Here is a 136740-nt window from a genome sequence, read left to right on the forward strand (position 1 = left end):
GCTGCGCTGCCGCCCTCAGGGACGGTGGCAAAGCCTGAGTCGGATCCCGAAATGGCAACTATGCTTTCCCGGGCCGCCGAGATGGTAGGGCTCGAGTGGAATCCTCCATCGCGTCCCGAGCCATCGAGGCTGGATGATTGGTATCTCGGGGTGGCACGCGCTGGTTCTCAGCGCCCCGCCCCAGTGCCTTTCTTCCCGGAAGTGCATGATGAGCTCACCAAGTCGTGGACGGCACCTTTTACTGCCAGAAACCGGCCAGTGGGCTCCTCGTTCCTCACCACCCTTGATGGCGGTGCAGCGAAGGGTTATTCGGAGCAGGCGCTAGCGATACAAATGCAACCTAATCCCAACTCCTCCTCCCCCTGACACCCAGACCCGGTGCTTCCTTCCCGGGCCTGTAGGCACTCGTCTGGTCTGACCGGCAGTGCCTATGCGGCTTGCGGGGAAGCTGCTTCCGCCTTACACGCCATGGCGTTACTGCAGGTGCACCAGGCTAAGGCACTGAAGGACCTGCACGAGGGTGGTCACGATCCAGAAGTTCTGAAAGAGCTTCGAACCGCCACTGACCTCGCGCTCCGAGCGACGAAGGTCACCGCGAGTTCCCCTGGGTCGTGCGATGTCCACGCTTGAGGTCCAGGAGCGCCATCTCTGGCTGTGTCTGGCAGACATGAGGGACACCGACAAGGTCCGGTTCCTCAATGCCCCTGTGTCCCGGCCTCTTCGGCGACGCGGTTGAGAGCTTTGCCCAGCAGTTCTCGGCCGCCCAGAAGCAGACTGAGGCGATCCGACACATCCTGCCCCGGCGGGCAGCTGCTGCCTCCACCCGTCCGCCGGCCGCAGCACCCCAGCCTGCTCGTCGCCGAGGGCGGGCCCCCGCGTCTGCCCCCGCTCCCCCCTCCCGCCGCCGCAGCCGCAGCAGCCTCCAGCAAAGCAGCGTCGTGGAGCCGGGCGTGGGAGAGCCGCCCCGCCTGTCCAGGCCCCCGCCAAACCTGGTGGTAAACGCAAGAGCAAGCGGCCCTGAGACAGGCGACCCAGAGATGGAGGAATCTGCTCTTCGGGAGATGGTGAACGCACCACTCCCTCCCCCGGAGGAGGGCCGGGTGGAGAATCTTTTGTTTCGTTTTTTCCCGCCGTTGGCCTCACGGCCGACGGTACCCAAATTCTCGACAAAAGAGCATTTTCCCTCATCTCTGGGTCCCAGGAGGGCACGGAGAGTTGCGGACGGCCAAACACCGGACCTCACTCATCCTCCTCCTTCGCCAGATGGCAGCAGCGGGCGGTTCAAGAGCGTCAACAAAGGCCCTACTCACGCACAAGCCGCCCGAGATGGGTCCCTGTGTTCCACCTCGCTGCCCCACTGCGGGTACGGCTGTGGTTCCGCTGGTCCCGCTTGTACGGTTTCTAAGCGCCTGGTCAGCACTACCCAGCCCGTCTCGCTGGCTCCTGCGGACCATCAGCCTCGGCTATGCGATTCAGTTCGCCCGGCGTCCCCCCAAGTTCATGTGTCAATCCTTCCGTGCCACAGACCTTTTCTGCGGTTTGCGTTCGAAGGACGGGCATATCAGTACAAGGTCCTGCCCTTCGGGCTGTCCCTGTCTCCCCGTGTCTTCACGAAAGTCACGGAGGCGGCTCTTGTTCCCCTCAGGGAGCAGGGTGTTCGTATTCTCAACTATCTAGACGATTGGCTGATACTAGCACAATCTCGGGATCAGTTGTGCGAACACAGGGACCTGGTGCTCCGGCACCTCAGCCTGTTGGGCCTTCGGGTCAACTGGGAAAAGAGCAAACTCTTGCCAACGCAGAGGATCTCTTTTCTCGGTATGGAGTTGGATTCGGTCGAACAGACAGCACGCCTCACAGAGGAACGTGCGCGGTCGGTGCTAGCCTGCTTGAATACATTCAAGAGCAGGACAGCGGTCCCACTGAAACTCTTTCAGAGGATCCTGGGGCATATGGCGGCCGCAGCGGCACTTACACCGCTCGGCCTGTTACATATGAAGTGCGGCACTCACCGGGTCCAAGTTACACCGGCCTGTCGCCAAACCCTCACCCCGTGGTCAGATCTTGCGTTTCTCAGGGCAGGGGTGCCCCTAGAGCAGATCTCCAGGCATGCTGTGGTTTACACGGATGCCTCCACCACCGGCTGGGGGGCCACGTACAACGGGCATGCAGTCTCAGGGGTTTGGACGGGCCCGTAGCTGCAGTGGCACATCAATTGCCTAGAGTTGTTAGCAGTGCACCTTGCCTTGAACCGTCTCAAAGGTCACTTACGAGGCAAGCATGTGCTGGTCCGAACGGACAACACAGCGACCGTTGCGTACATCAACCGACAAGGTGGTCTGCGCTCCCGTCGCATGTCACAACTCGCCCGCCACCTCCTCCTTTGGAGTCGGAAGGTTCTGAGGTCACTTCGTGCCGTTCACATTCCAGGCCTGCTCAACCGTACAGCCGACGAGCTGTCTCGAGCAATGCTCCCAGGAGAATGGCGACTCCATCCCCTGACGGTCCAGCTGATTTGGAGACGGTTCGGAGCCGCTCAGGTAGACCTGTTTGCTTCTCCAGAGACCGCTCACTGCCAGTTGTTCTACTCCCTGACCGAGGGAACTCTCGGCAGGGATGCACTGGCACACAGCTGGCCGCGGGGCCTAGTATGCGTTTCCCCCAGTGAGCCTTCTTGCACAGACACTGTGCAAAGTCCGGGAGGACGAGGAGCAAGTCTTGCTAGTGGCGCCGTATTGGCCCACGCGGACCTGGTTCCCCGAACTGGTGCTCCTCGCGACAGCCCTTCCTTGGCCGATTCCTCTGAGGAAGGATCTACTGACTCAGAGACGGGGCACCATTTGGCACCCGCGTCCAGACCTTTGGAAACTCCATGTCTGGTCCCTGGACAGGACGCGGAGGTTCTAGGTGACTTGCCCCAGGAATGAGCGAACACCATCACTTCGGCAAGAGCACCGTCTACGAGACACGCTTACACCTTGAAGTGGAACCTGTTCGTCGAGTGGTGTTCTTCTCGCCGAGAAGACCCCCGAAGACCCCCTGTCTCCCTCCACCCTCAAAGTCCAGGTTGCCGCTATTGCTGCGTACCATGACCCCGTGAATGGGAAGTCTTTAGGTAAGCATGACCTCATCATCAGGTTCCTTAGAGGGGCCAGGAGGTTAAATCCTTCCCGGTCCCCCTCCATACCCTCTTGGGACCTGACTCTGGTGCTGAAATCACTACAGCAGGGCCCATTCAAGCCTTTGCATTCAGTCGAGCCAAAGTTTCTTTCATTGAAAACTCTGCTCCTGCTTGCACTGGCCTCCATCAAGAGGGTAGGGGACCTGCACGCATTTTCGGTCGACGATTCGTGCCTAGAGTTTGGGCCGGCTGACTCCCAGGTAATCCTGAGGCCCCGGCCCGGCTACGTGCCCAAGGTTCCCACTACACCCTTCAAAGACCAAGTGGTGAACCTGCAAGCGCTGCCCCTGGAGGAGGCAGACCCAGCCCTAGCTTTGCTCTGTCCCGTCCGAGCATTGAGATGCTACGTAGACCGGACACAAAGCTTCAGGACCTCAGACCAGCTCTTTGTCTGTTACGGAGGCCGGCAGAAGGGGAATGCCGTCTCTAACCAGAGGATGGCCCACTGGATTGTGGATGCCATAGCCCTGGCTTATCAGGCACAGGGTGTGCCCTGCCCGTTCAGGTTGCGAGCTCACTCGACAAGAAGTGTTGCATCCTCCTGGGCGCTGGCTCGTGGCGCCTCGCTGACAGATTTTTGTAGAGCTGCAGGCTGGGCGACCCCTAACACGTTCGCTAGGTTCTATAGCCTTCGTGTAGAGCCGGTATCCTCCTGTGCTCTCAACCACAAACGGGTAGTGGCACCGAGAGGCCCCGGTTAGTGTCGGCTTGCTAAAACCGCTCCAGAGTGTCCGTACTGTAGACCCTGTTGAGATCCTCCATCACCCTAGGCAGCTGGATGCGGCGGAACGTCCGGCGCCAGGCCTTCATGATGAATCCGTGAGAACCATGGAAGGCTGGGTTCCATATTGAGACTTAAACGGTACTCATATGTGTATAGTCCACGGTATAGCCTTAGAGCCCGTGTTTCCCCGGCAGACTTCTGCCTTCCCAAGAGGGTTATAATCACCTCAAATTTCTCCATATACACCTAAACGGATGCTATGTGTGTATTTGCTCCCGAGACCTCCTTCGGGAAGGATGGGGCTTCCGCAGCGTCCCTGTTCCAAGCGAACGGGTACGTTTTCCCAGTGTTATCCAATCTCACCCAGTGAGGTAGTGCTTTGACAATGGTGAGTGGAACTACTTGTTCCGAGCCCCAGCCTACACCTAATGGGGCGCAGTGGAAGGGGCAGCACCCATGGCGCTTTGGTAGGGATCCCATTTTCGTCGGTCACCGACGTGGCGTCGAGAGTGACCGACTGAAAGGGAACATCTCGGTTACGTATGGTAACCCTCGTTCCCTGAAGGAGGGAACAGAGACGCCACGTCCCGTCGCCATGGTTGCTGTACCGCCGCTGAGCAGCCGGGTCTCCGGCTCGGCTCCTCAGCGAAAAGCTGGTATGCATTGCACCTGCTGCCTTCTTATACTCACGCTGTGATCAGCGGCAGCTGGATGCAATAATTGCATGCCAATGTGCATTGGCTCGTTTAGTTTACACTCGAAGTAGATTGGTCTATCGAAGTGATATCCCATTTTCGTCGGTCACCGACGTGGCGTCTCCGTTCCCTCCTTCAGGGAACGAGGGTTACCATACGTAACCGAGACGTTCTTTTTCGGAGCACAATTTAAGACATTTTGGATGAAAATCGGGAGGCTTGTGACTGTCCCATTGACTGCTAAGTAAATTGCACTGTCAAGGTCCAGAAAAGTATGAAAGACATTGTCAGAATACTCCATCTGCCATCATTGGTTCAACCGTAATGTTATGAAGCGACAAGAATACTTTTTGTACACGAAGGAAACAAAAATAATGACTTTATTCAACAATTCGTCTCCTCTGTGTCTCTCCACATCACCGTAGCCCCATTTTGGAGAGTATGAGCTGAACACAAGTGCTTATACACTCTTCTGTGTCAGCCACGACACAAGAATATGTTTCTATTTATCTTATTTACGCTTTGATTTAAATGAAAACAGGGCATCTGTGCAGCACGGCTGACATAGAAAAGCGTAAGCTGCCTGCGTTCAGCTCATATTCTCCAAAATGGCGCTACGGTGATGCGAAGAGACACAGAGAAGAAGTCATTATTTTTGTTTTCTTCACGTACAAAAAGTATCCTCGTCGCTTCATAACGTTATGGTTGAACCACTGAAAATGACAGTTGGTTCAAATTATAAATGTTTTAATTTGTTGTGATTAATAGGGGGTTATTATCATCATCATCATCATCAATATTATTAGGGGCCAAGCACCGAAGATGCGTAGGCACCCATTGTATCCGTTGGCGTTGTTTTTCTTCTTCTTCTTCTTCTTCTTCTTCTTCTTCTACCTCTCTTTAGTCTATGGCAGCCCATAGAACCGCTTGTGGGAAAGTTGAGAAGTTTGGCACACTGATAGAGGACAATCTCAACATTATCCATAGCAAGTTTGGAGTTTCTAACTCAAACTCTTTAGCGCCACCACTTGTCCAAAATTACACTATGTTTATGGTAATAACTCTTGAACTGTAAGCCACAGAAGGAAAACAAAAGTTATCTTTTACTCAAACACATAACTATAAATGTTACATTAAAAATACTTTATATGAATAAAATACTGAGTAATCCAAATAACATTTTAATATGTGGAATTATTTTTATATGTATTTATTATCTAGCGCAGTTTAAATGATATTATATTATATTATATTATATTATATTATATTATATTTTATTATATTATATTATATTATATTATATTATATTATATTATATTATATTATATTATATTATATTATATAAAAAATACATTATATAAGCTTCTAAACTTCCATCTTAAGGTAATGCGTAACTCATTTATGTTCTAAAAACATATGGTTGATTTATGATTCATGTGAACTCATTCAAAATGTTTTATGTTGTCTGTGAGATAGGTTTATAAAATAATTATTTGTATGAATGTCCCGATATGTACTATGAAACTCGTTCAGAAAACACCCAGAAGCTAGCCAGACAACATAACTATTAAAATACACCAAGAGAATCAACAACAACGAAAAAAAAGCATACAAGACATATATATTAGTATGGATGTTTATTTGTGCAGAAAGTGCCTTAAGCCTTCAAAATATGCCTGGACTCCTGGAATATGCCTGGAATTTTTCCCTTCAAATGTTTTCATTTTAATGCTTTGCTGTAACTTTGCAGAAGATATTTATTCCATGCTGTAAATCGTTCAGTCAGTATTTCAATACCACAGGCAAAACAGGTTGGTTCTATAGAACTTTATTTTATTTATTGTTTTATTTTATTTTTATTGATTGTGGATGCCATAGCCCTGGCTTATCAGGCACAGGGTGTGCCCTGCCCGTTCAGGTTGCGAACTCACTCGACAAGAAGTGTTGCATCCTCCTGGGCGCTGGCTCGTGGCGCCTCGCTGACAGATATTTGTAGAGCTGCAGGCTGGGCGACCCCTAACACGTTCGCTAGGTTCTATAGCCTTCGTGTAGAGCCGTTATCCTCCTGTGCTCTCAACCACAAACGGGTAGTGGCACCGAGAGGCCCCGGTTAGTGTCGGCTTGCTAAAACCGCTCCAGAGTGTCCGTACTGTAGACCCTGTTGAGATCCTCCATCACCCTAGGCAGCTGGATGCGGCGGAACGTCCGGCGCCAGGCCCTTCATGATGAATCCGTGAGAACCATGGAAGGCTGGGTTCCATATTGAGACTTAAACGGCACTCATATGTGTATAGTCCACGGTATAGCCTTAGAGCCCGTGTTTCCCCGGCAGACTTCTGCCTTCCCAAGAGGGTTATAATCACCTCAAATTTCTCCATATACACCTAAACGGATGCTATGTGTGTATTTGCTCCCGAGACCTCCTTCGGGAAGGATGGGGCTTCCGCAGCGTCCCTGTTCCAAGCGAACGGGTACGTTTTCCCAGTGTTATCCAATCTCACCCAGTGAGGTAGTGCTTTGACAATGGTGAGTGGAACTACTTGTTCCGAGCCCCAGCCTACACCTAATGGGGCGCAGTGGAAGGGGCAGCACCCATGGCGCTTTGGTAGGGATCCCATTTTCGTCGGTCACCGACGTGGCGTCTAGAGTGACCTACTGAAAGGGAACGTCTCGGTTACGTATGGTAACCCTCGTTCCCTGAAGGAGGGAACATAGAGGCAACAACCCGTCGCCATGGTTGCTGTACCGCCGCTGAGCAGCCGGGTCTCCGGCTCGGCTCCTCAGCGAAAAGCTGGTATGCATTGCACCTGCTGCCTTCTTATACTCACGCTGTGATCAGCGGCAGCTGGATGCAATAATTGCATGCCAATGTGCATTGGCTCGTTTAGTTTTACACTCGAAGTAGATTGGTCTATCGAAGTGATATCCCATTTTTTCCGTCGGTCACCGACGTGGCGTCTCCGTTCCCTCCTTCAGGGAACGAGGGTTACCATACGTAACCGAGACGTTCTTTTTCGGAGCACAATTTAAGACATTTTGGATGAAAATCGGGAGGCTTGTGACTGTCCCATTGACCTGCTAAGTAAATTGCACTGTCAAGGTCCAGAAAAGTATGAAACACATCGTCAGAATGCTCCACCTGCCATCATTGGTTCAACCGTAATGTATGAAGCGACAAGAATACTTTTTTGTACACGAAGGAAACATAAATAATGACTTTATTCAACAATTCGTCTCCTCTGTGTCTCTCCACATCACCGTAGCCCCATTTTGGAGAGTATGAGCTGAACACAAGTGCTTATACACTCTTCTGTGTCAGCCACGACACAAGAATATGTTTTCTATTTCTATTTACGCTTTGATTTAAATGAAAACAGGGCATCTGTGCAGCACGGCTGACATAGAAAAGCGTAAGCTGCCTGCGTTCAGCTCATATTCTCCAAAATGGCGCTACGGTGATGCGAAGAGACACAGAGAAGAAGTCATTATTTTTGTTTTCTTCACGTACAAAAAGTATCCTCGTCGCTTCATAACGTTATGGTTGAACCACTGAAAATGACAGTTGGTTCAAATTATAAATGTTTTAATTTGTTGTGATTAATAGGGGGTTATTATCATCATCATCATCATCAACATTATTAATGAAAAACCACAAAAAATAAGTAAAAAAATCTCTTAAGAGAATTTCTAAGAAGTAACTTAGTGCATTTGTCAAATAGTTTCTTACAAAATATTTATCTTTAGTCTATGGCAGCCCATAGAACCGCTTGTGGGAAAGTTGAGAAGTTTGGCACACTGATAGAGGACAATCTCAACATTATCCATAGCAAGTTTGGAGTTTCTAACTCAAACTCTTTAGCGCCACCACTTGTCCAAAATTACACTATGTTTATGGTAATAAACATCTCTTGAACTGTAAGCCACAGAAGGAAAACAAAAGTTATCTTTTACTCAAACACATAACTATAAATGTTACATTAAAAATACTTTTATATGAATAAATACTGAGTAATCCAAATAACATTTTAATATGTGGAATTATTTTTTATATGTATTTATTATCTAGCGCAGTTTAAATGATATTATATTATATTATATTATATTATATTATATTATATTTTATTATTATATTTATATTATATTATATTATATTATATTATATTTATTATATTATATTATATTATATTATATTATATTATATTATATAAAAAATACATTATATAAGCTTCTAAACTTCCATCTTAAGGTAATGCGTAACTCATTTATGTTCTAAAAACATATGGTTGATTTATGATTCATGTGAACTCATTCAAAATGTTTTATGTTGTCTGTGAGATAGGTTTATAAAATAATTATTTGTATGAATGTCCCGATATGTACTATGAAACTCGTTCAGAAACACCCAGAAGCTAGCCAGACAACATAACTATTAAAATACACCAAGAGAATCAACAACAACGAAAAAAAGCATACAAGACATATATATTAGTATGGATGTTTATTTGTGCAGAAAGTGCCTTAAGCCTTCAAAATATGGCCTGGACTCCTGGAATATGCCTGGAATTTTTCCCTTCAAATGTTTTCATTTTAATGCTTTGCTGTAACTTTGCAGAAGATATTTATTCCATGCTGTAAATCGTTCAGTCAGTATTTCAATACCACAGGCAAAACAGGTTGGTTCTATAGAACTTTATTTTATTTACTCGTACATTTTTAAATCCTCTATGCTTGTATCTAAAGACATCTCAGATGATGCTCTCTTTTATACATAACAATATACAGTACATTTGTGGCAAACATTAGCAGACACAACCCACACTTTGTGCTTTACCTTTTTTTCCCTGTATTTTTGGTAAGTTTTAACATCACGAACAGACAAACATTTGCAATATTTCATACACTGGCATGCGCACAATGATCTGGACCTTTTTGAAGTCAAAACTACACCAAACAACAATCCATTTTGTGGTGTGTTCTGGAACTTTTAAAATTAGCATTTTAATGCATTCATTTATTGGTTTTATTCTCACACATACAGTTTTGTCAGTCTTATGCAGGCTTTTTTTTTGGGGGGGGGGGGGGGGGGGGGGTTGGGGGTTGAAAAGAAAACATAAAAAGGACTCAAACAATAGGGGGTGTAGCTGTTGATACGCCAGGCAACATCTTAAACAGGCCTGCCTGGCGGGAGAGCGGGCCACGAGTATGTGAACATCTGAAAGAAGCAGAAACAGACGCAGTGTCTCACAAAATATGTGCCAAACATTTCTTCTTGATGGCCTATTTCAAAAAGTTGCTAGGTATCCTCAGATTTTCTTTCTTTTCTAACTCATCAACCTGCTTTCAGCTTCATTTGACTAGTATGTTAACAATATATGAGTGCAGTTTCCTGTTCCTGAAGTTTCATGAACAAATAAAACCAATGAGCTGAAAGCCAAAAGAGCCTGCATTTTGAGGCACATTTTTCATTAAACATAATGACACACATATCTATAACATTCAAAATCCTAAACATCTCTTTCATTCCTCCGTGTGCTTGTGAAAATACAAAGTAAACTTCAAAACACACCATTTTGGCTCATTAAATAACAGATTTTACATACATTAATGAAAATCTAACTATTTTATGAGGTGGCAAATTCGTATGAATTTATACGATGTTAGACATATGATTTTTAGGGGGGGAAGCATGTGATCCACCTCTATCCCTACCCGTAAACATAACCATCAATGGGTTGTAAGAAAGTGTTGGGTAAATTACTCTAAAAGGGACCATTCACATATCGCGTCTTTTGCGCTCTCAAGTTCATTATTTCAAATGTAGATGCACGGCAAATCTGCACCACATTGAGATAAAAAAAGCACATGTGAACAGCCCCAGGAAGTAATTAATTAATTACTAGTTACTAATTACATCTTCAACAGTGTAATTAGATTACTGTACAAATGACTCTTTCCAAAAAGTATTTAATTACTTATTACTAATTACTTTCTACTTTCTCACTATTAACTAATTATTAACTATGACTTTTGCCTCAATATACTCATAATTATAGCCTTTAATTATTTAATTATTAGACTTTAAATTTTGATGTTAAATCCACTATTGTATTCTGCTGTATATGAATGTTCTACAGTCTATACACAGTATTAAATTCAAATACATAAGAAGTAACTGTAATTAAATTACAGAAAAAAAATAAGAGTAATCCCTTACTTTACTTTTTCAAGGGAAAAGTAATTCAATTACAGTAACTAATTACTTAAGTACTTAGTACTTAATAATTAGTTACACCCAACATTGGTCTTAAGCAGATTGTGCGAAAAATGTACGAATGAGACTGGACGAATTCATATGAATTAGCCACCAATTTGTCAAAATTCAAAATAGTTATGAATTGTGTTGGGTACAATGATCAATGATTCTTCATAATGTTTGAATTTAAAAGTAAGTATTTACAGTGTAGTTTTTATACATATTCTCATATTCTTAACTTTTACAATATCATTTTTAAAAAGTGTTTTACATTTCTGCTTGTTGCAGTGCCATTAATTCATTTTCTATGCAATTGGTTTCTAAAGGAATGTTTACCTTTGTGAAGATATAACATATAGCAACACGTTTTTCATTTATGTCTAAGGCCTTTATCGTAATAGCATGAAAAGTAGGTGGTGGGGGGGGGGCATTTTAAATATCTGTGACATTTTTTACACTTTTACTGATATTTGCACCCTTAACCTTTGGCTAATTTCTGATCCTGGCTGTGCTGAAGCCTATAATTTGTTGTTAGTTTATTAGTAGAAATATTTCTTTAGTTATCTGAAATCATTGGTAGGTGTGAAACTGAATATGTGCACCGCTATGAGTTTATAAATAAATAAATATGTCAAACACAATAGTATAACACTGATCTCAAGCTACAGCTTGCTGCGGACTTTAATATATAGCAAGACATGAGCTTTTCCTTTAAAATAGAAAGGGGAATCAGACTATCCCATCCAATCGGTGAAAGACAGCATAATTTAAGAAAAAGATTTTTTTTTCTTTTTTTTTTCTGACAGTTACAAGGAATATTGCAGAATATTGAAAAATGTGCCAATGTGAAACTGCTGAGAGCCATACCTTTGAGAGATGTGAGATGAAACCTGTGTTATGGGCATGGAATTTCAATTGAACATTAGCTGCTCCATCCCATATTCTAACTCTGAGGCCTGTTTCACGCTGCATGCAGTGTGTAAGCAAAGCAGCAGCAGGAAAGCGTGGGCTATCAAACTGAACATTTCCTCTAATAATGGCCATAAATTATACAAAGGTAATCAAGAGTGCACAATAGAGTGGTGCAGATGTGATGTCAGAACCCAGAAGACTAATTTACTGGTTTCTTCAAGATTTTCTTATAGGGTTTTATAATTTGTTTTTTCTTTTTTCCCTTCAGTTTATGAGTAAAATAAAGCCTGTGGTAAACATAGCTTTACTTATGACATTTTGTTACTTTGACATTTTGGAAACTGCACTCACCCATATTGAATGAATTTTTTATTTAATTTTTTTCTCAATGGAAACAGTGGTGAATTAGTCTTCCAGGTTCTGATGTCACACCTGCATCACTCCATTACTAACCTAAGCATCGTGAAATCTGATTTACTTGAGGAGGGGGACCATGTTTATATCTCTAAACTCCAAACTGTAACAAGTAACATTATGAATTCAGTCAGATTTACTGAATAGAAACTACCATTTTTGTGCCTGTTACTAAGTGACAAAAATTTTTATGATTTGCTTTACAAAAGCATATATTACAAAGGCTTGTGATGGTAAATATAATTAGAGGGCATTTTTACAGTATCTTTTGGCCACTGTGAATGCTATTGCATTTTAGATTTGTGAGGATTTTGCAGTGTTTTTCCATGGGGTGAGAAAGAGGCCTGGGATCTCATGACAAGTCATTTGTCTGCCTACAATGAAAGTGCAAATGCTACACGCAGCACAATAACAGTCAATCAGAACATACTGATGTTTAAAGGGGTCATATGATGCTGCTAAAAATAACATTATTTTGTGTATTTGGTGTAATGAAATGTGTTTATCCAGTTTAAGGTTAAAAAAAACAGTATGTATTTTCCACATACTGTACATTATTGTTTCTCCTCTATGCCCCGCCTTCTGAAATGCATCGATTTTTACATGGCTCATCGCTCTGAAAAGCGAGGTGTGCTGTGATTGGCCAGCTATCCAGAGCGCTGTGATTGGCTGAATGCCTCAAGTGTGTGACAGAAATGTTACGCATCTTAACATATTGTGATGCCTTGTCCGGCCGGAGCAACGAGATATAAACAAAAAAAAAAACATTATAAACGTGATATAAACATGATTTCTAGTCGTGTGTTCTTTTGGAAGGCAAAAACAAAGTAGTTTCGCTTTCTCAACGAAACAGCGTCACAAACCGCGGCCTTGAGTGAGCCGCGGCCAGCTTGAGTGAGCAGAGGCGGGCGGCTTGGGGCGGATTCTATGAAGGAGCGTACCTTGGTCTTGCAGCACCCACATGTGACGACCCCGGGCTGGACTCCACTTCGTCCACGGTGAAAGCCAATTCGGCAATCCACAGTGCAAAGTTGATGTATTTCCTCAGCGACCAGCACGGATCAGCTCCAGGCATGAAGAAGCAGATATCGTCCTCTTTTCGAAGGCCAAACAAAGTAGTTTCGCTTTCACAGTGAAACACACAGCCTCTATACGACATGGCGGCGGCGGCAACAACAATACTACAACAAGAATAAAAGGTACGCCTTCTTCCTTTGCGTCAACATCTGGGCAGCGTTATGCAAATCTTCCCACATGCTGACGTAGAGATGTTTGGGCGTGTTAGAACGAGCTGTTTCAGGGGGGCCTGGACGAGTCTCAACTTTTATAAAGAATATCTCTTTGGATTTGAGACTTTAGTCTTTGCAACTTCACAGAAATTCTTTATTCACCAAGAGCTTGTAACACTCCAAAGAGAAAGGAAAATTTGAAGTCGCATCATATGACCCCATAAACATAAACCACTGCCATTGTGAATGTGTCTTTAGATGGAAGTTAGTTGGAATTTTACTGAATAACTGAGTTATAATCCTAATTGCCATTAATTCCATCGCTGACTTTTTTATCTAATCAAATGATAATGTATTGATCTCTCTTTCTGGCTACTATAAAAGTGGCTTTTACCACCAAAGCCCTTGCTATATATCTCCAAAATAGTGTACGTATAGATGTAGGCCTATATAAAATAAAGATTAAATGGCCAATAGAAGCTAGAGTGTCGATGTGTGGTGCCTGCACAGCACAGCTTGAATGCCACCTGAATCTCCAGGTACTTCCTGGTATAAAGCAGTGGTGAGTTTGTACTTTAGGTGAGTTGTGCTCATGTGTAACATACAACAGCTCAACTTTAATTCCACAGTTGGGTCTTTTCCCATTCAGTTACTGTAGCTTCAGCTGGTACGTTATTATATAATTCATATATATAATTCATATGGATTCCAAACACTTTTATTATGATTTAGCTGTCGTGAGCGATATAAGAGTAATCTCTTACAGATTACAAGTGCAATTTATATAAAAAACATTTTAATGTTATTTACAAGTGATTTGCAATGTTATTATTTTACAATATGGAAGGTTTTTTTGGGGGGGTGAGTAGGAAACCTGTGAATAAAATAATGACTTTACTGCATCCTTTTATGCACACAGATAGTAAATAATCTATTCTATTATAGATGATATTCTCTCTGCCCTTTCAGTTTTATATCTGTGGTAAGTAGGATTCATGATAGGGGAATGAGAGGCTGGAGGCTACATTTTGATTAGCACTCAATAAATTTTAATTTATATTCCAATTCAAAGGGCTACTTTGAGAAAAGACAGTTTGCAGGACCATGTCTGTCATTTACCCCTCAAACCGTTCTGAATCGAATTCATCATAAGCGTGCATCTGGAGTCTTTCACACCTCACATAGTGTAGTGAAATTAAAGACATCTTTTATGTATGGTAATTATTAATATTACCCAAATGGGTTATTATCAGAAACCTGAAAATAATTGTAATGTTTTAATTGTTTTTAATTATATGTGTGTGTTATATATATATATATATATATATATATATATATATATATATATATATAAATATATATATATAATTTTTTTTTTTTTTTTTTTTACAGTAGATGCCTCAGTACACAGAATGCAAATACAAATCAAAAGGTCCACATATTATACATAAAATCTGTGAAGATGTGATGTACTGAATAAACGTGTGCCTCTCTTTGAACATCTAGTCACATTTTTGTAATCAGTTGTGTAACATTAAGGTAAACTCAGTTTAAGGCTGTTCATCATACTTAGTTAAGGTATAAAATATAGAAAATTAGTGAAAAGGGAAATAGGTGATACTGAATGAGGAAGAGGAACATTTTTCACTTCCATAGTTGTCTATTGTAATTTAACAGTTTGAAAATAAATATGTGGCATTGATATTATTATTTTAGTTTTTATTTAAATATTGTAATTATTAATCCATTCTCCTTATACTGAGGTCTGTCTAGAATAGTTTTCAGATTTCATAAATTCAGTAGCAGCAACTTATAGTGCTTATATTGGTTTCGAAAATCCTTGCAAATCATTGCAAAATGTTAAAAGTTAAATTAAACAAAATATATCTAAGCTTTATTGGTGTGTTTATTAAGGATGATGTTCATTATTAATCATTACTTACACCAATATGTTTCCACTGAATTATCATCAGTTATGCATAGGTCTCATTAAATGTAATGGTCCTTACAGAACATACAACCAGAAGACTTCCATTTCTCATATTCGCTCACTATTATTAGTGATGGAATGTACAGTAAAAGCTGTGTTCAGCAAAACGATTGCACAACCCTAAACTATGTTCATGTTGATCAATATGTGATTTCTTTCCAGGACATAACCCTAACCCTTTCCTGTTATTGTCATGATTTTCTGAACTTTCCATATATAACCTTTGACCTCAGGAGTAAGTCATCATCCACTCCTGTTTGGAATATCATCTTTAAATCAATATGTTTCAGGCAGCAGTTTTAAAGCCTTTATGTGATGTTATTGGGTTTCCACCAACAACCCTTTTATGCCATGACTATATGTGGAGGGGTCTTTGATTGCAGCTTGGCTGAGGTATGAAAATGGAATGTGGAGAATCCGAAAAAGGGAAAATACGGTTGGCTCCATGGTCTTCTGTGCTTCTCAGGGTGTTCAAATGGAAACCCACTCTCACATCCGCCAAGGCAGTGGCTATTCTTAGAAAGGGCACAGTTGGGACCACATGCATTATTTATGAGGTGGATACACATTCATCTTTCAACCTCTGGGCCACCTCAACTCAATAGCTGTGGCACTAACATACAGAAGTCAAAAATTCAGTTGTAACAAACACAATTACACACAAAGTGTAACACAGCAAGGGAGACCGAAACCAAAGAGACTAGTAGTTGTGCGTCTTTCGAAAACACTTGCATCTCTCTGGAACTCTACAAAAATGTAGGTGTTTACAAGTAAACAATTAGCGTTCGAGCGGATGCAGTGGTCGCTCGGGTTATCGAGTGATATTGACAACAAGTCAGAGGCAGTAGTAGTGTGGTATGTACTAGAAATTGTAGTTGTAGTATTAGTAGTGAACACGTACGCTATTATAGCTTGCGCTTTTAGGTTACCGCCATCCCTCAAAGACGGTATTTGCGCAGGAGGTCGGCTTGCCACATGTACTTGCGCTCAGGAAAGCGCTCAGGAATCTTGATCTTGCGGAAGTCCTGGATGCACTTCTCCAGCTCCTCTTCCACAGTCAACTTTTCTTTCGCTGGCCGCTTCTTGCAGGTGCTGGTGTCCCGGGAACTTGCGGTGAGCGTCCGGAGAAGGTCACTCTTGCGACGCTGCTCAGACTGCTGTTGCTGCAGGAGATGCTGAACGGGGCCTTTCTTGGGAGGCCTGTCCAACGTTTGCACGTGCGTCTGTCGGCTGACCGGGCCACGGATGACGGTACCTTGTGGAGAGCTGGCCTCAGAATGGCTCTCTGAACTGGAGGTGGAGAGCTCGTTAAAGGAGGTTCCACTCTCACCTTCACCTTCACCTTTGTGACCCTTGCAGCAGCAGTCGCAAGGTGGAGATGACCAGCGAGATGGGCCACCTGGAAAAGAGAAGAGAAAAGTTCACTCAATGCCTGAAGGGTGACATGGACTATGTGTATGGAATACTAGTATACTGTTTACTGTATAATATGCCATGTATAACACACAGTAGCGTTCTGTCCAACAGATGTTTCAGTGTATATGATTTTATTTAATAAATATACAAATGGATGCTGCTTTATTAGCCACATTTCCACTGTTTGGCCAAGTTCTAGTGCTCGCCAAGGCCAGTCGTGTTTCCACTGTCACTTCTGGGGCTTGATCTGGCCTCCTCAGGATCAATGGCAAGGGTTTTTTGGCCCGCCGACAGTGGAAAAGTGGCTATTGAGAACTTACTTCTCTCTATACCTAGAGCCCAACCCTGCTTCTATCCCTAACCATATGGAACCTGTTAATTAATAAAAGTCCAGGAAGAGAACAATAGTTTTGAACGTGGTAACAAGATGGGCTGCATGTATGAGAACAAAGCATCCCTTTCAATTAGGCCACATTTATATTACATGGTTCAAGTGACCCAATTCCAATATATTTCCTCCTATTTGGCACAGATCGGATCACACAAACGTGGAAACAGGAAAAAAAGCACATGGACTCCATTATTCTCGGTTTGGTTTCATGCCTCATTCATATGTGGAAATAAATCTGAAAATGAGTGTATTTGAATCTGCCATGTAAGCGGACAGACTGGATATTCCTGTCAAAGCGAGTAGTACACCTTTAAAAAAGCGACATTAGTAAATGTCAAAATGGAGGTGAAAGACCTCTCATCAAGACATGCAGTGTAAAGTGGTCTTGTAGGCCTATTAAATACCCGCTACCATATTTATTTCCACTTTTTGAACATTTCATTTATTTTTACTTAAAATAAATGCAAAAACAATGGTGGGCAGAGCTAGGGTTGCTTGAACAACTTTTAATCCCTTTCACACAGAGTATGATTTACAGAGCCAGAGTTTAGATGAATAAAGCCTAATTTTTGCACAGTTACTTGCAGAATATTATGTTGTGAATTCAAAACAATCTTAACATGCAGCAAGATTTGAAAACTGATACTTTTGAATGTTAGCGTCACATATGCAGCTTCATATGAATGGGTTATCTAACAATTGGTTTGTTCGGTAGCTCACGCAATACAGTGCTGTACTTGTGAACTGACCGCTCCGGTACAAATCCTGTGAAACTACAGTTCCACAAAACAGCTCAAACCCGTGTATAAGAAATTTCAAATAGCACAGTTGCATCAACAAAGGCTTTTTTATATCACTTTTGCATTCGTTAACACTATAGGGTAGGTTTAGGGTTGGGTTTGGTGTAGGGGGTTGTTATTTTCCAACACAACAGATCATTAACCTTTTAGCGTCACTCCCTGGGTATTTGAATTCTGAACAGCTGCAATACGTCACCATGACCACATATTTCCAATGAGCCTGGGTTGCTATATAATTGTCTCATGGCCTCATCGCGTGTGCAAGTAAAACCAAGTTATTCTGGAAATAGTGTTACAGTGTTCCGGAAAACCTGTGTTGAAAGCAAAGATCATCTTAGCACCAGTATAATAAGGCTTACTCCACAAAAACATACTGTATGCTTTTATGTCAGCCACAAAGCACCACAATCAGGAGTGTGAGATAGACAGCATTCAGCGCTATTCACCTAACAGAGTGAAGCCAATTACACAGGCTGTGTTTTCTAAGGCCTGTCACTGATGAACTATGTCTGTTATTCTCCACCACACTGATCCACGCTATTTCACAACACTGATCCATGTCAGATTTTTAATTATGCAACCTCAATCCATTTGCATTTAATTATGCAAATGAAAGTCTGGGTGTCAAAAATGATTCACAGCGAGAGTGGCGGCACTTGATCAAACACATTAACCGCCTATATGAATGTTTATGCACAAAGTCGGTGCCACATAGTTATAATTAAATATAATATAAAAGGTAATTGTGCAGTTGTGTCCACATTTAGCAATCTAGATTTGGTGAGTATAGACCTTCACTGTCAAATTATAATTTTTCAACACAGTAACAAACACAGTAGTGTGCATACAAAATTATCCTACAATCTGGACTCAGTGGATAAATATAAATATAATATGAACATATAGTACATAATATCACTATATATACTTTAATCTCTTTTATTTTAAATGAGATGAAACCTATTTTTGTAATCAGTTATTAGATGTCATTAACAGGTCAGTAAATCTGTTGCACCTTCAACTGTAATTTTCATCACAGAATCACAAAATGTCAGCTATAAATATATTTTGAACTTTTATTCGTAGCCTATTAAGAATTAACAATGTTTACAGGGTGTATAATCATGCTGTAAGTGCCAGAAATATGTTCATTTGCTGCAGTGAAACTATTTGGTAGCACTATTGATCCCACACCAGCAATAGAGATCTTGTATTGCCAACACTGCAATAAAACAGTTGTGCTGTGTAACCTCTAGGGATCCACCTCAAGTATATGTGATGAAGTATAAATATGATTTTAAAATGAAAACCCAGAGTCCTTTATGCAATAACAACCGTGGGAGACAATATGCCAATAAATATCCATAGTGTTTAAAACATGACCTATCTTTATTGGGACAGTAAGAGGCCCAACAAAAATGACAAGAAGTTGCACTTCTCATTATGTGGCAGAGTCTGCTCTGGAATTAATTTGTGTCACTCAGTATAAAAAGGGACCTTTGATCGATGAGTCGAGGCCTCATAATTGGTGTTTTGAAAAATGGCCCCTGACTTGGCAAAACAGCTAAATCAACTGATGGCCAATTTTCTTGTCTAAGTGGAATTAACAGGATGTGCCAAAGCAGTGTTGACAAATGTCGTGCTTTTAAAAATGCCTCAGTGAATAATGTAGTCAGTCATGGGTAAATACTGAATAAATGAATTAAAGTATATAATAGTATTGAATGTTTTTTTTTTTTTTTTTTTTTTTGTATTATTGTGAAACTAAACTCTGCATTAGGGATAGATGATACTAAACTTTTTAAATTCTATACCATACCGATAATTTTTCATACAATTTTAACAATACCGATACTGATTTTTTAAGATACATTTAAAAAATAAATTTTATATATATATATATATATATATATATATATATATATATATATATATATATATATATATATATATTACATACACTCACCGGCCACTTTATTAGGTACACCTTTTCAATTGCTTGGTAATGCAAATTGCTAATCAGCCAAACACATGGTAGCAACTCAATGCATTTAGGCATCTAGATGTGGTGAAGACGACTTTCTGAAGTTCAAACTGAGCATCAGAATGGGGAAGAAAGGGGATTTAAGTGTCTTTGAACGTGGAATGGTTGTTGGTGCCAGACAGGCTGGTCTGAGTATTTCAAAAACTGCTGATCTACTGGGATTTTCACACACAACCATCTCTAAGGTTTACAGAGAATGGTCCGAAAAGGAGAAAATATCCAGTGAGTGGCAGTTGTGTGGACGAAAATGCCTTGTTGATGTCAGAGGTCAAAGGAGAATGGGCAGACTGGTTAGAGATGATAGAAAGGCAACAGTAACTCAAATAACCACTTGTTACTACCACGTTATGCAGAATACCATCTCTGAACGCACAACACGTCGAACCCTGAAGCAGATGGGCTACAGCAGCAGAAGACCACACCGGGTGCCGCTCCTGTCAGCTAAGAATAGGAAAAGGAGGCTACAATTTGCACAGGCTCACCAAAATTGGACAATAGAAGATTGGAAAATGTTTCCTGGTCTGAAGAATCTCGATTTCTGCTGCGACATTCAGATGGTAGGGTCAGAATTTGGCGTAAAGAACACGAAAGCATGGATCCATCCTGCCTTGTCTCAACGGTTCAGGGTTGTGGTGGTGGTGGTGTAATGGTGTGGGGGATATTTTCTTGGCACACTTTGGGCCCCTTAGTACCAAGTGAGCATCGTTTAAATGCCACAGCCTACCTGAGTATTATTGCTGACCATGTCCATCCCTTTATGACTACAGTGTACCCATCTTCTGATGGCTACTTCCAGCAGGATAATGCACCATGTCACAAAGCTCAAATCTTCTCAGACTGGTTTCTTGAACATGACAATGAGTTCACTTTACTCAAATGGCCTCCACAGTCACCAGATCTCAATCCAATAGAACAGATTTGGGATGTGGTGGAACGTCTCGGTTACATATGTAACCCTCGGTCAGTCACGTTCGACGTTACATCAGTGACTGGCGAATTGGGATCCGTATGGAAAACCCCACTATTGCTGACCCCCTCTAGTGCCCAGCAAAAGCCGGCAAGTCCCGTAGAAAATAGGACAGGGCTTAGGCAGAGGAGCCCGCCACTACTGTTCCGTAAAGTGGGATATTGGACAACACTGGGAAAGTGTGCCCAAGTATGCTACGGAAGCCACATCCTACATAAGGAGGTATCATGTGGAAGTTACACATATGGACTGGCCATAGGGCCATGCTACATATAGATGTCCCTGCGGTAGACTCAGCCCGCCTGGGGTGAGATCACTAAGCAGCAGAGACAGCAGAGAATCTCTGCCAGGGAAAGACACGGGCTTACCATGAGGGAAGCTGTACCGTGAAAGAATACACATGTGGGATCACCCAAAGGGGGAATCACTACACACGGCAGTTAGCCCAGCACGAGTGCTGGACCTGGCATCTTGTGCTCCGCCGCGCCTGGCCACCGAGGGTGCGGGATGAACTTCAACAGGGTTCACTGAGGGTGCCGGCCGAACTGAATCACATAGCCGAGTCTGATGATTCTCGTGAGCCAGCGAGAGGGGCAGGGGCAGGGGCAGAGATGGAGACAGCAGGAGGGTGCCCTCGGCGACGAGCGGGTGGTGGGACTGCAGCCAGCGGCGGGGTAACGACAGCAGCGGGCTGCTGGGGCAGGATGTGTCTGATCGCCTCCATCTGCTTCTGTGCGGCAAATAAAAAAAACTGCTGGGCAAAGCTTTCCACCACGTCGCCAAAGAGGCCAGCCTGGGAGATCGTGGAGTCGAGAAAATGGTGCTTGTTGGCTTCACTCATTTCTGCCAGGTTCAGTCAAATGTGGTGTTCCTGGACCACCAGAGTGGACATTGTCTGACTGAGGGACCGCCCTGGGTCAGAACTGCCCTCGTGCAGCTGCTTCAACGCCTTGGCATGGTAGACTTGCAGGAGGGCGATGGCGTGCAGGGTGGAGGCAACCTGTCCTACAGCTGTGTAAGCCTTGGCCGTTAGAGTCAAGGGGGCCCACCATTCCTCCAGCACTTCGATCCAGTTGGGCAGCCTGTGGAATGCACTGGGCCCTCTTCAAAGAGCGTACCAGTGGTATCAAGCAGGGCCCTCTCCCGATGACCGGATGTCAATCACTGCATCAGAGGGAGAGCTGTCTGAGGAAGTTTCAGCTGTGCTGCCACCCTCCAGGATGGTGGCAATGCCTGAATCGGATCCAGAGATGGCAGCTATGCTTTGGCAGCTATTAACACTTGTTTGTGGCACTGTATTGGCCCACTTGGACCTGGTTTCCTGAACTAGTACTCCTCACGACAGCCCCTCCCTGGCGGATTCCTCTGAGGAAGGATCTACTCACTCAGAGACGGGGGACCCTATGGCACCCACGTCCAGACCTCTGGAAACATCATGTCTGGTCCCTGGAAGGGACACGGAGGTTCTAGGTGACCTACCCCAAGAAGTAGTGGACACCATCACTTCGGCGAGAGCACTATCTACGAGACACGCTTACACAATGAAGTGGAACTTGTTCGTTGAGTGTAGGAGATGCCCGATCAGGGTCGTGCTTTCCTTTTTGCAGCAAGGGCTGGGGCGAAGGCTGTCTCCCTCTACCCTCAAAGTCCAGGTTGCTGCGATTGCTGCGTACCATGACCCCGTAGAAGGGAAGTCAGTGGGTAAGCATGACCTGGTCATCAGGTTCCTTAGAATGGCCAGGAGGTTAAATCCTTCCCAGCCCCCCCTCTATACCCTCTTGGGACCTGTCTCTAGTGTTAAAATCACTACAGCAGGGCCTATTCAAGCCTTTGCATTCAGTTGAGCTAAAGTTTCTTTCATTAAAGAATTTGCTCCTGCTTGCACTGGCTTCCATCAAGAGGGTAGGGGACCTGCACGCATTTTCGTTCAACGATTCATGCCTAGAGTTTGGGCTGGCTGACTCCCAGGTAATCCTGAGTACCCGGGCCGGCTATGTGCCCAAGGTTCCCACTACTCCCTTCAGGGATCAGGTGGTGAACCTGCAAGCGCTGCCCCCGGAGGACGCAGACCCAGCCCTAGCCTTGCTTTATCCTTTCCGAGCCCTCAGATTCTATGTAGACCGGACACAAATCTTTAGGACCTCAGACCAGCTCTTTGTCTGTTATGGAGGCTGGCAGAAGGGGAATTCCGTCTCTAAGCAGAGGATGGCCCACTGGATAGTGGACGCCATCACCCTGACTTATCAGGCACAGGGTGGGCCCTGCCCGTTCAGGTTCTGAGCTCAGTCAACTAAAAGTGTTGCTTCCTCCTGGTTGCTGGCCCATGGTGCCTCACTGACAGATATTTGTAGAGCTGCGGGCTAGGCGACCCCCAACACGTTTGCTAGATTCTATAGCCTTCGTTTAGAGACGGTATCCTCCTGTGTTCTCACCTCAAACGGGTAGTGGCACTAAGAGGCCCGGGTTAGCGTCGGCTTGCTAAAACCTCTCCAGAGAGTCCATATCGTAGACCCTGTCAAGCTCCTCCGTCCCCTCGGCAGCCAGGTGTGGCGGAACGTCCGGGACCAGGCCTTCACTTGCTCAATCCTTGATTCCTGTGTGGATAGTGCTTTGGTGAGTGGAACTTCTTGTTGCGTGTCCCGGCCTACACCAAAAAGGGGTGCAGGTGGCATGCACAGGGCACTGGAAGGGGCAGCATTCATGTCGCATCCCAATTCATCAGTCATCGACATCACGTTGAGAGTGACTGACTGAAAGGGAACGTCTTGGATACGTATGGTAACCCTCGTTCCCCAAATGATGCAGGTCACTGGCTCACCGGCTCGGCTCATCCTGGTATACATCCCCCAAGCGGCCGGGTCACCGGGTCACCATTAAATATGGATTTAATTGGTTAACAGATGTTCAGGAGCAGAACCACGCCCCAAACAATCACCTGACTTCCCAAAACCTCCATATATCGGGCCACCTCATACCATACTGTTTGTTTCTTTCTCTCAAACCCCCCCTTCCCTCCCTTTCTCATCCATTCAGCCAACCTTATCCCACATTCTCTTTCTTTTAGGTTGTATCGGGGGGTTTAATTGTCTGTCCTAAACATATGCTAGAGATGGTACCCCCACCCTGAGTCCCCTTACGAAAAAGTTTATTCAAGTGTGCTATTAGTATACTTATTTTAAACTAAAAATAGGAAATAATGCTTTTAGTTTACTTTTTATGTACTTCTCAGAAATGGGCTTTATGTACTTCTCAGAAATATACTTAAAATGACATTTAAATATACTTGACTTACAAAAAGTCTAAATATATTTGAACTATACTTGTGCTCCTAGAAAACGTAGCTTTACCTTCTCCCATCCCTGTACCAAAAAAAAAAAAATAAAATAAAAAATCAGGGCTTAAAAAAAAAAAGAATCCTAAAATAAAAATAAATTCACCCCTACCACAATCCTCATTTGAAAGTTTCTGTTCCTGCGTTCCTCTGTGAAACTGGTTTGAGTAGAAAAAACATACCGGATACCGATTTAATAACATACCATTTTTGCATAAAGCAGGGCTTAAAAAAAAAACTTTTATTTGCCAATAAAATAATAATAATAATAAACTAATTATTTGCCAATAATAATAATAATAATAATAATAATAATAATAAACTATAGCATTTAATTTACTCAAAAAGAATAAAAATCATGGAGAGTCTTAAATTATCTCTCTTAGACAATACAACATCATCTTTTCTAGATTTACCAAAGACCAAATGTATTAAACAAAAGAAAAAACTGTCAACAAAATAAAAACATTAAAAAAAAATCCAAGATGTTTAAAAATGTTTCAGCATGAATAAAAAAACGCTACTCCTACTAACCGTTAATTTTGAGAGGAAAAAAAAAAAACTAAAATTAGTAGGCATAATGTAAGTAAATAATGTAGGCTAAAATAATGGTAAATAAAATCCAAATTATAAACACAATTAGGCTATTTTAGTTCCCTTCTCTCCACAACAAATCCTCTAAAGTTGTATTTAGGCTAAATACTGTATAAGTTAATTTAAATTAATTTAAAAACGAAACTGAAGCCAACCTTTCTCAATCTACAAAAATCCAAATGTTTCCATTTTCGCAAATTATCTGGATGCTAATCTATTATTTATTATGTAAACTATAGACTTTGTTCTTCACTCGCATTATTGACGTACAACATCATCCTTCACATATAGGCTATATCAGCAGTGAGGCGCTGGTCGCACTGAACGGAGCAGACTGTAGGCCCTGCTACAGACTATTTAAATTGAGCAATGTAACTTTTTATGTTTCTTTAACTGTATTTTATTTTGATAATGAACAGGCTGCAATGTTAAATTAGCAAAAATTTGTTGCATGTGCGGCACTGTCATGATCACTGCATTGTTTTCCCAACAGTTACTCTGTAATTTATGGTCATACCAATGCTGGTTTGTCATACAGATAGAAGCAAAACATCATTCAAAACTGTAAAGCTTTTGTAAAATAAAGAAAACTGATTTCTGCTTTTTTTTTTTTTTTTTTTTTTCATGAACTTCGGAGCGTGTTACAATTATCCAAAATTCAGCACAATATTTTTTCTTTCGTTTTGTTAATCTGTTAATGATTTAAGTGAAATATATTTTGTGTATAGGCCTTTATATTCCTTTTTATGTAGCCTATATAGATTTATTTTGTTTTCTCTGTTCACAGAAATGCTGCAGGTGCGTGATGTGACATTGTGTGAATCCGTGTTCTACGCTGGTTTCAAACAAAAAGCTACATATTACCTGCCATTCATTTTCACTTAAATGTAGGCCTAATGCTTAGTGGTTCGTGACATATCCTTGGATAAACACCAGTGCATTGCCATTGCGACTCACCTATTAACTCGTTTGCATAGGGCCATAGTATGCCATCTAACAAACTATATTTTGTACAGATTTTATTTTGTTTTGGCAAGTATTTAATTATTTTGCCCAGAGGAAAACGGACAACAGACATGCAACTCATTGTCTCCATGCAGATTATTAATAAACCATCGGTATCGGCACTTTTCATGCTATTTACGATATGCCGATGGCTTTAAAATTATAAAAAATCGGCGGCTGATACATCGGTGCATTCCTAATAAAAAACAGAAAACAGGTCATTTTGACCAAAAAGCCAATTTTCCCTTTATGGCTCAAAACGTTTAATGTAAAAACTATGTATACTACATACTTAATAAAACCAATCCACTTAAATTAACAGTTTGGATTCATTCAGAGAAATGGATCAAACTTACCAACACTAACAGCATTTCAGCCACTGAAATTTAGTGTTAGAGACATTATTATAACTGTCAGCAGGTCTAAATTTGTTTAATCACAGTCTTTAGGATAACTAAAATGACCGTTATATGCACAATATTGATATAATCACCAGCAAAGTCTTAACAAATATATAATGTCCTACGCTACTGTGCATCCTTATAGCAAAACATCTAAATTAAAAAGATGGGATAAGAAAAAGTGCAATTCATTAGTCTTTTTTTATCAGATAAAATTAAATGCATAACATATTCAATAAAGATTTGACAATATAATTAAAAAAATTAAAATATTTGAAAAATAATAGTTTAAAAATAAAAGTTTACCTATTTTACAAAAATATTATTTGGCCAACTCAACGTAATAAAAAAATAATTAAAAAATCTTTAAATAATGAATGTTCTAAATAGTTATTTTTTCGTTTTTTAGCTACTTTATAAAACACATGCTATTAGCACAAGTTTTATTGAGGCTACAGTGATGAGTGACATTAGAAATGCTCCAAATTATTCAGATAAATCATGATTCAATCTAAACCCATGTGTGTCCACAAGCCATTGACTGCTGAGCCTCTACATCTCTACAACAGCTAACAGGGCAGCAACATGCACAGCTTCCCAGCCTCCGTGTGACGACCGTCAAGCCCCGATCAATCTGCTGCTCCAACACACACAGGCCCGATCTGTCCACCCGGCCGCCCGGCCATCCATCTTTACTCGCACTCTGGCCGTATCAATACATCAGACAGCTGGTGAAGGTGTCTGAGCCATCGGACCCCAATTGATTCTTGTCATATACCTTGGCAACATGCTGAAGATGGCAAGGGAAGATAAACGTCAGCACAGCCATGCAAGCAAATAATCAGTCTCATTGTCATTTATTTAGTTTGCCACTGTCACGTCACTGATGCACTATTTTTTAACAAGGTAGGACACTGTACCTCACGTCAGAGTTCCTGGCAGGAGTCGCAATCTCTGAATCTCCGGCCATAGAAGAAACTATTAGCAATAAATTTGTTAAGGTGCCAATAGACCCACATAGCCAGACTTATGACTTGCAGCATAAAGTCTGGACCACACTGCAGCTTATTCTGGCCAATAACTGCCCGTTAGACAGGAAGAGACAGCTACAGTAAGTCAATGTCATCCTTCAGCTCAAACACACAAATAAATTAACCATTACAAAGAATCAACAAGTAACATTTAATTAAGTACGAAAACTCAATCAGTGTTGGGGAAAGTTTTTTTTTTTTTTTTTTTTTTTACAATATTGCATATTACAATATTGCATTACTCCTTAAAAAGTAACTAATTATGGAAAGTAATGTTACATACTTTAGTGTTACATTTGTGTTATATTTGCATTACATTTGTGTTACTTTTTAAATCTGGGCTAGGCTTGCTTGCTTGTCTTTTTAATATAAAAAAAATAAAAATGTAAAAGCCCTTTACCACCAAAAGTGAAATGACCAAGCCTCAGGCTGAAGGAAATGTAAATACACGTCTGTACAGTAGAGATCTCAAACAAACCTTTCAGCTGTGCTGCCATTCTGGATTGCATGAAGAATAGGACACAGGAGAAGAAAATAATCTGATTACATAACTTGTGTACTACTCGTAATGCATTATAACAGTTATTTCACTTAAGTGATCGAATTATCAAGATGACTTTACCACATTATTATAACTTGCATTTTATGCACATTAGGTCTGTATTAACCATCCTCCTGTGTAATTAAATGCTTTATTTAATGAGTATTTCAGATGTTCTGTTTCTGAGTCACAGCATAAAAAGTCTCTATTCCATTTTGCTGTCTGAAAGACATTCAAGAATGTTTTGAGATGAGTCTTACATCAGCCGTTTCTTTTAAGTCCAGCTCAGCTTCCACTGAAGTGATAGTGTGTGTGTGTGTGTGTGTGTGTGTGTGTGTGTGTGTGTGTGTGTGTGTGTCCGCATGCTTTTCCATGTGTCTTTTATTCCTTGCGAGCATCAAGACATTCTTCGTGCACAGTTTAAGCAAGACTGCCTCAACTGCTAAGCAATATGCCAGCTGTCAGCCAGGCATGCTGTGTTCTCTGTAGTGATGGAGTCGTCTTAATTAGGCCCATCTATTTCTGGCCATGAAAACGATGACATATTTCCCCATTTAAACTTTGCTTAATAGTTTTATACTTCTGAATTATTGCTCATGACTTGGATGGACAAAACAGTATTGTTACATATCATTGTGCTCTACAGATGAAAGAAAGTCATACAGGTTTGGAACAACATGAAGGTGAGTAAATAATTACAGCACTTTTTCATATTTTCCAGGTCTTATTGTACACAAGCAATCAGTAAAATGTTTGACATATTTTTTACCGTCAAAATGAAACAACTTCACCAAACCTCTTATTTTACATTTTTTCATTAAAACACTTGGCTTCATTCTGGTATGGAATGCCCACTTTTCAAGATGGATAAAATCAGGTATAACCCACTTTTACATTCAATATTCAGTTTCACTCAGGAATATGGACATTTCACATTGACTTTAAGAAAAAAAGTCAGCATTTCTGACTTCTGCTCAAAAGGGCATGCTGTGATACTAACACAGAATTATGGGTAGCAATTTCTTAAGTTTGCATCATGAATATCATCACTTTTTATTTAATAAGAATGTCAAAAATAATTCATATTACCGCAACCACATCATTTTATGTTTCAGAGGAATTACTGGATATAAAACCATCACAATCAGTGTTTGGATAAAAGTGTAATATTCAAGGATCAGCTCTTATGTTTACATCTACCGAATAACAAAACTAAACCCCGACATTTGCTTAGGATTTGAAAAAAAATGAATTATTTTAATAAAGTAATAAGCAAAAAATATTTCTGAGACAAAATTCGGTGGAATGCTATTGAAATTGTCCTCGAAATTTGAAACAAAAAATGTAGCTATTAAATTCAACGGAACACAATGGGCAAAAGTTATTTGGTGGTAATTTGGTGTAGTTGTTACAATACTTTTATCATGTCACTTTTTTTCAATCAATTCCACTCTATAGCTAGTGTAGATTCTGACACTGACTTCCTTTGATTGTAATTTATAATAGTTGATGAAATTATCCGATCTTCCCATTACTAATTCTATTCCTGTGCATACAAATACAAAATAATCCATGCAATTAAAAGTGTACTGCTGAATGTACTACCAAGATGAATGCTATTGTCACACCCTCAGCTCGTTCCCTCAGTCCCAGTCACCATTGCCAGTCACCATCCACTCAATCTCCCATGCACCGCCCACGTGAACTGTCACCTGAATACTAATTACCTGCACCTGCACCAGCAATCACCACACCCTTTAAAGACTCACCTCACTCACTCACTCACCGGCTGGAATCAAGATTGCATGGACATTCTTTGTGGATCTTCTGCCTGCTCTTCGTGGACCGTAGTTGTGGCTCTGTGGAGATTCAGACACATCGATTAAGGGAAGTGACTCTTTGTTGTACTGGCTTAGCTCTGTACTTGAACTCACCAGTTGATCAGTGCTTGAAGATTCACCGTCTGTGACCACACTTACCTGCTCTGTTATAGTGCTATGCTAATAAAGCTTCACGAAAATACTTACCCGTCTTCTCCTCTCCTTGTGTGGATGTGACAGGATTCCAGCCCCTAAAACAGAACTTCATATCTCCCATGGATGTTAACGCTGCAGCTCAGGGAGCGGCTCCGGACCCGTTCACCGAAATGGTGACTGCCCTCCGCCAAGTACTACAGTCAGTTTCACCACCCACCGAAACCGGTGCTTCCGCCACCAACAGCACGCCCCTTGCACGTCCCACGTGCTATACGGGTGAACCGAGTGGCTGCAGTGGGTTTATTCTGCAGTGCTCACTGTTCGTCAACGCGAATACCTGTAAATTCCCCAATGAGGCCCCCAAAGTCGCCTTTGTGATCTCTCTTTCTCACCGGACGAGCGCTACAATGGGCAGAGGCTCTTTGGAGCTCCAAAAGTCCCGTTCTATCCTCATTCGACGCCTTCGTCACTCACCTCCAGGAAGTGTTCGGGGTGGCTCTAACTCCTCTCTCAATCCATGATGAACTCTTAAATCTCCGGCAGGGAGCCGCTGAAATACACGACTACACTCTCCGTTTCAGAACATTAGCCGCCACCAGTGGTTGGAACCAAATTGCCCTACTAGCTGCGTACCGTAAAGGTTTAAAACCCCCAGATCAGAAAGCAAATGGTCATTTACGACGATAATGTCAGTCTAGAGACATCATTAGAAAGACAATAAATGTTGCTCAGCACCTCTCGGCTTGTGCCTCAACGGCTTCATATGCCATCTCTCCATCGGCCCAGAACGCCCTCGCCCCAACGAGACCAGGAGGAACCCATGATCACCGACTCCTACCGCCTAGAAGCCTCTGAACGGAGGCGCCGTATCCAGGAGCGGCTGTGTTTATACTGTTGCGAGGCCACTCACCTGATCCACGCCTGCCCAGTCCGTCCGCCTCGCCCAATGGTGAGTACAGTCTCATTTACCCCATCAGTATCTCACATACCTCATATCAAAGCCCAGATAACAATTAACTCACGTAATCTTTCCATCCATGTCCTGGTGGATTCCGGAGCCGCCAGCAACTTCATCTCATCTCACTTCGTAACCAAGCACCGTATTCCCATCATCCAGAATGAGACTACTTACCGTATCACGACCATTCAGGGATCACCATTGGGCGGTGGCAAAATAACTAGAAGGACACACGAGCTACAACTCGTTCTGCCCCACGGACACCGGGAACAACTGGCCCTCCTCGTACTTCCTCGCGCTACCGTTGACGTCATCCTGGGTAGGCCGTGGCTGGCCCAACATAATCCACAAATCAACTGGAGCACAGGGGAAATCCAGGCATGGGACCCGGAATGCCAGAGTCACATTCATCGTTCACCAGTCCAGAGTTCACAGTCTGCGCCACCGCCTCTTCAATTGGCCTCCACCTCCGTAGGAAGACCTGCCCTTTACTCCTCCTATTCCGATGTGTTCAGCAAGGAACAAGCCACCCGGTTACCACCTCATCGGCCCTGGGATTGTAGTATCGACCTGCTGCCAGGTGCCAAACTACCGCATGGGAAAAATATATCCACTCTCCCGTCCTGAGCAGGTGGCGATGGAGGAATACATCCAGGAGGCTCTCGATCAGGGGTTCATCAGACCATCCACATCTCCAGCTGCATCCAGTTTTTTTCTTCGTCCCCAAAAAGGATGGCGGACTTCGACCATGCATCGACTATCGGGTGCTAAATGACGCCACCGTCAAGTTCGCCTACCCGTTACCACTCGTTCCGGCGGCTCTGGAGGAACTGCGCGAAGCCAAGGGTGTTCACCAAACTCGACCTCCGCAGTGCTACAACCTGATCCGTATCCGAGAGGGAGACGAGGTGGAAGACTGCCTTCATCACCCCTGCTGGGCACTACGAATATCAGGTGATGCCCTATGGGACTTGCTAACAGTCCATCCATCTTCCAGAGTTTCATGAACGAAATATTCCGTGATTAATCTCCACCAATTCGTCATTGTCTACATAGACGATATCCTGATCTACTCCCGGAACATAGAAGAACACCCAACCCATGTCTGCCACGTTTTACAACGACTCCGAGACCATCACCTCTACCTAAAAGCTGAGAAGTGCGAGTTTCACTGCACTACTGTCTCCTTCCTCGGATACGTGATCTCTGCGGAGGGAGTTCATATGGAGTCTGCCAAGGTGGATGCTGTGGCCAACTGGGCGGAGCCCACAACGGTGAAAGAACTCCAGCGTTTCCTTGGCTTCGCCAATTTCTACCGACGCTTTATCAAGAACTACAGCCTGCACTCGGCTCCTCTAACATCCCTCCTAAAAGGAGGTCAGCGCCAGCTGCGCTGGACATCCCAGCTCGAGAGGCCTTCAGCCATCTTAAACACCTCTTCACCTCAGCACCCATTCTTCGACATCCTGACCCGTCCAAGCCTTTCGTCGTAGAGGTTGATGCGGCCAACCACGGCATTGGAGCCGTGTTATCCCAATGGTCTGGTGAACCCTGCTCACTCCATCCGTGTGCGTACTTCTCTAGGAAACTCTCTCCTGCCGAGTGCAATTATGGTATCGGAGACCGTGAGTTATTAGCCATTAAACTCGCCCTTGAGGAGTGGCGGCACTGGCTAGAGGGAGCCCAGTTTCCATTCACTGTTGTCACCGACCACAAAAATCTCCAATATCTGCAGAACGCCAAAAAGACTCAATGCTCGTCAGGCTCGTTGGTCACTCTTCTTTGCTCGATTTAATTTTCAGATCACGTACCAGCCCGGTCACAAGAACACTAAAGCAGATGCCCTGTCCCGTGTGTACTCACCAGAACCAGACACCAACGAGCCTGATTCGATTCTGCCACCCTCCGTTTTCCTCGCGCCCATCCTCTGGCAGATCGACGAGGAAATTCGAGCCGCCACCCTCGAGGAGCCTGCACCTCCGGAGGTTCCCACGGGTCTTATATACGTGCCCACAAGCCAGCGACTCCCCTCTACTGGAAAGTGCGCACACGTCACCTGGCTCAGGACACCCTGGCAGCAGGCGAACCCTCTCGCTCATCCAGCAGAAGTACTGGTGGCCGAACATGGTTTCGTGACGTTACCCGGTACATCCTCGGATGCTCGGTCTGCGCCGTTACCACCACACCTCGTCAACTTCCCGTAGGTAAATTACAACCACTGCCCATTCCTCGCCGACCCTGGACCCATCTAGGGGTGGATTTCGCCACTGACCTTCCCCCCTCACGGGGGTACACTACCATTCTGGTTGTTTGTAGATCGTTTTTTTTCTAAATCCTGCAAACTAATCCCTTTAAAAGGTCTTCCCACAGCGTTCGAGACCGGCCGAAGCCCCTCTTCACCAACGTGTTCCGGAATGATGGCACTCCGGAGGACATTGTATCGGACAGAGGTCCTCAGTTTATTTCCAGGGTCTGGCGAGACTCCTCCCAGCTTCTCGGGACATCCGTCAGTTTATCTTCTGGATATCATCCACAGACCAACGGCCAGACCGAGCGGAAGATTCAAGAAATCTCACGGTACCTCCGTACTTACTGCTCTCAACACCAGGATACCTGGAGCCAGTATCTGCCGTGGGCTGAGTATGCCCAAAACTCCCTTCGCCAAACCACTACAGGCTTAACCCCTTTTCAATGTGTTTTAGGCTATCAACCACCGCTGTTTCCCTGGTCAGGAGAAGTCTCTGAGGTGTTGCCGGTAGATCACTGGTTCCAGGAGAGCGAGAGGGTGTGGGACTCAGCTCACATCCATCTCCACAGGGCAGTTCGGAGGCACACAGAGACCGCTAACCGCCGCAGATCGCCTAATCCCGTCTATCTACCTGGAGACAAGGTTTGGCTCTCCACTCGGGATATCCGCCTCCGACTGCCCTGCAAAAAGCTGAGTCCCCGCTACATAGGGCCGTTCCCCATCCATTCCCAGATAAATCCCAAAAAAATCACCTACCGCCTGGACCTACCACCACGCTACCGGATTTCAACCCACGTTTCACGTCTCACTGTTAAAACGTCACACTGATCCAGTTTCTCCTTCCTCCACAGAGCCGGAACCGCCTCCCCCTCCAGACCAACCCGAGATCCTCGGAGACAGCATCTACCAGGTCCAAGAGATCCATCGACTCCCGGCGGCGGAACAGCCACCTGGAGTACCTCATAGATTGGGAGGGGTTCGGTCCGAGGAGAGGTCGTGGGTACCACGCAACGACATCCTGGACCCGCTCTCCTCGATGAGTTCCACCGACAACACCCGGGACCGCCCGGCTCCCAGAGGTCGTGGTCGTCCCCGTCGCCGCTCCAGCTCGCCCCCACACACCCATTCACCATTGCCAAGTGTCACACCCTCAGCTCGTTCCCTCAGTCCCAGTCACCATTGCCAGTCACATCCACTCAATCTCCCATGCACCGCCCACGTGAACTGTCACCTGAATACTAATTACCTGCACCTGCACCAGCAATCACCACACCCTTTCAAGACTCACCTCACTCACTCACTCACCGGCTGGAATCAAGATTGCATGGACATTCTTTGTGGCTCTTCTGCCTGCTCTTCGTGGACCGTAGTTGTGGTCTGTGGAGCTCTGTGGAGATTCAGACACATCGATTAAGGGAAGTGACTCTGTGCCACACTACTGCTCTGTCATAGTGCTATGCTAATAAAGCTTCAAGAAAATACGTAACGTCTTTTCCTACTGTGTGGATGTGACAGGATTTCCAGCCCTAAACTATGAACTTCATATCTCCCATGGATGTAACGCTGCAGCTCAGGGAGCTGCTCCGGACCCGTTCACCGAAATGGTGACGCCCTCCGCCAAGTCTACAGTCAGTTTCACCACCCACGAAACGGTGCTCCGCCACCAACAACACGCCCCCTTGCAAGTCCCACGTGCTATACGGGTGAACGAGTTGGATGCAGTGGGTTTATTCTGCGCAGTGCTCCACTAGATTCCAACGCGAATACCTGTAACTTCCCAATGAGGCCACCAAAGTCGCCTTTGTGATCTCTCGTCTCACGGACGACGCTACAAATGGGCAGCGGCTCTTTGGAGCTCCAAAGAGTACAGTTCTATACCTCATTCGACGCTTCGTTCACTCACCTCCAGGAAGTGTCTCGGGGTGGCTCTAATCCTCCTCTCAATCCATGAGGAATCTTAATCTCCGGCGGGAGCCGCTGAAATAGACCGGGACTACACTCTCCGTTTCGAACATTAGCCGCACCCCGTGGCTTGGTAAACCAAACTTGCCCTATAGCTGCGTACGTAAAGGTTTAAAACACCAGATCAGAAGCAAATGGTCATTTACGCCGTAATGTCAGTCTACGAGGACCATTCATTAGTTTAGAAAAGACAATAAATGTTGCTCAGCCCCTCTCGGCCTTGTGCCGCAACGGCTTCATATGCCATTCTCTCCATCGGCCGAACCAGAACGCCTAGCCCCAACGAGACCAGAGGAACATGATCACCGAATCCTTACCGGCCTAGAAGCCTCTGAATGGAGGCGCCCGTATCCAGGAGCGGCTGTGTTTTACTGGGCGAGGCCACTCAACTGATCCACGCCTGCCCAGTCCGTCCCGCCTAGCCAATGGTGAGTACAGTTCATTTAACCCCCACCCCCCCCATTTTTTTTTTGTTTTTTTTCCCAGTATTCTCCCATTACCTCATATCAAAACGCCCAGATAACAATTAACTCAGTAATCTTTCCATCCTGTACCTGTGGATTCGGAGCCGCCAGCAAACTCATTCATCTCACTTCGGAACAAGCACCGTATTCCATCATCCAGAATGAGACTAATTACCGTATCACTAACATCAGGGATCACCATTTGGGCGGTGGGGCAAAAATAAACTAGAAGAAACACGAGCTACAACTCGTTCTGCACACACGGACACGGGAACAACTGGCCCTCCTGTACTTCCTCGCGCTTAACGTTGACGTCTCCTGGGTAGGCCGTGGTGGCCCAACTAATCCACAAATCAACTGGAGCACCGGGGAAAATCCAGGCATTGGGACCGGAATGCAGAGTCACATTCACGTCACCAGCACAGATTTCACAGTCTGCGGCCACGCATCTTCAATTGCACTCCACTCCAAGGAAGACCTGCCCTTGACTCATTCCTACTCGATGTGTTCAAGCAGGAACAAGACACCCGGTACCAACTCATCGGCCCTGGGGATGTAGTATCGACCTGTGCTTGCAGGTGCCAAACTACCGATGGGAAAATATATCCAACTCTCTCCCTCCTGAGCAGTTGGCGATGGAGGAATACATCCAGGAGGCTCTCGATCAGGGGTTCATCCAGACAATCCCCATCTCCAGCGCATCCAGTTTTTTCTTCGTCACCAAAAAGGAATGGCGGACTTTCGACCATGCATCGACTATCGGGTGCTTAAATGACGCCACCGTCAAGTTCGCCTACCCGTTCCACTCGTTACGGGGGCTCTGGAGGAACTGCGCGATCGGCCAAGGTGTTCAACCAAACTCGAATCAGCAGTGCCTCAAACTGATCAGTATCCGCGAGGGCAGTACGAGTGGAAAGACTGCTCATCACCCCTGGGCTGGGGCAATGTACGAATATCAGGTGTGCACTAGGACTTGCTACAGTCCATACATCTCACAGAGTTTCAGGAACGAATATATCCGTGATTATCTCCACCAATTCGTCATTGGTACATAGGACGATATCCTGATCTACTCCCGCGAAACATAGAAGAACACCAAACCCATGCTGACACGTTTTACAAAAGGATCTCCGGACCATCACCTCTAACTAAAAGCTGAGAAGTGCGCGTTTCACTGCACTAATGTCATGCACTTCCTCGGATACGTGATCTCTTCGGAGGGAGTTCATATGGAGTCTGCCAAGGTGGATAGCGGGGCCAACTGGGCGGGCCCACAAAGGGAAAGAACTCAGCGTTTCATGGCTTCCGCCAATTTCTCCGACGCTTATCAAGAACTACAGCCGGCACTCGGGCTCCTATAACATCCCTCTCAAAGGAGGTCAGCGCCCGCTGCGCTGGACATCCCAAGCGCTCGAGAGGCCCGGCCACTTAAACACCTCTTCACCTCAGCACCCATTCTCGAAATCCTGACCCGTTCCAAGCTTTCGTCAGAGAGGGATGCGGCCAAACCCACGGCATTGGGAGCCGCTGTTTTCTCCCCAATGGTCTGCGTGAAACATTGCTCACTCACATCACGTGTGCGTACTTCTCTAGGAAACTCTCTCCTGCCGAATGCAATTATGGTATCGGGAGAAGTGAGGTTGTTAGCCATTAAACTTAGCCTTCTTGAGGAGTTGGCGGGCACTGGCTAGAGGGAGCCAGTTTCAATTCACTGTTGCACGACCACAAAAATCCCAATATCTGCAGAACGCAAAAAGATCAATGCTAGTCAGGCGTTGGTCAATCTTCTTTGCTCGCTTATAATTTGCAGATCACTGTATCACCGGTCACAAGAACACTAAAGCAGATGCCCTGTCCGTTATGTACTCACAAGAACCAGACACAACGAGCCTGATTCGATTCCTGCCACCCTCCACGTTTCCTCGCGCCCATACTCTGGCACAGATCGACGAGGAAATTCGAGCCGCCACCCTCGAGAGCCTGCACTCCCGGGAGGTTCCACGGGTCCTTAATACGTGCCCACCAAGCAGCGACTCCCTCTACTGGAAAGTGCGCACACGTCACCTGGCTCAGGACACCTGGCAGGCAGGCGACACCTATCGCTAAAGCCAGCAGAAGTACTGGTGGCGAACATGGTTCGTGACGTTACCCGGTACATTCCTCGGATGCTCGGTCTGCGCCGTTACCACCACACCGTCAACTTCCCGTAGGTAATTAAACCCTGCCCATTCCTCGCGAACCTCGGACCCATCTAGGGGGGGATGTTTAGCCACTGACCTTCCCCCTCACGGGGGTTACACTACCATTGGTTGTGTAGACTAGTTTTTCTAAACTCCTGCAAATAATCCTTAAAAGGTTCTTCCCAGCGGTTCGAGACCGCCGAAAAGCCCTCTTCCACCAAAGTGTTCCGAATTATGGAACTCCAGAGACATTGTATCGGACGAGGTCTCAGTTATCATGGGTCGGCGAGGTTTTATCCAGCCTTCTCGGGACAATCCGCAGTTTATCTTCTGGATTATCATTCCACAGACCAACGGCCAGACCGAGCGGAAGATTCAAGAACTCTACGGTACTCCGTATTACGGCTCTCAAACACCAGGATGTACCTTGGCAGCCAGTATCTGCCGTGCGGCTGAGTATGCCCAAACTCCCCTTCGCCAAACCATACAGGCTGTAACACCGTTTCAATGTGTTTAGGCTATCAACCCCACCGCTGTTTCCTGGTCAGGAGGGTCTCCTGAGGTGCCCGCGGTTAGATTCATGGTTCAGGAGATCGAGCGATGAGGGTGTGGGACTCAGCTCACATCCATCTCCAACGGCAGTAGGAGGCATACAGAGACCGCACCGCCGCAGATGCATCAATCCCGTCTATCTACCTGAGACAAGGTTTGGCTCTTCCACTCGGGATATCCGCCTCCCGACTGCCGCAAAAAGCTGAGTCCCGCATCAAGAGGGCCGCTTCACCATGTCATATCCCAGATACATACCGTAACATACGCCTGGACCTACCACCACGCTACCGATTTCAACCCACGTTTCACGTCTCACTGTTTAAAACGTCACCCACTGATCGCGTTTCTCCTTCCACACGAAACCGGAAACCGACTCACCCTCCAGAACAAACCCGACGATCCCGGAGACAGCATCTACAGGTCAAGTAGATCCTGACTCCGGCGGGGAACGGCAACTGGAGTACCTCATGATTGGGAGGGGTGCGGTCACGAGGAGAGGTCGTGGGTACCACGCAACTACATCCTGACCCGGCTCTCCCGAAGAGTTCCACCGAAAACACCCGGATTGCGCCCGGCTCCCAGAGGTCGGGTCGTCCCCGTCGCCGCTCTAGGGTGCCTGGAGTCACCCCGTGGGAGGGGGGGGGTAGTGTCACACCCTCAGCTCGTCCCTCCAGCCCCAAGTCACCATTGCCAGTTCACCATCCACTCAGAATCTCCCATGCAACGCCCACGTCGAACCGTCACCGATCTAATTACCGCACCGTGCACCAGCAATCCCCACACCTTTTAAAATACCTCACCTCACTCCACTCCACTCACCGGCTGGAATCAAGATTGCATGGGACATTCTTTGTGGATCTTCTGCCTGCTCCTAGTGGACCGTAGTTGTGGCGCTGTGTGAGATTCAAGACAACATCGATATAAGGGAAGTGGACTCTTTGTTGTTGTACTGGCTTTAGCTCTGTACTTGAACTCACCAGTTGGATCAGTGCTTGAAGATCGTCACCGTCTCGTGACCCACACTCCCATGCTCTGTTTATAGTGCTATGCTAATAAAGCTTCACGAAATATACTTACCCGTCTTCTCCTCTCCTTGTGCTGGATGTGACAGCCGATATTTTCTAAACTTCAGGTTTTATGCAGAAATTATGATGGGAGAATATAATAAGTGACAATATAATATAATAATAATATATATAAAATTAATATAATATAATATAATATACATATAATAAATATGATTAACCATTAGAAATGATTAAAAGTTACATTCCTATTCGAACTTCTTATGGGGGTTACATCCTCCCCCTCTGAAAACAGCCATGAGTTCTCTTCATGTTCGTGAAAACAACATGCACGTTTGAGATCATAGGGTTCCGTAACGGGTACCATCCTGTGTTTCAAGCAGTTTCAATACTGCTTGATGAAATCCTGCCAGCCAAAGTCTGTGACGAATGAGATAAGGTTTCCCCTAAGGTTGGTACTGAACAATCCTGGACGTTATGGATTCTTCAGATCTGCCGACAGGAACATTCACTTGATGGGTCATTTGGAGGGATTTCCGAATTATTTTCAGGCTTCCTCACTTCGATGTTTGTTCATAACACTTAGTGTCGATGGGGACTGTGTTGTACTGGCCAATCTAGCTCAATTAAAGTTCAGGTAAAAAAAAAAAAAAATTCTCAGTTTCTCTACTCAAGAATGTCTCACGTGAATCTCCCTCATCAACTATGTATGAAGGGAAGTTACTCAATATTCAGCTCCATCATTTAATTCGATTTGCACTAACCGTATCATCACATTTGACTTTCGACAACTTGTTTTGCAGGGAAAAAGGTTGTTCTTTCGTAATCGAGCCATGAAACAGGCTGGGTGGAATTCCTTCAGCCCATCGTTTCAACAGGACTGATCTGGACGTGTGATTCCTGGTAAGTCACATGATTCCACCCATCCTCTATCTAACAGGAGTTGGTGTAAGGAAAATATTATACTTGTCTCCTGAACGTGTTTGACTCACCTCCAGCTACGTTATGATTATCATTCACAGATCAATTCATAGTCCGTTTTTCACATTCATTCACTTTTTTGTTCAAAATGTTATTTCTTTATTTTTTTCTTTATCATATTTAAGATAAAACAATGTGTTTGTATATATTTGTTGTGTAATGTAATGTAGATGTAGACTTTCCAAACAAGAACTAGGGATGCAACAATAGGATTTTTTGCCGATACCGATGCCAATTTTAACAAACAACTATTGTCCGATTCCGATACCAATATTGGTCAATTGCATAAAGCAGGGCTTAAAAAAAAAACCTAAAATAAAAATTTTGTTCACGCCACCCCGAGCAGAAATCGATATTTGAAAGTTTTTCCCGGTTCCGACATAATTCCTCTGTGAAACTGGTTTGAGTAGAAAAACATACCGGTTAATAACATAATTTTTTAAACTTTTTATTTGCCAATAATAATAATAATAATAATAATAATAATAATAATAATAATAATAAACTATAGCATTTAATTTACTCAAAAAGAATAAAAATCATGGAGAGTCTTAAATTATCTCTCTTAGACAATACAACATCATCTTTTCTAGATTTACCAAAGACCAAATGTATTAAACAAAAGAAAAAACTGTCAACAAAATAAAAACATTAAAAAAAAAATCCAAGATGTTTAAAAATGTTTCAGCATGAATAAAAAAACACGGCTACTCCTACTAACCGTTAATTTTTGAGAGGCAAAAAAAAAAAAAAAACCTAGAAGAAACCAACTAAATTAAAGTAGGCATAATGTAAGTAAATAAATGTAGGCTAAAATAATGGTAAATAAAATCCAAATTATAAACACAATTAGAGCTATTTTGGTTCCTTCTCTCCCACAGAACAAATCCTCTAAAGTTGTATTTAGGCTAATACTGTATAAGTTTACTTTAAATTTAATTTAAAAAAACGAAACTGAAGCCAACCTTTCCTTTCCCCCCACTCTACAAAGAAGGGCCAAATGTTTCCATTCTTCGCAATTATCTGGATGCTTAAGCTAATTATTGTAATTAATGTAAACTATAGATTTTGTTTTCGTTCACCTCGCATTATTGACGTACAACATACCAGCCTTCAACATATCGGCGAATATCATCCAGTGGCGCTTGGTCCACGGAAAAAACGGAAAAAGCAGAACCTGTAGGCCCCCGCTACCAGACGAATTTAACATTTAGCATGTACCTTTTTTATGTTTTTCTTTTAACTTTAATTTTATTTTGAATATAATGAACAGGCCGGCAATGTTAAATTAGCAAAAATTTTGTTATGCATGTGCGGCAACGTGTCCATGACACTGCATTTGTTTTCCCAACAGTTACTCTGTAATTTATGGTCCATAACCAATGGCTGGTGTTCCCATACAGATAGAAGCAAAAACAATCATTCAAAACGGTAAAGCTTTTGTAAAATAAATAAAAAACTGCTTTCTGGCTGTTTTTTTTTTTTTTTTTTTTTTCATGAACTTTCGGAAGCGTGTTCAACAATTATCAAAATTCAGCACAATATTTTTTCCTTTCGTTTTGTTAATGTGTAAAATGGATTTAAAAAGGAAATTATAGTTTGTTGTTATAAAGGCCTTTATATTCCCTTTTTTAATAAGTAGCCGTATAATATAGATTTAAGTTTGTTTTCCTCTGTTCACAGAAATGCCTGTCACAGGTGCGTGATGTGACATTGTGTGAATCCGTGTTCTACCGTGGTTTTCAAACAAAAAAAACAAAACTACATATTACCTGCCATTCATTTTCACTTAAAATGTTAAGGCCCTAAATGCTTAGTGGTTCGTGACATATCCTTGGATAAACACCAGTGCATTGCCATTGCGACTCACCTATTAACCTCGTTTGCATAGGGCCATAGTATGCCCATCTAACAAACTATATTTTGTACAGATTTTATTTTGTTTTGGCAAGTATTGTAATTATTTTGCCCAGGGGACGGAAAACGGACAACACTCCACATGCAACCTCATTGTCCCCTGCAGATTATTAATAAACCATCGGTGATCGGCACTTTCATGCTATTTATTTACGGCTAATGCCGATGGTCTTTAAAATTATAAAACCACAAATCGGCGGCTGATACATCGGTGCATTCCTAATAAAAAACAGAAAACAGGTCATTTTGACCAAAAAGCCAATTTTCCCTTTATGGCTCAAAACGTTTAATGTATTAAAAACTATGTATACTACATACTTAATAAAACCACATCCACTTAAAAACGTACAGTTTGGATTCAAATTCAGGCGAAATGGATCAAACTTACCAAACCTAACAACAGCATTTTCAGCCACTGAAATTTAGTGTTAGAAAGACATTATTAGAACTGTCAGCAGGTCTAAATTTGTTTAATCAACAGTCTTTCGGATAACTAAAAATGACCGTTTATATCAACACAATGATATAATATAACCACCAGCAAAAGTCTTAACAAATATATTAATGTCCTACCGCTACTGTGCATCCTTATAGCAAAACATCTAAATTAAAAAGATGGGAAAGAAAAAGTGCAAATTCATTAGTCTTTTTTTATCAGATAAAATTAAATGCATAACATATTCAAGTAAAGATTTGACAATATAATTAAAAAAAATTTTAAAATATTTGAAAAATAATAGTTTAAAAAAATAAAACCAGTTACCTATTTTACAAAAATTTATTTGGCCAACTCAACGTAATAAAAAAATAATTAAAAAATCTTTAAATAATGAATGTTCTAAATAGTTATTTTTCGTTTTTTAGCTACTTTATAAACCACATGCTATTAGCACAAGTTTTATTGAGGCTACAGTGATGAGTGACATTAGAAATGCTCCAAAATTATTCAGATAAATCATGATTCAATCTAAACCCATGTGTGTCCACAAGCCATTGACTGCTGAGCCTCTACATCTCTACAACAGCTAACAGGGCAGCAACATGCACAGCTTCCCAGCCTCCGTGTGACGACCGTCAAGCCCGATCAAATCTGCTTGCTCCAACACACACAGGCCCGTCTGTCCACCCACCTGTCCACCCGGCCGCCCGGCCATCCATCTTTACTCGCACTCTGGCCGTATCAATACATCAGACAGCTGGTGAAGGTGTCTGAGCCATCGGACCCCAATTGATTCTTGTCATATACCTTGGCAACCATGCTGAAGATGGCAAGGGAAGATAAACGTCAGCACAGCCATGCAAGCAAAATAATCAGTCTCATTGTCATTTATTTAGTTTGCCACTGTCACGTCACTGATGCACTATTTTTTAACAAGGTAGGACACTGTACCTCACGTCAGAGTTCCTGGCAGGAGTCGCAAATCTCTGAATCTCCGGCCATAGAAGAAAACTATTAGCAATAAATTTTGTTAAGGTGCCCAATAGACCCACATAGCCAGACTTATGACTTGCAGCATAAAGTCTGGACCACACTGCAGCTTATTCTGGCCAATAACTGCCCGTTAGACAGGAAGAGACAGCTACAGTAAGTCAATGTCATCCTTCAGCTCAAACACACAACATAAATTAACCATTACAAAGAATCAACAAGTAACATTTAATTAAGTACGAAAACTCAATCAGTGTTGGGGACAAGTTTTTTTTTTTTTTTTTTTTTTTTTACAATATTGCATATTACAATATTGCATTACTCCTTAAAAAGTAACTAATTATGGAAAGTAATGTTACATACTTTAGTGTTACATTTGTGTTATATTTGCATTACATTTGTGTTACTTTTTAAATCTGGGCTAGGCTTGCTTGCTTGTCTTTTTTTAATATAAAAAAAATAAAAATGTAAAAGCCCTTTACCACCAAAAGTGAAATGACCAAGCCTCAGGCTGAAGGAAATGTAAATACACGTCTGTACAGTAGAGATCTCAAACAAACCTTTCAGCTGTGCTGCCATTCTGGATTGCATGAAGAATAGGACACAGGAGAAGAAAAAATAATCTGATTACATAACTTGTGTACTACTCGTAATGCATTATAACAGTTATTTCACTTAAGTGATCGAATTATCAAGATGACTTTACCACATTATTATAACTTGCATTCTATGCACATTAGGTCTGTATTAACCATCCTCCTGTGTAATTAAATGCTTTATTTAATGAGTATTTCAGATGTTCTGTTTCTGAGTCACAGCATAAAAAAGTCTCTATTCCATTTTTGCTGTCTGAAAGACATTCAAGAATGTTTTGAGATGAGTCTTTACATCAGCCCGTTTTCTTTTAAGTCCAGCTCAGCTTCCACTGAAGTGATAGTGTGTGTGTGTGTGTGTGTGTGTGTGTGTGTGTGTGTGTGTGTGTGTGTCCGCATGCTTTTCCATGTGTCTTTTATTCCTTGGCGAGCATCAAGACATTCTTCGTGCACAGTTTAAGCAAGACTGCCTCAACTGCTAAGCAATATGCCAGCTGTCAGCCAGGCATGCTGTGTTCTCTGTAGTGATGGAGTCGTCTTAATTAGGCCCATCTATTTCTGGCCATGAAAACGATGACATATTTCCCATTTAAACTTTGCTTAATAGTTTTATACTTCTGAATTATTGCTCATGACTTGGATGGACAAAACAGTATTGTTACATATCATTGTGCTCTACAGATGAAAGAAAGTCATACAGGTTTGGAACAACATGAAGGTGAGTAAATAATTACAAGCACTTTTTCATATTTTCCAGGTCTTATTGTACACAAGCAATCAGTAAAATGTTTGACATATTTTTTACCGTCAAAATGAAACAACTTCACCAAACCTCTTATTTTACATTTTTTTCATTAAACACTTGGCTTCATTCTGGTATGGAATGCCCACTTTTCAAGATGGATAAAATCAGGTATAACCCACTTTTACATTCAATATTCAGTTTCACTCAGGAATATGGACATTTCACATTGACTTTAAAGAAAAAGTCAGCATTTCTGACTTCTGCTAAAAGGGCATGCTGTGATACTAACACAGAATTATGGGTAGCAATTTCTTAAGTTTGCATCATGAATATCATCACTTTTTATTTAATAAGAATGTCAAAAATAATTCATATTACCGCAACCACATCATTTTATGTTTCAGAGGAATTACTGGATATAAAAACCATCACAATCAGTGTTGGGATAAAAGTGTAATATTCAAGGATCAGCTCTTATGTTTTACATCTACCGAATAACAAAACTAAACCCCGACATTTTGCTTAGGATTTGAAAAAAAAATGAATTATTTTAATAAAAGTAATAAGCAAAAAATATTTCTGAGACAAAATTCGGTGGAATGCTATTGAAATTGTGTCCCTCGAAATTTGAAACACAAAAATGTAGCTATTAAATTCAACGGAACACAATGGGCAAAAGTTATTTGGGTGGTAATTTGGTGTAGTTGTTACAATACTTTTATCATGTCACTTTTTTTTCAATCAATTCCACTCTATAGCTAGTGTAGATTCTGACACTGACTTCCTTTGATTGTAATTTATAATAGTTGATGAAATTATCCGATCTTCCCATTACTAATTCTATTCCTGTGCATACAAAATACAAAATAAATCCATGCAAATAAAAAGTGTACTGCTGAATGTACTACCAAGATGAATGCTATTGTCACACCCCCAGCTCGTTCCCTCAGTCCCAGTCACCATTGCCAGTCACCATCCACTCAATCTCCCATGCACCGGCCACGTGAACTGTCACCTGAATACTAATTACCTGCACCTGCACCAGCAATCACCACACCCTTTAAAGACTCACCTCACTCACTCACTCACCGGCTGGAATCAAGATTGCATGGACATTCTTTGTGGATCTTCTGCTGCTCTTCGTGGACCGTAGTTGTGGCTCTGTGGAGATTCAGACACATCGATTAAGGGAAGTGACTCTTTGTTGTACTGGCTTAGCTCTGTACTTGAACTCACCAGTTGATCAGTGCTTGAAGATTCACCGTCTGTGACCACACTTACCTGCTCTGTTATAGTGCTATGCTAATAAAGCTTCACGAAAATACTTACCCGTCTTCTCCTCTCCTTGTGTGGATGTGACAGGATTCCAGCCCTTAAAACAGAACTTCATATCTCCCATGGATGTTAACGCTGCAGCTCAGGGAGCGGCTCCGGACCCGTTCACCGAAATGGTGACTGCCCTCCGCCAAGTACTACAGTCAGTTTCACCACCCACCGAAAACGGTGCTTTCCGCCACCAACAGCACGCCCCTTGCACGTCCCACGTGCTATACGGTGTGAAACCGAGTGGCTGCATTGGGTTTATTCTACAGTGCTCACTGTTCGTCAACGCGAATACCTGTAAATTCCCCAATGAGGCCACCAAAGTCGCCTTTGTGATCTCTCTTCTCACCGGACGAGCGCTACAATGGGCAGAGGCTCTTTGGAGCTCCAAAAGTCCCGTTCTATCCTCATTCGACGCCTTCGTCACTCACCTCCAGGAAGTGATCGGGGTGGCTCTAACTCCTCTCTCAATCCATGATGAAATCTTAAATCTCCGGCAGGGAGCCGCTGAAATACACGACTACACTCTCCGTTTCAGAACATTAGCCGCCACCAGTGGTTGGAACCAAATTGCCCTACTAGCTGCGTACCGTAAAGGTTTAAAACCCCAGATCAGAAAGCAAATGGTCATTTACGACGATAAATGTCAGTCTAGAGACATTCATTAGAAAGACAATAAATGTTGCTCAGCACCTCTCGGCTTGTGCCTCAACGGCTTCATATGCCATCTCTCCATCGGCCAGTAGAAGCCTCTGACAACGAGACCAGGAGGAACACTCACCTGATCCACGCCTGCGCCCTAGAAGCCTCTGAACGGAGGCGCCGTATCCAGGAGCGGCTGTGTTTATACTGTGGCGAGGCCACTCACCTGATCCACGCCTGCCCAGTCCGTCCGCCTCGCCCAATGGTGAGTACAGTCTCATTTACCCCATCAGTATCTCACATACCTCATATCAAAGCCCAGATAACAATTAACTCACGTAATCTTTCCATCCATGTCCTGGTGGATTCCGGAGCCGCCAGCAACTTCATCTCATCTCACTTCGTAACCAAGCACCGTATTCCCATCATCCAGAATGAGACTACTTACCGTATCACGACCATTCAGGGATCACCATTGGGCGGTGGCAAAATAACTAGAAGGACACACGAGCTACAACTCGTTCTGCCCCACGGAAACCGGGAAAAAACTGGCCCTCCTCGTACTTCCTCGCGCTACCGTTGACGTCATCCTGGGTAGGCCGTGGCTGGCCCAACATAATCCACAAATCAACTGGAGCACAGGGGAAATCCAGGCATGGGACCCGGAATGCCAGAGTCACATTCATCGTTCACCAGTCCAGAGTTCACAGTCTGCGCCACCGCCTCTTCAATTGGCCTCCACCTCCGTAGGAAGACCTGCCCTTTACTCCTCCTATTCCGATGTGTTCAGCAAGGAACAAAGCCACCCGGTTACCACCTCATCGGCCCTGGGATTGTAGTATCGACCTGCTGCCAGGTGCCAAACTACCGCATGGGAAAATATATCCACTCTCCCGTCCTGAGCAGGTGGCGATGGAGGAATACATCCAGGAGGCTCTCGATCAGGGGTTCATCAGACCATCCACATCTCCAGCTGCATCCAGTTTTTTCTTCGTCCCCAAAAAGGATGGCGGACTTCGACCATGCATCGACTATCGGGTGCTAAATGACGCCACCGTCAAGTTCGCCTACCCGTTACCACTCGTTCCGGCGGCTCTGGAGGAACTGCGCGAAGCCAAGGTGTTCACCAAACTCGACCTCCGCAGTGCCTACAACCTGATCCGTATCCGAGAGGGAGACGAGTGGAAGACTGCCTTCATCACCCCTGCTGGGCACTACGAATATCAGGTGATGCCCTATGGCCTTGCTAACAGTCCATCCATCTTCCAGAGTTTCATGAACGAAATATTCCGTGATTATCTCCACCAATTCGTCATTGTCTACATAGACGATATCCTGATCTACTCCCGGAACATAGAAGAACACCAAACCCATGTCTGCCACGTTTTACAACGACTCCGAGACCATCACCTCTACCTAAAAGCTGAGAAGTGCGAGTTTCACTGCACTACTGTCTCCTTCCTCGGATACGTGATCTCTGCGGAGGGAGTTCATATGGAGTCTGCCAAGGTGGATGCTGTGGCCAACTGGGCGGAGCCCACAACGGTGAAAGAACTCCAGCGTTTCCTTGGCTTCGCCAATTTCTACCGACGCTTTATCAAGAACTACAGCCTGCACTCGGCTCCTCTAACATCCCTCCTAAAAGGAGGTCAGCGCCAGCTGCGCTGGACATCCCAAGCTCGAGAGGCCTTCGGCCATCTTAAACACCTCTTCACCTCAGCACCCATTCTTCGACATCCTGACCCGTCCAAGCCTTTCGTCGTAGAGGTTGATGCGGCCAACCACGGCATTGGAGCCGTGTTATCCCAATGGTCTGGTGAACCCTGCTCACTCCATCCGTGTGCGTACTTCTCTAGGAAACTCTCTCCTGCCGAGTGCAATTATGGTATCGGAGACCGTGAGTTATTAGCCATTAAACTCGCCCTTGAGGAGTGGCGGCACTGGCTAGAGGGAGCCCAGTTTCCATTCACTGTTGTCACCGACCACAAAAATCTCCAATATCTGCAGAACGCCAAAAGACTCAATGCTCGTCAGGCTCGTTGGTCACTCTTCTTTGCTCGATTTAATTTCCAGATCACGTACCAGCCCGGTCACAAGAACACTAAAGCAGATGCCCTGTCCCGTGTGTACTCACCAGAACCAGACACCAACGAGCCTGATTCGATTCTGCCACCCTCCGTTTTCCTCGCGCCCATCCTCTGGCAGATCGACGAGGAAATTCGAGCCGCCACCCTCGAGGAGCCTGCACCTCCGGAGGTTCCCACGGGTCTTATATACGTGCCCACAAGCCAGCGACTCCCTCTACTGGAAAGTGCGCACACGTCACCTGGCTCAGGACACCCTGGCAGCAGGCGAACCCTCTCGCTCATCCAGCAGAAGTACTGGTGGCCGAACATGGTTCGTGACGTTACCCGGTACATCCGCGGATGCTCGGTCTGCGCCGTTACCACCACACCTCGTCAACTTCCTGTAGGTAAATTACAACCACTGCCCATTCCTCGCCGACCCTGGACCCATCTAGGGGTGGATTTCGCCACTGACCTTCCCCCCCCTCACGGGGGTACACTACCATTCTGGTTGTTGTAGATCGTTTTTCTAAATCCTGCAAACTAATCCCTTTAAAAGGTCTTCCCACAGCGTTCGAGACCGCCGAAGCCCTCTTCACCAACGTGTTCCGGAATTATGGCACTCCGGAGGACATTGTATCGGACAGAGGTCCTCAGTTTATTTCCAGGGTCTGGCGAGCGTTTTTCCAGCTTCTCGGGACATCCGTCAGTTTATCTTCTGGATATCATCCACAGACCAACGGCCAGACCGAGCGGAAGATTCAAGAAATCTCACGGTACCGCCGTACTTACTGCTCTCAACACCAGGATACCTGGAGCCAGTATCTGCCGTGGGCTGAGTATGCCCAAAACTCCCTTCGCCAAACCACTACAGGCTTAACCCCTTTTCAATGTGTTTTAGGCTATCAACCACCGCTGTTTCCCTGGTCAGGAGAAGTCTCTGAGGTGCCCGCGGTAGATCACTGGTTCCAGGAGAGCGAGAGGGTGTGGGACTCAGCTCACATCCATCTCCAACGGGCAGTTCGGAGGCACACAGAGACCGCTAACCGCCGCAGATCGCCTAATCCCGTCTATCTACCTGGAGACAAGGTTTGGCTCTCCACTCGGGATATCCGCCTCCGACTGCCCTGCAAAAAGCTGAGTCCTCGCTACATAGGGCCGTTCCCCATCCATTCCCAGATAAATCCCGTCACCTACCGCCTGGACCTACCACCACGCTACCGGATTTCACCCACGTTTCACGTCTCACTGTTAAAACGTCACACTGATCCAGTTTCTCCTTCCTCCACAGAACCGGAACCGCCTCCCCCTCCAGACCAACCCGAGATCCTCGGAGACAGCATCTACCAGGTCCAAGAGATCCTCGACTCCCGGCGGCGGAACGGCCACCTGGAGTACCTCATAGATTGGGAGGGGTTCGGTCCCGAGGAGAGGTCGTGGGTACCACGCAACGACATCCTGGACCCGGCTCTCCTCGATGAGTTCCACCGACAACACCCGGACCGCCCGGCTCCCAGAGGTCGTGGTCGTCCCCGTCGCCGCTCTAGGGTGCCTGGAGTCACCCGTGGAGGGGGGGGTAGTGTCACACCCTCAGCTCGTTCCCTCAGTCCCAGTCACCATTGCCAGTCACCATCCACTCAATCTCCCATGCACCGGCCACGTGAACTGTCACCTGAATACTAATTACCTGCACCCTGCACCAGCAATCACCACACCCTTTAAAGACTCACCTCACTCACTCACTCACCGGCTGGAATCAAGATTGCATGGACATTCTTTGTGGCTCTTCTGCCTGCTCTTCGTGGACCGTAGTTGTGGCTCTGTGGAGATTCAGACACATCGATTAAGGGAAGTGACTCTTTGTTGTACTGGCTTAGCTCTGTACTTGAACTCACCAGTTGATCAGTGCTTGAAGATTCACCGTCTGTGACCACACTTACCTGCTCTGTTATAGTGCTATGCTAATAAAGCTTCACGAAAATACTTACCCGTCTTCTCCTCTCCTTGTGTGGATGTGACAGCTATGTGTTTAAATATATTTCTAAAGATGAATTTGCAGTTTTCAGCGTCTGTCTGAGAGTGAGCAGCAACTGCAGGACCGTGTTACAAACAATGTACCACAGAAATTTTCCAGAGTAGAGGTGGAATTGGTCATGAAAATTTAAAACCTGGGTTTGGTTGTTGAGTGAGGTTGAAACCATGACAAGAACAGACTTTCCTGTAGCTCAAACTGTAAAGAACAGACAAGTAGCAAAATGCATTTAATGCAATGCAAGCCACTTTGGATAAAAGCATCTGCCAAATGCATTAATGTAAAATATGATTTTTTTTTGGGGGGGGGGTCACACTTTAGTTTGGGGACTAATCTCACTGTTAACTATTGATTAAGTACAACTTTTGCCTCACTAAACTAGATATGGGGTTGGAGTAAGGAAACTAAAATATGATCATGCAGAATAAGTAATTAATATGTCCTTTATAAGTACTAAACAGCCAATATGCTAGAACTATGCATGTTAATAAGCAACTACTTAATAGTGAGAATTGGTCCCTAAAGGGATTGCCATAAATACTTCACTGACACTACTACTAATATTCAATGATTGTTCCTTAATAGACTCCATCTTTGTCTGTCAGTGTATCAAACCAGACTGCTTTGTCTGATCATTTTTAAAGTAGCTTTTTCTGCCAAGGTCTCTGTGCCTCTAGCAGCATTCACACCTGCCGCAGCGCTTACGAAGAACAAACATATCGGCAGGCTTATTTATCTAACTGACCGCTGGAAGAAAGTGTTGATCGTGCGTTTACTGCTGCACCTGCAGATCAAGATTGCCGATAAACAATGTGACAGCACTGGAAACTAGAGCAGCACTGAGATCTCCCTCTCCCTGCGCGATGGGATCACAAAATCAGGAAAAAGGCACGCTTGCCTGCTTAATAACTGAAGCAAAGTGAGAGGCTGATGGAGGCTGAGAAAGGGGTGATAGGTACTGGATCAATACTGTGCATCCAGAATGAATCTTCTTGTCATGGTTTCAAACTCACCCCACAACCAAACGCAGATGCTTATCTTTAAGGTCTATGTGCTAAAGTGCTGGTGTGCAGTGAGCAGATACATTTAAAGAAGAAAAAATGGCTCAGTCTCTTGATGAAGACTGGAAAATAGAGTCAAGACCTATTTTTGCCATTAGACAACACTCTGTAGTAAATCCAGGTCTATTTCAATTAGGTATTTTTATCTTGAATGAAGTAAAATAAAATAAAAAACAGCTAAAGAAGTAAAAAAAAAAATCACTTTAGAGATATCTTTCCATATATGAAAAAGAACAGCCGGGATGTTTTCATCAGTATTAAGTATCATTGATATACTACTTTAGTTTTTTTGTTAATATTTCAAATTAGATTTAAATTGTTTTTCTATTTTCAGTTTTCTCTTTAATTTTAGCTAAATTTTTAGTTATTTCTGTGTATTTTCTTTTTGTAATTTTTGTTTCTTTTTTCTTTTTTTTAAATATATTATTCTATTTTTTTTGCAAATATCTCAAATAAAAGAAGTTATTTTTATATTTTATTTTATTTCATTTTCTTATAATTTTATTTTAGTGAATCTTTATTTTAAATGTTAAAATAATTTTTTTTATTATTATTTTATTTTAGTTTTTTAAATAATTTCTTTTTTTTTAGTTAAGGTTTATTAGGAGTAACATTAAAAAAAATGATTTAGTTAGTTTTAGTTTTAGTTTTAGTTTCAGTTTTAGTTAACTATGATAACCCTGTTTATCTCATTTTTATGTACTGTATGTGAAAAAGCCTGGGTTACCAGCAAGCTCCAGAAATTGGAGAAAGCCAAGCTGCAAAGAGAAAATCAATTGAATTTAATTTTTTTTATTTATTTTTAGAAAAAGTTATTATTTCTAAATAATCACTATATACTCCAAAGAATTGCTTAGCCATGGGTGTATAACCAGGCCCGGATTAAGCCCCCTTTCAAAGTAGCCTATCTTGGTGCCACAACGTTTTCTACAATAGGAATATATATATATTAAAATCAAATCTCCAGCACCACCACAGAGATACAATGAGCATGCTCACTAAATACTCCAGGCTACAAAACATTAAAAGAATAAATACAATGACACCAGATATATGACGCAAAAGTTTCATTTTTCATTGCGAACCAAGACACAGTTCTGGGTTCAAAACTTTTAATAAACCAAGCCGAATTGTCACTGCATATTAGTGGATGTATGTCAGAGACTGGGCATGTGACTTAATTGGAACAGAGAGGGACCCATGGAGCAAGGAGAAGCAAAAGAGAAGGAGAAGGGTGCAGCATCCGTGACAACAGTGCCACTTGAAAAGAATGTCTAACAGGGCCTGCTTCAGTCCAGCTAAATTTCTACTCAGCCCCCTTGAAATTTTGTGAGAAGCTCTGTAATCTGTGCATGAATTCGTGATCTCAGTCTCCAATAAATCTGACATGAAACTGAGTTCTTCAGTCTGCAGAGGCACAGCACCAGCATCAGAAGCTGAGGACAAGGTGTGCACATGTAAAGGGGTCATGAACTGCCTTTTTTACATTATTTTGTCCTGTTCTCTGAATTCCACTTATAATGTTATCAAGATTTTTACATCAAAAAACATAATTTAGAATTATTATAATAGTTGTGTAGGTTTGACAGCATATGTGCCTCATGGATGGACGCTGCCTTGATTTAGGTTAAAAATGCATACATACTCAGGACATTAACGTTTTCATATAAAATATTTTGTTATAGAAAATCATAACATTATAACAGGCAGTTTCCGAGTAGAGACCTGCACGACCTGCATGATCATGGGACCCAACGCAGCAGAGTACCGCGTGGGACAACACTTGATGGGCGAGTACAGACTTGTGTGTGCGGGATGTGGGAGAATAAGGCTTTACCCACATTAGCCAATCTTAACTGTGCCGGAGTGCGTTTGACCCCCAAAGCCCGGTTCGTTTGACTAGTGTGATCGCTCCGTGCCACACTCGGTTGGAAGAGGTGGGCCAGAGCGCAGTTCAGTTATATACAGTAGTCAACATTTGAAGTGGATCAGAACCTTTCATCAAAGTTGTCCTAAAACCTAAAACTAAAATGCATTCTTGTCTTAGGACAACTTTGATTAACTTTTTTAATGCACTTCAAATGTTGACTACTGTAGATCAGTGAGTGATCTTCTGATACGTGCTGCATGATTGCAACAATATTTCTGAGCGGCAAAAGTAATAGATCTATAAAGCAATATATTGTGAAAGGGCCGTGTGTTACCACGTCCCAAACGACTCAAAATAATAAATCACAAAGTTAACAAAACAATGCACTCCACTGTGCTGAGCGAGTGCATTTCTCTGCTGTCTTCACGTGCTAATGAAAATTTCCTGTTTCCCACTTATGAAGCCATGATTACGAGCTTGTTGCATTCTTTCTGTTAAAAATAACAGTGGACAGTGGTTTGTAAATAATTTGATCGGGAGCATCCACTCCTGTGACCCATGGTTTGTCTGTATGTGTATTTAGAGCCACTGAGCAACGGACTTTTATATATATATATATATATATATAGTTCAGTCATAAAACTCTAGATCATTCACTCTGACGGGTTGTTAATGTAACTGATGATATTCAGAGAGTTAAACGACTTGGCACAAGCTGATTGGTTCATGCTCCATATGCAGCCAATGAGCTTACTGCCTTGCATTTATATGGTTGGCTAGCATTCACTTGAGATTCCTGAAGTGCGCTTTCAGAGTTTCTCTAAAACCCTCGACCTTCCTCAGCCCCACCTGTATAGATCTGCTACGGGTTATTTTATATGCTATTTGTGCAGCAGCAGTATGTCTTAAATACTCACAGCACCATATCGCCATATCTTGCTTGCAGCAGCAGCAGCAATAATCTACAACTACAGCAATAACCAACAGCAGCAGCAGCAGCATAGCAGATCTATTCCGCCAAGACCAAATACATTAATATTGTCATATCCATCACCATGCTAAAATCTTCAGAGAGTTGTCATGATTGATATATACATAAATATACACAAATGAACATCTCAACCCTCATGTAATCATTCAATTAGTGTTTCAACCGCAGAAAGATGTCATTAAAACAGCTTGTAAACAAAATGTAACATATCATTTTATTTACCTCAGGCAAGTCATCAGAGTCCATAGCTCATCAGTTCACTAGAGAAATGAAGTCTAGAGAAGAGCATTTTGAGAAATATTAGACTATATACTCATTAAAATTGTACTTTACCTGTTAATGTTGTCTTAATTATTTAATGTAGGCTATATGTTTAAATAAACATTTTATGAAACAAATGACACTGTATATATATTTCAACAACAAATAGAAAATATAATAGAAAAGTTAATTTGCGTTTGCATATATATATATATATATATATATATATATATATATATATATATTATATATATATAGAGCAATTGTTAATTGTAACCTTACCCAAATGTAAAATGTAACCCTATAGTAAAAAAAAAAATCTCACTTAATTAAATTTAAGTTTGGGCTCTGTTGTTAGCTGCAACCTTATAGTAATGTAAAAGGGCTCCCTATAGTTTAGAGGAGAAGCTGAAGTATATTTTTATCCCTAAAGAAATTTTAACTATAATTGAATTTATTTAAAGAAAGAGCAATTTGTTCAGTAAACCATTGTTAAGTAAAAAAAGAAAGCAAATTATGTTTATTTTTTTCCCCCTGCTATACCGAAACCATACCGAACCGTGATGTCAAAACCGAGGTACACAATACCTTTACACTAGTAATATATACTGTATATATTGTTTGCATGCTAGGTTTGTATACTAAACAAACTGGCAATATATTTTTTTTCCTTTCTAACTCAACGGTGGCGAAAACACAGTTCTTTGTTTTGTGGAAGTAAAGTTCCTAAATCACTTTCTGAATACTGAAAAGATAAAACTGTCTGGCAAATAACGGAAAAGGACAGATTTCTTTGTGGTGCTGTCAGTCATGGAGCTTCAGTGAAAATGACACCAGGAGTTTCTCACTTGCGTTTCTTGACAAAAAAAAAAAAAAAAAAAAAACACACACTGGCCTTGGTTTTCAAAAGGAAGTATGAACTATGGGGAAATTAATGGCGTGATTCTCCCGGGACTCATTAGATGTGGCATGTACTGTACAACACAAAAATTTGGAAAAGGGCTTAAAGAGGATGATGCAAGTACCAGTGAAGTCTTAAAATATGCAAGTGGGATATATTAATTTTATCTTTAACTGAGGAATATGCTTGTCTGGAGCTGTGCAAATAAACTGTCCTACTGAAGCAAAATTCTACCTTAACCTTATATTAATATTTCACATCGAATGTGTCTATATGTTTCCATCATGTCCAGACATTTAAAACTTTAAAAGCAAGAGAATTTGCACTAATACTGGTTTGGGAAAGATAACATGCACCATTTACAAAAACACAATTACGTTTTGACCACTAAAGCTCCATAAGTTTTTTCATTTTGACCATATTTTCTCATGCCTGCAAGGCTTTATGACTTTGTTTTTGTAGCCTAAAGACATTTCTCAGTCCCATTTTCAACCAAATGGCCTTATGGGAGCTTAATTCCAACAGAATAGCACATTTTTATGTTGTTTCATGTCTCAAAACAGTCGATGCATTTTATCATTGGCTCTATTACATGAGTATTCAATTAAAGCTATGAGAGGTCCAGTCTCTAAATTTTCTTCCCAGCAGTGGTCCAAACCATCATAACTTGTTTCATTAGCCAATGTGATTTTTAGGGGTAATAAAAAAAAAGTCTGACCCTCCTAAAATAGGTTCTAGAATCTTGACAACGACAATACAGCTCTTTTGTCCAGTATATGATCTGTATAGTATATATAAAAATGTATAAACTGTGAAATAAATGCAGATTTATACATGAGCAGAATATATTTTGACAGTTGTAAGTTAATGGATAACAAAGCAGAAGTAAAATGCTGTCCATAGAGAAACACTTTTTTTGTTGTTGTTGTTTTGGTACTTTTGTACCAGTTTTTTTGTTACCTTTGTTGCTTTGAAATACTTTAATTGAAAATTCTTTCAAGTGTTCTCTTCCATTTGGGGTCACTATTTTTTTTTAAGAAACTCATACTTTTGTGTATAAAATGAATCAAAAAGGACAGTGGAGATATTATAATGTTACAAAAGATTCCTACTTCTAATAAATGCGATTCTCCAAACTTTCAGTTCATCAAACAACCCTGAAAATAAGACACTACACCGTTCTACCGTGATAATAAGAAATGTTTCTTGAGTACCAAATTACCATATTAGAATGATTTCATAAGAATAATGTCACACTGAAGATTAGAGTAACTCTTGCTAAAATGAAGCTTTGCAGAGCAGAAAAAAAAAACAAAAAAACCACAATATTATTATTGTTTTGACTGCATTTTTGAATGTCCGTGTCATCAAAATGACCCCAACATTTTGAACAGTAGTGTGCATTGAGATTCATCTCAGAGCTGGTTTGGTTCATGGCTTTTGACTCTTTACTGAAAGAGTCTTAGTTTTTGAAACCCCAGTGGAGAAAATGAATGCTTCCACAACAACTGCAAAACGTGGGCAGACACTGTTATGTTGACCTCAGCTGTATTCGCTGTACTAAAAAACAACATTTGTCCCAACTGACTTCCACTGTATGTACCACAAACTTTTTTTTCCCCAAAATGTCATCTTTTGTGTTCCACAGAAGAAAGCCAGTCATACCAGTTTGGAACAACATTAGAGTGAGTAAACTTAAATAATGCTTTATTAAAGGCTCAACTAACCCTTCAAAGATACAAAATCATGTCTTTTAGTTTGTTATCTGCCTGTCAATAGGTTACAAAATCAAACCAATAATTGGTAAATAAAAGATGAGCAGAATCTGGACACTCTGCGTCAGCAGCTGAGAAAAAAACCCTGCTATTTCCACTTTGATAAACATCATCTGCTCTTCCATGTCTCTAGCACCAGTCCCAGTATGCGGTAGGTCATTAGGTACGACATATTTTGGCTCTCCTTGACTTCTCCACTCAGAGATGAACAGGCTCTTGCAGACTTTCTCACAACGTGACAGCTTTTCACACATCTGCTCTTTTGTCAGGCTTCAGGGCTGCTGAGTTCTGCCACACTAGATTGCTCTCACCATGGCTTGGCAGCTGAAATCTTCATGTAGTCACAACATACTCTGTTCTGCTTGGATGAACTTTGCATTTGGAAAATACTTTTTTTTTTCTTTGTAATTAGTGATGAAGAATCATTTTTGCGAAAACATGCATATATCCTATTTTAACCAATATACTCCTTGGTCATGTCTTTCATGGCTTCTTTTACAGAGGTAACATTGTCATAATATATGGTATTACTGGCTATAGCTCACAGTATAGTATTTGAATAACCTCCATTTGTACAGAGTTATGAGAATTCTGTGTTGTTCTGTACCACCGGCAGCTCTTACAAGGCAGTCTCAAGACAGTCTGCCCAGTCACTAGACAAAGAACATTAGTCTCGCAAGACAGGAATTTGAACTATCGCTATTAAATTCGGTGCAAGATTCTGAATGAGAACTATCCATTCAGATATGAGAGATATGAAGTAATAGTTCATGCAAAAGTGACAATTTGCTCAAATTTAGTCAACCTCAGGCCATCCAAGATGTACACGAGTTTGATTTTTGGGGAATTGGAGAATTTTTGCATTCCATCACTTGCTCACCAAGGGCTCCTCTGCAGTGAATGGATGCCATCAGAATGAGAGTCCAAAGCTGATAAAAACATTACAGTAATTCACAAAATTAATTATTTTTAAACTTCAAACCATTGCTTCTGGCTATAATATCCTCTATCCATGCTTTTGCTTTCTCTGGTGAAAATATGAGGAATGCAGAGAAATATGCACATATCAAGCAGTGTTTAAAAAAAAAAAAAAAAAAAAAAAAAAGACCAAACCTGTTCAAAAACAAAAATGTTGGTGTATTTTCATGCAAGTGGACAAAAGAGAATTCACTTTTTCATTAGAAGAAGTGATATTATGGATTGTGTACTAGACAGTGTAAGGTTAAAATGCTTTAAAGATGTAGTACGTAACTTTTGGCTCTCTACTGCCACCTTCATTTAGGGTTATTTATTTATTTATTTATTTTTTGTAGTTTTTGTTTTTGTTTTCCCCTGGGTTGTGCTTCGGCTGTGCAGGTGAATTTCTGATCTCCACAACAGGGCGGATCTGTCATTGTACATACACATATGTTCTACTAGGCATATATCCAAAAACAAATAAATAAATACCACCTGAACTGTTACAACTTCTCATTAAATTGCTCGAAAAAGAGTGATTATGTAAAATAAACAAGAATGAGTACAATGTAATTGTTCAAGACTATTTATTCACTCACTCCACATATAACAATTGCAACAAACTTATCAACTAAATAACAAGTTGACATAATGGACAACAACTAAAAAGAAAGGGAAAAAAAACACAGAATAAGACACAAAGACGCTGTTTGCTGGCTGGTCCACAAGAAGCTGTCATCTCTCCTTTTCTCCTCCTCGTTGTCTTTTAACTACTCTCAGTCAATCACTCTCAACAACGAAGAGGTGCGTCCACCTAAGAGAAAGAGAGAGAGTGCGCGCGTACACGGTCGTAGAGTAAATGCGATGCCAAGAAAAAACAAGGGAGGGGCAACAAAAAAAACGTTAAACAAGACACCGTTCCAGCCACCAATCATCACATGAACGAGTAAGTAACGTATCTGCTGCTTTTGTTCTGACCAAATAAAACATAAATGTTTTAAAATAAATCAAGCTACTGGTGTTTAGCTCTAATAATTGTTCAGACAGATCAAATCCAATGAATCACAAAGTAGAATAGCTACCAGAAGTGCTATTTGTCCTCACTGACCAATAACAACAAAGGAAACTTGATACCAATCTGAATCAAGCAAACAACTGCTCTAAAGATAGCTAGCCACCCACTGCACTACTGAAATGTCTTGCTTGTACAGCAGGAAAAAGAAAGCCATCTCTGTGCTATTCTTTAATTCCTTCAGATCTCTGAGTAGATGCCCCTTCTCAAAAGCCATGCCAATATTTACTTTTAGTGCAGGTTTCTGTCATTTTTTTTTATTTTCTTTTTGACTGCAGACTCTCTGCATTTTGAGATTTCTTAGTTTTGACAAGTTTAGGTTCTAAGCAACTGTCCTAAGAACAAGCTACAAATGCACTACACACACAGGTGCATCTTCTTTCTGTTTACAGACGTGACGTAACCACACAAAGCCGAACAACATCAGTTTCCCATGAAATCAAACCCACGACATTAAATTATAAATCATTATTATAAGCTCATCATTGCATATCAAGGTAAGTTTATAATATTTTTGAGCACTGATGTAGGATGTACTTGCTCAATACACAATTTGTGTCTAGTTTTAACCAAAAAGTTACATATTGTAGCTTTTGTGATGGATTTGTTTCATATAAACACTCAACTAACTTTTTCCAAATCTGTTCAGATGAAGAAACTCATTTACAGAATAACTTGGATGACCTGAGGGTGAGTAAATTTCAAGCAAATTTTCTTTTTGGGGTGAACTATTCCTCCATTTATGGAAAATGTTAATATAAGGGGTTTTTTTAGCAAATAAAAACAAACAAACAAATAAATAAATAAAATCTAATTCTAAATCAAGTTTAAATGTACTAATTCAGTTTAAGTTAAATTGAATTCAACTTCAAATAGACTTTTTCCATTGGCTAAATGCTGCCAAAAATGACAACTTATAAATGCATTAAAACATCTTACCTTTGGAGATTTAAGACAATTTGAAAGAGAAAAAGTGAAAAGAGAAAAAAAAGTGAAAGTGTGAAAGTGAAAAAAGTTAAGAAAAAAAGTGAAAAAGTGACGTGACATACAACCAAGTATGGTGACCCATACTCAGAAATTGTGCTCTGCATTTAACCCATCCAAAGTGCACACACACACACCGTGAACACACACCCGGAGCAGCGGGCAGCCATTTATGCTGCGGCGCCCAGGGAGTAGTTGGGTGTTTGGTGCCTTGCTCAAGGGCACCACAGTCGTGGTATTGCCGGCCCAAGACTCGAACCCACAACCTTAGGGTAAGGAGTCAAACTCTCTAACTATTAGGCCACGACTTTTGGAGGTTATTGTAACTTTAAGATGTTTCTTTCAAAGACTTTTTTAAGAATATTGTTTTCAGGTTATGTCTAAAGAAACAGATAATGACATTACCTTTATTATTATTAGTAGTAGTAGTAGTAGTAGTATTTTATTAAGTTAGAAAATAGGAAGATAAAATGAATATGATTTTTATTTTTTTGTTTTGTGAATCTGGCCAAAACATGGAGTTCAGAAATGCACAGTCGAAGTGAATCTTGGTGTTTGGCATATTGTAAATCTGCAATTCCAGTTTTTCTTCTCATTATACAGCTATCACTGTCTGTCATCTGACAAGGGCATAACCGTGCTCCACTCAGAAGTGTTTAAATGTGTTTAAATCTTTCACCCTTTCACCCTTCAGTCTACCGTATTTACTTACTGTGTCCTTAGCAGCACATAGATTGCCAATATATGCTGCATCCTCATCCATAATGCAATGCATTTAAAAGTTCTGCAGCAGCACAGTGGTATTAGCTAAATTATGTGTAACCCAGTTAAGTCAAAGCTCTGGGGTTGAACGCATTAGATTCAAACTTTTGCATGTCAAAAATTATATTGTGCAGTGTAAGCAAAGTTTGACTGGGTAAAGATTAGAAAAGGTGCTAGATTTATGGGCATATAACTGCCTCTACTTATTTTATGCCCTTCTATTGTGCAAATGAAAATGGTCCAGGAAGACTCATCAACTCCTCCCTAAGATCTTCAGCAGAGCTAACAGATGTTTCCACAGAATAAAGGTGCAGTACATAAATAACCTGAGAAATATATGGTACAAGGCAGATGCCACCTTCTTAATTGAGGTTTTAGTCTAAAAGGTTTTATCAGAAACCCTCTTTCCACTTGCCCATGCGAGATTATGCCTCACCACAACATTGTTATACTGGCACTTATTTCAACTGCCCTGTGAAAAGCACACAAGATGTGACTGTTACAAAACATGACACTGGGTCATATAACAGAGTAGAAGGCACAGATATTGTAAATTTGCCACATATATTAAACTTCGCAACAGTCTGTGACGGTTCCGGGATGAACCATACAGTTTTAATTGTCCAATGCAAGAACCAATCGGGAGAAAGACATGGCGAGTCATGAGCGGAAATAATTGAATAAGAGGAAGTGGCAATGATGACATGTGTGTTGTGAGAGTTCAGACAACAATAGAGGCCTCTGCCGAGGCGAGTCATGGGCAAGCTGGAATCAAAGGCATGCGGGTTTTGCTCAGTTAAGTAGTACAGCACCAAAAGAGAGATTACTTGTCGCTCTGATGGAACTTCTTGGCCCGGTCTCCAAGGCGTCTGTCCTTGGCGTATACTGCGGGGCGCTTGCCTGGTGCGGTCGGCGGAGAGTTGCCTGGTGCTTAGCACTTCTGAGACTGCCTGTTCCAGTGTTTTCGACTCTGCCTATGGAACGTTGGCGGATCCACTCATGGGCATTCGATCTAAAAGCTTACTGTGCATCAGACAACAAGGGGTTATCTTTCGAACTTCGGATCTTCTCTCCGATGATGACTGAGAGAGCATTTGATTCAAAAAGCTGCCAACTCACCTCAGGTACTCGAACTAACAAACAACAAAGCACTCCTCGGTAAACTTCCAAAAGCTTCCCCATACAGACATCAGCCATTCGCACCTATTACACACACCTATTGAACTGCTGACATTTGAATATTTGAGTATTGAAATTGAGAATTTGTCAACTGTTGATCTTTTGAGAGACTAACTCATACCCCAATGAACTATTAATTACCCTGGTACACAACACATCACATCAAAAGACTTTGTTGGACTTTGTAGCCTATTGATTGATCATTACATTACAGTGATATTTATTTGTGTGCCTGGTGGTTTGAGTACTCTGGATCAAACTATTTACTTGGTGGATTTAATTATACATGGCGCCCAAACTAGAAAAAATAAGGAAATTAAATCTTATAATTGAGATATCCACCATTACAAGTCATTGCACAAGTTTAACTGCCTATCCAGTCATAGTGAATAGTTGTAAACAGATTTCATTTACTGCCCTTGATTTTCAATTTAAAATAATTTAATTGTCATTTAGTCAAATTTACCCTGTTTGCAAATTGCATATCATTTTCAGTTGACAAAAATAACATTTCATAATTGATAATGATGAACAAATGTGTGAAATTCTGAAAAGGTAACTTTAACCAAAATAATGAGACACTTTCTAATTTAAATGTATCATTTACTTTCATGATTTCATTAAAAGTACGATTTTACTATAATTTACACAATTTAGCTATTTAAATGATGATTAAATGATTTAATGATTTTATTGATGTTGGCATATTACTAAGGGGCAGAATAAAGGAACAAAGTACTTAAGAAACTCTTCATGACGCAGTCCTATTGGGCCAAACCGATCATACCTCCATATCTCCATTTACAGACATTTACACTGTCACAGTCTAATGTCACAAACTACAGGTCCATTAATGTAGCCTGCAGAACTTTCACCCTCCACCTCCCCAGCTCCACCTGTCTATTAGACCATAGCAACAGCATTTGCAATTAAAAAATAACTACTTTAAAAGTTATTCATACTGAAATGTGATCATATACAACTGGAGGAAGCAGTATAAAAAGGCCAAAAAAAACAGCCATGTATCAAACAAACAAAGTGTTATAGGGTTATATTTATTTACACACAAATAAATACTCATCACACCCTAAAGTTTTATCTACATGATTCAAGTGCATGTGAAAATGAACAAATTATTTCAGCTTCTGCCTGTTTATTGTGTAGGGAGCAGTGAACACTTCGTAGGGACTTAAATTTGAACGCAGCGACTTTATTCATGACTCCCTTGTGGATTTGGACTGTTAAATGGTGCCTAGCAGCTGAAGATCTTTAATCTTGTAATGGGCAAATGGCCATTGCCATTACCTGACTGATGGGACAGAGAATCAATAATGAACCAGTGCTAAATTGTGTGCTGTGCTCTCCATTTTACGTGATGTAACCATTGCTGCATTAATCCTCTGCTGAAGGGAGAAAAAAAATACAAATTACGTTGTTGCAACCATTTTAAATAATTTGGAACATCTATTAGACTTTCGCTCAACAGCTTTATTTTTCCTGTCTCCATCACTTTGAAAGCAGAATAAAACTTCAAGCTAGTGTCGCAGTTTTTCAAAGAAACTTCATCTTAATGATGCAATGAATTGTTGTAAACATCTTGGACAAAAACATGAAAATAATAATAATAATAAATAAATAAATAATAATCTACTGGTTTGGAACAACATTAGAATGAGTAAAGGACAGAATTGTTAAACAAACTACTCCATTAAATGGACCTTCACTGCAGACCTTAATGAATGGAGAATCAAACTGAGTAAAGGGCCAGACAGAATCCATTTGGTAAGAAATCTTAAAATAGAAAAAGGAATGTCAGAGCTGTTAAATAATTTAATGACTGCAGACATTGTTATATTGGTTATCTTCTCCACAGTGGAATGATCTTGCCTGTGGCAAGAAAAGAAGAAGAATGACATGGTTCTAGTGTCTTATTTTGGGAGAGTTGGTTGACAGAGCACTCATGTCACTGAAATTCCTCCGTTTGCTTGATGTGCTCAGGGACAAAGTGCTATGAGAGAACTAAACCACATGTTACTGAGACAATGTCAGTGTTACATAACTGATTGATCTTGGGATGTTTGGTATAGAGTTATGGATACAATTATGTGTTCAACTCAAATAAAATATAGAATATAGACATTAGAACTTGACACAAGGGATCTTAAATATGTCTGTTCACTGAAATATACACAGCCAGATGATAATTACGGCTGTGGTTCTGACCAAGGAAGTCTATAATACCTGGAGAAAGCTATCCATTTTCATGCCTTCCCATTCATCGCAATGCTGGTAAAACATCTACTATGATATGAAATAATGACCTCTTGGCTCTGTTATATAATAATACTGCCTGTCCATCTCTGTTAGAAGGCCAAATCACACAAAAAGCACATATTTGCTACAGCTTTTAGTTAAAACATAGCAGTCCTACAGACCTACTGGCAGAGGCATGTCTACGTGGTGGCCAGGGGTGGCACCGGCCCCCCCTGAAATTTGGCTGGCCACCCCAGGTGCCCCCCCCCCGCTTTCTTCTCCTCTTTATACTTAATTTTAGGCGTTTTCTATAGCGTGATATTTGACAGATATCGAGAGCGCATAATGTTACGTGATCCATGTAATGCGCGAGCACGAATCTCCACTCGCAAGTGGATTTCCTTCACTCACACAAAACTGGATGTGTGCTTTTAAATATACATTGTTCTTTTATGAATTGGCTCTGCTTTTGCTCAGAGATTACATGCTCAAACGTTCTTGCATCACTGAAACGCTTTTTTTCTAATTCAGATGAGGAGTAGGCTTATCTCATTAAATGGAAGCAAGCTGATTATAGTCAGCCTTCTCTAGTTATTTATTTTATTAATAGCCTACTTATTTTAGTTAAGTGCTTAACTTATAAATATGCATTTATTCAATTGTTTTATTAAGTGCTTTTGTATTTTGTTGTTTTTGTATATAGATTTGAAATAAAAGTGTATTAACCAGGTTCCAGAAATAATCACTGAAGGTGCTTCTGAAATTAGTGAGGGTGCTCTAGTCTTAATGCCCATTTTAACATATTTTCTCCCGTCTATTGCTTTGGTCATCATTGTGTCAATCACTGCTACTTCGAGAGTGAATCCCACATAAATATGCAGATGTCATTCCCGAAACTTTGCAACGTGTGTGTGTCTGAAAAACAAAGTTCTACATTTTAAATGGATCATAGACTAGAAAGCTTGCAAAGAGTGCTCATTACCACTAAAAAAAGCTGTCACTCTTTGTTTAGTGAGTGTATACACGATGTATTTTAACATACATCGCAAACCATAACCCCCCCACCCCCGGCCACCCTCTTTTAAACCAGTGCCCCAGACTGGCCACCCCATTTAAAATGCTCTAGACACGCCCCTGCCTACTGGAGACTGATTAAAATGAATCCAACCAAACAAAATCAATGATTAATAAGAAGCTCATTAGAATTAGCTTTCTGAACCAGTTTTTCGGACGGATATCTAAGTACATGAAACATGTTAATACAATCCTCTACGCTACTATTTTTTTAAAAGCACATGTGTCCAAAGTTAAAATGTTTAGCGGCACTGAAGTTCAGTTTTACAAAACTGTGTGTAAATGGTGACATATAAAGACAGTAATTGGGGTTTTAGTCAGTTTCTTGTAAACTTGTGCAATACTAATTAAAATGCTGAACTGTGAGTCTATTCATCTTGAAATATTTATGATGCCACAGCTAAACTGATGTGTGTAATGGTGTATGAAACTTCAGTATGACATTAACATTCAGCAGATGCAATGAAGTCATATGTCAGTGAGCCAAAATTAAAGTTATTGATATCAAATGTATTCAATCCACTTATTTCTAAGTGCTTTATTCTTTTATGCATTAACAAAACTGGTAACATTTTAGAATAACTTTGATTCTAAATCTTAGAATAATCTGTTTCTTATCGAACAACGTTTTACAGAGCTGTAATTTACAAGCATCTTAAAATGAATATGAAATAATGTTAATTAAACATCCATGACATTTATAGTTAATTAAACTTATTAAAATAACTAATCAAGCTCTAGTGCTCAAAATACATAAATGTTAAGTTTTGTATTGTTTTAAAGTTTGTTAATAAAATAAAATAAAATTGAGTCTGTAAATTAAAAAAAATTAATCCAGCTGAATGTTTAATTATGTTGTGTGATGTTTGCAATAACAATCTAATGTAAAAACATGCACTGTTTATATCCAGTCTCTGTGTTATTTACAGTAATTTGGTTTCTCTTGTAGTGTTAAAAAAATACACCTAGAAGAATTTAGTCAATACAAAATCCTCTTCTATGCCCTTGCTGTTAAGTTAATTAACACAAAAAACATCATAAATTGGTTTAAAATGCATGTAACAGACATTATCTGTAGAGCCTTGTCAATGGCTTTGCCTTTCCAAATAAACTGCTGCAATGCTTACATTTCATCTGATCAATTCGATTAATAAACCTCAAAAAGAGACTTTATGATGGTGTCATTTAAGAGATTACAGTTTAGCCAAGCAGAGGTATGGTTTACCTGGTCTTTCAGACAGACAGATGAGGACACAGTATTGTGGTTATTGACAGGACAGGCAGATAGTGTCTGCTAATAGTAGCAGATACACTATCAGCCACTGGAATCTGAGCTGAAGGGCAAACAGAAATAGCTGAGAACAGAATGAATGACATATAAGCCCGACTGAGACGTTTCATGCTTGGCACAATTGATTCTAATTGTTCAACAGTACTAACATTAACATGATAAAAAACCAAAGTCTTTTTAATAAAAATACTGACCAGAAAGTAAGGTAGAAATCCTGTAATTCCAGATCGACAGTGATTAAAAACCTTTATTTAACCTTTACCTGTCTGGAGGCAGTACATTTTTATTTGTTGGTTTGTTTTTTAAGTATCTAATCTTTATTAAGTATCTAAAATTATTTATTTGATTAAAAACACAGCTATTATTCGAGTCTATATCACAAGATCCTTCAAAAATCATAATGCAGTATGGTGCTTAATATTTTTGTAAATCTATGAATATTGAAATAATGTACATCACTATAGTCTGTACACTATAGGCTGTAGTTTTAGAAGAAACAGCAAAATAAGTGATAATTTCTGTACTTTTGAAAAGCAGCAGCCAGTAATAAAGCCTACAATTAAAAAATAATAATAATTAAAATGATGATCTGCAAACAATTTCAAGAGATATTTTAATATATTACCCACTGTTTTTAGTGCTAATATTTTTTTTAAAGCAGTGGTACTGTTAGACATCAACCTCCAATTTTTATTATTATTATTTTTTTATTTCACAACCTCCACTTGTTTTCGTTTTTTGTCTCCTGACCAAACATCACTGCAGTCACGTGGCATGTCTGAAGATGTTACTTTTAACTGAAGTATTTTCTTAAATTTCCAAGTCAAATGTAGTGTAGACAGTATTCCTAACCCTCAACAGCTAATTCAAAGCCAACATCTCAACCCACTACAAGCAAATCTGCACCATTCCTGAAAGAGTCTGCAGTGCTCATTCTCCTTCTACAAGATGAGACTATCAGAGAGTGCATTTTCATATTTTATGATGGCACCATCAAAGCTGCCTTGTACAGTCACTCCAGAGGCCACTCTACTGCACTATGCTGGCCTGGAGAAACCTGCAGATTCCTGGAGAAGGTAATGAAGCGTAGAGCCCACCATCTCAGACTTTCCCTCCTCTAGCTAACATATTCATGGACCTCAGAGGAAGATTACTTATTCACACAGAGCACCATAAATCATGGATTTGAATGTCGGAATGGGTAAAAAATACAGCAGTGGCAAGAACGATGCAAGTATACAAACTGCTCAAACTAATGTGATGTTGAAGAAGCTATTTTAGATTCATCAGTGCACATCATTCCAAGTCTCTCAACAAAACTGGTTAACTTACAAAAGACTTCATCACTTAAATTAAGATTATAATAAATTAATTTGAAAGCACAGCCACCACAAAATCAGACTTTAGGCACCTCCTTTTGCTTTAATATCATTCCGAGGTTAAATACAGATTTAAAATCATGACAAGAAATTGTTTAATAGCTATGATACATTTTACATTTTCATAAGTTACTGTAATTTAAAGTCACCATGAAATCAAAATTGAAAATTCTTATTTTTAATGGCATACTGTAGTGTTTATTATAAATAATTAAATTCTTGTCCCCTCATAATCTTTAATCAAAAACATTAACCTTCCCTCCCCCTCAAAACGACTCATCTTCTCTTCTGGTCACGAGCTATGGCGCAAAGGCGGAGCTAATGACGTAAAGGCTAAACGCTGGGATAAACAAAAGGTGCAAAACTGAAGCTGACGCTTCACTTTATAGAAATCAATGCATTGACCAGTGCTGACACAAGCCATGGGGGAGTACACTACCTTTAAAAATTGAAAGGATATTAGGATATTACCACAACATTACTCTTAGGACATCGCAAACTATTTGTTTTATGAATATGATTTAACCTGATGGAGGTTAAATCACCGCTCAGTCATTTGGGCAGTCTCACTCTCACTCTCTCACTCTCTCTCTCTCTCGCACACGTACATGCGCTCTGTGCTGGTATGTTTTGTACCGTTAATCGCTGTCGTCTTCCTCAATAAATAAAACATTTCTTCATTCTAGGGTGTCGCCGGTGAATCCAGTGGAGAGAAATCCCCCCACAACTAACTGCAAACTGGCATTCAGATCTGCCTCCATGTTGTTACCAACGGCCCAACTTCCAACGATCCAATCATTTCCCAAAGGATGATATCAAGTCCCGCCCTCTCATTTCAGATGCCGTTTCACTCCGATAGACGTCACAGAAGAGAAAAAAAGACAATTGCTACTTCTGTTTCATGCCGACTTTAATTTAAAAAAATTCTCAGTAACTGAAACAGTAATTGTAAAAATATGTAAAATGGCAGTGTGATCTGCAAGAAAATAATGCATATTCATTAAAATAAAACTGTATTACGCAGCTTGACATTTATTATTATTCCTTTAATATCTAAAAAAATTATAATAATAACACTTTTGTCTACCAATTCAAAGTCAGGTTGTGTAACCATCAAATTCATGTGGTTCAAACACATTAATATGCAGAAAATAAAAACAGGAAATAGAAGACCCCTGAAGACATGACTGGTAATAAATCTTAAAATATCAGATAATTTGCCTTTTATGATAAGGTTAGTTATAATATGTCATATGGTGCCACTTAACAAAAGGTATGATATTTATGATTATAATTCATTTATGAAATTTTTAACAATTTTTGGAAACTTTTTGGAAAATAATGATTACACTCACATGAAAATATAGTATTATTTCTTACTTGATGGTTGCACCACATTACATTAAAGCTATTAAAAAGAAATAGTGTTTGAAATTGGTATTTTTCAAAAAACCTTACGAAACCAACATGAATGCAAAGAGTACATTTCTAATAACTTCTGTATTTTAAACTAGACTTTTAAGGTGTTTCCTTTTCTTTATCATGGACAATCTTTGACGCATGTATTACCTACTTTTCACAAGGCAATCAATTAACCTAGCTTCTGTTTTTGTTGAATGCTGTGGTCGTGTCCAGCATATGTGACCCTGGACCACGAAATCACTCATAGCATGGGCATGTTTGTAGCAATAGCCAAAAACACATTGTATGGGTCCAAATTATTGATTTTTCTTTTATGCCAAAAATCATTAGGATATTAACTAAACATCATGTTCCATGAAGATATTTTGTACATTTGCTACTGTAAATATATCAAAACGTATTTTTTTATTAGTAATATGCATTGCAAATTACTTCATTTGGACAACTTTTCTCAATATTGATTTTTTTTTTTGCACCATCAGAATCGTCTTGGTTATGTATGGTAGCCCTCGTTTCCTGAAGGAGGGAATGGAGACGTCACGTCGGATGACGTGAGCATAAAAAGGCAGCAGGTGCAATGCATACCAGGTTTTCGCTGAGTAGCCGAGCTGGTGACCTGGCCGCTCAGCGGTGGTGCCCTCCTTCAGGGAATGAGGGTTACCATACGTAAACGAGACGTTCCCTTTCAGTCGGTCACTCTCCACATTACGTCGGATGACCGATGACTTGGGATTCCTACCAAAGCACCATGGATGCTGCCACTTCCAGTTCCCTGTGCGAAAAGAAGTTCCATTCATCATTGTCGAAGGACTACCCACTCAGTCAGATTGGATAACACTGGGAAAACGTACCCATTCCACTTGGAACAGAGACGCTGCAGAAGCTCCATCCCTCCTAAAGGAGGTCTCGGGAGTAAATACACATATGAACATCCATTTAGGTGCATATGGAAAATTGGAGGTGATTGTTACCCTCTTGGAAAGGGCAGAAGTCTGCCGGAGAAACACGGCTCTGAGGTTATAGCGAGGACTTTACACATATGAAAGTGAAAGTGAAAGTGAAAGTGATGTGACATTCAGCCAAGTATGGTGACCCATACTCAGAATTCGTGCTCTGCATTTAACCCATCCAAAGTGCACACACACAGAGCAGTGAACACACACACACACTGTGAACACACACCCGGAGCAGGGGGCAGCCATTTTTATGCTGCGGCGCCCGGGGAGCAGTTGGGGGTTCAATGCCTTGCTCAAGGGCACCTAAGTCATGGTATTGAAGGTGGAGAGAGAACTGTACATGAACTTAGGTCCACATATGGAATATGTGGGATCCACTTAGGTATCACATATGGAATCCAGCCTTCTGCCGGTTCTCAAAGATTCAGCGAGTGGCGCCGAACGCTCCGCCACGTCTGGCTGGCGAGGGGACAGAGGAGCTTGACAGGGTCTACGATATGGACTCTCTGGAGAGGTTTTAGCAAGCAGACAATAACCGGGGTCTCTCAGTGTGATGGAGGTCAATGCAAGCAGGAGCAGAGTTTTCAATGAAAGAAACTTTAGCTCGACTGAGTGCAAGGGAGGCCGGGAAGGATTTAACCTCCAGGCCCCTCTAAGGAACCTGATGACCAGGTCATGCTTACCCACCAATTTCCCTTCTACGGGGTCATGGTACGCAGCAATCGCAGCAATCTGGATTTTGAGGGTGGAGGGAGACAGCCTTCGCTCTAGCCATTGCTGCAAAAAGGAAAGCACGACCCTGATCTCCAGGGGTCTTCTCGATGAGAAGAACACCACTCGATGAACAGGTTCCATTTCAAGGTGTAAGCATGTCTCGTAGACAGTGCTCTCGCTGAAGTGATAGTGTCCACTACCTCTTGGGGTAGGTCACCAAGAACCTCCGCCTCCCATCCAGGGACCAGACATGAAGTTTACAGAGGTCTGGACGTGGGTGCAATAGGGTGCCCTGTCTCTGAGTCAGAAGATCCTTCTTCAGAGGAATCTGCCAGGGAGGGGCTGTTGTGAGGAGCACGAGTTCAGAGAACCAGGTCCAAGTGGGCCATTATGGCACCACAAGCAAGACCTGCTCCTTGTCCTCCCTGACCTTGCACAGCATCTGTGACCGGCTCTATCGCATCCTTCGCCAGTAGGACTGCGATCTCTGCACTCAAGACAGGAGCATCGGCTGCCTTCACTGTAGTGAAGCGGATGCTGCTGAACTTCGGGGGATGCCAGGCAAACTGAATCGCATAGCCGAGGCTGATGGTCCGCAGAAGCCAGCGAGACGGGCTGGGTAGCACTAGCCAGGCACCCCTGAAACCATGCAAGCGCCACCAACGGAACCACCACCGTATATGCAGTGGGGCAGCGAGGTGGAACGCAGGAACCCAACTCGGGCGGCTTGTGACCAGACCGGAGAGGGGTCTGAGTGTGCGGTGCAACGCTTACCTGGTTCCACAGGTTGGCAGAGGGTGCGTGAGTAGGACCTTTGTTGATGCTCTCGAACTGCCTGCTGCTGCCGGCTGGCAAAGGAGGAGGATGAGTGAGGTCCGGTGTTGGGCCGTCCGCAACACTCCGTGCCCTCCTGGGACCCAGAGATAGAGAAAACTGCCCTCTCGTCGAGATTTCCAGATTCTCCACCCGACGCTCCTCCAGGGAAGGGAGAGGTGCCTTCACCATCCACCAAAAAGCAGCTTCCTCTCTCTCTGGGTCGCCCGTCCCGGGGCCTCTTGCTCCTCCATTCACCGCCAGGTTTGATGGGGGCCAGGACAGGTGGGGCGGCTTGCCTACGCCCAGCTATATGGCGCCACTTGCTGAAGGCTGCTGCGGATGCAGCGCGGTGGCGGATGCAGGGGGCCGCCCTCGACGATGAGCAGGCTGGGGTGCTGTGGCTGGCAGATGGGTGGAGGCAGCAGCTACCCACCTCAGTCTGCTCCCGTGCAGCCGAGAACTGCTGGGCCAGGTTCTTGACCGCATCGCCGAAGAGGCCAGTCTGGGACACAGGGGCATTAAGAAACCGATCTTTGTTGGCGTCCCTCATATCAACCAGACACAGCCAGAGATGGCGCTCCTGGACAACAAGTGTGGACATCGCACGACCCAGAGAACTCGCGGTGACCTTCGTCTATTGGAATGTGAGGTCAGAGGCAGTTTGGAGCTCTTTCAGAACTTCCAGATCGTGACCACCCTCGTGCAGGTCCTTCAGTGCTTTGGCCTGGTGCACCTGCAGTAACGCCGTAGCATGTAAGGCGGAGGCAGCTTCTCCACAGGCCGTATAAGCATCGCTGGACAGGCCAGACAAGTACCTACAGACCCGGGAGGGGAGGCACGGTTCACCCTGCTGAGTGGAGGTGGTATTAGGACACAACTGCATCGCAACCAACCGATCCACCGGGGGGACCCCCATATACCCCCTCGCTGCACCACCGTCGAGGGTGGTGAGGGAGGAGGAACCATCAGGCTGGTGTCTGTCAGTAAAAGGTGACATCCACAACCTGGTGAGCTCCTCATGCACTTCCGGGAAGAAAGGCACCGAGGCGCAGCTCTGAGAACCAGCGCGAGCCACTTGGAGAAACCAATCGTCCAACCTTGAAGGCTCAGGGCGTGGTGGATTTTTCCAATCGAGCCCTACCTTCTTGGCAGCCTGGCAAAACATAGCTGTCATATCTGGATCTGATTCAGGCATTGCCAATGCCCGGGAAAGCGGCAGCGCAGCCGAATCTTCCTCAGAGAGCTCTACCTCCAGTGCAGCGATTGACATCCGGTTTTCGGAGGAGCACCAAAGGTTACCGCTGGTACGCTCTTTGAAGAGGGCCCAGCGCATTCCTTTGGCCGCTCAACTGGATCGGAGCGCTAGAGGAGCAGTGGGCCCCCGGGGGTTGGTTCCCTGAGGGGTTTGCCACTGCTGTGATTCTCAAAACCACCTGTGCCACTGTCGGAAATAGTTCTCGCCTGTCGGCCGCCAGGACAAGCCTTACATTGTGGCAGCGGCAAAGGAGCTCCGTCCCCCTTGAGGAAAAGGAGCCTGGCCCACAGTCCCGAGAAGGTCATCTTCCCGCGATGGGAACATGACTTATCCGCGAACGCCGCCTCAGTGTGTTTGCCCAGACACGTGAGGCAGTGATCATGACCATCACCCAGCGCCAGGTAAAGACCGCATCCAGAAATACACAGGTGAAACGGCATCTTTAAAAAGACAATCTGTCATCTTGACAATGATGCACACGTTTATTGCTCTTTTAGAGAAATTGCTCTTTTAGGGAAATGCTCTTTTATGTGCTGAGGCGCACAGGGGAATGGCCGCTTGTAGCACAACAAGGGGAAGTGCAACCACCACTGAAGCGCCATACCGCCAACACCAAAAGCTTCCAAGAGCGCGTTGAACTCATAACTCACTGAAGACACTTGGATGGAGCAGAACGATGTTGTTGTTCAGCTCCGAAGCGAAAAGCTGGTATGCATTGCACCCGCTGCCTTTTTATGCTCACGCTGTGATCAGCTGCATCTGGATGCAATAACCGCATTTTAGTTTATTTTCATTAATTTAATTTAATTTAGTTTACACTCACTGTACATTGGTACTGTACATTGGTCTATCGAAGAGATATCCCAATTCATCTGTCATCTGACGTGACGTCGAGAGTGACCGACTGAAAGGGAAATAGATTTTCAAATAGTTGTATCTTGGGCCAAATATTGTTTACAGCTTTCAGATTATGTAAAAATCTAAATTTCACAAAACTGACCCTTTTTGTAACCCCTGTAATGACCCATCATACGATTATAATTGGAGCTAGATTTTGCATCAACAGCAAAATATGTTGTTGCCATTTCAATTAAACCCTTAGACAAGAAGGAAGCAGGTAGAACAATTAAACAGATAAAAGGCATTTCTTGCTGAGATGACAGGCCGTATCTTAACAGGCTTGCAGCAGTTGCAGATGACTCATGTTCTCCACTCCCAGAGATGCTGATGTTAAGAACTTAACAACTTACACACTCAACTTGAGGGCTTAATTAATTATCTAAGGCAATCCTGCTTAATGAATGCAAACCACATGTACTAACAAGCAGTGGCGGCTCGTGGGTTTTAAATTAGAGGAGGCACACTAATCGTATTGGTCTGGGGATCCCTGTCGATTATTATTATTATTATCATTATTTGCTTAACCACTTTAAAATGGCTTTTTGGTTGCTTTTAGTCAGAAAACGCAAAGAAAATGACAAACATACAGCAAGATAATATACAATAACTTTTCGCTACAATTCGAGTGCCTTGGAGATCTTGTCCTTAAGCAAGATAATATAATTTAACTTACCTGGCCTATCACTTGAAGCAAACCCCTTCTTAAAAGTCTGTTAAAAGAGAGCTGCCCATTGTGCCATTTAATTAAGATGACTGCTGTAACCTATATCCAGCTAAGGCATATTCTCCCTTTACTTTTAATTTGTAATATATACTGTTTTTAATATATACTGTTTGAATGACAGCTTGGTAAATCTGTTGGCGATCAAATATTCAATATCGTTACTCATCATAAGTACTTGGTATATTATCAACGCAGTGGGAGACATTCAAACTAATATCACTACGTAATAATTTACGTCTCTATGATGATTGGTTCATATACCAGAAGGGAGGCTAGCCTCCCCTGTGAGGTTTCTTTTCTCAACACTCCTCAGCGCTGAAAGTGAACAGTCGATGCTGATTGGCAAAATATTTTTTTTGATGTTGTTGTTTTGTTTTGTGCCTTCCCTGCCTCCCCCGATGAGCCGCCACTGCTAACAAGACTGTAGAGTATAAAGGCCTCCCAACATAAGCTGCATGTTCAACACTTGCACACTGTAGCTTTAAAACCCAACCATCAAACCTCTCTAAATGTGGTTTCCTCTCAACTGTTGCCCTTAGGCTGGTTCAAAGGCAATAGTCAGGAACAGACTACCTAGCAAAATTAGGCATTAACCTAGTGTTTTTTTTTTTTTTTCTAACTTTTTTATAAGTGCTGCAAGTGTAGTGCACCATGAGCAGTGCAGGGATGTACCTTTTCAAGAAAAAAAAGTGTTGCACTCAGCTTTTCCTGCAGTGTTGGGGCGTAACTACAGTAGTTATATGTAACAGCATTTAGAAGTAATCAAATGTAATCAGTTACATTACTTACACCACAAAAAATAGGTCATCCATGTACTTTTCGCCTACTGTTTTTCAAATACTTAACTCGGTCATGTTCTTTTGGCATATTGTTTTTCCTCATACTACATAGTAGGGAAGTGTTTGATTTTGGAACCAGTGTTAGTCATGAAATGTATTCACTTTGAGTACTCTTAAGTGGTCTTATATTTAATAAATAGTATATTATCTATAAGTACTGTTGATATATATATATAACATATATATATATATATATATATATATATATATATATATATATATATATATATATATATATGTGTGTGTACACATATACTTTTAACATGCAAAGTACACTACAAGTGCACATACAACTGAGATTTTACAAGAGTAAATGATTTGGACATAGCTACTGTTTTTATGTGCCATTTAGGGGCAGATTTATCTGAAATAGATTTTACAACAAAAATAAACCAATTGGCCAATCAGATTAGACCTTGCTAGTTTAACAAAGTACCAGTTTTGAGTGTAAAATACATCAGACAATCAATGAACAGACTGTGTGCTGTCCTTGTGTCCTTGTGTTGTCTGAGGCTGGTTGTCTGAGGATGTGTTGTGGAAATGAGTGAAATACAAGCACCCAGAGGAAGTAAGTTTGTGCATATCAATGGCTACAGATTTCAAGAGAAACGAACCAAAAGCAAATGAAGTCATTGCCAACAACTCTAATTGCCTCTATTAACATCATTACTCTTGTATTCATAGACACTCTCTTTTCATGTGGTTCTTTTTGAGCAGTCCCGGAATAGCTTTGAATTTGAAATGATATATTTGATGAAAAAAATGGAAATGGGGTGCAAGAACAGGAGCATGCTCATTGTTTCTGGTTTCATATTTTTTCCTGACTGTGAATGTTTCTCGATCTTCTTCCAATAGGACTCTAATAGGGCAGAGGACGTCCTGACAGCACATTAACTCCAATGAGAACTTGCCATTTCTGTTTTTGTTTACTGATCCCTGTTTCCCGCCTTTGCAATTACAGTCAAGTGCCTCTCCAAGCACTCTTTTATTACCAATGCAAACTGTTGGAGGCCCCTGCCATAAGTCAGAGCTTTGTTTTATTCCTCTATTCCAACTTTTATGCGTAAGGCCAAAAGAACCTGATCTCGAGGCCTTCACAGACAAACCATAACCGTGTACTGAAATTGGACATTTATGCACTGTGAATTTGCCTGCGAGAAGAAGGGAAATATCATTACCGCAGAGGATGGGAAAGGCGGTGAAAACATCTGGGCCTCTGTGATCTGTGATCTGTTTATGTTGTCATCTCCCTCTGGTTAAAGAAACAGGTGCGTGTTAAGTATCACGTAAGGCAAACCTCCTAACAAACAACTAAAGGGCAAATACATCTGATTAGTAATACGTTATTTGGAATAACAAACTTATGTAGTCTGTCAGAGACATGCACAGAAATTTTGGATTTTATAAAAATAGTTGCATACTGTTAAACATCTTTTAATTACTTAAACTAATTAACACTATAGGGCTGATAAACCAATTAAATCAGCATCAATAAAATCCATTTACACTGCTATTACATTATAAGATCAATGTTCTAAATATAATATATATATTTTAAATATAGAAATGTTGGGGAAAATTAAATTATACTACAGTATTTAAACTTCAAGCTTGTTACCTGTAAGTATTCCTACCTACATCGCGGCATGGCATTACACTTTTCATCCAGATTGCAAACGGCTTATTCCTGAAATGGATCATTTAAGGATGCAAATGCAGGTGAGATGCAGCTTTTCGCCTAATCCACGCATATTTACTGATTTGGTAAGATTTATCATCCCTGTCAAAAGATGCTGAAAGAGTGCTAGATCACTAACGGACAGAGTACGCCCATCACAGATTTACTTACTTTTTTATCAACTCTAAGGCACTGGAAACTCATTGCCAGTGTTCACAAATACCAGTGTTAATCAACTGCTAATCTGCACAAAGCTCTTTAGTATGTCAAAGGAAAATGGCAAGGGGACAAACTGAGCCATTTTAATTTTCTCTGCACTTTCGAGTCCTTTCATTCGATGGATTCATTAATCTGCTGAATAAAGCAAAGGTCAAAGGTCTGTTGACTGATCAGTGGTGTTATTATTGGTCTTTCTAATGCAAGTATCACTATTGTTCTACTATTGTTCATACATACAGGGATAGTTCAGCCAAATATGAAGATTCTGTCATAATGGCATGTAAATCTCATTGGTTTTTGTGGGTCAAGCATGTGTGGTTGAGCTTCCATGTTTACTATATGTGATGGGCTCTATATATGGGCTCTCGTTTAAGTCAAAAGTTTTTGAACAGTAAGATTTTTCTTTTTTTTTTTTTTTAAGAAGTTTCTTTTGCACACCAAGCCTGCATTTATTTGATCCAAATTACAGCAAGAACTAGGGCTGTCCTCAACTAAAGGTTTTTCTGGTTGTTCATTTGAAGTAATAGTCGACTAATCGCACATTTACCAATAAACCATTTAATTCATAATAATGAGCCTTTAATTGCCTATGTAGCCTAATAAGCGCTCAAGCACATGTATAAAACTTGCCACAGCACACCGGTAGAATATATGTGTCAGGGAAAAGCAGTAATGAGGCTGCATCAACATTTTAATAATTTATTCTTTGTTTTCGGTTTAAGAGATGAAGCGGCGACACTGACTCGTCATCTCCGCAGTAGTGGACGTGCCTGTATGCATGTTTCATATGGATTACATAATCTGAGAATATTTGTTTTCCATTTGAATTGGTTCATTTGAAAGTAGACATTTCACTTTCTATAGATATGTTTTTCATATCTGGAAGGCAAGTAGTGTATACACAGAGTTTCACGCTCAAGTTCAATGATGGCAAAAAGCGCATCCTGTTTGCTTTCATTATTTTACAAAAGTGCAATATTTTGTTATTATTGTGAGTGCACACAAATAAACGTAGAGTCTTTACAGGTTCGAAAGATGTTATAACTCTTACACTCTGCACAGACACTTCAATAGCGCACATTTTTCTACATTTTCAGCCATTTAAAGTTGCTGCCAATTACATATTTCAGATGATAAGCCATATTTGAGGTTGATGAACAATAGGTGAGCATTTGGATGTCCTGCTCGATGTACTACCATACCAGCCGTTAATGATCTGTCCATCACAGACTGAGTGACATCACCTGTGGATTTTTATTTTATTCCTGCGACTAAGCAACTTAGACTGACCAAGCATCTTCTGGTTGACTAACGGTTTGTTGCCTATTAGGGGGCAAACCTAGCAAAAACAGTAAAATTGTGAAATATTTGTACTATTTAAAATAACTGTTTTCTATTTGAATATATTTTAAAATGTAATTTATTCCTGTGATTTCCAAGCTGATTTTTTAGCATCTTAAATCCAGTCACATGATCCTTCAGAAATCATTCTAATATTCTGATTTGCTGCTAAAAAACATGTATTATTAATTTTTATATTATTATTATTATTATTATTATTACGCTGAAAACAGCAGAGTAGACTTTTTTCAGAAGCATATATATATATATATATATATATATATATATATATATATATATATATATATACATACATATATATATATATATATATATATATATATATATATATAATATATATATATATATATATATATATGTATATATATATATACATATATATATATATATATATATATATATATATATATATATATATATATACATGAAAAGTTTATTAGCAAAAACTGATAACTCCATTTTTATTTATTTTAAGAAAAAAATGTTTTTTTTTTTTATTATTATTGTGCATTCCAAATAATATCAATCAAACTGGAGTTGGGTTGTTTTGATTGAATAATAATAACTTAAATACCGGTAACTTCCAAAATTAAAGTTCACTGAAAGTATGTTTTTTTCTATATTAAAAGTTTTATAGCAAAAGCAGATAACTCCACATTTCATGTTTCAGAATTAAACAAAATCACTCGTTTTATCTTTGTAATCTCCTCAAACAATGTAGATGCCTAACAAACGTTTTTGTTGTGATCATAGATTGTGTTTTAATACAGGGAGCTTTTCCCTCACCACCACTGCTTTAGCAAGGTTCCGTGAAAAAGTTCCAGCTTTTATTTTCCTTTTATGCCCTGAAGAAGAAGATATCACGGGTTCATCAAGTTCAGCGAAATTATCCATTCTCGATCACTTTTAGTCAGCTTTGATGAAACTCCTCTCAGCTAGCACGTCTTTTCAAAAAAGACTGGCAGCCTTGTAACCTGACCTGAATACAGGTTGAATGCTGATTTGCTAAAATGGACTTATCAGCTTCTGTTCACAAACAACAAGGGTGCTTGTCGGCTTCTGCAGTAAAACGTGAACTCATGATGCCTTGAAAGTGAACAATACCTGATTTTTTGACAAAACACCTTTAGGGTTCAGATTTCGCTATATGTGGAGAATAATGCACAGCACTCAGTTCATGTTTTCTTTTTTCTTAAAAGTGACATTTATCAGTTTTTGAAAATAAACTCTTCATATATACATGACTCCAAGCTTTTGAATGGTATATTGTATAATGGTACATTTACATTTATTTCAGATAAATGCTGATCTTTGGATCTTTCTATTCATGATACAAAATTATATGATTGTACATTATTCCTTAAATGTCTGGCTTGTCTGAACTTTGTCTAAGCTCAAATCTGTTTGTTAGGAATTGTTTTGCTTATGAACACTTTGTTAAAAGAGCTAATAAATATTGAAACTAAAATGTAAATATTTAAACCCAACAATCGTGACAGTGAGTATTGCACAGGCATAATACAAAATTCTGTTAAAATCCTGTATATTTTCAAAAAGTTAAAAAAACAAAACAAAAAGAAATTCCGATTTTTTGTAGTGGTTGAACTGTAATGGGGGGGGGGGGGGGGGGGGGGGGGGTTGCGATCAATGCAGGTAGCATTTAGGAGCATAATGAAAAAGGCTTGACTCTTAAAACTGCTTTGAGTGAAATTACTTGTCTGGCCAGCGGACGTCTTATTTCAGAGGCAGTCTGGAAGGACAGGAGTGGAGGTTGTCTGAATGAAGCTATCAACTGAGTTTAAGTCTGAGTGAACCTGACACCGTGATACTGTCAGCCACAGACATCTTCCTCAGTGCCCTCAAGGCTGCCAAAAACGCCAACTCAAAGGCAGTGATCTTCAAAGACTGTAATTCAGGGTGGACCCTGAAGGAAGCTTTCTGACCCATACCTGCTAGCTGAGAATCTCAGAGGAATGAGGGAAAAGTGAATGGAGGTGGGGAGAGTTGCAAATTTTTCCGCTTGGCAGAGTGAGAAAATGGGTAGCGACGGGTTGTGTTTCAAATAACCAGTGGCAAAGAAGATGGGCAGGGAATTATGTGAAGCACCACTTGACCTCTTCATTTCCTGTATGGGTGGATAATTACAGTAAATACTACAGTTTTTTTGCTAAAAACTTAGGTGTGATTTTTGATACTGATCTGAATTTTGAAAAACAGATAAGTGCTTTTTTCAACTAAGGCAAATAGTTAAATTAAAATCTATGCTCTCATTTAAGGATTGGGAGATAGTTATTTATGCCATCACTACATTTTCATCGCTTTATATGGGTCTCAAGCATTCATCGCTGAATCGCTTGCAGTTGGTCCAGAACTCAGCTATTAGCAATCCTCTCGTTCTCTCAGATCCTCTGATAAACTTTTCTTGCATATACCTCGCTCTCGCTCTCACTTGAAATCTAAGGGGGATTGGGCTTTTGCTGTAGCCGGTCCTAGACTTTGGAACAGCATTCCTCTGAACATTAGATCTGTGCCTTCCCTTCCTGTTTTTAAACTTCCCGCCTGAAGACTTATCTGTATTCCTTGGCATTTGGATGAAATGTATGTTTGTGTATGTTAAAGTGTTGTTGTATTGATTGTGTTTCTAAGTCATTTCTTTTTATTCTCTTAATCTCTATATTTACTTCATTTGTATATGTACAGCACTTTAGCATACACTAGCTGTTTTTAAATGTGCTATATAAATAAACTGACCTTGACCTTAACCTTGACTAAAGCCTAAAAGACTCCTGATGAGCCTCTTCCATTCTTCAATAGGCTTTAATATGAATGTGAATTGACATTTGCAATAGACAGCATAAGTGGTATATGTCAGTTATGATAATATTATAACAATTTAATGGGCTTATAAACATAAAAATAAATCCCTACCTAAACCTTCATTATAAAAAAATAATAAATAATAATAACTGGTGTTTACTATTAATTCATTTTAAGAACAATTACCAAATTTACTGTTTTCAAACAGCTTTTCAAATACTTGTAATATGAAAAAAGAAAAAAAAAATAGCAAGAAAGGAAACATGCAAGTGTAGGCTATCATTCTTACATCAACCAGGTATACATGAACAATTATGATATCTGTATAGATATATACATCATATCTGGAATATGGCTGTGATTTGAATATAGAGATTAAATAGAATTTGTTGTGTTGGTAATAAAGAGAACATAAAAACAGAGGGAAATAAAAACACAGGAATTATACTGATGACAAATAGCCAGAACTTTTTAAACATGTTTTTTGCTCAAGCAAAACTACATGATAAACATTCTTCAATTAAACATTAGTTAAAAAAAAAAAAAAAAATGAACATGAAGTAAATGTTCTACCAGTGTCCTATTATGTTTTGACGGGCCCTTAAAATAATGATAATATTATAAAAATACTATCTTATAATAGAATACAATAATAGCAGTAGTCTTTCCCTGTCTGTCTTCTCACATGACCAGTTGTCTTTTAGAAAGTTCTTCAAGTCCTGTCAGAATATCTGTATACCCTAGATACAAACATATTTACTGGCCAACTCAACTCCAAAGATTTGTCTGGAGACTAGGCATGTATTTCTGTGCTTGACACCACTGCTGCGGTCATTGTTTATCCGGAAGCTTTTTCCACTCCAGTGTTCCTTAAAGTTTTAGCAGATTGACTGCTCGATGTGAAAAGCAGCACGGTTGCAAGTCACAGCACAGTCATATGGGGCCTTTGGGTAAAGTCAACGGACTCTCACCGAGTCAGCACTAATCTTCTTTAGTACAAACTAGAATTGTTGTTACTGCTGTGTGGAAATGAAAATGTGGAGCTTTAATGTTTGTGGAATAATGGAAGCACACTGCATTACAGGGTCTGTTTGTGTGAGGGCTGGGTCAGCATAGGCAATGCTCTTTTTAAATGATGGACTGGGTCTCATTCATGAAACACAAGCTGATGGAGTTTTTTGTGAATTGTTCATGACTGTATAGATTGACACTAAATGGAAAACCATTTGTGTAAGAATTATTTTAGCAATGAATTAAATGCAGATTTATTCTGCCTGAGTTTAATAAATGAGGCTTATTTACATATTTTCTTTCTTATCTATTTGGCAACTGTGGCTATTTACTAAATCTAGGCCAAAGATTTTCCTAGCTGACCTGTAGTCATTCATTTAAACCATTAGTCTTCTAGTCAGAAACATTTTGCATTTTATCTTCTCTATGTGCAAAACATTTGATATTGCGATACCATAACCTGATGTGCCTTATCAAATTGTCGAACAATTAAAAAGGTATCTGTCCAACATAATTTGTTTTGCTTTAACACCATAAAAGATGCTAATATAACAAGTAAAAGTGAATGAGTTTACATCTTGCAATGCTTGCATTGTATAAATTTGCAATTTTGAACTATAAAGTCAGAATTTCGGGTTAATGTCAGAATTGCTAAATGTAAACATGCAATTCAGACTCTATTCTCACAATTATAGGGTGACCATATGCGCCGTTCATACGGGACACGTCCCAGCCAGGATTTTAATATTGCCTAAAATATCCAGGTTTTGGCTGTTTGCAGGTCGATCGTTGTGCGACATTCATGAGAGCTAAAGAGCAAAGCAGACAGCTCTTTATGCTTTCGGATCGTTTTTTTTTTTTTGAGCAGTGACGCTTCAAGTCAAACAAACGAACAATCACGTGCGCATATTTGCATTATGTATAATACCTGCATGTTATTGGTCAAACTGCTTTGGATGTTTTAGGCAATATTAAAATCCTGGCCGGGACGTGTCCCGTATGAACGGCGCATATGGTCACCCTACACAATTGTGACTTTTTTCTTGCAACTGCTTGATTCTGACTTCTCAGAATTGTGATATAAACTTACTGAATTATTTGTGTGTCTTTTTAATTCAATAAAACATACTGTGTTTTAGAGCAAAACTAATTATATTGTAATTATTGTAATAAAAACTAATTATATTGTAATTATTATATTACATTTTTAAGCAAAACATATGGTGACAAAGTGGAACTTGGAATGGAAACAGGTAAATGTACAGTAATAAACATTAAAATTAGGGTTGCATAGTGCATCATATTTTAATCATGATCACAATTTCTGCTTCATTTGATTTAGTAAGCATAATCAGCTGTTTATTTATACCAAAAGCATTTCATTTTAATTTGCCATATACATTATTTTCCTATACCAAAAGCATTTCATTTTAATTTGCCATTTACATTATTTTCCATTGGTAACAAGTCTCCACAAGCTTTTTCGTGCCAGATTGCCTTTCAAACTTCAAGCTTTTAAAACTTCTTCAAACTTTGGCCAGACTTTCTCATACGGTGCTCTGCACATGCTATGCAGGGAAAAAAAAAAACTAGGCTAAATCGTGTGCACGATTTACTATTTTGTTCCCTCTATTTATAAATTGCACACATGATTTACTAATTTGTTCCCTCGATTTGCTAAATCATGCACACGATTTCTAAATCAAGAGAACGAATTAGTAAATTGTGCACACAATTTAGAAAATCAAGGGAACGAAGTAGTAATCGTGTGCGTGTTTTAGTACATGGAGGGAACAAATTAGTAAGTCGTGCACACAATTTATCTATTTTTTCTTGCATGTCATGTGCGGGGCTCCATATTCTCAAGCCAACTTAATAAACTTTTTTATCTAGTTTACACAATATATGCAAAATTATGAAGGTGGAATATATGTTTACATGCATATCAATATCCTGACAGTAATCTGAATTCGTCTGAATATTTTTAAATTAGGAATGTGTCATGTAAAAGCCACAATATTCTGATTTCCCAAATTTGTTATCCTCTAGAATAGCAAGATATAACTTGCGATTCTGTCTTTTTTTTCTTGTAAGTGCGAGTTTACAGTATATCCTGTAATTCTGACATTTTTCTCATAATTGACCTATCAGTAAGCCCCGCCTCCCTTAGTTACTGTTGCGAACTCAGACAAACAAACAAACAGTTGCTAACTGTCTTACAATGAAAGCTGTCAGTGTGAAAACCTTGTCCCTATATCTTTTTGATAAATTTTGGACACAGAAGGACAACCCTTCAAGTGGGAATTAAATATGCCATGGGGGAATATATAAAATATTTAAAAATAAATATTGTGGGTATTAATTTGGAAGCGAGGGTTTACAAATCACAATGCAAGCAGGAGAAGTCTCATGTTATGTTCGTCACGATCGCAGATAACAACATCCCAGATCCACACTGTTCATGTATCGTGGGGTACGATTAAATTAATTTACATTTAACCAGTTTAAAATGAAGAGACAGTGAAATGTAGACCTTCGTTTATGTGTTTTTTCCCTATACTGTACATGATGTGAGAACAGTGCGCTATTTAGGTTTGTAATAGTATTGACTCACTAACTTTTACGTTACCTCGTTTTAGCTTTCTGAAATGCAAGATGACTTACATTCTGCTTGAGCAGATGAAAAAGGTAACTTAATTAGAGTATGACAACCAGAAAATGAGTGTTTTTGTCTTCATTGGGATTGGGGTTGAATGCTTAGGGTCATTTGCTCTGTTTTGTTTGGGTTTTGGATACCTGTTCTTTGGGCCACAACTTAACAGCTCGCTCTCTGCAATACATGCTTTATAAGCACTAATAAACAGCCTATATGTTAATAATAGGCATGCTAATAAGCAACTAATTGGTCCCTATACTAAAGTGTTACCAAAATTTGTAGCAATAATTTTTATTTGCGATCTTTTATTTTTTAATTATAATATAATTATTTTTGATCTCAAACACAACATGACTGGATGAAGAAACACTAAAATCAATATAAACTTGCTATTACAAGTTGTAAAGTGCATTCTTAGAAAAAAAAAATATTATTTTCTTACAATTGCGAGTTTATATCTCAGGATTTGTACTTTATAACTAAAAAATGTGAGTTTATATAATGTAATTCTGAGAAAAAAAGTCCAAACTTTTGGGATGTGCACTCGCAACTGTGAGAAAAATGACAGAATTGTGTTATACAAAGTCACAATGACCTTTTTTTATTTTTATTCAGTGGCAGAAACAAGCTTCCTTAATATAGAAATCACTGGCAGGACATTTCCAGGAAAAAGAGGACATATGGTGAACCTAGTTAAGTGAAATCTGAACCAGGGTCATTAAATTCTTTAAGATTCCAATCCCTACTAAACAAGAGTCTGTTAACTTAACACAAGTCTGGCAGAGTTTTAGTGTGGCACAAGCTGTGGAAAGAACAAAGTCCAGCAGGCACCTCTCTACCTGCATTCAGCCACCTTCACTCTCACATAATGAAGGGAACCTCCAATGGAGAGGCTATTCAAGGCCCTCTAATCACATTGCCATTGAATGTGGCTGAAGCAGGGGACTAAACGCATGCTGTGAGCCAATCAGAACAGGCAGTTTATTTATTTATTTCAACTTTGTTGTTTAGCACATTAGATGCATCGATTTAACTGCAGCCAACTTGATTGTTTCATTATTCATGGCCTGCATTTAGAGAAAGTGGGCTGCCAGAACCCATTGGACAAATCACCAAAGCACAAGACAGTGATCAGTGCAAATGGAGTAATCTGGGCGCACATCTTTTTGCCATCAACACATTTTTAACTTCGTGTGCAATGAATACTTTGTCCAAGATGCACAGCCTAGGGCTTTCTGGTAAATGTCTCTGATTGCTGTAATGCATTCTGTACAGTTTCAGTCTGTATGTCTTTGGCAACCCGCTATGGTCCACAATCATATTCTAATTTTGTAGAATAGAAGTAGTTAACAATTATGACTCAATTTAACTGAGATTTGGGAGATACATTGGAGGAAAAGACTTAAATTGTGGCCTGTTCTTCAATCGAAAAAAGAACCCCTTGTTAACAAACTTTTTTGTCAATAGTTTCATTGACAAGACTAGCTCTTGGCCAAATGGGATGGTCAAACAAACAGACTTCAATTATATTTAATGCCAATAGTCTGGGGAACTATCTATCTATCTATCTATATATATATATATATATATATATATATATATATATATACTATATATATATATATATATATATATATATATATATATATATATATATATATATAAATTATTACATTGAACCCAATTATGTTTGCGCAAACTCAGTGTGTTTCATTCAAACAGTGTGACCAAACTGTGAACACTCTCTGAATTGAGATTGTTCCTCTTTGAAGTCCACAGAACAAAATCACTGGACTATAGACAGATCTCTCTGCTGGAGCAGCGACACACTGTAAAGCTAATTTGGTCAGCGGTCCCACTCCTGCTCGTGACAGAACATCAGCGTTACATCCACGTTTTCCTCTCTACCTCTGAATCTCTGAAACCTCGCTGAGCTTTGATGTAGCAAAGTGCCGTGGAAAACTTCAGCTGTCTCTCAAGACTTCAAACAAGATTAGGCAAAGAAAGCTGTTTGATGCTGCGATGCAAAATCTCCCTAATGGCATGTGGTTGAAGTTGCAGGGAAAAAAAGATGGAATTGGGATGGGAATTCATGGTTTTACTCCAGAAACACTAGCAAGCAGACTAACCCGATCTCGTTAGAAAATGTAACTTTTAAGAGGTGCTTACAAAGTTGTTTTGGAGCTTGATTACATAAATGCTTTGTTCATAATGAGAAGAAAATTTTAAGCAATAAAACTTGCAGGATTTTTTTAAGTGGTACAAAGACCTCTTATATGTCAAAAGCTCAAGGAAAATTTGATGACCCCTTTCATGTCATGACCCCTTTAAAATCACCAGCTCTGTTCCAAAACCTAATGAGCTGCCGCACTGCTTCTTAAATGAAATGGACATTGTATAAGTTATGCTTTTTGTACACTCTACATGAGCAGAAATTCCATGTGCCACACAAACTGTTGCTTTGTCTTAATTAGTACTATGCCCTTCTTTTTGTGAAGTAAAAGTACATAACTTTGAGTGTGTAGCAGAATAGTGCACACGCTTTGTTACACACTATGTCATCATAATTGTGTCTTTAACAGGTCGATTGATTTTAATGCATGTTGATTTGCTCATTGCTGGTCTTTCATGCCGAGAACCCTTTTAATGTGTTTGCATAATGATGCATTCAAAAGTTAATGACCATCTTTATTAAAGTTCACAATGCTTTTGCAGATGAAATCTAACATGGATAACATTAAATAAATATTTGGTAACACTTTAGTTTAGGAAGCGATTTTCACAGTTAACTAGTTGCTTATTAGCATTGCATATTACTAGCATACTGGCTGTTTATTAATATGTTTAAAGCACATATTAATGTCTTTTTCTGCATGATCATATTTTAGATCCCTTTTGATCCTTATCCCTAAAACTACCTTACTATTAAAGGGATAGTTCACCCAAAAATGAAAATTCTGTAATTAATTACTCAACCTCATGTCGTAAAGAAAATTAAAACAACAACTTTATTTAACAATTTGTCTCCTCCTATAGTGCCATTTTGGAGAGTATTCATTAAACGTAGACAACGGTATCCACATATCCGTGTGGCGCAGCTGACATAGAACAGCATACATTGTTTGCGTTCAGTGAAAACTCTGGTGCCAGGGATACACAGAAAACAAAAATTTTAAAAAAAAATTTTTTTTTTTTTTCTGCGCACAAAAAGTATTCTCGTATTTTTTTTAAATTACAGTTGAACCCCTGATGTAACAGATTATTTTACAGATGTCCTTGCTACATTTCTGGATCTCGATCATGGTATTTACATTGCTGTCTATGGAGGGTCAGAGAGCTCTCAGAATTCATCAAAAATATCTGAATTTGTGTTGCGAAGATGAACAAAGGTCTTACAGGTTTGGAACGACATGAGGGTGAGTAATTAATGACAGAATTTTCATTTTTGGTTGAACTATCCCTTTAATAAGCAGCACATTGGGAGTTTATTGAGGCAAATATCATAGTTATTAGTTAGCTAATAGTTGGTCCCCAAACAAAAGTGTGACCAAATATTTTCTCATCTAGATATTGATTATTAATCACTCAAATCACTCCCTTAATTACTGTTTATCTAAATCTATTTAATTAAATGCTGTTCTCGGATATCCTCCATGTTTTGTAGTTTGTAGTTTGTAATTTCATCACCCAGTTATTAATGTCTTTTTCTCCTACTTAATTAGAAGGTCCAGGAGGACGCAGCACATGCTCAGAGGCAGTTCTCCTAATATTCTCCTTGTGACTCTGCTCTGAGCAGAGGGTCATCCTTGACACCCTGTGTTCCTCAGCTCAGTTTAATCTTATAGAGCAGGAAAATTGTGTAAAGAAAATTTAATGAAGATGATGATTTAGAGGATTACTCCAGTTACAGAGTTGCAATTGCTTTCTATCAGTTTTAAAGAGCTAAGATTACCCTTAACAGCTTTAGATATACATTTAAGGACCATAAATGGAGGCTTGTAAGAAAGGGAAAATTACTAATAAATGCACAAAGAACTCCTAAAATAAGGTGATCTGTAATAACAACATAACTGCAGCCGGATGTTTCATAATGATGTGATGATTGAGCAATGAATTCTGCCATCACATTTGCTCTCTCTCTCTCTCTCTCTCTCTCTCTCTCTCTGTCTATCTATCTATCTATTTATCTATCTCTCTCTCTCTCTCTCTATCTATCCATCTATCTTCCTATCTGTCCTCTGCTTCGCGTCGGCTGGTTGTTTAATTAACAGCTAGAATTATCTCATATATATATATATATATATATATATATATATATATATATATATATATATATATATATATATATATATATATATATAGCTTCACACTAATGAAATCTTTTCTAGCACTTGTCTAAAGAAAAGAAAACAAACACAATATTAACAACCATGATGTCTTAAAAACACATCCAAGCTATTAATCTTACCCACTGTGTCAGAGAGTATTTAGCAGCTTTAATCTAACAGAGAGTGACACAGAAACAAGGTTTTACCACATTGTGTGCGATAAACACTTAAAGTTTCTCTGATGAACACTGTAACTGCAGTATCAGACACTGTTAAAGCTAAAGCCTTCTAATTCCACTCGTCTTAAGACTAAGCAGCTGTTACTGATGGAAGAGATTAGAATCCGGCGTGCCTATTGCTGGATACTTGGAAACTGATGATGTTTTCACTTATTCATGTGTGGCAGGCCCTAGTGTGTATATTATGACTTTAAGTTTGTCAGTAGGAGAATAAAGCTAAAGTGACAGGGCCTACAAAACAAGAAAATTGAATGCCAATCATCACAGTGCCCAAGCAATGCTCCAACTGGAGGCTGGGGTGATGGGAAAGACATTCTCCTAGAATCTACCAGCCTTTAATACTCAGTTTAGAAACTTATCTCTTTAAATGTAATGGCTCTAAAAAATATATCATGTACTGTAACAAGTATAAAATCAAATAATTACACATTTGCCTTTTTCAAACGTACTTGTCAAAAATAAATCCCATTAGTATAATTCCTCATTACCCTATTTTAATTATGAGCTATTTTCTAATTCTCATTATTTCCAATTATGATTATTTTTATTATGTTTTATTACATTAATTTAATATTAAAATAAGCATAAAGGCAGTTTAGCATACTACCATAATAAAAATACTTTTTGCATTGCAATTTAATTTTAACTTATGACGCCAGCATATGAGAGTCTACAGTAGTGCGATATTGACAAAAAAAATATCTCAATATTTTCTGGGAGTTTATCGATAACGATAATTAGACAATATTTTGCTGAGTGTGTTAGAGTCTTTCATTTAATCAGTGAATTAGAATAATCAGACATTTGGGCTGTTACCAAGCAAATTAAATCAGTATCAACAAAATTCATCTTTTCAGTGCAAAGGAAACACAGACGCTGCATCTGAAGTGGCATTTAGATGCATTTACACACTGTTTAATGCAGGACATGAATGCATTTAACCTGCAGTTACACATGCATATGTAATGTGTTGATATACTGTGTATATATATATATATATATTATATATATATATATATATATATATATATATATATATATATAACATAAAACGTTCAACACTGATATTTGAAACTTATTTAAATAATAAAATATACTTTGAATGTGCTTTAATAATGCTTTGTTTGGAAATTGTTTGTTTTTGTTGTCAAAATAGCGCAAAAACAGAAAATATGGTATCTAAAACGTAAGTCTCTTAATATTGACTTCTTTTTTATTGAACTGTTGTAAAAAATCAATATCACATTTGTAATCATGATAATTTTTTTAGAGAGCACTCTAGCACTCACACTAGACTTCACATAACGTATGCATGCTCTCTGTAGGTTTTGAATGGTTTTTGCAAAATACTCGATAATGTCAAATCGCACATCATTAAAACAACAATAACAATATTAATGCAGACGATATAAATTGCACACCCCTAGTGCACAGGGATATTTCCTGTTTATAAAACTACTTTAGATATCTCATCTTTTTTAGGATTTATTTTATTTTTGGTCAGTTGTATCACCTGACATTTTTGGCTGTATTACCTTCAAAAATTAATTTTGATACATAAATGAAAAACAAGCTCATTATAAAAGAGGGATATTCATTGTGTCATTGTGTGTATGAATTGCCATTTTAATGTATTTTTGAATATGTTAAAAGTCTATCAGGATGTCATTAATCCAAATGGGGTACAATTAAATTACTTAAAATCTGTTATTTCTTTTTCTTTAATGTTTCAAGACTCTTATACAGTATAATGTACATCCCTAAAATACCCAATTAAAATATGTATATTTTATAATATAATCCTTTTCTTTATAATTTTACAAGAAGCAGGCATGTTCCAAGAGAAGCCATTTCTGATTCTACTATGCTAGGAGGATTTTTTCTTTCTTTCTTTGCTTGTGAAAGTAAAGGTCACCACCTCCTTAGAACCAGTGGTGTCATGCACAACAGTGGCCAGATGTCTGATGGAACCGCTGAGGTTTATATACCCACTAGCAGTCTGATCAAACATGTCCCTTTAGTGGAAAAAAAGAGATGAACTAGAAATGCTTCACAAGCTTAAGAAAACCTTGTGACAACAGTTTAAGGAAAGGCTTTTATCTGTCCCTCGCGGTGTTCTGTGTTTACTGAATATCTCTCATATTGGTTTTTGTGTATCAGAGATCCCGCTGGGCTGGCTGAGGCAATTGGCCAGGCAGACTCCTGCACAGTCAAGGCACCAGCTTCCAGATGATCAATTTAACTGAAAAGACTGCAAGAAGGGCAGTCAATCAGGAAGAAACAAGGTTTGATATGCAGGCTGATTGTTTGTTTAGGAATCACGGCATTTCATTATACAAGTTCAAGCAGAGTGGTGTGGCTCATGTCTGTATCTGTTAAAAAATCACTCAAATATGCTCAAATAAAAACCCAAATATGGCCTGTTGATTAATTTCAAACAGCTCGTAGCTTGTCTATTGAAATGGATTATATGTGGCCCAACAAGCATAATTTACAAATCATTCAGTTTCACAATTCAGGTTCTAGCCCCCTTTTTAAAAAGTTTGCACACCCCTGGTTTAAGGTGACCAGCGAGCGATGCCCTAAACTTGCTATAATCCTAACACTAAAGTTTGTTTTGTTAAAGTTTTTTTAAGTTTTCTTACAGTTTTTTAAAGTTATGATTTGTTAACATTGTTGCACGATTTGATGATTCTCAAACTCATTTACATCTTGGATGGCCAGAGTAGAGCTGTAATCGGGCCTTAAAAGTTAGGCCCGACAGAATTCGACCCGAGCCCGACAAGTACATTTTGATTGACAGCTTTTTAAAAGCCTGAGCCCGTTTACAGCCCGACATTTTTCAAATGTGCACACACACACAGCTCTTTTGCCTTTTGTCAAGAATGAGTCATTTATACATGTTTTAACATAATTTATTAACGTAGGCTATAGGCCACTTGGTAGTTGGAACAAAGAAATAAAATAAGTCCTCTGTAACATCGTAACATCTCAGCACTCTAAATAGGCCTAGGTATACACTTAGCCTATAAATAGCCCAACATGCCAATAAAAATGAGTCTTTAACAAATTAAATTAAGATAAATTCTAAATTAAGATGGGTATTTGGCAATAATGAAGTTAAAATAAAGGCTCCGCGGTATTTGCTCCGCCACTTCTCTCCACAATCCGGCCTCAACACGACTGTGCATAGCAGCTGAAATTTAATAAAAGAATAATGCCAACATTAGCCTATAAACTCTGTTTACATTATGCATTTAAGACTCAATTAATATTTAGTTATAATTTGAAAAACCTTTACTCACCAAGATTAGGCTACATGCTTTTGTGGAGAAAAATTATTGAATCCACTGTAGATGGCTTTAGCGCGGTCTTGCGCTCACTAATGGTGCGTCCAGCAACATAACCCACTGGCTCATTATTCTCGTTATGCATATGGTCAAAACTTTTCCACACCAAATATGTAATCGCTAGAGGCAAGCTTCCGTTTCATCTCCTCAGCATCCTTTTTAGCATCTTTCTCTCGCTAATCGAAATGCATCACATGATCGCTCATTTACCACGCAAGCCAGAGCGCAAGCCCGAGCCCGGCCCGAGACCGTGTAAAATGATATAAATTAAGCCCGACCAAACCCGTCGGGTCCCATCGGGTCCCGTCGGGTTCGGGCAAAGATCTTCAGCTCTAGGCCAGAGTGTGTTTCTACATTGGAACAGATTTGGAGAAATTTAGCATTACAGTTATCCTCTGCAGTGAATAGGTGGCATCAGAATGAGAGTCCAAACAGCTCAAAAAACATCACAATAATCCACAAGTAATCCACATGACTTTAATCCATCAATTACAATCTTGTGAAGTGAAAAACCCAAAAGCACAGATATTTTTGCATATGTTAATATGCAAAAACAATCCAAACTACTTCTAACAAATACTGTATGTTGGTGGATTTTGGTGTTAATTGATGGACTGGACTGGAGTGGTGTGGAATACTTGTGGATTATTGTGATGTTTTTATTAGTTGTTTAGACTCTAAATCTGACGGCATCCATTCACTGCAGAGGAAAGTGACGTAAAACTGCTACATTTCTCAAAATTTGTTTTGAAACAAACTCCTTCACATCTAGGATCTCCTGAGGGTAAGTCAATGTTCATTTAATGCTATTTCGGTGTGCACTATTTCTTTAAACATGCATTGTGCAGTCATATCACCTGCAGAACAAGTGTACATGATCAGGTCATTGGACTATATTGTAATAGCACAGTAAATTCACAGCAAATTAGTTCAGTGCTTCGTGAAGGACAAATCAGTTTATTTGAAAAAAGCTATATATATATATATATATTAGATGTGTCACGATACATGTATTCGTATTGAACCGTTCGGTATGAGGCTTTTTTTATTGTCAATATTAAGAGGATTTGGCAATTCCAATTAATGTAAGCCTGTTGCATTCTCATTTTTATTAGGCCTATTATTATTATGAAGTTACATTTATAATTAAAGTTTATTTATTATTAAATGAACATTACAATTAATTTGCCCCGCAATATATCCACATAACTGACGCACTGAGCAAAAGATAATTTACTCCTAAATTTTTTTGTTTGTTTTGAAAAAGGTCTTTTAAAACAGGTCCATTATACAATTAATTATAGGCCTATAATTAAAATATTAACACTGCAGTCATCAATTGAATAAAAAGCATTATTGGTAACGATATAGAATAGTGAACATTTATTCACAGTTAACCACAACTTTTCCCTCAATAAATTCCTAATTTGCTGCTTACTAATAGTTAGTAAGGTGGCTGTTAAGTTTAGGTATCGGGCAGGATTAGGGATGTAGAATAAGGTCATGTAGAATAAGGCATTAATATGTGCTTAATTACTACTAATAAATGGTTAATATTCTAGTAATATGCATGCCAATAAGCAACTAGTTAAGAGACCCAAAAATAAAGTGTTACCACTTTATTTAGCCTATTTCAAGCACAATACCAAAAACAACCTGATTAACACGAAATACATTTCTTCTAATTTTTTTTTCCACTATGTATGGCCCACCGGAGAAATATTAATGGGACAAATTAAAGCAGCTACATACCTTTATCAGCATATGTTGAAGTCTTCTTGTCATCTCTGAGAGAATATGCGGTGTCAGATGCAGAAAGCTCCATAACTCCATCATTCTGTTTTTAATTTCACTTTCTGCATAGTGAATTCACTGAGATTAAGACGTTCAATGGCATAACTCTTGCGCAAAGTTTGCACATTGCTTATGTGATATCCATTGGCTCGCCTTCATAGTTTAAAAGAGAAATATTCCCAACATTGTAACGAAAGCAAGTACCCCCATTCTCATATATATATATATATATATATATATATATATATATATATATATATATATTTGTTTACCTGCATTTACATGAGGGTCAGAAACACTGAACATTTAATATTTTATATTTTAATAATTTTAAAATTATAAATAATTATATTTTAGTAACTTTAAATGACTGCATAATGTTGAAACATTATGGGCAGAGACAAAAGCAACATCCTAAACATTTTATAAGCCATAAGAGTACAGATGGTGTCTGCATACTTTCTGCAATATGTGGCATTTTCAAGAATGCATTTAAACATGGTAAAATTTGTTAAACATAGCTCACTGTATGTGTCTACTGGAGCGGATATTTTCAATAAATGCTCTATGGGAGCTGAGCGGCAGACTCACATTCTTGAAAAAAATTGTCAGGGAGCAGTGCAAGTTCAGAGAGCATCATTGAGAAGTATTAAACGTTTTTTCTAGAGGATGAGAATGATGGGCAGCATATAATTGCTATGTAGTGTGGGTAATGATGTCTGTCATGAGTGCAACAAAAAAGTATAAATATGCATGGATTTCTAATAATTAATGTAAAAAACAATGCAAACATACATTGTAAATTAATAAACAAAAAAATTAATCTAAAAAATAATTAAATAATAAAAATAATTACATAATTAAAAATATTACAAATGTTCATTATAAAACTTTTCTCAGCACAGACAACACATTGTTTTGTCATTGTCTATGTTGCAAAGGTATACAATAAAACATTTATTTATAACTGCTTTTACAATATCCCAAAACAAAACGATTAAAGTCCCCCTGAAATCAAAAAGTTTTTGGCTTGTTATTAGGAATAAATTAGTCTTCAGGTTATCACGTATGCTTCAAAACAATTACAACATTTGTATTTAGAAAATAAATGTATTCAAAATATACAGTCACTATCACCAATAAAGATCAACAATTTTGATGATATATCATTCTACACTTCAGCTTCTCATCAAATTTTCTATCTAGTCGATATCTCTCTAGAATAAAAGACACTAAAGCTGTGGCTAAAATCAGTCACTTTTTACTATATTATATGGTAAATGGTGGATTGCACTATATAGAGGACAGGAAGCAATTCAGACAGTCTAAACCTGCTTTCCATTGGGTTGAATAAAGTCCGTAGTCCAGACAGTACAGAGTCGGCATGGACCACAAACATATCCAATCTGAATTCTTCACAGAATGCTAGATTTTACATCACAGAGGAGGCAATCAAACAATGCAAACCACATTATAAACAGTAGTTATGAGGAGAAGAGATAACACCAGTACCATGCACAGCCATATATTACACTAGTGTGGTCAAAAATATCAGTACTTCGCCACCAGGTTGATAGTTACATTTTAAGATGATGTATATAGCGATATAATGATATATATATATATATATATATATATATATATATATATATATATATATATATATATATATATATATATATATATATATATTGTTCAGTTGTTTTAATTGATACTTTGAAGCACCCTCGAGAAAATCAACAGCAGTTCAGAGTATGAAAAGACAATTCAGAAAAGCTGTGCGGATGTGGCGGAAGACGAAACTTGAAATTCACTATAGCATCTATAAAGACAGCCTTCATGCTTTCAATGTGGAACTAGCCACAGCTAGGCAGACCTTCTTCTCAAACCTTCTGAACAGCAACTTAAACAACACTCATACTCTTTTTGCTACTGTTGAGAAACTAACAAACCCCCCAAGTCAGATTCCCAATGAAATGCTCTCTGACAGCAAATTCAATGAGTTTGCTTCCTTCTTTTCTGAGATCATCAATATTGTCAGAAAGGCGATGAGCACATCCTCAAGTTATGCAGAGGTCAGACAGATTCAACCGCAAATTCAAAAAGAAGTAACTATGTCTGTTTTTGAAGCAATTGATAGCAAAATTTTGGAAGAAATAGTACAGCACCTTAAATCGTCAATCTGCTCTCTTGACACACTTACCAAATCTTTTTTCAAAAGTATGCTGAACTGTTCAGAAGCAGATCTCTTATAAGTGGTGAATGCCTCACTTCTTCCTGGGACTTTTCCAAACTTCCTGAAAACTGCAGTTGTTAAGCCCCTTCTGAAAAAGAGCAATCCTGAAAACACCATATTGAGCAACTATAGACCAGTATCAAATCTTCCTTTTATAGGCAAGATTATTGAAAAGATAGTTTTTAATCAGCTGAACAACTACTTAATCTCTAATGAATACCTGGATAATTTTCAATCTGGTTTCCGACCGCATCAAAGCACAGAGACAGTGCTCATTAAGTGCTCATTAAGATAATAAATGATATTTGCCTAAATTCTGATTCTGGCAAAATATCAGTTCTGTTACTACTAGATCTCAGTGCAGCGTTTGGCACTGTCGATCAGACTGGAAAACTGGGTCGGGCTTTCTGGAATGGTTCTCAATTGGTTCAGGTCATACTAAGAAGGGAGATGTTGTTATGTGAGTATAGGAGAGTAAAAGTCTAAGTGGACATCCATGACATGCGGAGTCCCACAAGGCTCAATTCTTGCACCACTCTTGTTTAGCCTGTATATGCTCCCACTAAGTCAAATAATAAGAAAGAACCAAATTGCCTATTACAGCTATGCTGATGATACCCAGATTTACCTAGCCTTACCACCAAAAGGCTACAGCCCCATTGACTCCCTCTGCCAATGCATTGACGAAATTAACAGTTGGATGAGCCAGAACTTTCTTCAGTTAAACAAGGAGAAAACTGAAGTCATTGCATTTGGAAACAAAAATGCAGTTCTCAAGGTGAATGAATACCTTGACTCTAGGGGTCAAACAACTAAAAATCAGGTCAAGAATCTTGGTGTGATTCTGGACACAGACCTTAGTCTCAGTAGTCATGTCAAAGCAGTAACTAAATCAGCATGCTATCATCTCAAGAGCATTGCAAGAATTAGGTGTTTTGTTTCCTATCAAGACTTGGAGAAGCTTGTTCATGCCTTTATCACCAGCAGGGTGGACTATTGTAATGGCCTCCTCACCAGCCTTCCAAAGAAGACCATTAATCAGCTGCAGTCATTTGCAGCTCATCCAGAATGCTGCTGCCAGGATTCTGACAAGAACCAGAAAATCTGAGCATATCACACCAGTCCTCATGTCATTACACTGGCTTCCAGAAACATTTAGGATTGATTTTAAAGTACTTTAACTAATTTATGAGTCACACATGTCATTACACTGGCCTAGGACCTAAATACATTGCAGATATCCTCACTGAATATAAACCTAACAGACAACTCAGATCATTAGGATCGAGTCAGTTAAAAAAAAAAATATATCAAGGGTTCACACAAAAAAAGGGAAGTCCGCTCTTGGCTTTTATGCCACCTGCAGTTGAAACCAGCTTCCAGAAGAGATCAGATGTGCTAAAACATTAAGCCACATTTAAATCCAGACTCAAAACTCATCTGTTTAGCTGTGCATTTACTGAATGAGCACTGTGCTACAACCGAACTGATTGCACTGTATTCTGTGTATAATCATTTTCTTTTATTAACTTTCAATACATTGTAAATCAATGTTTAAATAATTTTAAATGTTTAAACAGAAGGTTAAAGTAAGTGCTGTGAAGGTAAAGAGAATGTGGGCAAAGAAAGACAATTTTGCTGGTTAATCAGTTGAAAGTAGGACCTCTGAGTTCTATTTGTTTGGTTTATGATGGTCAAAGTAAGTAGGGGGTGAAGTAGTGAAATAGTTAGGTATTCCACTTAGTGGGGAAGAGGTTGTTTTGTTCAAATAATAATAAATAAAAAAAAAATATAAAAAAAAAAAGTTAAATAAAAAAACTGTCAAAATAGTCCCGATAGTTTTTGATTTAGTGCCAATATCTGTAGAACCATGGAATTTTACTGGTATTTGGTACAGACTACTGAAATTTGGTACCATGACATTATATTACACACATTTCTAACTGAACATTATCAGCATAACTGAAAATGGTCAGGTTTTTTTTCGTTGTAGTAACAGTACCATATTAAATCTTAAGAGGGAATCTATTAGACTTAATTTTCAAATAAAACTGTGGCTATTACAAGCTGTCAAATACACCTCTTCCAGACTGCAACGTAACCCAAAATCTATTTTTAAAAATAGGGATGAGACCCTCGATATTTGTTTGATATCCAATATTGTTTCAGTGGAAATTACATCAGCACACTGAATTACGCTGTGCATTTCAAGGCACTTCAGTGGGACTTTAAATAAGCAGTTATGCTGCTTTGCAAGAGCAATCTGAAAAAGCATAGTTTGCCCATTACTCACCCTCATGTCACTTCAAAGGTATAAGACCCTTTCATCCATGAAAAACAATGATGAAGGACGAGAGATGAGGTGTACCAACATCATCGTGAAATTTGAGAGCTAGGAAATTCTGAGTTCCACACTTTGAGAAACAGTGCTACAAACCTACTGAATTTAACTAACCTGCTTAAACTAAGTCCGTTATGAGAGCAGTTGACATGAAAGAAGAACAGTGTCTGCTATAATGCAGCAATGCTGAGAATGCATTTCGTGAATGATGGACATTCTAATTCTGCGGAAATCTGCTGAGCTGTCTGTAGCAGATTCTGTGTGACTCTGCCCATAAAAGACTGTAATTTGGATTAGCCTCTAACCACAGACAAAAGCTCATTAATTTGGGTGTTAACTGTGCTAAAACAGCAGCACTGCCAAATGACGCACGCTGGAAGGAAGGAATAGAGTGGTACGAGGTCACTCTCCATCTGTCATTGCCTGTCCCTGTCTTCTCCTCTTTCAGCACCAACTGAAAATGCTGTGGCAGGTGCAGGAATCAACTGTCACAAAGAGGAGAGTCTTTTAGCTTGTATTAAGTGGCCAATAGCTTTTGCCACCCACCAGTACTCCTTTTTTCACATTGCCGGTGTGAAGATGAAGAGAGATAAGGCAGGTGGCAACCAAGACAGCATCCCTCTGGGGTTTCTTGTATCTTCCAGCCACTCAGCAATTCAGCTGCAGGGCAAGATTGAGGCCAGTCACCACAGTGGTGCGTCTTCAACCTTTTCTGACCTGCCAATCAGGGTGGACTGTATCCTGGAGGCCGGGACTCTACAATAAGCTTTTGAGGAGTGGCACTCAAACCGACAATAATGGTGTATAAGGCACGGAAATCAAAAAGTAATCAACACCACCATTATCTGGCTGTCGACCTCTGGCCTTGATTGAAATAGTCCCTTCTGGGCAAATTGTGCAATCCTGAAGTGCTCTAATTTTGTTACAATGAACACTTAAAAAATTTACTTTGTCCTCCACTCAAAAAAATAAAACCGTATGATTTGGAACATCAACAGGGTGAGTGAACGATGAAAGAATTTTCGTTAACACTTTATTTTAAGAGCCACTTCTTACTATAAACTAGCGCTGCATATCACTAGCATATTGGCTGGTTATTAGTACTTATAAAGACCATATTAATGCCTTATTCAGCATGAGCCTATTTTAGATACCTTAACTAAACTTAACAACTACCTTATTAACGATTAATACGCAGCAAATTATGAGTTTACTGAGACAAATGTCTTAGTTGATAGTTAGGTAATAGTGAGAATTGAACATTTAAATAAAGTGTAAAGTTTTCATTTTTGGTGACCCATTAAGTGCCCTTTTATCCACGAAATGCTGTGAGTAAATGGCACTGTGGAAGATGCAAACCACAGAAGGTGACCTTAAACACACAAGGAGCTTTCTTTTTGGCACAAGGATGTTTACCAGCACACCTGATCCTTCAGTAACCTTCATTTATTGATCTAAGAGGTGCAGAGTACTGTACTTTCCGACTCCAAATACAAAGCTTTTGCTCTGTCTTCTGAGTTTAAGTATTTATGGCTATTGCCATCAGAATCTTAAGCTAAGTTTAGAGATGTGAAAAACGTTTCCTGCACCATTTGTGCAACCAACAGACATGAATAATAGTGTACTTTAAATAACCAGAATCAGAAGACCTTAGATACCACATAGAAATAGGCTGGCAACCAAAGACAACACTCTAGATTCATGGTGGCAAATTTTGCATGTAAGTAGCACTTAAATTTTCTACAGAAAATGTAAAATGCCATTTAGTAATATTGTTGCAAAATCTTAAGACTTATGAATGTTTACATACACCGAATTACCAAATAGTATAGCATGTTATACTGAGCAAAATAAAGCCCTCCAAAGCTGATTTGAACTTCATTTTGAACTATAGGAATGCTCTCTAGAATGTAAGGATTTTCTTTCATGCTCCTCAACCTTTGCTAAGATGCCACATTTATTTCAGAAAAACTAAATGCATTGAATTCAGTTTATGGATGGCGTCTCAATTTTTGGTCACTATTTTTTTATTCACACCGTCCAACCAGATTAAGCAAACAAGCCTTATCTGAGCAGCAAACACAGCTCCTGCAGTGCCAGAAGCACTTCCTCTGAATTCTTAAGCTTAAGAAAACAGTTGGCTCTCTGAAGCAGTTCAATAAGAAGCAGACACATGCCTGGATGGATACGGGGGTGGAAATCAAGAAACAGCAGAGCTCAGAAAACTAGTGCTCAGAAAAACAAGGCCAGCATAAAACAGTCCCACACAGTCTATCCGTCAGTTTTAACAACATGTGATCCTCGAATTGTAAATGGTTTGTGCAGAAGCACCTGGTATTAATGCTAATAAAATGGCATTACCATCCAAAAATAGCACGGGCAGAAATCAGAAGGGATAGCATAATAATGGTGCTGCAGTAGCATCTGTTCCCTTTCAGCCGGTCACTACGAGTCACATCAGTGACTGACGAATTGGGATCCCGCTTAGAGAGACCAATCCATTTTAGGCGTAAACTAAATGAGCCAACACACATTGGTATGCAATGATTGCATCCAGCTGCCGCTGATCGCAGCGCGAGTATAATTGGGCAACAGGAGCAATGCATACTCAGCTTTTCGCTTCAGAGCCGAGCAGTCATTTCATTCTTCTCCTGACTTTTTCTACTTGAGGAAGCCAGCGATGCTGGATTCGGATCCGGAGATGATGGCTATGCTTGCCCAGGCCACTGAGAGGGTTGGGCTCCAGTGGAAGCCTCCGAGGCGTCCCGAACCGTCGAGGCTGGATGATTGGTTTCTCAAGGTGGCATGCGCTGGTTCTCAAGGCCCAGCCCTGGTGCCTTTCTTTCCAGAGGTGCATGATGAGCTCATTGGATCGTAGATGGCAGCTTTCACTGCCAGAAACCGTTCTGTGGCGGATACATTGCAGGTACATTGGTGGTTCCGTTGGTGCCACTTGTGCGGTATCTGGGGGCCTGGCTAGAGCTATCCAGTCCGTCTCGTTGGCTCCTGCAGACCATCAGACGCGGCTATGTGATTCAGTTCCCTCCAAGTTCAGGGGTGTCCACTTCACTTCTGTGAGGGTTGCAGATGCCCCTGTCTTGCATGCAGAAATTGCAGTTCTACTGGCAAAGGACGCGATAGATCCGGTCCTTCTAGCCGATATGAAGACGGGGTTCTACAGCCCTTACTTCATTGTACCCAAGAAAGGTGGTGCGTTATGACCGATCTTGGATCTGCATGTCTTGAACCGGGCCCTTCACAAGCTACCCTTCAAGATGCTCACGCAGAACCGCATCTTCAGGTGCATCCATCCCCGAGATTGGTTTGTAGCGATCAACCTGAAGGAAGCGTACTTACATGTTTTGATCCTTCTGTGCCACAGACCATTTCTGCAGTTTGCGTTCAAAGGATTGGCATATCAGTACAAGGTTCTGCCCATGAGGAAGTTGCAGAAGCAGCACTTGTTCCCCTGAAAGAGCAGGGCATTCACGTTCTCAACTACCTAGCGACTGGCTCATATTAGTTCAGTCTCAGGATCGGTTGTGCGAACAAAGGGACCTGGTGCTCTATACCTCAGCCAGTTGGGCCTTCAGGTAAACTGGGAAAAGAGCAAACTCTCCCTGACGCAGAGGATCTCTTTTCTCGGTATGCACTGGCACATCAACTGCCTAGAGTTGCTTGCCTTGAACCGTCTCAGAGGGTGCTTATGAGGGAAGCACGTGCTGGTCCGAACGGACAACACTGCGACCATTGCGTACATCAACCGACAAGGTGTTCTACATTCCTGTCGCATGTCGCAACTTGCCTGCCACCTCTTCCTCTGGAGTCAGAAGCATCTGAGGTCGCTTCGTGCCATTCACATTCCGGGTCTGCTCAACCATGCAGCTGACGTGTCCCCGGATAGTGGAGACTCGATCCCCAGATGGTCCAGCTGAATTGGAGATGTTTCAGAGCCACTCAGGTAGACCTCTTCAGAGACCTCTCACTGCCAGTTGTTTTACTCCCTGACCGAGGGAACACTCGGCACGGCTGCACTGGCACACAGTTGGCCACGGGGGGTCTGCGCAAGTATGTGTTTCCCCCAGTCAGACTTCTCGCACAGACACTGTGCAAGATCAGGGACGACAAGGAGCAGGTCCTGCTTGTGGCGCCCTACTGACGCCCTACTACTCTGACCTGGTTCCCGGAACTAATGCACTTTGTGACAGCCCCTTCCTGGCAGATTCTACTGAATCAGAGACGGGGCACCCTTTGGCACCTGCGTCCAGACCTCTGGAAACTTAACGTCTGGTCTCTGGACGGGACGTGGAGGTTCTAGGTGGCCTACCCCAGGAGGTAGTAGACACCATCACTTTGGCAAGAGCACTGTCTACGAGACATGCTTACGCCTTGAAGTGGAACCTGTTCATCGAGTGGTGTTCTCACAGAGAGGACCCTCAAAGATGCCCGATCAGTCGTGCTGTCCTTTTTGCAGCAAGGGTTGGAGCGAAGGCTGTCTCCCTCCACCCTTAAAGTCTATGTGGCTGTGACTGCTGTGTACCATGACCCCCTGGAATGGAAGTTGATAGGAAGGCTTAACTTGGTTGTCAGGTTCCTTAGGGGGGCCAAAATCTTAAATCCTCCCCGGCCCCCCCATACCCTCTTGGGACCTGACTCTAGTGCTCAAAGCACTGCAGCAGGGCCCATTTGAGCCTTTGCAGTTAGTCGAGCTAAAGTTTCTTTCAATGACAACTCCGCTCCGGACTGCACTGGCCTCCATCAAGAGGGTAGGGGACCTGAACACATTTTCGGTCGACGAATCGTGCCTAGAATTTGGGCCGGCTAACTCCCAGGTAATCCTGAAGCCCCGGCCCGGCTACATACCCAAGGTTCCTACTACCCCCTTCAGGGATCAGGTAGTGAACCTGCAAACACTGCCCCAGGAGGAGGTAGACCCAGTCCTAGCTTTGCTTTTACTTTGGCCAGCAGAAGGGGAATGCCATCTCTAAGCAGAGGATGGCCCAATGGATAGTGGATGCCATCACCATGCCTTATCAGGAACAGGGTGTGCCCTGCCTGCTCAGGTTGCAAGCTCACACTACTAGAAGTGTTGCATCCACCTGGGCGCTGGCTAGTGGCACCTCGCTGACAGATATTTGTAGAGCTGAGGGCTGACCTCCTGTGTTCACACCTCAAATGGGTAGAGGCCCCAGTTTAGTGTCGGCTTGCTAAAAACTGCTCCAGAGTGTCCGTACTGTAGACCCTGTCGAGCTCCTCCATCCCCTCTGCATCAAGACATGGCGGAATGTCTGGTGCCAGGCCCTCACTCAATGAATCCATGAGAGCCGGTAGAGGGCTGGGTTCCATATGTAGAGACCTAAGTGGATCCCATCTGTGTAAAGTACACGGTATATTCTCAGAGCCCATGTTTCCCTGGGAGGCTTCTGCCATTTCCAAGAGGAAATTCCAAGAGGACCTCTAATCTTCCATATGCACATAAATAGTTGTTCATATGTGTAAGTGCTTCCAAAACCACCTTCAGGAAGAATGCTCCTGTTACGAGTGGAGCGGGTTTGTTTCCCAGTGTTATCCAGTCTCATTGAGTGGGTAGTGCTACAACAACAGTGGCTAGCCTTCTTGTTTGTGAACCCTGGCCTACACTAAAAAGGGCTACAGGTGGCTCACATAGGACATTGGAAGGGGTAGCATCCATGGCGCTATGGTAGGGATTCCCAATTCATCGGTCACAGACATGACTCGTAGTGACTGACCCGAAAGGCAACTTCCGGTTACGTATGCAACCCACATTCCCTAAAGGAGGGAAAAGAGGCGCCACGTCCCATAGCCACAGCTGCTGTACCACTGCTGAGCAGCCAGGTCACCGGCTTGGCTCCTCAGCGAAAACCTGAGTATGGGTTGCACCTGCTGCCTAATTATACTTGCGCTGCAATCATTGGCAGCTGGATGCAATCATCGCATGCCAATGTGCATTGGTTCATTTAGTTTACACTCGAAGTGGATTGGTCTCTCTAAGCGAGATCCCAATTCGTCGATCATCAACATGACGTCTCCATTCCCTCCAGGGAATGAGGGTTACATACGTAACCGAGATGTTTTTGGAAGCATTTAAGGCTCATATTTCCAGACATATACAGTAAATATTAGGGCTGCCCCCTAATAGTCGACTAATCGTTAGTCGACCAGAAGCAGGTTGGTCAACCAAAATTGTATTAGTCGCTTAGTCGCAGAAAAAAAAAATCCACTGGTGAAGTCACGGAGTCCGTGACTAACAGATCATTAACATCTAGTCTATGGTAATACAGTACATCGGGCAGTACATCTAAACGCTTGCCTATCATTAATCAAACTCAAATATGGCTTATGTAATGTCTACTTTCAAATGAAACAATTCAAATGGAAAAAAATTCTCAGATTATGTAATCCATATAAAACATGCACACAGGCAAATCACTACTGCGGAGATGACGAGTGAGTGTAGCTGACTTTGTCTCTGAAGCTGAAAACAAAGAAAGCTCTAGTTTATCATATATATATATATATATATATATATATATATATATATATATATATATATATATATATATATATATAGTTTAACATACATACACAGGTGCTTCTCAATAAATTAGAATGTCATGGAAAAGTTCATTTATTTCAGTAATTCAACTCAAATTGTGAAACTTGTGTATTAAATAAATTCAGTGCACACCGACTGAAGTAGTTTAAGTATTTAGTTCTTTTAATTGTGATGATTTTGCCTCACATTTAACAAAAACCCACCAATTCACTCATCTCAACAAATTAGAATACTTCATAACACCAATTCTCATTTTCCTCTTGACAATACCCCATAGATTCTCTATGGGGTTCAGGTTTGGTGAGTTTGCTGGCCAGTCAAGCACATCAACACCATGGTGATTTAACCAACTGTGACGAGTGGGGCGGGGCCGAGAGCCGTGGGAACGGAGCGAGGCCGGTGGAGTGATTGGGAAATGAGCGACACCTGCTCCACTCACCGGTCTCGAGTCCCACGGAGGAGATCGGGAGGATACTAAAGAGGAGCGACGACAGTGAAGGACGAGAGAGGTCCAGGCCTGGGTTTTATTTTGTGCTTGGGTTTTGTTTATGCGCAGTTGCCCGTGAGGGGCTGTCGCGCTGTTTTGTATTTATTTTGTCATTAAAGTTTTATTTGAATGTTCGCCGGTTCCCGCCTCCTTCTTCACGTCATTATGGAGTTTTTATCGTTACACTGGTGCCCAAACCCGGGAGGAAGGAGGGACGCGCTGCTGAAGATCCCTTGCCGCTGGGGTGAATCCGCGGTGCCATCGAGCTGGGCGTAGCAGTCTGGCGCCGGGGACGCTCGAGGCGGTGGGCTGGAGTGAGTTGCCGGGGACGGACGAACATCGCTGCCGATGTGGAGGGGCGGCTGCCGTCCGTGAGGGAGCGGAGGAGTCGGCACCAGAGTAACGATAAAAACTCCATAACTCTGCAGTGTGGGCAGGTGCCAAATCCTGCTGGAAAATGAAATCAGCATCTTCAAAAAGCTGGTCAGAAGAAGGAACAATGAAGTGCTCCAAAAATTCTTGGTAAACAGGTGCAGTGACTTTGGTTTTCAAAAAACACAATGGACCAACACCAGCAGATGACATTGCACCCCAAATCATCACAGACTGCGGAAACTTAACACTGGAATTCAAGCAACTTGGGCTATGAGCTTCTCCACCTTTCCTCCAGACTCTAGGCTCTTGGTTTCCAAATGAAATACAAAACTCTCTCTCTTCTGAAAAGAGGACTTTGGACCACTGAGCAACAGTCCAGTTCTTCTTCTCCTTAGCCCAGGTAAGACGCCTCAGGAGTGGCTTAACAAGAGGAATACGACAACTGTAGCCAAATTCCTTCTTATACGTCTGTGTGTGATGGCTCTTGATGCCTTGACCCCAGTCTCAGTCCATTACTTGTGAAGTTCACTCAAATTCTTGAATCGATTTTGCTTGACAATCCTCATAAGGCTGCGGTTCTCTCAGTTGGTTGTGCATCTTTTTCTTCCACACTTTTTCCTTCTACTCAACTTTCTGTTAACATGCTTGGATACAACACTCTGTGAACAGCCAGCTTCTTTGGCAATGAATGTTTGTGGCTTACCCTCCTTGTTAAGGGTTTCAATGATTATCTTCTGGACAACTGTCAGATCAGCAGTCTTCCCCATGACTGTGTAGCCTAGTGAACCAAACTGAGAGACCATTGTGAGTCAAAATCATCACAATTAAAAGAACCAAAGACAATTTGAGTTGAATTACTGAAATAGATGAACTTTTCCATGACATTCTAATTTATTGAGAAGCATCTGTATGCTTCAAAACCCCTTTCATCTTTGACCCACATGTCATCTGACGATTGCTTGTCTATTTTTGTTCTCAATATTTGACTGTAGTTTATGGGTTCCATTCAAAAATGGCGATTTAATTCAAACTAAACTAAAAGGCGTAAAATTTAATTTGTATATGTATGCAAGAAAATATATAGATTGCACTACATGTTTGCTTGCTTATTGCTCAAATAGAAAAATTATTTTCATATACTAACAAGAAACTATACTCCTGATCACAGGTCGAAAGCTGTAGCTCCATCCACACAACTTTGCAATGCAGTTTGTGGATGTTCGTTGGAACTATGGATTCAGGAAACACCAAAACACTGAACTATATTGGTAACAATGAAGTGTGGCAATAATGAGCTAGCGATATTTTTTTGAGAAATACACCCCTGTATGTTCTTTGCCCAATTATGCACTAAGGTCAGTGAGAGATGTACATTATAAACATGCAATCATCATTTCAATAAATGAATATATAATTGTTATATCATTACATTTTTACACTATAAGACATTTTACAGCCTGAACTATCCTTTACTTGTCATAAGAGTCTTATTAACCTTGACACACTTTCATTAAGGTTTTAACCTGAATGTTATTTATTTATTTGCACACAAATTGCACCACAGTGCGTGATATGAGTTCTCTGTCATTATTCAACTTCTTCAAATAGACAGCTCTTCAGCTCCTATGATCTCATGGGACAGCAAATTGTCCGCTGGTTACACAATCTAGAATCTCAGCAGATGCAATGTGTCAAATGGGTATAATTTGCCTACTTTAATCTTTTTAATTTGACAGTGTAGCAGGTTTGGATACGTACAGTAGTAATGTCAGACATATCGTGGTGCTTCGTGGTTCTGTACTCATGTAATTTTCTAATCTTATTCCCTGTCTTCTACTCTTCAAAAAACTTGTATGTGAGCAGGAAATTTTAAATATTTTAACAAAGAATTGGGAAATAAAGTTTCAGTTTAGACAGCATAGCAAGGCTTGTGTTTTCCATCGTTCTCCATATTAATGAGTTTGGATTGGTTGTCCTATAAGTGCTGTCGTTCTAGACACATAAAAAGAATACCAAAATGATTAAGCAGCAGCTTGGCCCAGACATATCAGGCTGGAACTTCACCTAATTGGATGAAATGAGATTCAGGGGTGATGGATTTTGATAATTGTTGGCACTTGTTAGCTACCTCACATGGGCCCTAGCATGCTGTCATGCATATTAAGCCACAGGCCTCCACTTAATGGGTGACGGAGACAGACTTCACATTTACCTCACTAACTCCAAAGCAGGTTAATCAATGCTGAAGTTTATCAAATTAAGAACCATTTCAAGAGGCCTAATAAGAGATATGACAGACCGGACTTTGATGGCCAGGGATCTGAGGACTCAAAGGCCTCCCAGTAGCTGAGGGACCTGTGGTCACTCCTGTCAAGAAATTTCTGAGTTTGACCTTCATGTTAGCAAAATGGAGCATTATTATAAAAACCCTCACTGCGGAACATATGTCAGCAATATTTTGTTTTCAAATAAAAATCAAAGAGTTCAAAAAGTTCAAAAGAGTCTGACAAAGCAGTTACAAAAGCGGAAGGGTAAAGGTCAGCTTTCCAACATGCTATTCTGAAATATGCCTTAAAGCACAATGTAAACCTTGTGCAGTTGTACTGTATGAGAGAATTCCCTAATGAAAATATGCCATATTGTAGTCTCTCTGCCTTGGACTATTTATGTACATACTTTAGCATTTGAAGCATATTGTTAGAATGAACATACACACAGGAGTAAATTTGGGTATTATGCTTGGAAAGATGCAGGGCAGTTTGCATTTTAAAAGTGTTCCCTTTTGGAATGGAGCCTGTTTTGGATGCAGTGCCATCTACATCATCAACCAAAAAAAAAAAAAATTCAATAACAACAGCAGTGAGTCCAACCTCCAGCTCCTCATCAAATAGAGATTTGTTGATCAGAGGTTTTCCTCAACATGCTTCATTCTGTATAATTCACCCAACATTGGTCTAATTGCAGGTGAAAAGGTAGTAATATATGAAATCATTAACAATGCAAGACAGTCGTTTACTGATTGTTAGTTTACAATTCATGTTACAAGCTCTTAAAATTATATTTATGTATTGTTTTAAGTATTTATCATGAAATAATATTTCATAAATATCGTTGAGTTTTTGCGGAGTCAAACTACAATCTTTCCTTGGTATAAGAAGGCCAAATTATTTTCACCTTATTTCAACTTCTGCATTTTGATTGCACTACTGTACATGGTTCTGATGATCACTAGGGTTGCAAACAGGTGCAAACTTTCTGGTGAATTTCCAGAAACACTCCAGAATTTATGGAAACTTTCTCGGATTGTTTGTTTTGTTTTGTTTGGAAATTTTTGGAAAGTTACTGGAAATGTTCTGCCATTTGCATCCCTAATCACAACATATTTAGCTGTTAAAATATTACAAACAAACAAACAAGCAAATGTATATTGGTTTCTTTTCAGCAATTTTTGGTGGGTGTTGTGGAGAAGGAACGTGATATCGCGATCGGGCCGATAATGGCGGCCACAAGATCTAGTCAGCCACAAACTCTGGGACATTCGAGTTTACTGATTGCTACTCTGGTGAGTCAACCCGCTCATGAAATGGCGGCCGCACCGGAGCGCGCTCACATAATGGTTGCAACAGCGGACCCTGTTCACAAAATGGCAGACACAACAATGCCAATGCCAACAATCATGCCACAGCTGCCATCCATGAGTCAAGTCAAGTCATAGCTGAACTTCATGAGTCAAGTCAAGTCACAGCTGATCGTCATGAGTCAAGTCAAGTCACAGCTGATCTTCCAGAGTCACGTCACATCTCAGCTATTCGTCCAGAGTCACGTCTCAGCTGTTCATCCAGAGTCACGTCACATCACAGCTGATCTTCCAGAGTCTCGTCACTTCCCGTTTGTTTAACTCAGATCTTCGAGGTCAGGTCTTCAGTATCCTAGACTGGCATCATGTGTGCTGGATCCATTCACTCTAGCCATCCTGTTCCTGATCTGATTCCCCTGTCTGTAGCGCTTCACATAATGGGGATTGCTTTATGGAGTGTTTGGGCTGCATACACCACCACTGAGACTCGTGAAACAGCGGCGCCTACTATGATGTTTCCAGAGGTGGCGGCTGATGCTGCAGAACCTCCCAAGGTAGTGCAGTTTGCTGCTGTTTCCCCAGAGGCAATGGTGCCCGCTGCAGCTTCTCCAGAGGTGGCAGCGTGCGCTGCAGAAGCTCCCGAGGCGGCGGTGCCCGCTTCAGGTCCTTGTACAGTGTTGGTGCCCAGCAATGCACACTCAGCCTGTCATGTCATGGTCGAAGGAAGAGTTGATGAACGCTGTACCTGTCCTGTTAAAGAGAATATTAATAAACTCTCCCTATTTCCTGATGGTACTGCTGTAGAACTTCCAGAGGTGGCACAATCGGTTGCAGAACCTCCAGAGGTGTCAGTAGTATCCACCTGTGAACTTCCTGTTTGTCCTGTCATGGAGGCCATCTGTGAATCCTCGTCCTGTCCTGTCACGGCTATGGAGGCCGTTTGTGAGCTCTTTGCCTGTCCTGTCATGGCTAAGGAAACTGCTTTTGGACATTTGTCCTACCCTGAACTGGCCGAGGAGGCCATCTCTGAACCCTCGCCCTGTTCTGAAACAGCCATGTTGGCTGATTGCGAACTGTCTGTCTTGCCTGTCTCTGTCAAGGAATCTAACCCTGAGCTGTCTGTCTGTCTAAATGCTTCTGTTGAGTCTGAATTTGAGCTATCTGTCGGGCCTGATTTATTCATTGAGTCTGTTGTTGAACCATCTGTCTGTCCAGTTTCAGTCACTGAAATGTCTACCACTCCAGCTTCAGTTAATACAACAACTAATTTTGAGCTGTCAGTCTATCCCATATCAGCCCATGAATCTGTTTGTGAACTACCTGCCAGTCCAGTTTCCCTCAATGAGTCTGATTTTGAACTGTCTGTCTTTCCACTTTCTGCCACTGAACTGTCTCCTTCAGCCTCTGTCAATGCCCTTGATTGTGAACTATCTGCCAGTCCTACTCCAGCCAATACATTTAATTATGAACTGTCTGTCCATCCAGTCACTGTCAATGGACCCGATTCTAAATTATCTGTCTGTCCAGTCTCTACTAATGAGCCTGAGTGTAAATTGTCAGCCTGTTCAGTTTCAGTCACTGAGCCTGTCTGCCATGGGTATCTACTCCAGTTTGTTGGTCTTCTGTCCCGCTCTGGTGGTCTTCTGCTCCATCTGCTCCACTGTGGTGGTCTTCTGCTCTGCCTCATCCGTCTGCTCCGCCGTGGGGTTCTTCTGCTTCGCTGTGGTTGTCTTCTGCTCCACCTGTTCCATCTGCTCTGCCCTGGTGGGCTCCTTTTCCGTCTGCTCCGCCCTGGTGGGCTCCTTGATTGTATTGAGTTGGGAGCATCTGGAAGATGCTCCTTGGGTGGGGGTGGGGGGGGGTCTTTGTCACAAATCCGGTCCATGGCCTTCCGTCCGATTGCCATCAGAGGTCACCCCCCCATTGTACTGACTCTCACACCACACAGACTGTTGCACATCACCCTGGACTGCATTTCCCATCATCCTTTGCACTGATTGCACACAGCTGTAACCAATCACATGCTCACCTGAAAGCTATTTCACACACTATATAACACCCACTCAGATCCTGCTCAAGTCGCCGAGTATTGTTTAGCGTATATCACTCTTCTAGCGATAGTTACATTACGGAGCCATTCCAAGTTTCTGTTTCTAGTTCTAGTCTAAGTCTAGTCATTTTGTGTTGCTTTGTTGTCTGCATCCTGATGTTCTGCCTGTGTATCATGGATTAACCCTTTGCCTGCTGTTTCGGACTGCGTTTGCATCTTGCCTGGACTATTGTTTGTGTTATTGGATAACCCTTCGTGTCAAGCCCTCTGGATATTGTTCGCTGATCGTAGACCCACGCTTGCCTTAGGAATACTCTTTGTCTTGCCTGAAATGTACCTGTTTAACACTGTTTGTCCCATGCCTTTTATGACTGCGTCTCTGTTTAATAAAATCCTGCAAATGGATCCGCACGTTTCTCGTTTCATCCCCTCCATTACAATTTTAGTCTTTTAGTGAGGCTTTTTTAGTTTGTTTGTTTGGGGTAGTGCTTATGTGATTCGTACAGATACATACAATTTAAAGAAAAATTGTTAGCATGAAGGCTCACCCCTAAACCTAAGCATCAGTGGGGCATAAGCAGATCTTTGGGAAACATATAAGTGAGATAGTATAAATTCATACACCTAAAATAGTTATAAATGAGAGTGTGTTGTCCATATACACCGGCAAATGAATCATATAAAGCAAAATGATGGAGAACAAAAACAGTAGTCCTCAGATGTCATATTCATTATAGCAGCATCTCAGAGAAATTACATTATAGACAAAGCAGCTTACTGAATGAACCGCATGTATCTGGAAGTAAAGAGTACAGAAATTACATACTGCATGTTATCAGGATTAAATAAGCTTCCTATTGTTTGTGTAATTTAAAGAGGTCATATGATGCAATTTCAAGTTTTCCTTTCTCTTTGGAGTGTTGCAAGCTGATTGTGCATAGATAAGATCCCTGAAGTTGCAAAGACTAAAGTCTCAAAACCAAAGAGACATTCTTTATCAAAGTTAAGACTCTCCCACGCCCCCCTAAAATGGCTCATTCAAACACACCCCCACATGTCTACGTCACTATGTGGAAATATTAGCATAATGCCACCCAATTGTTCATGCAAAGAAAGAAGGTGTGGTTTCAGTAACCACAATTAGTGTTGAAGCAGCCATGACAGGGAGATGCTGTGTGTATCTAGTTGAAAGCAAAAGCACTTTATTTGGCCTTCCGAAAGGAGATGCATTTAGGAAGCTTTAAGAACAGAACAGCAATGCATTTTATGGACGACCGTTTCGTGAACCTAGGAGAGAAGGTAATTCTGACTTTGCTATGACAATCTGGTGCTTCTGAATCAGCTACTGTAAGTATGTTTTGTTATTAGTTTAAGTATTTGCTATGGACTGTTCAAATAAAGAGTTACACATGTACTGTTATATTCAATCCATTTCAATATATTAAGCTATGTGTGTGTGTGTGTGTGTGTGTGAGAGAGAGAAAGAGAGAAAGACAGGGTCACATTACAAAGAAGTCAGCTGTGTTAACCGTCCGTGGCTTGTGTACTGCAAACACATACGAGCTTCATCTCTGTGTCTGTCACGTGACTGTTCCCCTTTCGGGCTTGAACAGATGGTAAAAATAAGGACATTATTAACTGTCTTTATATTTATTTTGAATGATGAAGCTCGCGTTTATGGAAAGGGGTGTTACATTTCCGACGATTGCTTGTGGTGTTAGGCCAATCACAATGCACTGGGTCAATTGGCCAATTCAAGCAGACTGCGCTTGTCAGAAGGAGGGACTTTGTAGAAAATTACGTGTTTGAGAGAGGCGGGGCATAGAGGACCTACAATAACGTACAATATTTGAAAAATAATGTGTTTTTTGAACATTAAATTATGTCAACATATTCTGTTACACCAAAGACCCAAAATAATGATCTTTAAAAAAGCATCATATGACCCCTTTAAGTATAATAATATGGCATTAATTGTAATCTTGAATTGATTAATTAGCATTGCGTTATTACTCCATCACATGTGTGTGAAGTCATTAACAGCAGTCCTATATTGTTGAACCAATGTGGCTCAAATGTAACCGTGTTACTACGGTTTACAGTCAAGGCTAGCTCGTTAGTTTCTACAATGATGCTTCATAGTATGGTGATTAACCAGTGAGTTGTGTGTGTTTTTTTTTTTAAAGAAAACACAACCCTGGTCACATTTCTTAAAATTTTCTAGTGAACCATCCCTTTCTCTGTCTGTGGTAGTGAATAATGCAGATGCTACATTCAGAGTTGGGTCCCTCTGGACTGAGCAGGGGAGCAGCTGCGCCTAACAAGTGGAGCATCAAAACTGTCATGGCTCATTCTCTAGCAAGATAAATTAGTTTAAGCAGGACAACACCACACCACCCACCCCTTACTTTTTTTAACCAATCTCCTTTTGTTGGTTCATTCACTACCTAATGTGCATGTACTGTACACGCAAATTGGTATTTTAGAGGTAAATATATGTACATGTATCACTAATACGGTACAGTACATTTGTGTTATTTTACTCAATAGCCAAAATGTTTACAAGTTCCTAATTTTATTATTAATGGTATTCAGGGGTTTGTGTGGACATGTTTTTGCCATTTGTATGTGTCATTGTTTATTACTTTTTTCTTGTTCATTTTGTCAACATTTCTAACTACAATACAATGCATGTAATATATTATATATATATATATAGCTTAGTAACCTTTTCTGTGTAATTTTATATCAATTTTACAAAAATATTATGCAACACCATGACCCCTGCAATGCCTGTAACAATGATTTTAAACCACTTTACAGCTCAAACAATGCAAGTTTCACTTCACTGATTTTAAACCCTAAAAAAGGAACAAAAAATGCCCCAATCATTATCATCAGTGCCTCACCATAACATTAACAGTCTTTTTTCTTTTCTTTTTTTCTGGCCAAAACAAGGCTTGAGCAAAAAGTGTTTTTTTTGTTGTTGTTGTCAACTGAGTCTAACTTTTACTGAAACACTTTAGTTTAGGGACCAGTTCTCACTATTTACTAGTTGTTTATTAGCATGCATATTTATATTGACTGTTTATTGATACTTATAAAGCACATATTAATGCCTTATTCTGCATCTGCATATCTTAGATCCCTTAATCTTACCTCATATGTAAACTTAAATTCCTTATTTACAATTAATAAGCAGCAAATTAGAAGTTTATTGAGGAAGAGTCATAGTTAACAGTTAGTTAATAGTGAGAATTGGTCTTGACCACTTTTACTACTAAACTTACCAAAGGTTGCAGATCTTTATCACGGCAGTAGTTTACTATAATGATTTGTGTGTAAATTTTCTCAATATTGTGTTGATGCTAATGTCAGGTTTAGGTGATCAGCCGACTTGTTTTTGAAGGGTGAGAAAAGGTGACATTGTAACAGCAAAAGCCAATGACGTGATTTACAGCACTGTAGGCAGACTGCAGCAAGTCCTCGGCCTGTCACAGCCAATGATTGATTGTCAGTCACTCTAACCGTGCAACAAACTGGTAAATAAATTTGCCTTCAAGGGATTGCACTCTGGGTAGAATTTGCGTCAGGGCGGTGAAGCCTATAAAAAGCAACTGGTGCGCTCTGCCAGAGGCAAAGCAAATTCAACAGGCTTGCTGGGTTGTGTAGGAGGCTGGATATCAACTCAGAAAACACTCTGAAACTTTCTAAACTCTTTCCTGGTGCATGCCACTTTCACAAACTTGGGTTTGTGATTGATGAATGGAAGAATGGTATTAATATTCTTGTGGCTTGAAATACATACTGAAAGTTTAACAGTAGACATTTTGTATTAGTTTGATGATTCAGGTCAATTAATAACATTTTAACATGTGAGGCTTTGATCAGTACTGCAGATCCTGTAGTTTGTGATGGCCTTGACAAAATACATTTACATTTAGTCATTTAGCACTGCAGACGCTTTTATCCAAAGTGACTTACAAATGACATAATAAAATACATTTATAACAACACATATAAATGCAACAACAAAACTGCAAAATTAGGCTTTTTCCTTTTGCTACAGAAATGTTAAGATACAAAACTGCAAGTGGACGCTCATGTTAACACACCAAGCTTCCTATTCAGTAGCTTGCATTCGATAGCATGTTGAATGCATACATTTGTTTCTTTGTAGTGATAAAAAATAGTAGTTATGTTGTTGAATTGGTGAGAATGTCCACCAAGACACAGACAAAAACTGACATTACATTTCCGTGTTGGATAGTAAGGCAGTAAACTGTTAAAAATGTCAATTTAAACGACTGTCTTGTGAGAATCTATAAAGAATATGGCAGCTGCAATCTCTTTAATGGGCTCAGTATAAAGTCCATTATGTGCTTCCTCCATTTTGCCTTGTGACAGGGCCACTGCTGGCTCGACAGCACATTAGCCACTACCGGCCTGAAGTAGGTGGTGTTTTGTTACATCATAAAATGTTATGAGAGCTATTACAGAAAGCCATCATCCTCTGCCACTCCATTGAGATGCTCGCAGAGATAGACAATCAGGGCGGAGGGAGGGGTCTCTCTTTTCGACAGCATTACTTACCAGGTAAGGGTCTTATATAAATGCTTTCAGTGCCTGGGTATAGAACAGGTACACAGTCAGGATACTTATATAAACACAATTGTCTGGTGTGTCTTGATATGAACCACTGTATCTAGTGAGCAACAATTAGACTGATATTTAAAGATCCATACAAAACCATTTTACTAAAGCAAACAGTTTTAACACTTTTCTAACGAAATACTAGTACTTACTGTCTCTTTAAAACATTACTTACTTTAAAACACTAAATTAATCTAAAAATATTTTTCAGTTTCACTATTCATTAGTCAGTCACAATAGTAACTACTGCACTGATACTTGTAATAAATTCCACATTTTTGAATAATATTGGGATCTGTGATTTAGAGATCAACTGTTCATTTCCAACTAGTATTTACTCCAGCTGTTGCTGATTACAGTTCTGCTAGTAATAGGGTACTACTACCTATTCAAATTTCCCTAGCACTAACAGAATAAAACTAGTACCTGTTAATGAGACACTAGTGAGTATACCTTTTGTTACTATTAGCAACTGAATATTTCTAATAAGGATCTAATAAATACAACTAAGAGATACTAATAACTAGTGGAATAAAAAATAAGTTATATTGTCTAATGAATAGTTATTAGTAGAACTATGTACACTTTTCACATTACTGGGGTTCTCAGATGCAAACGTTTTCATAGTTAGGTAAACGGGAATGGAAACTACAAAAAATCCATGATCGCATTTCTGTAACTTTCCAAAAAGGGTGAAAAATACAGAAACTGATTACATTTTTAAGATTTGCAGTCACTCCCTCATTCAAACACTCACGCAGCAACGTTAACCAGTTTTCTGTCATTTGATGCCAAGGTAATAAAACTCAAAGTAGCTTTAGTGTTGTAAATGGACATTATACACATACATACATACATAATAGATTTATGCAATTAATAACCAGGAAAACAGGTTATCAGTCTGTGAAAAGGGTCCATTGTAAATATACAGCCTACTAGTCGGAAGTGATTTGTTAATATCTGAACCACAGATCCCCAGAGAAGCTGGCAAAATGTACTACTGGCCCCAGTAGATAGTAATTGATAGAAATTGCTAGTGGAATAAGTAGCTTACTAATAAGACTTAAAGAACAAGTACTAGTAAACTAGTATTTTAAAACAGTATTTAAAAATTCTGCATACTACTAGATACTGTAATTTTATACTAGGCCACTTGAAATACTATTTGTCCCTATGAGACCTTGAGTGGAGGAGGCAATATAAAAGTGTAAACCGAGTGCGCCGTCTAGCGGTAATTCAAGGAAAACCTCATATGTGACATGGTGTTGTGTTCAGCAGAAATGGCAGAGGATGCGAAATGCGAATGTTGACAGAACTTTAGAGGAGAAACTTACGGTAAAAGACGTACTCAGTGTAACTTGACCATATCTTGTCGTCAGTATGCTGGTTGACGAACGAGGCCGTCACTGACGAGTTACACGCGACCATCTGGAAGCCGCACTCCGAGAGCATGTCGAAAGAGCGCTCCAGGTGCTTGAACTTGAGGTAAAAGCGGGACGTGTATCTGTCAGGGGTCCTGTCTGGGTCCCTGCTCTCGTTCAGGGTCTCGCCAAAAACTTCTTTGGCCAGCGCAATCCTCCCACAAATCAAAATCCGCGGCACCCTCCGGAATTTGGCATCGGTTTGACTCTCCCTGCCCACCGTACAAGACCCGCGATATCCGACTGTGATGAACCCGCTTTTTCTGTCGGCGGGAACGAGCGACGGTGGAGGGCACATCCGCTGGTCGCTTCCTTGAGAGCCGTCCTCGTAATCACTGTGGATGTATTCATCGGGACTGGGCTTCAAGTCGTCCGGGGTTAAGAGTTTAACCAAGTCTGGCAATTGAAAGTACTCCGCTTCTTTCCTCAGCCTTCCCTTCTCAGGGAAGTGGTCAGGGAGGACAACTTGCTTGTCTCTGAGGTAGTCTAACACATATCTGAATAAAAACCCATCCCGGTCGATGAAGTAACGACCTTTGGGATCCCTGGCCAGATCATTCGATGCGTTATTTTTAGTAGAGAATATTTTCCCTAAAAGGGAGCCGGGGTTGCCGATTAACGTGGCGTGACGAGTATAATACACTTGGCCCCCGACGTTTAGTTCAATAACGTCTGGAAAACTGCTGTCTTTAGCTCTAGAGTTTCCACTTAACGCCATTGTTTCGGTCATGGGTGGCAAAAAAATATCCGTATTTTTGAAAGTTCGCTCTCTACAGCTTCACGAAGCGTTTAGAAAATACAGACGATGGACCATGAACATTAAATGGCCATAAAAATAGCATTTCAACCGACTAATTGGAGCAGGTACCTTACAGTTACAAAAACCAACCTCTTAACCGCAGATGACACAAATCAAAAAGAGGGAATGAACGGCGGAGTATCCGAGCTGGAACTATAGGCGCACAGCAGAGAGTCGCTCCGCGCAAAGGAGGATCGGTTGCTCAGCAGCGGATGGACACGGCGATAGGCACGGCTGCTTATTCCTTCGCCTGAAAAAGATAGTACACTTGTATGCAAACGGAAGATGCTGTTTAAATTCTGCAATAAACATTATAGAATAGAGCTATTTTTCGGTTAAGCAGGTTCAAAGTTCCTTACAAGTTCGGCAGCGGTTGGAATCCAACTTTTGACGACCAAACTGAATAGTTTCAAAAGAATATAATTGAAAACAGTTCAAAACACATGTTTTATAGCCACTAAGGGGGTCGATCGATAATCCCAGCTGTTTAGAAGTAAATCCCCTCTGTGATCCTCTGACATTAATCCAGGGTTTGTGTGTTGGTGGGGTTTAGAAGTGAAGATGATGCAGCATCGCTCGCTCTCAGGGCTGTGGCGCGGGAAAATAACCGCCTCAGCTGTTGTTGCCTCAGCGGGCGGGAAAAAGAACACAATGGGTTATCAAAAATTACATCATCTTAAAGGAGTATGCGATGCTGTCGCGTTGCTGGCATATGCGTCTGTGTATAATATCAGTGTCAGCCAGATGTGATTGCTATAGTTCATACAGTCAGCATATTGATTTAACTATAGAAAACCGACTGCCTGGAATGACATTTTGTGCTCTCATTTGTTAATTCAAGCGTTTGCCAATGACTTACTGTACTTTTAGAGAGAGAAAATGAGTCTCAGTTTGTGTGAGGCTGTTCAGTGGAGGAAACCAGTCCATTTCAGGACCTTGGACAGCGAAAGCAATACCTACCACCATCTCCACTCTTGCATGGGTGCCAATGACCCCCAACTGTGATGATACCTTCTTAAAATACAAAATTAATTTATAATATTTGCAAAAATATTTAGCATGTTATTATAATGATAGCAAATTAAATAATTAGCTAAATGAAAATAATAATAAAAAAAAAAAATTGTAATGCCATTGTACTAAGGCAAAATAAATTAGTCAAAATATTATCTGGAAAATGTTTACTTCATATTGTGTTGACAGAGTATATTTTTCCCGAATACTATTAGAGATTAGACCAACAAAAATAAACATTTTCAATGCAATCCAAATGTATTTGTGCTTTTCCAGAGCAGCTTTGGAGAGAATATTGGCTTACAAACCCCAGTGAGCAAGATAAAGGCAGCAACGAGGATTTTGCATGATGCAAAACTTACAGATGAAAAAGAAATACCCCCTCCCCTCCCCCCATTTATTTGTTTTCCTTAGTGCGATTGTTGTTTTATTATGTTTTTTAGACTGTGACTGTCAATAGCGATGTAATCTAATATGTTTCAGTTTTATTTAGTGTTCTTAAATACTAGTTTTGATAAAGGTGCTTAAATCAGAAAAATCTATTATTTTGAATAATATTAAATAGTATTGCATATAGGTATAAAAATCATACGACAGCCCACTCCCCCCATAATAAGACCCAATGTAGTCTTTCAGAGATATTAGACTCTTTTCTTAAAAGCATACTGTTATGTCTAAGTTAATTTTATGTGATATTATTTGGGTTATCTTTATTGTAGATAGCTACACTGTATAGCATTTTAGCTCTTTACCATTTGTTATAATGTATTTTCCACAATATTCTGTCAATATTCAGAAAAAGAAAAATATTTCTGGTGCTCTTGTGTACCCTACTATTGTGGAAAGTATGCTACTTACTAGATAGATAGATAGATAGATAGATAGATAGATAGATAGATAGATAGATAGATAGATATATATATATATATATATATATATATATATAGATAGATAGATAGATAGAGGAGCGACAGTGCATTCATTTGTAAGTAGGCCATGAGCTGTATTCATAAATGCATGCATGCCTTCACCTCTTGTATGCTGCTTCTTTTTCAAAGATACTGGAGTATAGCAGTTGACTGGCTTACTTTAAATAGCTCAAACTCGACTCACGGCTGGCAGATTTCCTGTTGTTATTTCATGACTGTACACCACATCCTGGAAAGCATTGGCATTCTTAATTTTTGAAAAGCTTTTCTTTGATTTGAAGAGTCTCTAAGGGCTCTCAGCAGGTAGCTGTATTTATCAGAAAGGCCAATTCCTCTCATGTCTCTCTCATATGTGTCCTCAGAAGAATTGTCTTTGAAAACACAAAGCCTTATGGTTTCAGGTAAACCAGATAAACCAGGCCAGATAGAAGTATGGCCTATAAAAATCTGGTAAAAAAGGATGAAAAATTTAATGGCCTTTGGCCACAGTGTCTAGAGATCTCTAATTTAAATGCGTTTAATTCATTTTTCATTTTTATACAATCATACCACTTGAACATTAAAGCCAGTCCAAAGTAAAGCTGTTCTAGTTTTAAAAAGCACAGATAATAGTTGACTTTCTCTGCTATCACAATGGTGCTCATTTAAAGAATTAAGTGTTGCTTGTGAAAGAACAAATCACCAAGCGTTCCTATTTTAGGACAGAAGACCTCTTTCGTGTTAGAGTTTAGATACCAGGACATTTCTCTCGAGAGGTAATTATCATGGAAGACTTCAATGTTCCCTGTGTGAAATTCTTTGACTAATGTATTTCCGAAGGTGATTTAAAGGTCTTCAAGGGAACTGTTTCCTATAACAAACCAGGGCCAGGTTTCCTGATAACGATTGATCTTAGCGCTTAGAGCGTTTTCTACGAGTAATTATACGAACATTTGTTATTGTTTCACGTGCGTTTCCTAAAAATGCACTTAACACAGTCGCATGTAGCCATGTTTTAAGTGCTACTTAGGAGTCGCTATCCATTTGTCAAGTGCTGAAATGTCATCTTATAAAATGGCTCGTAATTGTAGTAGGTTACTACACTCATAAAGACATTTACCGCCACCTTCTGGCAGATTTAGTTTCTTATTTAGAGTATCATTTAATTAAAAAAGGGAATAATGATAATAATAAAAACATTAAAGGGATAGTTCACCCCCAAAAAATATATTATGTCATCATTTACTCAAACCTGAATGACTTACATTCTTTTGAGTAACATAAAAGAAGGTATTTTGAAGACTGTTTGTAACAAAGCTGTTTGGTTACCCATGGATTCCATTTTATGAACAAAAAAATACTGAGATGTTTCTCAAATTATCTTCTTTTATGTTCCATAGTTTATGTTAGGCTGTTGTAGCCTACATGTTTATGTGTAATAAATTTTATGTTGAATCAAATAAAATATTTTGTAAGCTACAATTTTTAATGTCTTCTTGATACTTTCTCATTTAACACTAAAAAAAACTTTCTTCTGTGGCTATTTTCACAGTCAAATTTATTTTGCGATTAATTAGATGAATTAATCGAAACATCATGTAATTAATTAGATAAAACATTTTAATCGACTGACAGTCCTAATTTATTTATTTGCATCTACCAAAGTATTTAAGCAACTTGTATAGTGCAGCTACATTGCACATAATTATGGTACCTTTTCTAATTATAGAATATTTTTTGTATAGTAAAGAAAGAACAAAAATGCACAGCATATTTAAATTAAATAAAACTATTTTAAAAAATATCAATGGCAATAAAATTAAAAATAAATAAAATAATTATGTTTATTAGTGTCTGTGCAGTGATTTTCTTTTTCTGCTCTTTATTGCAATGTAAAGCAAATCAGAGAAAAAAAAATATCATGGACATTGCTCTACAATCTGGTAAAAAATGCAACTTTTGATATTAAATTAATAACAAATGAATACATATTACTTTAAATGTACATAGTTATTTGTAATCTGAAACAACTCAGTAAAAATATCACCCTTTTATGCCTTCAAAATATTAGCTACATTGTTCTACCTTTTTTTTTAAGAGTATGCAGTTTGAGGTTATTTTGATAATTGATATATCTGTCAGTTATTTTTTTCGAAAATGTATTTTTATCTTCTTTATTTATTACAAATTTATTTTAATCGTCTTACCATTTGAAAGTAGAAGTTAAATCAGTAAATGAAACACTTTCAAGAGCTTTGTTTTCCAGATGTCTTTTGTTCATAGAAATGCTTTTTTTTTCCACTTTCCACATACGTGATTAACTGATCATCAAATTTGTACTCGATTATTTTTAATCATCAGTTATTATTTGTTTTACTGACTAGTTGTTGCAGCCCTACTTGAAATTCTATGTAGCTTGGAAAGCTACCGCTTTAAAGTAGCTGCCCCAGTACTGATATTACATGCATGAGCCAACATAAAGAAAAGTTGTTGAATAAAGTCTGCAATCTAGAGCTGCATGATATTTTCAGAACATAGTTGAAAATGCTTTTCACTTTGTTTGTCAGTTGCCCTTTTGATTTACTATAATAAAAAAGCCATTTGTTTTAATGCTGTGAAAATCCGAAATGAAAAAGTGTGTTGTTTTTGCAGCACTCTGAGTAACAGGAAAACTACATCATCACAGGATGCTAATTTGTTTGTTCCCTTTTTAAATATCAAGCACCAAAAAAAAAAAAAAAAGAAAAGAAGAAAAATCTAATGGAAGGAGAGGTTGTCTGTTCTATGTCTTGAGGGAATTGGTTGTTTGACCTCTCAATCACTCCTTATTCACTGACCTGCACTCAGCAGGGTCAGGGCCACACAAACAACTTATTTTAAGAAACATGAATAGTGCAGTGTTCTTTTGTCATGTCAAACAAGTACAGAGAGACTATGATTCACAGAATGATATCTTTTGTCTCAGTAGTAAAAAAACAAAAACAAAGACTCTCTAACGGGGATTTAAAGACTGTGCTGTCTTGTGATAATCATTATCTTCTATTTATTTGTTGTATTTGATTTCATATTCATCACAATTATATTATTGAGTAATATGTGTGCATTCTTATTTTATTTATATGCTGTGAGATTTAAACAAAACTTGCCCTCTTTAATTTTCTCTGTATGAGTATCAAGAGGATTGTGTGAGTGTGCGACTATGTTATGTAATACTATAAATATTTTATGATATCACACTGAAGAAGACAGCACAGATAAAATGAAATGTAAGCAAAGGAAAACTTCAGTTAAGTGCTGATCAGATACAGTTTAAGTCTTATTAAATCCTATAGTGATTTGCTTTGTGCTCTCAGGTTTTCTTAGCACCGCCCAACAACTGTTGCAAACATGTATGCACACTGTCACACACACAGCTAAACTAGGTCTCCAAGATTCTCAAGAGACAGGCTGCTGCCTCACTGAAAATTAAGAGTACTAGCTAGTTTGCCCCAGCTCATAAACCACTGGCTGATGAAGGGTAGAACATTTGGCTTCAGTCTCTCTCTCTCTCTCTCTCTCTCTCTCTCTCTCTCTCTCTCTCAGCATCTATTTCATGGTGCATAAATGTGGTATTTATTCATTGATTCATTCAATGGACATACAGCATGTAGTTCATACAGGATTAGTTATCTCAAAAATAAAAAAATTCTGAAACTGTACTCATCGTCAGGCTATCCAAGATGTAGATGCATTTGTTTTTTTATCAGAACAGACTTGAAAAAAGTTAGCATGCCATCACTTGCTCATCAATGTCCAAACAGCTGATGAAAACATCACAATAATACACAGATAATCCATATGACAGTCCATTAATTAACAGCTTGTGAAGTGAAAATCTGTGCGTTTGTAAGAAACAAATCCATCATTGAAGCATTTTAACTTTAAACCTTTGTTTCTCGCCAAAATATGACTCCATAATGCATAATAAAAATAAATAAATAAAATTAAAAAAAAATCCATCCCCTGTCCTCTCACAACAAAATCCATGTGAGAATCCTTAAAAAACAAATTTGATGAATGTTCCAGAGAAAAATAACAGCATGCAGATTTGGAATGACATGAAGTTTCTGTCTTTATTTCCTAACCCTTTTTGGTGAACTATCCCTTTAATGCAGGTCTTTTGTCCGCTGTTGTGAACCTGCAGGACAATGCAGGTGTGGAAAGGATGTGAGCAGCACTCTGTCTGGAACCATAGGCTGTTTTAAAGTGGTCATATGATGTTGCTAAAAATAACATTATTTTGTGTATTTGGTGTAACGAAATGTGTTTATGCAGTTTAAGGTTAACAAAACACATTATTTTCCACATAATGTACATTATTGCTCCACCACCCTTAAAAAACTCAACAATTACAAACAAACATCATCCTTAAAAAAAAGGAGTTCTCCTATTATCCACCAACCAAACAACTCCTTATTATTACTACCCCACCAAACAAAATAATGTTATAATAAAAACGTTCTCCAAATATTGAGTGTTGGTTCTGGGAAAAAAAAAAAAAAATGACATTAGAGGAACGTTGTTAAAAGGTATGATTTTCCTCAAATGTTCCTTCAACTTAATTTTGATTCAAAATTCAACATTCTAGGAACCTTTATTTGTAACATTCCAAGAACATAAAAAGATCCAGTTTCCTTAATGTTAGTAGAATGTTATTTAAAGGTTAGTATGATGTTCCTGAAACATTATTTAAATCATTCAAACACCTGTTGTGAACAAGCACTGAAAGAAAGAGAAATAAGAACACAAACTACAACTTTCTTCAGCCACAGCCTTAAAATACTTTAAATCTCTCAAGATCTGATTAAACAACTCCACAAACATTATTACCAGCTTCAATTATTACAAACCAGATTGACTTTATTTCTGTCACACGTCTACAGAAGTTCTTATTAAGAATTAAAAGAGGTTTAGATGCCAATGTCTTATTAAAAAGGTTTTTTTTGTTTTGTTTTGTTTTGTTTTGTTTGATGCCAGCTATTTAATGCTACTATAATTACAGTAGCACTGGTGTATAAACACAGTACTTTATTGTATTAAAAAACAATACATTACTTGTATATTATTTAATAAAAACACACCAAAATTATTCCACAAAAATCCCCTAAAAAAACAAAAAAATTTTAACAACAGTGTAGGTGTATATGTTAATAAAGGATTTTGCTTCTGAATTATTCTACCATCTGTTTTAATGGGAGGTAGCAAAATCTGACAGGGTAGCACAAATCGTCAGAACACCGGCGCGATGAGACAAAACTAATAAAACCCATTACAAATGAGGCATTTGTAGCATCCAATGGGAACATAATTACTGATTATAATGACTTATACTGTGTTTTTACATATTGCCTTGCATCATGCCCCGTAAACATAAAACCATGTCTGCATCTGTGTTCGGAGAAACAACAAACAACAAGCGCTTCTCTACAAACTCACGTTTGAATCATCAGTGGCTAATCCTTTACATATGTAAATGTACTTACAGACTGTGAGTCAGAACAGCCGGCATTGTAGTCTTCTCTCCCAGGATCAGGAAATAGTCCTCCATAAAATGCGTTGCATACATCTGAATATTTGGGTTGAACTGTTCTGGAACAGTGTTGTAAATACAACTTAACCACTGATTTCTAGTCGTGTCCTCTTTTGGAAGACCAAACAAAGTAGTTTCGCTTTCACAATGAAACACACAGTGTCTTCACAACATGATGGCAGTGGTGGCAGTAACAATAAAGTTACGCCTTCTTTCTTTGCGTGAACATTTGGGCGGTGTAATGCAAATCTTCCCACATTGTGACGTAGACATGTGGGAGCGTGTTTAAATGAGGTGCTTTAGGGGGGCGTGGACAAGTCAACTTTTATAAAGAATATCTCTTTGGGTTTGAGACTTTAGTCTTTGCAACTTTAGGCATTTTATCTATTCATGAACAGCTTGTAACACATCATAGAGAAAGGAAAAATTGAAATCGCATCATATGACCTCTTCAACATCACTGACTTGCAGGCACAACCTGCAACTGCAGAAATCCACAAAAAATCCATATATATCCACTAAATTCTATACATAACCTGATAATTTGGCAAATATAACTTTGCTTTCAGGTTCATTTAACTTAAAACAGCTCAAAGATAAATATGAGCTTATCTGTAATACAAAACTGTAGATTTCTACAATATTATTATTGTTGTTGTTGTTGTTGTAAAGGAATGCTCAAATGATGTGCTTATTTAATGCAATCTCAGTAGTATAACATATGAGACAACATCAAGTGCATTGAGTTCAACAGCCACTACATTTGCATTACATACAGTATAACTTTAAACCTGGGAACTCTATAAACTTTCTTCAAATCTGAGTTATAACCTTTGGATGTTAGCTGTGTTTTGTCCGAATGATGTTAAGCTTAATTTGTAGGTGGTTCCCTTAGATGAAATGTTGCTAAGCAACAGCTTGTCCTGGGAGAGGGGCAGCACCACGTTAACACTAAGCACCAGAGGGATTTCCAGTAATCAGCATGACTCCAGTTTTATCTTCCTCCATGTGCATAGTGTTTTCTTCTTCTTCTTCTTCTTCAGCAGTCAAGGTTAAAGTTTTATTTATTTATTTTCTGTTTTCTTCAACTCAAAGGAACGTTTTATTGCTTGCAGGTTCTGTCACCATTTACTTACCCTGATGCCATTTCAAACCCTCTTCCATAGAAAATAAAAGAAGATATTTTGAAAGGGTCTCAGCATTTGTCTGTTTTTTGTCCATACAAGGAAATCAGGGAAGCCCAATACTCTTCAAAATTCTTTTGCGTTCTGCAGAAGAAAGAAAGTCACACAGCTTTGGAACAACATGAGAGTGAGTAAATGATGGCAAAATTGTTAAGAACGTTAAGGTTTGGTCATATTGGCAAAATTTTACAGGAGAATACAGATCCATTGTCAATAATTACCACATACACATACAAGATACACAACATCAATAATCAATAATATAATATAAAACATAAAAAACACACATTTCAAGTTTTGGAGTTTCTTCTAATGAGCTGATGAGTTGAATAAACCATGTTTGATTAGGGAGACATAAATCAACAGTTAAAATAGCAAACAAACACTAAAACAATGTCATATATTTTGCATTGCCTGTCAATGGCGTCATATCCCCCCATCCCTGCATCCACACTAAGTTTCTTCTTTACACTGAAATGTCAGAAAACACTATCTTACTGTTAATAGCTGTGGAAACATGTCATTACAGTCATTTGATCTCTCTTTAATCCAAAGTAATCTCACTGCAATTTGTAACAATTTTACACTTTGCTTTCTTACTCTTTTTTAAATGAATGTCAATGGAAGAACAGCTACACTGTGCTAAATAAACAGCTTTTGTGAAGAAATAGCTTATCATTTAATGTATCGACAACCTTCAACATGTTTTACACTAAACAATACTTTTGCTGGGAACTATATGTAGATTTTACCTTGATTTAGAAAAGAAAAAATTAAGAGAAGGAAGAGTAGGGATTGTCGTGCAGGAGGACCCATTTACAGCATACTGTACTACCAACAAATGTGTCACATTACTTTTTAATAATAGATATAAATAATAAAAATATAGATGTTTTCTTTTGGTTTTAGGTTTTACCTGAAATTAGAATTATGACTATTATGACTGCAACCTTATGTTAATGCAATGCATTTTAATGAATAAAGGACAGGAATAATTTTAAATACTGTTGTAACAGACGAGCGTGACAACGGAGTGGGGATCCAAATGCAGATTTTATTTCATAGAGTGTGGTCAAAACAGACAGGGTCAAACACCAGCAAACACAACAGTAGAGGCAAAGCAAGACATAATCCAAAAACAGGCAGAAGGTCAGGACAGGCAGCAAACAATCCAAAGTCAAAATACAGGTATGGTAAGGGACAAAACAAGGCATGGGAAAACAGGGAAGAATGCTCAGAAATGCCAGCAACAGCTAAACAAGACTTTGCAATGAAGGCGTGAGTAAAACAGATTTTTATGGGGGTGAGACTGATGAGGTAAGGAGATACAGGTGCATGCAATCGTTGATGAGTCCAGACAAAGGATTATGGGGAATGTAGTCTGTGAGAGTTAGACAACAGTCTGTGGTGGAGTGCCCTCTAGTGGAGCTTGTGGTCACTCCGGCTGGCGATTTTAACAATTGATTTACATTGTATGTTGTTTCATGAAAAGAATGTGTATTTTCTATGGCCTCCAAGTTTCAATAAATAGACCTGAAATATAATGACTTGTGACTGCTGCATATGATTATGGTATAACACTTTTGACTTTTGTTTGGTTTTGTTTAAATAAACAGAATAAACCCTAATCTTAAATTGTGGCTTTATGTGCACTGCACTGAACAGTAAGTGACCAGCAATTCAAAGCTTCATGCATGTTTACTTCTAAAAATCATATGTTTTCATATGAATCACATCATGTCACCACCTCATAAAGAAGTTACGTTTTCTCATGAGATCAAGTTTAAGGTTTAATCTCATTGACGTCTAAGAAAAAGAGATATCAAAGACCCACAGAAAATAAACTTTGCTTGAGCTTGCATGACATGCATATTAGAAAAGACAATGAAAACTCAATTATAAATGAACTGCTATACATACAGTGATGCAGTGCAGCTTATTTATTCCTATAATTAATGTGTATCGGTTATTTAAACACAGATTGATTCAAATCATTAAAACTGAATGCCACTTCGCTTGCACCTTTTGCTTATTGTGGTTTCATATCCTCAGTATCTCATTAGGCCCAGGCATAGTTTGCCATTCCTGGCTTCTGCTATTTTTGGAGCCTTGGAGGGAATTGCATGATTCACTCTCTGGATCCTAAACTAACTTTTGTCAAGCTGCAGGTCTCCAGCAAGGAGCAGCTGATGATGAATTATTTGTTCGAGGAGGGTTTTAAGGAGGCCTGGTTGCCGCATGGGGTTAGACTATAATTGAGACAGAGCCGCAGCCACAGAGGGACTCTGCTTCTGCCAGCTGTAATTCCATTAGACGCTGCCATGCCCCTGTGCTACCCTGTCCTCGCGTCGTGCTGTTTTCCCGTCACACTTCTCAACCCTGAAAGGTACAGCTGACGCGCAATTTGCAGCGTAACAACAAATCTAGTGCTGCACGGCTTTTACTGACAAACTTAAAGGAGTGTTGATGTGTTATGCCCTTGGCTACTGGATTTTTGGCATCTGGTTTTATGTGGGAGATAATTGTTTAGGGTAGCGAGGGAGCGTGCTCAGATGCATGCGCTAACAAACACATACCATACGCACATGGTCGAACAGCTTCCGCATGGAGTCTAATGACTTATTTATTGCCTTTAACCCACACATCAAAAAGGTTTAAAATATACATGAATCAAGAGGAAGCAAAATATAAGAGTGTTCATTTCCTCTGTTCAATGCTTAAACTTATAAGCATTTCCAAAATACAGATCTTTAAGGAAACGGTGTGTTTGCAAACAAACATGCCCTATTTCCACAGGTCTCTGATGCATTCATTCAGAGCATGGAATCAGAGTGAAGGGAGGGAGGGTGTGTGTGTGTGTGTGTGTGTGTGTGTGTGTGTGTGTGTGTGTGTGTGTGTGTGTGTGTGTGTGTGTGTCTTTTTACTTGCTGAAAAAAAGCAGGTTGTTGTAATCTGCACGTACAGCCAGGCAATAGCACAGGATTAAAGCACAACACATTCGCAGAAGGTAATTATGCCAGAATGGCGATTCACTGACCTAGATTTGTGTGCGCACACACTGATGCTTTTCAATTTTCTTTCATTAAACAAGTAGTTCACCCAAAAATAAACATTCTGTCATCATTTCCTCACTCTTGTGTCTTTCCAAACCCATATGAATTTCTTCTGTGCATGGAAAAAAAAAGATGTTTTGATGAACATTCACAATGCTCTTGTCCATACAGTTTATATATGTATTTATTACATTTTATATTATCATCTCACACATCGATCGGCATTTTCTATAATGTCTAAATTCTAAATCAAAATACATATCTGATATGACAATATATAATAAAAATCAAACAAACAATATAATTCATATTCTCAAGGGTTAAAGATTTAATTGAAAAATAAATGATTGCGCGATCATCAATTATGTGGCGGTATGCACTAAGCATGTAAATAACCATTGAACAAAAGAAGAAGAAAGAAACAGCATGGCACACTTTTTTTTAGCGTCCGTTTCCATAGTGACTCAACGATTCGTCGCTTTGTTTAGAATGTCTTTAGTCTTAACCAGGAACATACAGTTGAATGAACTTACTCCCGGACGCATTTTTGGAACCACATACGGTACCTCAAGTAAGCCAGGTTTAGGGTTAATCAACCAAAAGTTCAGGGTTTAGCTGACGGTAAGTTTACCATGCTTTCTGGAATACACCCCTGTCCAGCTCTAGAAAGCACCATAAAAGCATCATAGAAGCTAACTTCCGTAGAAGCTTTTTCATCTTCATATTATGGAATTCAAATGGCAAGCAACTGTTACCCATGTTCTTCATCATCTTTGGGTGAACTATCCCTTTAATGCCAGAAACAAAACATCCTAAGTTGTTTAATGTTTCATTTCACAACCTGTAGCTTTAGTTTTGTACTATCATGTGCATAATATAACTAAAAAGACTCATTCCCTAACTATGCATATGAATGTTTTTATGAACAAATCATGATCATCAATAATTTTCAAGCTAAAACTTATCCCAAATTCAGTCTGCGCTGTATTCCTTTTCGGGTCTACTAAGGCCATGTTCGTGTGTCACAGCCATTCCTAGTGTAGATTACTCTTTGTTTTTGGTTTATTAAAGACTGTTTTTCTGATCCACATCTCCATCGTTCTCTCTGATGCAATGTGTGACACTTGGGCACACAGTTGCTTGTTGAGAATACTCCAAATTTATTAAAATTAGAGTTTTTAGTTGACATCTTATCACCAAGACAGTCACTGTAAGAACAATGGCAGGAAATATGTCAGCACCATGAGGTGTGTTGGTGGCACATTGTTTATCATTGTTCTTGTGGAATTTTTGAACATCAAAATGAAATTTTCTGCGGTGCTGTCAGTGTCTTTGACTTCTCTGCCTCCACTTTCTGAATATTTACTTTACATCCCACATGCTGCTGGCATCCACGTGCAGAGTGTGATGAAAGAATCAGGAGAATCTGAGAAGGGGCTCAAACAGTCATGTTCAAATAACTCCCTGGCTCTTGTATATTGAGCTATATCTTGTTACATTTTGATTTCCTGCCACTAACACAGTGTCCGAAGCAGTTTCCAGCAACTTACATATAGCCAGTGTCAATTATGCTGTGCAGCAATGGACTACAGTATCTGTCTATCAAAACATGTTCAAAGTCATAATAATTAAAGCAATATCACACAATAAATGGTGTGTTATGGCCTTATGTGGCATAATTCGATCATGTATTTACAGTCATGCTGCTAAAGCCTACAATATTTTGAAGGACAATAACTGTATGTAAATAGGTAAGAAAAAAAAGGGTGCCAAAGATCCTCTTTTTGTTGAACTACTTTTTACATCATGGATTCAGTAGTTTTAGGTGTTATTAAGTGACAAGGATGCAGCATGACTTCATGTTATTACTTTAAAGAAAGAGTTCACTCAAAAATGAAAATTTCAAGATGTAAATGATTTTGTAGAAATTTAGCATTACTTTTCTTACTCACCAATGGATGCTCTGCAGTGAATGGGTGCCGTCAGAATGAGCGTCCAAACATCTGATAAAAACATCTCAATAATCCACAAGTAATCCACACCACACCTGTCTATCAAGTAATCAGAAAATCTGTGTGTTTGTAAGAAACAAATCCATCAAAACCATCACTTCTGTCCAAAATATGATTGCATAATTCGTAATAATGATTCTTCCTGTGAAAAAGTCAATCTGCTGTTGTCCTGATGACGCAATATAGAATTTCATCAATTTTCCATTTTTGATTGAACTATAGTTACAGTAAATAGTTATATTGAGTAACTTACATTGTAGACATAATATTGCCATTTGTTTTGCCTAACCTTTACTCGACAAGTGAAAATATTTCCAAACAAAGCCACAGTGGTAGTTTGTTCCTGAATGACTTGTTTTTGAACAAATCAGTTGAGTGAATGATTCAATGACAGCCACTTGTCGCCATTTACTGGCATAATAACCTACAGAAAAAGTAATTGAAAAACTGATAATCTGTCTGCAATGTGCATACCCATACAATCAGAGGGATAAAAACAGTTTCAAGTTCCAGTGCTTTTGAACTGTTATATCTGTGCTTTTGGAATGCAGATTCAATGAGCAGAATTAACTGTTTTATCAATAATTGTAACAGATTTGTGATAAACCCTGTGGGGTATGTGTAAAACCCAATGCTCTGATTGCTATTCTTCAAAGGGTTCTAGACCAGTAACTCTAAAGTTTCAATGAGACTGTCTGTTTGGCTGGTGGAGAGGGCATCGTTTCACACAGCTCACTTCACATAGAGCCTTCTCTCTCTCCTCTGCCCTGATTCCTTTAGATCTGATACAATCAACACAGTGAACCGCTGGCTGAGCTTCTGTGCTCTCCTTACAGCACAGCTAATGGACTGCTGTCTCTTACCCACTGGCCATGATGCATTTAAGGTTTGCCTAGTGCTTTCAGCTACTTCTAAATGACTTGCACTGAGCTTGTAGAAACAATTTTGATCCAAGAACCTCCTATCTATCTATCTATCTATCTATATACACATCTAACAAACTGAACACATTTTTGAGAAATCTATCTATCTATCTATCTATCTATCTATCTATCTATCTATCTATCTATCTATCTATCTATCTATCTATCTATCTATCATCTGTTTGTCTCTGTCTGTCTCTCTGTCCTTACATCCATCCATCTATCTATCCATCCATCCATCTCCATCCTTCCATCCATCCATCCATATCTATCTATCTATCTATCTATCTATCTATCTATCTGTAATTCTGTCTATTCTTCTGATTAACTGTATGGCTTGTAAAACTTTCGAATTAGATGAGCCTTTGCCAAGCCAACGTCAAAGTTTTTCTTGACTAAATTTATCTAGCTGTACATTATTTTGGTCAGAAAGCAGTTGTTTATGAATGCAGGTCTAAACTAAGAAGTGATGATTTCGCTGCTATTTCTCTGTTTTATGGTTACTGTTTTATGCTTTGTCCCCCTGGAGTAACTTAAGAAGTGTTTAGGGGGCATAATGTGACTGTGGGTTTCCGTAATGACTCCGACCATAACTATGATAGGACTATGTGTTACCAGCCCTGAGTCTCGCCCACAACATTATCACTTCTTTCCACCTGCACCATTACGCTGCTTTATGTCTGTTATGTGAACTTTCTAGTGGATCGAGCCTTTCCTAATCTCTCACTGTATAATAAAACAATCAGCCCTCACATATAACCTCTATTATTCCTGCACAATAATAATAATGATTTCCCAGTGGAGATTTATTTTTAGTTCCTCTTGACACCAAAACATCCGTGTCTGCTTTGTGTAACTGCCATCACATTGTATGCTGGAGCAGATGATTAATGATTCATACATGCAACACACTTTAGACCAGGAGCACATTCATATTTTGACAGACTAATAAGAAGTCAGGGGAGAATGGAGGTATTTTTTTTTTTTTTTTTTTTTTTTTTTTTTTTTTACATTATGTGTGAAGTTTCACAAATAGTTATGATTAAGTTCAAGTAAGTTATTATTAACTTCACAAGTGTTTGAAGGTTCATGCATATGTATTTAAAAAAAAACAATAATATTTATTCATTTATTAAAAGTACACAGCAACACTGATACACAATTTTCAACAAATACCAACAAAATAAGGAAAAAAGTAAAATAATACATTTACTGAATAATATTATTAAAATTAAGGATCACTTCCTGTACAGTCAAATTTAAAAAGATAAATAAATAAATAAAAATTAAAGTCTAAGCAGTCACTTTACAAGCTGTATTCACACTATTTTTTTTTTCTTTCTCCATCAATGTGAAGATTGACTTTCATATTCAAATAGAACGCTTTTTTTCTCTCTCTGTTAGGATCCTTAAACATTTTTTAGCTAACCTCATAGCTATTATACTCCCACTTGTAATCTGCATGGTTGCCTGCAGTAAGCTTAATGAACTATATTGGCTTAGGAATTGCTCATTGTAATTATTATATTAGCAATACTATTAAATGCATTCACTAAAAGCATTTTGAATAGATCTGGCTTGAGAATAAATGAACACTTTTTTCCCCCACTCTTGGATTTTTGTTGTTGTTGTTGTTGTTTTATTTATACTATTTTGTAC

At 40.0% G+C, this 136740-nt stretch overlaps 1 protein-coding gene across 1 annotated transcript; it reads right to left on the bottom strand.

Moving 5' to 3' along the window:
* Window positions 1–14784: 14784 nt before the first annotated feature.
* kctd16b (potassium channel tetramerization domain containing 16b) lies at window positions 14785–121330 on the bottom strand. Its single transcript, XM_042747527.1, has 3 exons — window positions 120778–121330; window positions 119533–120668; window positions 14785–16797 (listed from the first exon to the last, which is right to left on the bottom strand). The coding sequence occupies exons 2-3, from the start codon at window positions 120347–120349 to the stop codon at window positions 16337–16339; spliced, it is 1278 nt and encodes a 425-aa protein (XP_042603461.1). The 5' UTR covers window positions 120350–120668; window positions 120778–121330; the 3' UTR covers window positions 14785–16336.
* Window positions 121331–136740: the final 15410 nt, after the last annotated feature.

Source organism: Cyprinus carpio, chromosome B21 (genome assembly GCF_018340385.1).
Source record: "Cyprinus carpio isolate SPL01 chromosome B21, ASM1834038v1, whole genome shotgun sequence".
Taxonomy (NCBI): domain Eukaryota; kingdom Metazoa; phylum Chordata; class Actinopteri; order Cypriniformes; family Cyprinidae; genus Cyprinus; species Cyprinus carpio.

Coding starts and splice junctions, on each gene's coding strand:
- kctd16b (XM_042747527.1), bottom strand. CDS start 120,349: ATGACCGAAACAATGGCGTTAAGTGGAAACTCTAGAGCTAAAGACAGC. Junction 16,798..119,532: donor CACTGAGTACGTCTTTTACC/GTAAGTTTCTCC, acceptor TCTCTTTTCCAG/GTGGCCCATCTCGCTGGTCA.